At 43.0% G+C, this 144179-nt stretch overlaps 27 non-coding genes across 27 annotated transcripts; all 27 read right to left on the bottom strand.

Moving 5' to 3' along the window:
• Positions 1 to 786: 786 nt before the first annotated feature.
• On the bottom strand, positions 787 to 858 carry TRNAH-GUG (transfer RNA histidin (anticodon GUG)). The gene has a single exon. It is a non-coding gene; the product is annotated as a tRNA-His (tRNA).
• Positions 859 to 3729: 2871 nt separating this feature from the next.
• TRNAH-GUG (transfer RNA histidin (anticodon GUG)) lies at positions 3730 to 3801 on the bottom strand. The gene has a single exon. It is a non-coding gene; the product is annotated as a tRNA-His (tRNA).
• A 7157-nt stretch (positions 3802 to 10958) lies between these two features.
• On the bottom strand, positions 10959 to 11040 carry TRNAF-AAA (transfer RNA phenylalanine (anticodon AAA)). Its single transcript has one exon. It is a non-coding gene; the product is annotated as a tRNA-Phe (tRNA).
• Positions 11041 to 12539: 1499 nt separating this feature from the next.
• TRNAH-GUG (transfer RNA histidin (anticodon GUG)) lies at positions 12540 to 12611 on the bottom strand. Its single transcript has one exon. It is a non-coding gene; the product is annotated as a tRNA-His (tRNA).
• Positions 12612 to 36521: 23910 nt separating this feature from the next.
• Positions 36522 to 36604, bottom strand: TRNAY-AUA (transfer RNA tyrosine (anticodon AUA)). The gene has a single exon. It is a non-coding gene; the product is annotated as a tRNA-Tyr (tRNA).
• A 2860-nt stretch (positions 36605 to 39464) lies between these two features.
• Positions 39465 to 39546, bottom strand: TRNAS-AGA (transfer RNA serine (anticodon AGA)). The gene has a single exon. It is a non-coding gene; the product is annotated as a tRNA-Ser (tRNA).
• A 10321-nt stretch (positions 39547 to 49867) lies between these two features.
• Positions 49868 to 49939, bottom strand: TRNAH-GUG (transfer RNA histidin (anticodon GUG)). Its single transcript has one exon. It is a non-coding gene; the product is annotated as a tRNA-His (tRNA).
• A 1280-nt stretch (positions 49940 to 51219) lies between these two features.
• TRNAS-AGA (transfer RNA serine (anticodon AGA)) lies at positions 51220 to 51301 on the bottom strand. Its single transcript has one exon. It is a non-coding gene; the product is annotated as a tRNA-Ser (tRNA).
• Positions 51302 to 58683: 7382 nt separating this feature from the next.
• Positions 58684 to 58755, bottom strand: TRNAH-GUG (transfer RNA histidin (anticodon GUG)). Its single transcript has one exon. It is a non-coding gene; the product is annotated as a tRNA-His (tRNA).
• A 4228-nt stretch (positions 58756 to 62983) lies between these two features.
• Positions 62984 to 63065, bottom strand: TRNAS-AGA (transfer RNA serine (anticodon AGA)). The gene has a single exon. It is a non-coding gene; the product is annotated as a tRNA-Ser (tRNA).
• Positions 63066 to 64564: 1499 nt separating this feature from the next.
• Positions 64565 to 64636, bottom strand: TRNAH-GUG (transfer RNA histidin (anticodon GUG)). The gene has a single exon. It is a non-coding gene; the product is annotated as a tRNA-His (tRNA).
• Positions 64637 to 65924: 1288 nt separating this feature from the next.
• On the bottom strand, positions 65925 to 66006 carry TRNAS-AGA (transfer RNA serine (anticodon AGA)). The gene has a single exon. It is a non-coding gene; the product is annotated as a tRNA-Ser (tRNA).
• Positions 66007 to 68866: 2860 nt separating this feature from the next.
• On the bottom strand, positions 68867 to 68948 carry TRNAS-AGA (transfer RNA serine (anticodon AGA)). Its single transcript has one exon. It is a non-coding gene; the product is annotated as a tRNA-Ser (tRNA).
• A 2860-nt stretch (positions 68949 to 71808) lies between these two features.
• On the bottom strand, positions 71809 to 71890 carry TRNAS-AGA (transfer RNA serine (anticodon AGA)). Its single transcript has one exon. It is a non-coding gene; the product is annotated as a tRNA-Ser (tRNA).
• A 1499-nt stretch (positions 71891 to 73389) lies between these two features.
• Positions 73390 to 73461, bottom strand: TRNAH-GUG (transfer RNA histidin (anticodon GUG)). Its single transcript has one exon. It is a non-coding gene; the product is annotated as a tRNA-His (tRNA).
• Positions 73462 to 79275: 5814 nt separating this feature from the next.
• Positions 79276 to 79347, bottom strand: TRNAH-GUG (transfer RNA histidin (anticodon GUG)). Its single transcript has one exon. It is a non-coding gene; the product is annotated as a tRNA-His (tRNA).
• Positions 79348 to 80635: 1288 nt separating this feature from the next.
• On the bottom strand, positions 80636 to 80717 carry TRNAS-AGA (transfer RNA serine (anticodon AGA)). Its single transcript has one exon. It is a non-coding gene; the product is annotated as a tRNA-Ser (tRNA).
• Positions 80718 to 85158: 4441 nt separating this feature from the next.
• On the bottom strand, positions 85159 to 85230 carry TRNAH-GUG (transfer RNA histidin (anticodon GUG)). Its single transcript has one exon. It is a non-coding gene; the product is annotated as a tRNA-His (tRNA).
• Positions 85231 to 91042: 5812 nt separating this feature from the next.
• TRNAH-GUG (transfer RNA histidin (anticodon GUG)) lies at positions 91043 to 91114 on the bottom strand. The gene has a single exon. It is a non-coding gene; the product is annotated as a tRNA-His (tRNA).
• Positions 91115 to 92402: 1288 nt separating this feature from the next.
• On the bottom strand, positions 92403 to 92484 carry TRNAS-AGA (transfer RNA serine (anticodon AGA)). Its single transcript has one exon. It is a non-coding gene; the product is annotated as a tRNA-Ser (tRNA).
• A 2851-nt stretch (positions 92485 to 95335) lies between these two features.
• TRNAS-AGA (transfer RNA serine (anticodon AGA)) lies at positions 95336 to 95417 on the bottom strand. The gene has a single exon. It is a non-coding gene; the product is annotated as a tRNA-Ser (tRNA).
• Positions 95418 to 98268: 2851 nt separating this feature from the next.
• Positions 98269 to 98350, bottom strand: TRNAS-AGA (transfer RNA serine (anticodon AGA)). Its single transcript has one exon. It is a non-coding gene; the product is annotated as a tRNA-Ser (tRNA).
• Positions 98351 to 107142: 8792 nt separating this feature from the next.
• Positions 107143 to 107224, bottom strand: TRNAY-AUA (transfer RNA tyrosine (anticodon AUA)). Its single transcript has one exon. It is a non-coding gene; the product is annotated as a tRNA-Tyr (tRNA).
• A 1498-nt stretch (positions 107225 to 108722) lies between these two features.
• Positions 108723 to 108794, bottom strand: TRNAH-GUG (transfer RNA histidin (anticodon GUG)). The gene has a single exon. It is a non-coding gene; the product is annotated as a tRNA-His (tRNA).
• A 2864-nt stretch (positions 108795 to 111658) lies between these two features.
• Positions 111659 to 111730, bottom strand: TRNAH-GUG (transfer RNA histidin (anticodon GUG)). The gene has a single exon. It is a non-coding gene; the product is annotated as a tRNA-His (tRNA).
• Positions 111731 to 113019: 1289 nt separating this feature from the next.
• On the bottom strand, positions 113020 to 113101 carry TRNAS-AGA (transfer RNA serine (anticodon AGA)). The gene has a single exon. It is a non-coding gene; the product is annotated as a tRNA-Ser (tRNA).
• Positions 113102 to 122556: 9455 nt separating this feature from the next.
• TRNAS-AGA (transfer RNA serine (anticodon AGA)) lies at positions 122557 to 122638 on the bottom strand. The gene has a single exon. It is a non-coding gene; the product is annotated as a tRNA-Ser (tRNA).
• Positions 122639 to 144179: the final 21541 nt, after the last annotated feature.

The following is a 144179-nucleotide window of genomic DNA, read 5'->3' as shown; positions in this document are numbered from 1 at the left end:
CTGTCTCAAGCCTGCTACTGCAGTGCCTGTGCTGCAGTGTACTGCCACTTCGACTTGGCATTTAAAACTACTTGCCAAGCCTTAAACTCCAATTTTATTACATATCAGTAACCCCTAAGGTAGGCCCTAGGTAGTCCTAGGGGCATCATGCTATGTAAGTTAAAGGTAAGACATGTACTGTGGTAGTTTGTATGTCCTAGTAGTATCAAACAGTCTATTACATATTTCACTACTGTGAGGTCTGCCCCTCTCATAGGTTAGCATTGGGTATTCCCTTATACTTTTTGTGGGGTAATTCCATATCAGAGAGGAGAAGCTTTATTTATTTATTGATAAATCCTATCTACTGGTGAGGTTGGATTTAATCTTACTATTGTATAAATGCCATTTTTAGAGAGTGAGCATTTCTCTGCACTTACTGCTCTATTTGCATGAAAACCTGTCTTCAATTGACGTCTGGATTGGGCTGCGAGACAGCTACATATGTGCATTCCCTGTAGACAGCCACAACACAGGTCACTCAACTGCAACTGCATTCATCTGCATTCTGATTGGCCTGGGGGAGAGCTCCGCTCCTCTTACCGCAAATATGTTCAAGAACGATAATTTATGTCAGTAAGTACAGTATACCTACATCTTATAATCATGTGTGTTTAAATAATTTGTCGTTAGATCGTTTAAATATTGAAAAGGATCTGTTTTTAATAGACATTTTACAAAATCAACTGGTACATTTGGGAATTCTGTAAAGGAAAAACCCAACTGCCGTGACATTGCCAACCACAATGCCGTGACTCGGATTCGAACCGAGGTTGCTGCGGCCACAACGCAGAGTACTAACCACTATACGATCACGGCGAGCTACTTGGGCTCAATAACTTACAGTGACATGAAGAAATTATAATTCGGAACACTCAGGGCTACTCCTGTGATAGGCTGAATGTGTTCATTGCTTCCTCATTCCTTATACAAAGGCTTTATCTCCTCAGTGGTTGATAGGCTGAAACCGTTTCCTGGCCGCCTGCTTGTGAACTGGCAGGAGTCAAAGATCACACATACACTGGTGGGCCTGTGATGGGACACCAATGCAGAGAAACACACCTGGCGCAGATATTCTATTCTGTTTATTAGACCTGCATCTCCCCTGTACCTCCTCAAGCCATCTGTATGTGAAGCAAGAAAGAGTTAAGGAACGGTCCATCTACACTTTTATTGGGAGGATGCTGCCGTGAGCTCCTCCCAGCTAATCACACAAACAGCAGTAAAGCAAGATAACTACACAGTTAGGGGGGACTGCATGGTTAGGTTTTTGAGGAATTATTGAAACTGACCTCAGTGACCCATAATCAGAGCTGTGGCTAATGACTGCATGCCTAATTATGATGAAGCAAGCACCATGGCTTGTAGGGGCCCCACAACACACTTTTCTTAGCTCATTGAATTAAAGTATAAACTTCTGCCATGTGTGAGTGGTAAAGGCTTGTTAATTTTGTTGCTTTTCAAATTCACGTCTGACAACAAGACAAAGGAACTTTGGGGCATCAGACGCTTTGGAAAGTAGCCACCAACCGCAGAGAAAGAGAGAAAGAGGGAAAAGACAGTATGAGGTGTGGAGAAAACAGCAGCAGGTACAAGGAGCTCAAATGAGATTAATGGCGCCTAAATAGAGCACGTAATGGAACAGTTACAAATCTAAGAAAAGGGAAAGAAAAGACTAGGAAAAAACACAGAAAGAGCTTGTAGATGAAATTCTCTTCCTGGAACAGCAGGTTAAGAGAAATTACACAGGGATCAGTTAAGCTTGTAACACGGGGGAGAATAGAAAAGAAAATGCCGTTTTATGAAGTGTGTTTGCCTAATCCAGCTAGCACTTTTATTTTATTTCTCTATTAGCTTCTTTTATTGGTAAAGTAAGTTTCAAGTGCATGCACAGGTATGACCGAGAGAGCCAGGGTATAATAATTTGAAGCGTTTGCACCAGCGCTAATGAAGGACGAGAGTTATAGCAAAGATATGAAAGGGGGAGCGATAATAAATATGTGATATGGCAATAGTGACACCAAAATAAGCCACCTATTTATAAAACTGACATGGAAGAAATACTAAAGGTTAACTTCTGAAATTGTAGCCGATGTTAAAAAGATTCTTGTTGTCGGCAGGATTCGAACCTGCGCGTGGAGACCCCAATGGATTTCTAGTCCATCGCCTTAAACACTCGGCCACAACAACTGACTGTAAGGTGTGTGCACATAATCTGTATGCAAGTTTTCAAGGTGTCCCACAGCTAATTCCTGATATTCTGCAATGCACTTTTTAAAAATAATGTTTTTTTTCAGCAGGCACAATCTCTCCTAAAAAAAATAATTGCATGCGTATATCTCTAGTTTGGAATACCATAGGCTTGCATGCATACTCTCATGGGTCACTCAAGTTTTTTGGACCCTATTGCACTCTGTTTTTGTGCTGCTTTTAGTATATGGCCCGTATTACAGAAGTCTACCATCTTTGAGTATTTGAGGCTCCTTTGTAAGTGCTTTATATTTTTTCCTTGAAGAGCTATATAATAAAGGGGTCCGGTAAAGATTGCATTTATGGAAGATAAAAGAAGGCCCACTTGTCTCACCAAATGCTGTAGAGAAACCTGATGTTTTACTCATGTTATCCTTAGTTCGTTTTTGTTAGAACTTGCATTCTTAAGGTGGTCCCAACCCCACCTTATTGCTTTTCACCTCCGCATTTTGCTGTATCCTTTTGTTGGCCTTAGGACTCTGATCACTTTATTGCTACTAATCAGTGCTGAAGTGCACATGCTTCTTCCCTAATCATGTGTATAATTGGAGTATACCTGACTGACAGATTTAATTTACTTGAAAGCCCCTTGTAAAGTGGTATACCATATACCCAGGGACTGATTGTGCCGCCCAAAGAAATAGTATTTCAAACCTGTCTCAAGCCTGCTACTGCAGTGCCTGTGCTGCAGTGTACTGCCACTTCGACTTGGCATTTAAAACTACTTGCCAAGCCTTAAACTCCAATTTTATTACATACCAGTAACCCCTAAGGTAGGCCCTAGGTAGTCCTAGGGGCATCATTCTATGTATGTAAAAGGTAAGACATGTACTGTGGTAGTTTGTATGTCCTAGTAGTATCAAACAGTCTATTACATTTTTCACTACTGTGAGGTCTGCCCCTCTCATAGGTTAGCATTGGGTATACCCTTATACTTTTTGGGGGGTAATTCCATATCAGAGAGGAGAAGCTTTATTTATTTATTGATAAATCCTATCTACTGGTGAGGTTGGATTTAATCTTACTATTGTATAAATGCCATTTTTAGAGAGTGAGCATTTCTCTGCACTTACTGCTCTATTTGCATGAAAACCTGTCTTCAATTGACGTCTGGATTGGGCTGCGAGACAGCTACATATGTGCATTCCCTGTAGACAGCCACAACACAGGTCACTCAACTGCAACTGCATTCATCTGCATTCTGATTGGCCTGGGGGAGAGCTACGCTCCCCTTACCGCAAATATGTTCAAGAACGATAATTTATGTCAGTGAGTACAGTATACCTACATCTTATAATCATGTGTGTTTAAATAATTTGTCGTTAGATCGTTTAAATATTGAAAAGGATCTGTTTTTAATAGACATTTTACAAAATCAACTGGTACATTTGGGAATTCTGTAAAGGAAAAACCCAACTGCCGTGACATTGCCAACCACAATGCCGTGACTCGGATTCGAACCGAGGTTGCTGCGGCCACAACGCAGAGTACTAACCACTATACGATCACGGCGAGCTACTTGAGCTCAATAACGTACAGTGACATGAAGAAATTATAATTCGGAACACTCAGGGCTACTCCTGTGATAGGCTGAATGTGTTCATTGCTTCCTCATTCCTTAAACAAAGGCTTTATCGCCTCAGTGGTTGATAGGCTGAAACCGTTTCCTGGCCGCCTGCTTGTGAACTGGCAGGAGTCAAAGATCACACATACACTGGTGGGCCTGTGATGGGACACCAATGCAGAGAAACTCACCTGGTGCAGATATTCTATTCTGTCTATTAGACCTGCATCTCCCCTGTACCTCCTCAAGCCATCTGTATGTGAAGCAAGAAAGAGTTAAGGAACGGTCCATCTACACTTTTATTGGGAGGATGCTGCCGTGAGCTCCTCCCAGCTAATCACACAAACAGCAGTAAAGCAAGATACCTACAAAGTTAGGGGGGAATGCACGGTTAGGTTTTTGAGGAATTATTGAAACTGACCTCAGTGACCCATAATCAGAGCTGTGGCTAATGACTGCATGCCTAATTATGATGAAGCAAGCACAATGGCTCGTAGGGGCCCCACAACACACTTTTCTTAGCTCATTGAATTAAAGTATAAACTTCTGCCATGTGTGAGTGGTAAAGGCTTGTTAATTTTGTTGCTTTTCAAATTCACGTCTGACAACAAGACCAAGGAACTTTGGGGCATCAGACGCTTTGGAAAGTAGCCACCAACCGCAGAGAAAGAGAGAAAGAGGGAAAAGACAGTATGAGGTGTGGAGAAAACTGCAGCAGGTACAAGGAGCTCAAATGAGATTAATGGCGCCTAAATAGAGCACGTAAAGGAACAGTTACAAATCTAAGAAAAGGGAAAGAAAAGACAAGGAAAAAACACAGAAAGAGCTTGTAGATGAAATTCTCTTCCAGGAACAGCAGGTTAAGAGAAATTACACAGGGAGCAGTTAAGCTTGTAACACGGGGGAGAATAGAAAAGAAAATGCTGTTTTATGAAGTGTGTTTGCCTAATCCAGCTAGCACTTTTATTTTATTTCTCTATTTGCTTCTTTTATTGGTAAAGTAAGTTTCAAGTGCATGCACAGGTATGACCGAGAGAGCCAGGGTATAATAATTTGAAGCGTTTGCACCAGCGCTAATGAAGGACGAGAGTTATAGCAAAGATATGAAAGGGGGAGCGATAATAAATATGTGATATGGCAATAGTGACACCAAAATAAGCCACCTATTTATAAAACTGACATGGAAGAAATACTAAAGGTTAACTTCTGAAATTGTAGCCGATGTTAAAAAGATTCTCGTTGTCGGCAGGATTCGAACCTGCGCGGGGAGACCCCAATGGATTTCTAGTCCATCTCCTTAACCACTCGGCCACAACAACTGACTGTAAGGTGTGTGCAAATAATCTGTATGCAAGTTTTCAAGGTGTCCCACAGCAAATTCCTGATATTCTGCAATGCACTTTTTAAAAATAATGTTTTTTTTCAGCAGGCACATTCTCTCCTAAAAACAAAAATTGCATGCGTATATCTCTAGTTTGGAATACCATAGGCTTGCATGCATACTCTCATGGGTCACTCAAGTTTTTTGGACCCTATTGCACTCTGTTTTCGTGCTGCTTTTAGTATATGGCCCGTATTACAGAAGTCTACCATCTTTGAGTATTTGAGGCTCCTTTGTAAGTGCTTTATATTTTTTCCTTGAAGAGCATTCTAATAAAGGGGTCCAGGAAAGATTGCATTTATGGAAGATAAAAGAAGGCCCACTTGTCTCACCAAATGCTGTAGAAAAACCTGATGTTTTACTCATGTTATCCTTAGTTCGTTTTTGTTAGACCTTGCATTCTTAAGGTGGTCCCAACCCCACCTTATTGCTTTTCACCTCCGCATTTTGCTGTATCTTTTTGTTGGCCTTGGGACTCTGATCACTTTATCGCTACTAATCAGTGCTGAAGTGCACGTGCTTCTTCCCTAATCATGTGTATAATTGGAGTATACCTGACTGACAGATTTAATTTACTTGAAAGCCCCTTGTAAAGTGGTATACCATATATCCAGGGACTGATTGTGCCACCCAAAGAAACAGCATTTCAAACCTGTCTCAAGCCTGCTACTGCAGTGCCTGTGCTGCAGTGTACTGCCACTTCGACTTGGCATTTAAAACTACTTGCCAAGCCTTAAACTCCAATTTTATTACATATCAGTAACCCCTAAGGTAGGCCCTAAGTAGTCCTAGGGGCATCATGCTATGTAAGTAAAAGGTAAGACATGTACTGTGGTAGTTTGTATGTCCTAGTAGTATCAAACAGTCTATTACATTTTTTCACTACTGTGAGGTCTGCCCCTCTCATTGGTTAGCATTGGGTATTCCCTTATACTTTTTGGGGGGTAATTCCATATCAGAGAGGAGAAGCTTTATTTATTTATTGATAAATCCTATCTACTGGTGAGGTTGGATTTAATCTTACTATTGTATAAATGCCATTTTTAGAGAGTGAGCATTTCTCTGCACTTACTGCTCTATTTGCATGAAAACCTGTCTTCAATTGACGTCTGGATTGGGCTGCGAGACAGCTACATATGTGCATTCCCTGTAGACAGCCACAACACAGGTCACTCAACTGCAACTGCATTCATCTGCATTCTGATTGGCCTGGGGAGGAGTTCTGCTCCCCTTACCCCAAATATGTTCAAGAACGATAATTTATGTCAGTAAGTACAGTATACCTACATCTTATAATCATGTGTGTTTAAATAATTTGTCGTTAGATCGTTTAAATATTGAAAAGGATCTGTTTTTAATAGACATTTTACAAAAACAACTGGTACATTTGGGAATTCTGTAAAGGAAAAACCCAACTGCCGTGACATTGCCAACCACAATGCCGTGACTCGGATTCAAACCGAGGTTGCTGCGGCCACAACGCAGAGTACTAACCACTATACGATCACGGCGAGCTACTTGGGCTCAATAATGTACAGTGACATGAAGAAATTATAATTCGGAACACTCAGGGCTACTCCTGTGATAGGCTGAATGTGTTCATTGCTTCCTCATTCCTTATACAAAGGCTTTATCTCCTCAGTGGTTGATAGGCTGAAACCGTTTCCTGGCCGCCTGCTTGTGAACTGGCAGGAGTCAAAGATCACACATACACTGGTGGGCCTGTGATGGGACACCAATGCAGAGAAACACACCTGGCGCAGATATTCTATTCTGTTTATTAGACCTGCATCTCCCCTGTACCTCCTCAAGCCATCTGTATGTGAAGCAAGAAAGAGTTAAGGAACGGTCCATCTTCACTTTTATTGGGAGGATGCTGCCATGAGCTCCTCCCAGCTAATCACACAAACAGCAGTAAAGCAAGATAACTACACAGTTAGGAGGGACTGCATGGTTAGGTTTTTGAGGAATTATTGAAACTGACCTCAGTGACCCATAATCAGAGCTGTGGCTAATGACTACATGCCTAATTATGATGAAGCAAGCACCATGGCTCGTAGGGGCCCCACAACACACTTTTCTTAGCTCATTGAATTAAAGTATAAACTTCTGCCATGTGTGAGTGGTAGAGGCTTGTTAATTTTGTTGCTTTTCAAATTCACGTCTGACAACAAGACGAAGGAACATTGGGGCATCAGACGCTTTGGAAAGTAGCCACCAACCGCAGAGAAAGAGAGAAAGAGGGAAAAGACAGTATGAGGTGTGGAGAAAACAGTAGCAGGTACAAGGAGCTCAAATGAGATTAATGGCGCCTAAATAGAGCACGTAGAGGAACAGTTACAAATCTAAGAAAGGGAAAGAAAAGACTAGGAAAAAACACAGAAAGAGCTTGTAGATGAAATTCTCTTCCAGGAACAGCAGGTTAAGAGAAATTACACAGGGAGCAGTTAGGCTTGTAACACGGGGAGAATAGAAAAGAAAATGCAGTTTTATGAAGTGTGTTTGCCTAATCCAGCTAGCACTTTTATTTTATTTCTCTAGTTGCTTCTTTTATTGGTAAAGTAAGTTTCAAGTGCATGCACAGGTATGACCGAGAGAGCCAGGGTATAATAATTTAAAGCGTTTGCACCAGCGCTAATGAAGGACGAGAGTTATAGCAAAGATATGAAAGGGGGAGCGATAATAAATATGTGATATGGCAATAGTGACACCAAAATAAGCCACCTATTTATAAAACTGACATGGAAGAAATACTAAAGGTTAACTTCTGAAATTGTAGCCGATGTTAAAAAGATTCTCGTTGTCGGCAGGATTCGAACCTGCGCGGGGAGACCCCAAGGGATTTCTAGTCCATCGCCTTAACCACTCGGCCAAAACAACTGACTGTAAGGCGTGTACACATAATCTGTATGCAAGTTTTCAAGGTGTCCCACAGCACATTCCTGATATTCTGCAATGCACTTTTTAAAAAGTGTTTTTTTCAGCAGGCACATTCTCTCCTAAAAACAAAAATTGCAGGAGTATATCTCTAGTTTGGATTACCATAATCTTGCATGCATACTCTCATGGGTCACTCAAGTTTTTTGGACCCTATTGCACTCTGTTTTCCTGCTGCTTTTAGTATATGGCCCATATTACAAAAGTCTACCATCTTTGAGTATTTGAGGCTCCTTTGTAAGTGCTTTATATTTTTTCCTTGAAGAGCTATATAATAAAGGGGTCCGGGAAAGATTACATTTAGAAGGCCCACTTGTCTCACCAAATGCTGTAGAGAAACCTGATGTTTTACTCATGTTATCCTTAGTTCGTTTTTGTTAGACCTTGCATTCTTAAGGTGGTCCCAACCACACCTTATTGCTTTTCACCTCCGCATTTTGCTGTATCTTTTTGTTGGCCTTAGGACTCTGATCACTTTATCGCTACTAATCAGTGCTGAAGTGCACGTGCTTCTTCCCTAATCATGTGTATAATTGGAGTATACCTGACTGACAGATTTAATTTACTTGAAAGCCCCTTGTAAAGTGGTATACCATATACCCAGGGACTGATTGTGCCGCCCAAAGAAATAGCATTTCAAACCTGTCTCAAGCCTGCTACTGCAGTGCCTGTGCTGCAGTGTACTGCCACTTCGACTTGGCATTTAAAACTACTTGCCAAGCCTTAAACTCCAATTTTATTACATATCAGTAACCCCTAAGGTAGGCCCTAGGTAGTCCTAGGGGCATCATGCTATGTAAGTAAAAGGTAAGACATGTACTGTGGTAGTTTGTATGTCCTAGTAGTATCAAACAGTCTATTACATTTTTCACTACTGTGAGGTCTGCCCCTCTCATAGGTTAGCATTGGGTATTCCCTTATACTTTTTGGGGGGTAATTCCATATCAGAGAGGAGAAGCCTTATTTATTTATTGATAAATCCTATCTACTGGTGAGGTTGGATTTAATCTTACTATTGTATAAATGCCATTTTTAGAGAGTGAGCATTTCTCTGCACTTACTGCTCTATTTGCATGAAAACCTGTCTTTAATTGACGTCTGGATTGGGCTGCGAGACAGCTACATATGTGCATTCCCTGTAGACAGCCACAACACAGGTCACTCAACTGCAACTGCATTCATCTGCATTCTGATTGGCCTGGGGGAGAGCTCCGCTCCCCTTACCGCAAATATGTTCAAGAATGATAATTTATGTCAGTAAGTACAGTATACCTACATCTTATAATCATGTGTGTTTAAATAATTTGACGATAGATCATTTAAATATTGAAAAGGATCTGTTTTTAATAGACATTTTACAAAAACAACTGGTACATTTGGGAATTCTGTAAAGGAAAAACCCAACTGCAGTGACATTGCCAACCACAATGCCGTGACTCGGATTCAAACCAAGGTTGCTGCGGCCACAACGCAGAGTACTAACCGCTATACGATCACGGCGAGCTACTTGGGCTCAATAACATACAGTGACATGAAGAAATTATAATTCAGAACACTCAGGGCTACTTCTGTGATAGGCTGAATGTGTTCATTGCTTCCTCATTCCTTATACAAAGGCTTTATCTCCTCAGTGGTTGATAGGCTGAAACCGTTTCCTGGCCGCCTGCTTGTGAACTGGCAGGAGTGAAAGATCACACATACACTGGTGGGCCTGTGATGGAACACCAATGCAGAGAAACACACCTGGCGCAGATATTCTATTCTGTTTATTAGACCTGCATCTCCCCTGTACCTCCTCAAGCCATCTGTATGTGAAGCAAGAAAGAGTTAAGGAACGGTCCATCTACACTTTTATTGGGAGGATGCTGCCGTGAGCTCCTCCCAGCTAATCACACAAACAGCAGTAAAGCAAGATAACTACACAGTTAGGGGGGACTGCATGGTTAGGTTTTTGAGGAATTATTGAAACTGACCTCAGTGACCCATAATCAGAGCTGTGGCTAATGACTGCATGCCTAATTATGATGAAGCAAGCACCATGGCTCGTAGGGGCCCCACAACACACTTTTCTTAGCTCATTGAATTAAAGTATAAACTTCTGCCATGTGTGAGTGGTAAAGGCTTGTTAATTTTGTTGCTTTTCAAATTCACGTCTGACAACAAGACGAAGGAACATTGGGGCATCAGACGCTTTGGAAAGTAGCCACTAACCACAGAGAAAGAGAGAAAGAGGGAAAAGGCAGTATGAGGTGTGGAGAAAACAGCAGCAGGTACAAGGAGCTCAAATGAGATTAATGGCGCCTGAATAGAGCACGTAAAGGAACAGTTACAAATCTAAGAAAAGGGAAAGAAAAGACTAGGAAAAAACACAGAAAGAGCTTGTAGATGAAATTCTCTTCCAGGAACAGCAGGTTAAGAGAAATTACACAGGGAGCAGTTTAGCTTGTAACACGGGGAGAATAGAAAAGAAAATGCAGTTTTATGAAGTGTGTTTGCCTAATCCAGCTAGCACTTTTATTTTATTTCTCTATTTGCTTCTTTTATTGGTAAAGTAAGTTTCAAGTGCATGCACAGGTATGACCGAGAGAGCCAGGGTATAATAATTTGAAGCGTTTGCACCAGCGCTATGAAGGATGAGAGTTATAGCAAAGATATGAAAGGAGGAGCGATAATAAATATGTGATATGGCAATAGTGACACCAAAATAAGCCACCTATTTATAAAACTGACATGGAAGAAATACTAAAGGTTAACTTCTGAAATTGTAGCCGATGTTAAAAAGATTCTCGTTGTCGGCAGGATTCGAACCTGCGCGGGGAGACCCCAATGGATTTTTAGTCCTTCGCCTTAACCACTCGGCCACAACAACTGACTTTGAGGCGTGTGCACATAATCTGTATGCAAGTTTTCAAGGTGTCCCACAGCAAATTCCTGATATTCTGCAATGCACTTTTTCAAAATAATGTTTTTTTCAGCAGGCACATTCTCTCCTAAAAACAAAAATTGCATGCGTATATCTCTAGTTTGGAATACCATAGGCTTGCATGCATACTCTCATGGGTCACTCAAGTTTTTTGGACCCTATTGCACTCTGTTTTAGTGCTGCTTTTAGTATATGGCCCATATTACAGAAGTCTACCATCTTTGAGGATTTGAGGCTCCTTTGTAAGTGCTTTATATTTTTTCCTTGAAGAGCTATATAATAAAGGGGTCCGGGAAAGATTCAATTTATGGAAGATAAAAGAAGGCCCACTTGTCTCACCAAATGCTGTAGAGAAACCTGATGTTTTACTCATGTTATCCTTAGTTCGTTTTTGTTAGACCTTGCATTTTTAAGGTGGTCCCAACCCCACCTTATTGCTTTTCACCTCCGCATTTTGCTGTATCTTTTTGTTGGCCTTAGGACTCTGATCACTTTATCGCTACTAATCAGTGCTGAAGTGCACGTGCTTCTTCCCTAATCATGTGTATAATTGGAGTATACCTGACTGACAGATTTAATTTACTTGAAAGCCCCTTGTAAAGTGGTATACCATATACCCAGGGACTGATTGTGCCGCCCAAAGAAATAGCATTTCAAACCTGTCTCAAGCCTGCTACTGCAGTGCCTGTGCTGCAGTGTACTGCCACTTCGACTTGGCATTTAAAACTACTTGCCAAGCCTTAAACTCCAATTTTATTACATATCAGTAACCCCTAAGGTAGGCCCTAGGTAGTCCTAGGGGCATCATGCTATGTAAGTAAAAGGTAAGACATGTACTGTGGTAGTTTGTATGTCCTAGTAGTATCAAACAGTCTATTACATTTTTCACTACTGTGAGGTCTGCCCCTCTCATAGGTTAGCATTGGGTATTCCCTTATACTTTTTGGGGGGTAATTCCATATCAGAGAGGAGAAGCTTTATTTATTTATTGATAAATCCTATCTACTGGTGAGGTTGGATTTAATCTTACTATTGTATAAATGCCATTTTTAGAGAGTGAGCATTTCTCTGCACTTACTGCTCTATTTGCATCAAAACCTGTCTTCAATTGACGTCTGGATTGGGCTGCGAGACAGCTACATATGTGCATTCCCTGTAGACAGCCACAACACAGGTTACTCAACTGCAACTGCATTCATCTGCATTCTGATTGGCCTGGGGGAGAGCTCCGCTCCCCTTACCGCAAATATGTTCAAGAACGATAATTTATGTCAGTAAGTACAGTATACCTGCCTCTTATAATCATGTGTGTTTAAATAATTTGTCGTAAGATCGTTTAAATATTGAAAAGGATCTGTTTTTAATAGACATTGTACAAAAACAACTGGTACATTTGGGAATTCTGTAAAGGAAAAACCCAACTGCCGTGACATTGCCAACCACAATGCCGTGACTCGGATTCGAACCGAGGTTGCTGCGGCCACAACGCAGAGTACTAACCACTATACGATCACGGCGAGCTACTTGGGCTCAAAAACGTACAGTGACATGAAGAAATTATGATTCGGAACACTCAGGGCTACTCCTGTGATAGGCTGAATGTGTTCATTGCTTCCTCATTCCTTATACAAAGGCTTTATCTCCTCAGTGGTTGATAGGCTGAAACCGTTTCCTGGCCGCCTGCTTGTGAACTGGCAGGAGTCAAAGATCACACATACACTGGTGGGCCTGTGATGGGACACCAATGCAGAGAAACACACCTGGCGCAGATATTCTATTCTGTTTATTAGACCTGCATCTCCCCTGTACCTCCTCAAGCCATCTGTATGTGAAGCAAGAAAGAGTTAAGGAACGGTCCATCTACACTTTTATTGGGAGGATGCTGCCGTGAGCTCCTCCCAGCTAATCACACAAACAGCAGTAAAGCAAAATAACTACACAGTTAGGGGGGACTGCATGGTTAGGTTTTTGAGGAATTATTGAAACTGACCTCAGTGACCCATAATCAGAGCTGTGGCTAATGACTGCATGCCTAATTATGATGAAGCAAGCACCATGGCTCGTAGGGGCCCCGCAACACACTTTTCTTAGCTCATTGAATTAAAGTATAAACTCCTGCCATGTGTGAGTGGTAAAGGCTTGTTAATTTTGTTACTTTTCAAATTCACGTCTGACAACAAGACGAAGGAACATTGGGGCATCAGACGCTTTGGAAAGTAGCCACCAACCGCAGAGAAAGAGAGAAAGAGGGAAAAGACAGTATGAGGTGTGGAGAAAACAGCAGCAGGTACAAGGAGCTCAAATGAGATTAATGGCGCCTAAATAGAGCCCGTAAAGGAACAGTTACAAATCTAAGAAAAGGGAAAGAAAAGACTAGGAAAAAATACAGAAAGAGCTTGTAGATGAAATTCTCTTCCAGGAACAGCAGGTTAAGAGAAATTACACAGGGAGCAGTTAAGCTTGTAACACGGGGGAGAATAGAAAAGAAAACGCAGTTTTATGAAGTGTGTTTGCCTAATTCAGCGAGCACTTTTATTTTATTTCTCTATTTGCTTCTTTTATTCATAAAGTAAGTTTCAAGTGCATGCACAGGTATGACCGAGAGAGCCAGGGTATAATAATTTGAAGCGTTTGCACCAGCGCTAATGAAGGACGAGAGTTATAGCAAAGATATGAAAGGGGGAGCGATAATAAATATGTGATATGGCAATAGTGACACCAAAATAAGCCACCTATTTATAAAACTGACATGGAAGAAATACTAAAGGTTAACTTCTAAAATTGTAGCCGATGTTAAAAAGATTCTCGTTGTCGGCAGGATTTGAACCTGCGCGGGGAGAACCCAATGGATTTCTAGTCCATCGCCTTAACCACTTGGCCACAACAACTGACTGTAAGGCTTGTGCACATAATCTGTATGCAAGTTTTCAAAGTGTCCCACAGCAAATTCCTGATATTCTGCAATGGACTTTTTAAAAAAAATGTTTTTTTCAGCAGGCACATTCTCTCCTAAAAACAAAAATTGCATGCGTATATCTCTAGTTTGGAATACCATAGGCTTGCATGCATACTCTCATCGGTCACTCAAGTTTTTTGGACCCTATTGCACTCTGTTTTCGTGCTGCTTTTAGTATATGGCCCATATTACAGAAGTCTACCATCTTTGAGTATTTGAGGCTCCTTTGTAAGTGCTTTATATTTTTTCCTTGAAGAGCTATATAATAAAGGGGTCCGGGAAAGATTGCATTTATGGAAGATAAAAGAAGGCCCACTTGTCTCACCAAATGCTGTAGAGAAACCTGATGTTTTACTCACGTTATCCTTAGTTCGTTTTTGTTAGACCTTGCATTCTTAAGGTGGTCCCAACCCCACCTTATTGCTTTTCACCTCCGCATTTTGCTGTATCTTTTTGTTGGCCTTAGTACTCTGATCACTGTATCGCTACTAATCAGTGCTGAAGTGCACGTGCTTCTTCCCTAATCATGTGTATAATTGGAGTATACCTGACTGACAGATTTAATTTACTTGAAAGCCCCTTGTAAAGTGGTATACCATATACCCAGGGACTGATTGTGCCGCCCAAAGAAATAGCATTTCAAACCTGTCTCAAGCCTGCTACTGCAGTGCCTGTGCTGCAGTGTACTGCCACTTCGACTTGGCATTTAAAACTACTTGCCAAGCCTTAAACTCCAATTTTATTACATATCAGTAACCCCTAAGGTAGGCCCTAAGTAGTCCTAGGGGCATCATGCTATGTAAGTAAAAGGTAAGACATGTACTGTTGTAGTTTGTATGTCCTAGTAGTATCAAACAGTCTATTACATTTTTCACTACTGTGAGGTCTGCCCCTCTCATAGGTTAGCATTGGGTATTCACTTATACTTTTTGGGGGGTAATTCCATATCAGAGAGGAGAAGCCTTATTTATTTATTGATAAATCCTATCTACTGGTGAGGTTGGATTTAATCTTACTATTGTATAAATGCCATTTTTAGAGAGTGAGCATTTGTTATGGCAGAGTTTTTGGCTTTATTTAGCAGTGATATAGATCATTAATCTTGCTCGCATCTAGTATAGGTATTCTTAGCCTGTGTTGGCCCTTTTAAGCCCTTTTTCCAGACCTATAAGAGGATAGCTGCTTAATATGCCTTTATTCTTGACTTTCACCTGTCTATTGCCTATTGGCTTTGACATATTAGACATATTGGTATGGTTTATGTAGATATTCTGACAGAGCTAAGGAGCATTTCACCCCTTTCAGGCCTACAGGCCTAGAGCTAGAGGGACTCCATCTTGATGAAGCTGAGAGGCTTTTCAGGGCAAAGGCAAAGTTTATAGTTAAGGCTGTTGTTCGCTTGGAGAGAACCGGTTCAGGCTGGCCCTTATCGAAGGAATGTATTTTTCTCCACTCCGAAGACACAACTTCAGGCTGGCCAGCTGGGAACGTGTCCTTGGTATGGGGAGGTACAAGAATTTGGTGGGCGGCAGGTTACTGGCCGTAGCTTTCCATGAAAGGACAAGCTTCCATATTAGTGAGCTACAGGAGAGGAGGAGTGGTCAGTTCAGTTCAGTTCAGTTTGGGTTCAGTTCAGTCCAGTCCAGCGTGGTGTGCAGTTCAGCGTGGTGCTCAGAACAGCTTGGAGCACAGAACTGCTGGGAGCTCAGAACAGCTTGGAGCTCAGAACAGCTTGCAGAGAGAGAGAGGATGTCTGCTGGAGCTGCAAAATAGAGTGCAGTTCTTGAATGGAGAAAGAAGGCAGACGATTGCTGAAGATGAGGAGAGAGAAAGCAGTGCAGAGAGCATCAAAGAAGGCTGTCAGCTGGAGCAACTGAACCAGAGGCGTGGTGATGTGGTGAAGGAGGGAGAGACAGAGAGAGCCCTAATCCCACCAGAGGCAGAGAGAGAGCCCTAATCCCACCAGAGGCAGAGAGAGAAATCTTCCTTCTAATAGGTGAGGTAGTCTGAATTAGTTACACTTACACTTTATGTCTAATCTTTTCCCTTTCAGCGGAGTGTTCCTGTTATGTTTAATCCTTCTCTTTCAAGCGGTGTGTTCTACCTATAGTCTTTGTCAGATCTGTGTAAAGGTTTATATTGTACTAATAATAAATGACCCCATTAATTAGTGAATTAGTGTGCATGAGTTATTTTATGATAAAGTTATCCTGGCTTCAAGCCAGTTGCTGTTGAGCCACTGATGGATCAAAAAGGGGGGTAGGAGCGCTTAAATCAAGAAATAACTCAGTCACATAGTGTGTATATCTTTATCCCCATACAGTGAGGTTCCTCACTCCTGGTAGGTATTACTGTTTGAACAGATGCTACCCCTGATCAGGTAAGTAATAGTGAGGGAGAGAGGAGACTTGCAACCAAGGGACTAAGTTAGTACACCATCCCATAATATTATTGTAGTAGCAGACCCTTAGTGAAGAGACTTCCCAATATATATATATATATGTATAGGTGTTCATAGGAATGTGGTCGTCGTTGATATGCGGCGTTAATGAGAGCACTGAGTAGAGGCTCAGTGTGTATACCCACTGGATTGTGGCTTGAATAAGTGAGAACACTAGGAGGTTGAACTAGTGTGTAGTTTCGCAGGATTGCGAACAGTTTGGAAAAGGGAGCATTGGGTTCTGCAGGCCCGTGTGTAGACGCACCGGATTGTGTGTCATATCTGCCCTAGGGTAGAACGGTCTGGATCAGGGTGGCCGCGAGACCAACTGATGTGAATAAGTGTGGTGTAGGGTATGGATATCCCTAGTAATCAGTGAGTATTCTTAGTATCCCTATAGATTTAGTGGTGTTCTTAATAATATGAGCTTGTATATTGCGAGTTCCCCATCCTCAGGTAGGTACCAGGTGCCTGGATAGTTGGTCCTGAGGAGGGAAGGTGAGTACGTTCTGGCTGGGTTGGAGGGGCCCCTGGGGGCTGATCCCACCTACTCAGAAAATCCAGCCATAACATCTGGCGTAGTCGTCATCTTACGAAGCCTGTGTGCCTGGCCATGTGCTTAGATTGTTTCCCATGTGTTGTGTGGGAGTGCCCTGAGCGCCAGACATTACATCTGGCGTAGTCGAACAGTTTACGAAACCTGTGTGCCTGGCCATGTGCTTAGATTGTTTCCCATGTGGTGTGTGGGAGTGCCCTGAACGCTGGTTCCATCTGGCGTAATGTTGCAGTTTATGTAGCCTGTTAGACCTATTGGCTTGAACAGTTGCAGCGTGAGGAGATTGCATTACATCATGGCATTTGGTTTATTCAGGGTGGAAGGAATGGTTTTCATTTTGGTGTTTAAACTGTCAGAGTTGAAGGATGGCATTACATGAGGAAGCCAGTTACATCTTTGTGATGGTCCAATTGTATAAATGTGTGTAAAAAATGCTTTTAAATTGCCCATTAAATTGCTTGCTGCATCTGCTTATGCTGTGCAATGTGAAATGTGTTCATTGTTCTATGATTTGTGGAGTTCTTTGAATATAGCTCCTTGTAAATATGACTTGTGAATAGCGCCATATTAATGTGGCTTGTGAGGTGCATGTTCTCATGTTGATTTGCTGTGTTCCTTGTGCATTGCGCCTTGGAAATGTTGTTTGTGAAAAGCTTGTCTTGTAAATATGACTTGTGAATAGCGCCATATTATTGTGGCTTGTGAGGTGCATGTTCTCATGTTGATCTATTGTGTTCCTTGTGCATTGCGCCTTGGAAATGTTGTTTGTGAAAGGCTTGTCTTGTAAATATGCCTTGTGAATAGCGCCATGTGGTCATGGCTTGGACAGGGCATGTTATCATTACGTTTGGCAGGAGAGAGCTGGATCTCTCTCGGGTGCTTGGGGATAACGTTTTTGAAAATATGTGTATGTGTCATCTGTAAACGTGAAGAAATGTGATCATGATTTTCCCATGTATAAATGGACGTTGGGAAATGATTCTGCTTGAGCTGCCAAAGGGTTAATATCTTGAGTTGAGATGGCAGTCTTTATTTTTTACATGCTGTCAACATGCATGGTTATCTGACCTGACTATAAAAGTCAGTGGATTATTTGATGGTTTGATTTTGACTTTTTTGATTCCTTGGTCTACCTATGTGCTTTGTCAGTTTCTTGACGGAAAGGTAACATCTTGTGTTTTGAGAAGGGTTCTGTTCATTTCACATTCCTTTTGAAATGCGTCTACGAATTTTTGTGTGGGTTTGCCTTGGAACTGATGTGGTTATAAATCAACCAGTCGGATTACGGAGGAAGCTGTGTTCTTTTAAAATGAGTGAAATGTTAAAAAGATGGCCCGTTAGAGTGCACGCTACGGAGCTGTTTTCATTAATTATTTCTGTGAGGGGTTTCCATCTAGACAGGAATGTGCTGGTTTGAGAATAATGAATCTTGCCCGACTGTGCATGGTGACATGTGCTTTTAATTAGTGGAAGGCAACCATGTGCCTTTGAAAGAAAAAAATATTAAAATGTAACATTGTTATTTTCCCAAATGTAAATTAAAATGTATGCTTTTATAAATGTGTCAGCAAAACATTAAATTAAATCCAATGTTGAAATGTATCTGCATTTTATGTTGTTTTACAAATTATTTCTCTTTTACAATGGACCATGTTAATTCGTTTTTTTCTCAAATGCAGAATGTATAATCTTGTGTGCAAAAGGTAGTTGCCCCTTTCTAAATAAGTGCCCATGTTTTGAGTGTCTTGCCTTTAGCTGAATTAGTTGGACTAAAGTCTTTTTAAAAACTGGAGCTTTTTTAATTGGCAGTACACTGTAACAGAATTGTTTTTTTTAAATGCTAGCTTCCGTTAGTTAGAAAATAAGGTATGAGAAATTTGTTTTTCGACCTTGGCAGACCAGCTGGTTTGTGCAGACGAGTTTTTTTCCTTCATTCTGCAAGTTTCGATCACGTCCCTGTTCGTTATGATTGGCTACAATCCAATTTTCTTCCGCGGATGGCTTGTTTATTTAAGGGAGGGGCTGGTTTAGAGAGGCTCATCATATTGCAGTTCAAGTAGCTTCATACTGTAGCGTGGCTCCTGCTCTGAAGGGAGGGGCTGGCTTAGTAAGGATTAGGGTATGTTAGGCCCTGCTAAAAGTTATTAAAAGTTAAATTTTGAATGTTTTTAATTAATTAGGATATTTTCTTTTCAATAATGAAAGGCACCCGGGGTGCTTTTTAAATGGAAAATTTTATTTTGCAAGATTAATGATACTTGTTCTCTTGTTCCTAGGATTGCTGAAGTTGTGGTTGTGCGTGGGTCCCTCCCCCCTTCCACTTCTTTTTTTTGTTTTAGCTTTTTACTTCCATGTTTTTATTTTAGTTTATTATTTTTGGATGATGGAACCAGACCAGACCAGACCAGACCGGGTGATGGATGGCCGCATTGGAGGAAGTGTCCGGATACCGAGGATGCAGGGTGGTGGCCTACACTGAAGACTTTTGGACTAAGTTATTTAATTCCCTAGCCTGCATTTTTTTGTTGACATCACTATGAGCAGGCCCCACTTAAAAAACAATAACACCACGAACATGTTTTATTTGTTACAGAATTTTAAAAGGATTTGATGAATAATCCCTTGGACAAGCAGGCCCCACTTTTAAAGCAAAAAATATGTCACCTATTATAGTTTTTCTGTTTTCTTCAAAACAGTTTTTGCGTGATTTCAATGAAGGACTTTTTTTTTTTTGAATGGTGGTGCCCACATGTGTTCTTAATGTTACACCAGCTATCTTGTAGAAATGGGGTTGTTGTTTTTTTTTTTTTACTGTTCTTACATTTTCACCTTGATTGATCAAAGGGTGGTTACCTTAAAATTTGGATTGTTCTGGGTGGTGTGTCTTTTAGTATGATTATGTATTAATGTTTGCCCAAACCTTGACACAGTTTGTCATGTTTATTTCTCAGATTTCACTTTAAATTGACGAATGTCAGCAGGTAGGCCTCATTTAGGCCTATTGTTATTTTCATCTCACAAACAAGCCCCTACACCAATAGTTTCATGAGTCATCATTAGCTTAAGTTGCCTATAGTACGTAGGGCTCATTTAGGCCCTTTCTTGTTTTCTCACTAGGAGTTGAAACACATTTAGTTCTTAAGTTGACAATAGTAGGTAGGCCTCATTTAGGCTTAAGTTGTCCGAAGTAGGCCCCATTTACGTCCCTTACTGTTTTCATTCAACACATAAGTCTCTACATCACTAGATTTCACCAGTTATCATTAGGAGTTGAGGCACATTTAGTTTGAGGATGCTGTGGTTAGTTTCTGTTGTTATCAGATCCAATCTCAGATATGTTTCAGCATTCAAGTCAAGGGTGCTTTGATTTGTTTTTAGGTTTCTATTGCCTACAATTGAGTTTCAGGTGGAATTTTCTTAAGTTGTCATTCTTTTTAGGGAGTTTTTTAGGTTTTGATTTGTTGATAGATTGTGTTGATGTTTGTTTATCTGGATGTTATTGTTTATTGATGTTCGCAAGATAAGGATCTAAGGGTGGATGGCAGAGTTTTTTGGGCTCTATTTAGCAGTGATATAGATCTTAATCTTGCTCACATCTAGGATAGGTATTTTTAGCCTATGTTGGGTAGATTATGTTGATGTTTGTTTTGATGGTTGTTGTTGTTTATAAGATGCTCGCAAGATAAGGATCTAAGGGTGGAATGTTATGGCAGAGTTTTTGGCTTTATTTAGCAGTGATATAGATCATTAATCTTGCTCGCATCTAGTATAGGTATTCTTAGCCTGTGTTGGCCCTTTTAAGCCCTTTTTCCAGACCTATAAGAGGATAGCTGCTTAATATGCCTTTATTCTTGACTTTCACCTGTCTATTGCCTATTGGCTTTGACATATTAGACATATTGGTATGGTTTATGTAGATATTCTGACAGAGCTAAGGAGCATTTCACCCCTTTCAGGCCTACAGGCCTAGAGCTAGAGGGACTCCATCTTGATGAAGCTGAGAGGCTTTTCAGGGCAAAGGCAAAGTTTATAGTTAAGGCTGTTGTTCGCTTGGAGAGAACCGGTTCAGGCTGGCCCTTATCGAAGGAATGTATTTTTCTCCACTCCGAAGACACAACTTCAGGCTGGCCAGCTGGGAACGTGTCCTTGGTACGGGGAGGTACAAGAATTTGGTGGGCGGCAGGTTACTGGCCGTAGCTTTCCATGAAAGGACAAGCTTCCATATTAGTGAGCTACAGGAGAGGAGGAGTGGTCAGTTCAGTTCAGTTCAGTTTGGGTTCAGTTCAGTCCAGTCCAGCGTGGTGTGCAGTTCAGCGTGGTGCTCAGAACAGCTTGGAGCACAGAACTGCTGGGAGCTCAGAACATCTTGGAGCTCAGAACAGCTTGCAGAGAGAGAGAGGATGTCTGCTGGAGCTGCAAAATAGAGTGCAGTTCTTGAATGGAGAAAGAAGGCAGACGATTGCTGAAGATGAGGAGAGAGAAAGCAGTGCAGAGAGCATCAAAGAAGGCTGTCAGCTGGAGCAACTGAACCAGAGGCGTGGTGATGTGGTGAAGGAGGGAGAGACAGAGAGAGCCCTAATCCCACCAGAGGCAGAGAGAGAGCCCTAATCCCACCAGAGGCAGAGAGAGAAATCTTCCTTCTAATAGGTGAGGTAGTCTGAATTAGTTACACTTACACTTTATGTCTAATCTTTTCCCTTTCAGCGGAGTGTTCCTGTTATGTTTAATCCTTCTCTTTCAAGCGGTGTGTTCTACCTATAGTCTTTGTCAGATCTGTGTAAAGGTTTATATTGTACTAATAATAAATGACCCCATTAATTAGTGAATTAGTGTGCATGAGTTATTTTATGATAAAGTTATCCTGGCTTCAAGCCAGTTGCTGTTGAGCCACTGATGGATCAAAAAGGGGGGTAGGAGCGCTTAAATCAAGAAATAACTCAGTCACATAGTGTGTATATCTTTATCCCCATACAGTGAGGTTACTCACTCCTGGTAGGTATTACTGTTTGAACAGATGCTACCCCTGATCAGGTAAGTAATAGTGAGGGAGAGAGGAGACTTGCAACCAAGGGACTAAGTTAGTACACCATCCCATAATATTATTGTAGTAGCAGACCCTTAGTGAAGAGACTTCCCAATATATATATATATATGTATAGGTGTTCATAGGAATGTGGTCGTCGTTGATATGCGGCGTTAATGAGAGCACTGAGTAGAGGCTCAGTGTGTATACCCACTGGATTGTGGCTTGAATAAGTGAGAACACTAGGAGGTTGAACTAGTGTGTAGTTTCGCAGGATTGCGAACAGTTTGGAAAAGGGAGCATTGGGTTCTGCAGGCCCGTGTGTAGACGCACCGGATTGTGTGTCATATCTGCCCTAGGGTAGAACGGTCTGGGTCAGGGTGGCCGCGAGACCAACTGATGTGAATAAGTGTGATGTAGGGTATGGATATCCCTAGTAATCAGTGAGTATTCTTAGTATCCCTATAGATTTAGTGGTGTTCTTAATATTATGAGCTTGTATATTGCGAGTTCCCCATCCTCAGGTAGGTACCAGGTGCCTGGATAGTTGGTCCTGAGGAGGGAAGGTGAGTACGTTCTGGCTGGGTTGGAGGGGCCCCTGGGGGCTGATCCCACCTACTCAGAAAATCCAGCCATAACAGCATTTCTCTGCACTTACTGCTCTATTTGCATGAAAACCTGTCTTCAATTGACGTCTGGATTGGGCTGTGAGACAGCTACATATGTGCATTCCCTGTAGACAGCCACAACACAGGTCACTCAACTGCAACTGCATTCATCTGCATTCTGATTGGCCTGGGGGAGAGCTTCGCTCCCCTTTCCGCAAATATGTTCAAGAATGATAATTTATGTCAGTAAGTACAGTATACCTACATCTTATAATCATGTGTGTTTAAATAATTTGTCGTTAGATCATTTAAATATTGAAAAGGATCTGTTTTTAATAGACATTTTACAAAAACAACTGGTACATTTGGGAATTCTGTAAAGGAAAAACCCAACTGCAGTGACATTGCCAACCACAATGCCGTGACTCGGATTCGAACCAAGGTTGCTGCGGCCACAATGCAGAGTACTAACCACTATACGATCACGGCGGCTACTTGGGCTCAATAACGTACAGTGACATGAAGAAATTATAATTCAGAAGGAGAAGCAAACAACAGAGCGGGCTGCGGAGTCTGCACACAGGGAGGAAAGACGAGAGCTGGAGCCGGAGAGTTGCACTGACGGAGGACTGCAGAATCACCAGCGCGTCACAGCAGCGCTTCTTCCAACATCTTGCCGCACCCGCTCCGCGGGTGCCGCTTCGCTGTGTGTGGCGGGGCTGAAACAGCGTGGAGAGTAGTCCGGGTTCAGAGAGGCTGACAGGCGGTACTGGGCGTGTGCAACAAGCGGGGCTGCGATCGTGCGGCGACTTCAATACCCAGAAGTCCCTGCAAGACCGTTCCGGTCCGCTCTCCCTGCCGGCCCGCCCCCCGCCCCCCTGAGACCTGAAAAGGGCGTTCCAGCGGCCAAGCGAGTGGGTCATCTTTACCTTTTGCTACAGAGTTGCACTGACGGAGGACTGCAGAATCACCAGCGCGTCACAGCAGCGCTTCTTCCAACATCTTGCCGCACCCGCTCCGCGGGTGCCGCTTCGCTGTGTGTGGCGGGGCTGAAACAGCGTGGAGAGGAGTCCGGGTTCAGAGAGGCTGACAGGCGGTACTGGGCGTGTGCAACCAGCGGGGCTGCGAGAGTGCGGGGACTTCAATACCCAGAAGTCCCTGCAAGACCGTTCCGGTCCGCTCTCCCTGCCGGCCCGCCCCCCGCCCCCCTGAGACCTGAAAAGGGCGTTCCAGCGGCCAAGCGAGTGGGTCATCTTTACCTTTTGCTACAGAGTTGCACTGACGGAGGACTGCAGAATCACCAGCGCGTCACAGCAGCGCTTCTTCCAACATCTTGCCGCACCGGCTCCGCGGGTGCCGCTTCGCTGTGTGTGGCGGGGCTGAAACAGCGTGGAGAGGAGTCCGGGTTCAGAGAGGCTGACAGGCGGTACTGGGCGTGTGCAACCAGCGGGGCTGCGAGCGTGCGGGGACTTCAATACCCAGAAGTCCCTGCAAGACCGTTCCGGTCCGCTCTCCCTGCCGGCCCGCCCCCCGCCCCCCTGAGACCTGAAAAGGGCGTTCCAGCGGCCAAGCGAGTGGGTCATCTTTACCTTTTGCTAAAGAGTTGCACTGACGGAGGACTGCAGAATCACCAGCGCGTCACAGCAGCGCTTCTTCCAACATCTTGCCGCACCCGCTCCGCGGATGCCGCTTCGCTGTGTGTGGCGGGGCTGAAACAGCGTGGAGAGGAGTCCGGGTTCAGAGAGGCTGACAGGCGGTACTGGGCGTGTGCAACCAGCGGGGCTGCGAGCGTGCGTGGACTTCAATACCCAGAAGTCCCTGCAAGACCGTTCCGGTCCGCTCTCCCTGCCGGCCTGCCCCCCGCCCCCCTGAGACCTGAAAAGGGCGTTCCAGCGGCCAAGCGAGTGGGTCATCTTTACCTTTTGCTACAGAGTTGCACTGACGGAGGACTGCAGAATCACCAGCGCGTCACAGCAGCGCTTCTTCCAACATCTTGCCACACCCGCTCCGCGGGTGCCGCTTCGCTGTGTGTGGCGGGGCTGAAACAGCGTGGAGAGGAGTCCGGGTTCAGAGAGGCTGACAGGCGGTACTGGGCGTGTGCAACCAGCGGGGCTGCGAGCGTGCGGGGACTTCAATACCCAGAAGTCCCTGCAAGACCGCTCCGGTCCGCTCTCCCTGCCGGCCCGCCCCCTGCCCTCCACGCCCCTATTTAAGTTCCTTTAACTCCCGCAGCGCGGGACGCAGCGTGGGCGAAGACGGGGCAAAGACTGGGCCGTTTCAGGCCGTTCCAGACCGAATAAGACCGGACCGGGCCATCCTCCTTGGTTGTGGTCCATTCAAATCATAGTACAATTTCCTTTACGTTAGGGCTACATCCCCAACCTAAAATATGTCGGTTCGAGCCACACGAAGCAAAACCACAAAAAGTGGCAAAAAGGTCACTGGGACACTTGATGATTTTATCACGAGGACTAGCCTGTCCATCGACAACGAGATTACTAAGCTCCAGCACAGAGTTTCTTTAGAGCTGGAGTCTGCTAGGAAATTGTCTATAGAACTGGCACTAAAAAAGAAATCTTCCTTGGGCCATATTGCTACCTCCAAAACACCGGAGCGCGTTAATGGCCCTGTCCCCATTATCGCTTTGGCTGAAATACACTCTATTAATGAGGGGGCAGCTTCCATTGATACTACAGAAGTAAGTAGCAAACACCTATCTGATAGCATAGTTCCAGAAAACACCTTACCCTCTGAACTCCCAATTGAGTCTAATCAGGAGGCTAAAATACCGGGGGGAATTGGCCCAAGTGATACTCAAGACAATGCTAAGCCACCACCCAAACGCAAACGCAAAAACCTTTCCGTCTATGCTAGAAAGAAGGCCAAGGTAGCATCAAACCAAACATTTTCGGGGGGTCTTGAACAGCCAACTATTAACACAACTACTGGGACTGATCCTATTCCCTCTAATAACCAATGTAGTACGGACAATACAGAGTTTCCTAACTTGGCACAAAGCATGGATACACCAATAGAAGAGGGCGAGAATATCTCTACATCTAGATATTCTACACAAGGGGACAGGGAAGAATTTTTGAAAATAGTGTGGGAAACGCTTAAAGTTTTGCTGAGGCCGTTAGAAGTTAGGTTAGCTGGTATAGAAAATCAATTACTTGAAGTAGAGAAGAGGGTTATAACATTAGCAAGCATAAGCCTTAATGGCAATGAGGCGCCCATACATGTTCAAACTTTGCCATCGGCTGTTACCCCAAATGCCAACCCATTTAGTGTTCTAAAACAAAAAGAAGGGGTAGCAAAAAATAAAAATTCTAGCTTGAAAGTTACCACCCAAACTGCACCAACTTCTATACTTTTGAAGGGGCCACCGGCAAATGCAACCACACTCCAGCATCCTGGGGCTGCTCAAAGTAACAAATTGCAGCCAGTAAATGCTTCCACCACTAATTCTATGCCCACTAATTCCTTTGCCTCCCAGAAGCCTGTGGAGACAACTAGACCCCATCAGGGCCCCACTAGATCCATGCATGACAGGTCCCAAGCGCATAGAACTGACCCACATAACCACCAGATAGCTCATCCAAGAAATAACTTCAGGGGAGGATATATTGATTTGCCACCAGATGCTAGCCCATTTGTCATTGTCCTTACTGGTGTCCCAGAATTACAAAATCATAATGAAGAGAACTTTGCTTCACTAAAAAACAAGGTGATTTATTGGTTAAACACAAATAAACCGATTCCAAATCACATGAGAAGCAAAATTCTGATGGTACGTAGGGTGCCATGGGTTGGCCAAATGACAAAGTCAGTACCGGGTGATTGCATAGTTGTCTCCTTTGAAGAACCACATAGTGCGGAACAAATCTGTGCCTGGAAATCGTATGGAGATACATTCCCTATTACAGCTAGACCCCTTTCCTTTTTTTACCCTCCTCCTATAATTCCAAAGTATGGCCCAGCCTGGAACACTCCTAACTTGTTTCATGGCTACGCACCAAATACAGCCAGACAAGCTGAGCTCAACGCATGGTCTGGGGTCCCAACCTTCAACAGGTTCAGCTGTTTGGACACAGTGGACTGACTCAAAACCATGCCTAATTGTATCCCTATGCTATATGACCTGTTCTGCACATTGGGAGTGGGGATAGATCCCCAAAGATCAGGAATAACTATTTCACATAACCTAAATAGCTCTGAAGGTAATTCAGTATGTACCAGCATGCTGAAAGAACGTCACAGTGAAACTCTTAATAGTACAATAGGGGCAGAGGTATGTTATGTTATGTTATGTTATTTGTACACTTCTATAGCGCACGGCCACTCCACTGGAGTATCCCGGCGCTTTGACGAAGACTCCCAACCGAAGATGGGGAAAAAAAAAAACATAACACCAAAAGAGCATACAGACATAAAAACAGCCTCAAAGATTACGGGAAGAGCCAAGTCTTAAGGGCCTTGCGGAAAGACAGAAGACTGGAAGTCTGTCTTAAAGAGATTGGAAGATCATTCCATGCATGAGGGGCTAAGTGCCGAAAAGACCGTCCTCCTACTCTTGCCCGTTTGATAGTGGGAACACTCATTTTTGATAAGGACGAGGATCTAAGAGATCTGAGAGGGGTATACCAAGACAGTCGCTTGGAGATATATTTGGGGCCTATGCCATGCAGGGCCTTGAAAGTCGTGGTCAGTGTTTTAAATAAAATCCTTTTTGCAACTGGTAGCCAATGCAATGTGGCAAGAAGATCCGTAGCTCTGGCTTTCCTTGGAAGGCCAAAAATGGCTCGGGCTGCAGAATTCTGGGCGATTTGCAAACGCCTGACCAGATATTTGGGAAGTCCCAAAAACAGAATGTTTGCATAATCCAGCCTGGAACAAATCAGTGCCTGGACAATAATTTGTCTGTGCTGGATAGAGACTAGGGGGAGAAATTTGCGAAGCATCCGCAGGATGCCGAAACATTTCCCAGTGAGAGATGAGATATGTGGTCCGAAAGATAGCTTGTTGTCAATCACCACTCCCAGATTTTTGGCTTTCGCAGACGAGCTAGTGGGAGGAGACATGTCTTTCGGCCACCAAGTTTTCCAGTCGGGTTCAGATGTACAGCCAAAGAAGAGCAACTCCGACTTGTCGGCGTTGCACTTCAGCCCATGGCATCCAAACCACTCAAAAATAGCACTCAAACATCCGTTGACCTGGACACCATCAAACTGACCATCCCTGTTACTTACAAAGAGGAGCTGGGTGTCATCAGCATAGCTGACAATCCGGGCGCCAAAAGACTCCGCCGTCACCGCCAGGGGGGCCATAAAGATGTTAAACAGGAGGGGGCTTAAGATGGAACCTTGCGGGACCCCCACTTCAAGCGGTGACATTTCAGCAGAGAAAGGTGGCGCCCAGATTGTCTGCCGGCGGTCGGCTAGGAAGGACTTGAGCCAGTTCCACACCGTTCCCCGCAGACCAAAGTCCCAAAGTCTGGAAAGAAGAAGTACGTGGGGAACGGTGTCGAACGCCGCCGACAGATCCAGCATAATCAGTACCACTTTTTTACCAGCATCCAACTCCTCCCTGATGGCATCTGTGACTTCAAGGAGCGCGGTCTCCGTGCTAAAATTTGCACGGAAGCCGGATTGAGTACCATGCAACAGACCCCTTTCTTCGATAAAATCGGAAATAGATCTGTGAGCAAACCTTTCTGTCACTTTCGCCAGAGCAGGGAGTAAGGAGATGGGTCTGTAGTTTGCATGAACTGCAGGGTCGAGCGCCGGTTTTTTTATAAGTGGTAAGATCATGGCACTCTTCCAAGCTTTGGGAACTATCCCAGAAGAGAGTGACAGATTCAAGATGGGGTTTATCAAGTCATTAAGAACAGGTGCCATGTTTGCTAGACACTTTGCAGGTATCCAATACTGAGAACCAAACAAATAGTTTACATTTAAATATCGTTGCTCCCTTGTCGGCCCCAGTAGTGCCTACTGTTAACTGTAATTACTCCGATAAAGCACTAATTCCTAAACTGACGTTTTTATCTTGGAATATTGCTGGGGTTGGAAAAAATTTGAAGGACCCTGATTGGGCGGATTATATTGATTCTGGTGAAATCTGCCTCCTGCAGGAAACATGGGCTATGGATACCCCACATAGGATGGGTTTTAAAACCTTTGACAAAGTGGCAACGCAATCAGTGAGGGGAAGACCAGCTGGGGGTCTAATTATTTGGATTAAAATTACATTATCTGTAAAGGCCGAAAGTATAGACATAGGAACTCCTGATATCTTAGCCTTAAAGATCACTACTGCAATGGGGCATCAATATTACATTATTAATATTTACAATAGACCTATAGGTCGTTCCAGAGCTTCACCCACGCTGGAAATTTTGGATTCCTTTCTAAAAACAGTAGTTGGTGATGTCCCAGTAATTTTGGGGGGGGACCTAAATTGTAATTTCGAGCCGATACTTGGCATTACTGAAGCCCTCGAGGATGAAGACTATGCCTATAATATCCCCCAGCTCGAGACTGTCAAACACGTTAAGTGCACTACCCTAGCAGTCCAACTTCTAAGGATAACAGTCGACCACGGTATGCGAGCCTGCAATGGTCGCTTTCCTTCTGACCTATCCAAACAGCCAACCTTTGTAAAGTCTGAAAGTAGGCTTGATTTTATTGTTGTATCATTGAGCATCTGGCACTTTATGGTGGACTTTAGAGTATTTAACAGGGTTGAGAGTGATCATTTTCCCCTGGAACTCCATATTGAAGCACACATGTTCAGTGATTCTATGCCCAATGAAGCTGCAGATGCACTATGTGAAAATGTACACATCAATAACAACAGACGTGCTCTAAAATGGCCGCACCTGCTATCAGATGGCAAAACCCTTGCAGCCGTTTATTCTCTCTTTGATTCGATCTTTGGCCCCATAGCTGGCTATCCTCTCCTAATTGAGAACTATGCGCATTTTGCTGAATTGCACAAAATCTTCTTTGACAAGCTCAAGATTCACATGTCTAAAATGCCAAAGAAGCATCAGCAAAATATAAGGATGGGTTGCCATGGGAAGCTTTGGTTTGATCGTTCGTGTAAGATGGCCAAAAGGAAACTTCTGACTGCAATCAAAGAGGGTTCTAAATTGGATGTCAAACTTGCAAGGGAAGAATACAAGCACGTCGTAAAGGATTCCAAAAAAGCCTGGGAAGAGCTTCTGTGGGCAGATATGTTGGCTGCTGCCAAAATAAACGATAATGTTGGCTTTTGGAGGTTGGTTGCCAATGGGGGGCATGCAGGAAGAGCAGTTAAGGATACTTTCTTGGATGAATTAACATGGGTAAACCACTTCACATCCCTGTATAAACAATATGACAGTGCTGCTGTTGAGGATTCATGGTCACCCCCACCTCCTGAATGCCTTGATTTCACATTGGAAGAAACAATGAAGGCAATTAACGAACTAAAAAGCAGTAAAGCCCCTAGTCCGGATAAAATACCTGGTGACCTTTATAAACATGCAATCGAAGTTTGGGCTCCTTATATTAATTGTTTATTTAATGTTTTATCTGTTGATTGTTCGTTTCCTGAAAGCTGGCGTGCAGCAGAAGTGGTACTAATTTTTAAAAAGGGTAGCAAGTCTGATCCCTCTAATTATAGGCCCATTAGCTTAATGGACACCCTGCAGAAACTCTATGCCAAGCATCTGTTATTTAGAATGAATGATTGGCTGGAGGAGTCACAGATTTTTACTAAATTTCAGGCAGGCTTTAGGTCTAAGACCAGTACATTAGACCAGGTCTTCAGATTCTGTTGTATATACTGGAAGTATGTACATATTAGGAAAGGTCATTTGTATGTAGCATTTGTCGACCTTAGAGCTGCATTTGATCTTGTTCCTAGAAATCTGCTCTGGGGTTCCTTGAAAAAAGCCGGGATGCCAGGGTGTCTGTTAAGCCAAATAATTGAGTTACATGCTAGAAACCATGCCAACATTAGATGGGGACCAAATGGCGAATTGTATCGCGACATTCCAATCGAGCGCGGCGTTCGTCAGGGTTGTGTCCTGGCCCCCACTCTATTTTCTATATTTGTTAATGATATTCCTGAACATCTAAATGCCTGTATCAACGATTCACCCCAGCTAAATGGAGAGAGAGTACCTGCGTTGCTCTTCGCAGATGATACCATCCTTATATCTCAGACCAAGAGGGGCCTCCAGATACTCTTAAACTCATTTAGTGGCTATTGTGAAAAAAAAGGCCTGGAAATAAACACTAGCAAAACTAAATGTATGGCATTAAACCCTAGCAGACCAGATAGAGGGATCTAAATGGACAAACTCTGGGAGTCGTTGACAACTTTTCTTACTTGGGGGTGGCAATCGACTCAAAGTTAACATGGAAGGCCCAAATTGAGAAGAGTAGGGTGGTATATGCTCAAAATGCCAAACCTATAATGAGTAAATTGAATGCTAGTATGAGTAAGAGTGCAACACCTGCTCTTGAACTCTTTAAATTTAAAATCCAATCTGCCTCTCTATACGGGGCTGAAATCTGGGGTCCCTGGGCCAAAGAGTGCTTCCAAGGATTGGATAACAAATTTATGAGATCTGTTGTAAGGGTTCCTACTAGCACCCCCCTAATCCCTCTCCAACTAGACCTAAATTTTAAACGCACTGATCACTTTACAATTTTAAGACCCTTGATGTTCTGGATCAGAGTTTGGTCCACCCCAGAATTGTTGGACTATAGGAATAGTCTTCAAGAGGTATTAAACCTCGACACTTTTAACTCCATTCTATGATTTGGGCATATACAAAAATGGTTTAAACTGTTGGGGTTGTACTCTTTTTGGGAACACCCTGAGAACCTGCCACCATCTGCAAAAACCATGGTGAAGAGAGTTTTTTGGTCCTACATGAATAACAAGGTTGTACACGAGAGCAGAACTGGGACCCTAACTAAAGAATTCCTATTGTTTAAAGATGAACCTTGTTTTGAAACATTTCTGGATGAGGTTGAGCCTCCTGTGGCCAAGACCCTCTATCTGAAATTCAGATACGGGAATCTTATGTTATCTTCCAATCTAGAACGATGGTCAAAGAAAAATAAGGCATGTACAATTGATAATAACAGAACATGTCCTATGTGCTCTGCCTCCTGTTTGGAGAATGAAATTCACATGCTTTTTGTATGCAATGCTTACATAAAAGCACGGAAAAAATGGCTAAAACCTATGTGTGCTCTCCTAGGAACTAGAAGTTGTCATACTGCATATAGGATTGTTAAAACGAATACTGCCCAGTTCATTGTGTTTAGTATTGGCAGATTTTTAACATCAGTTTTCTTCAGTCGCAAAAAATTGGGTCAAATGCTTTGAGTAAATGTGTCAGATTCTCCAAGGAGGTATACCCTGTTGTGCACTTCTGTTGCTAAATTGAATCACGCTAAAATGAACTTTTTTACTGTTAAAACGTTTATAAGGAGATTGTTGATTGGTGACCCTTCTTAGTAAAAACGCTTATGTACGTTTCTTTTTTATGAATTGAAAACTGGAATCTAATTCGTACTGTTTTATGTATGTATATATATGTGTCTTTTATGGCTATTTTGCCGAAATAAAGATTTTAAATAAATAAATAAATAAAATAATTCAGAACACTCAGGGCTACTCCTGTGATAGGCTGAATGTGTTCATTGCTTCCTCATTCCTTATACAAAGGCTTTATCTCCTCAGTGGTTGATAGGCTGAAACCGTTTCCTGGCCGCCTGCTTGTGAACTGGCAGGAGTCGAAGATCACACATACACTGGTGGGCCTGTGATGGGACACCAATGCAGAGAAACACACCTGGCGCAGATATTCTATTCTGTTTATTAGACCTGCATCTCCCCTGTACCTCCTCAAGCCATCTGTATGCGAAGCAAGAAAGAGTTAAGGAACGGTCCATCTACACTTTTATTGAGAGGATGCTGCCGTGAGCTCCTCCCAGCTAATCACACAAACAGCAGTAAAGCAAAATAACTACACAGTTAGGGGGGACTGCATGGTTAGGTTTTTGAGGAATTATTGAAACTGACCTCAGTGACCCATAATCAGATCTGTGGCTAATGACTGCATGCCTAATTATGATGAAGCAAGCACCATGGCTCGTAGGGGCCCCACAACACACTTTTCTTAGCTCATTGAATTAAAGTATAAACTCCTGCCATGTGTGAGTGGTAAAGGCTTGTTAATTTTGTTACTTTTCAAATTCACGTCTGACAACAAGACGAAGGAACATTGGGGCATCAGACGCTTTGGAAAGTAGCCACCAACCGCAGAGAAAGAGAGAAAGAGGGAAAAGACAGTATGAGGTGTGGAGAAAACAGCAGCAGGTACAAGGAGCTCAAATGAGATTAATGGCGCCTAAATAGAGCCCGTAAAGGAACAGTTACAAATCTAAGAAAAGGGAAAGAAAAGATTAGGAAAAAATACAGAAAGAGCTTGTAGATGAAATTCTCTTCCAGGAACAGCAGGTTAAGAGAAATTACACAGGGAGCAGTTAAGCTTGTAACACGGGGGAGAACAGAAAAGAAAACGCAGTTTTATGAAGTGTGTTTGCCTAATTCAGCGAGCACTTTTATTTTATTTCTCTATTTGCTTCTTTTATTCATAAAGTAAGTTTCAAGTGCATGCACAGGTATGACCGAGAGAGCCAGGGTATAATAATTTGAAGCGTTTGCACCAGTGCTAATGAAGGACGAGAGTTATAGCAAAGATATGAAAGGGGGAGCGATAATAAATATGTGATATGGCAATAGTGACACCAAAATAAGCCACCTATTTATAAAACTGACATGGAAGAAATACTAAAGATTAACTTCTGAAATTGTAGCCGATGTTAAAAAGATTCTCGTTGTCGGCAGGATTCGAACCTGCGCTGGGAGACCCCAATGGATTTCTAGTCCATCGCCTTAACCACTTGGCCACAACTGACTGTAAGGCTTGTGCACATAATCTGTATGCAAGTTTTCAAAGTGTCCCATAGCAAATTCCTGATATTCTGCAATGGACTTTTTAAAAAAAAAGTTTTTTTCAGCAGGCACATTCTCTCCTAAAAACAAAAATTGCATGCGTATATCTCTAGTTTGGAATACCATAGGCTTGCATGCATACTCTCATCGGTCACTCAAGTTTTTTGGACCCTATTGCACTCTGTTTTCGTGCTGCTTTTAGTATATGGCCCATATTACAGAAGTCTACCATCTTTGAGTATTTGAGGCTCCTTTGTAAGTGCTTTATATTTTTTCCTTGAAGAGCTATATAATAAAGGGGTCCGGGAAAGATTGCATTTATGGAAGATAAAAGAAGGCCCACTTGTCTCACCAAATGCTGTAGAGAAACCTGATGTTTTACTCACGTTATCCTTAGTTCGTTTTTGTTAGACCTTGCATTCTTAAGGTGGTCCCAACCCCACCTTATTGCTTTTCACCTCCGCATTTTGCTGTATCTTTTTGTTGGCCTTAGGACTCTGATCACTGTATCGCTACTAATCAGTGCTGAAGTGCACGTGCTTCTTCCCTAATCATGTGTATAATTGGAGTATACCTGACTGACAGATTTAATTTACTTGAAAGCCCCTTGTAAAGTGGTATACCATATACCCAGGGACTGATTGTGCCGCCCAAAGAAATAGCATTTCAAACCTGTCTCAAGCCTGCTACTGCAGTGCCTGTGCTGCAGTGTACTGCCACTTCGACTTGGCATTTAAAACTACTTGCCAAGCCTTAAACTCCAATTTTATTACTTATCAGTAACCCCTAAGGTAGGCCCTAAGTAGTCCTAGGGGCATCATGCTATGTAAGTAAAAGGTAAGACATGTACTGTTGTAGTTTGTATGTCCTAGTAGTATCAAACAGTCTATTACATTTTTCACTACTGTGAGGTCTGCCCCTCTCATAGGTTAGCATTGGGTATTCCCTTATACTTTTTGGGGGGTAATTCCATATCAGAGAGGAGAAGCCTTATTTATTTATTGATAAATCCTATCTACTGGTGAGGTTGGATTTAATCTTACTATTGTATAAATGCCATTTTTAGAGAGTGAGCATTTCTCTGCACTTACTGCTCTATTTGCATGAAAACCTGTCTTCAATTGACATCTGGATTGGGCTGCGAGACAGCTACATATGTGCATTCCCTGTAGATAGCCACAAAACAGGTCACTCAACTGCAACTGCATTCATCTGCATTCTGATTGGCCTGGGGGAGAGCTCCGCTCCCCTTACCGCAAATATGTTCAAGAATGATAATTTATGTCAGTAAGTACAGTATACCTACATCTTATAATCATGTGTGTTTAAATAATTTGTCGTTAGATCATTTAACTATTGAAAAGGATCTGTTTTTAATAGACATTTTACAAAAACAACTGGTACATTTGGGAATTCTGTAAAGGAAAAACCCAACTGCAGTGACATTGCCAACCACAATGCCGTGACTCGGATTAAAACCAAGGTTGCTGCGGCCACAACGCAGAGTACTAACCGCTATACGATCACGGCGAGCTACTTGGGCTCAATAACGCACAGTGACATGAAGAAATTATAATTCAGAACACTCAGGGCTACTGCTGTGATAGGCTGAATGTGTTCATTGCTTCCTCATTCCTTATACAAAGGCTTTATCTCCTCAGTGGTTGATAGGCTGAAACCGTTTCCTGGCCGCCTGCTTGTGAACTGGCAGGAGTCAAAGAACACACATACACTGGTGGGCCTGTGATGGGACACCAATGCAGAGAAACACACCTGGCGCAGATATTCTATTCTGTTTATTAGACCTGCATCTCCCCTGTACCTCCTCAAGCCATCTGTATGTGAAGCAAGAAAGAGTTAAGGAACGGTCCATCTACACTTTTATTGGGAGGATGCTGCCGTGAGCTCCTCCCAGCTAATCACACAAACAGCAGTAAAGCAAGATAACTACACAGTTAGGGGGGACTGCATGGTTAGGTTTTTGAGGAATTATTGAAACTGACCTCAGTGACCCATAATCAGAGCTGTGGCTAATGACTGCATGCCTAATTATGATGAAGCAAGCACCATGGCTCGTAGGGGCCCCACAACACACTTTTCTTAGCTCATTGAATTAAAGTATAAACTTCTGCCATGTGTGAGTGGTAAAGGCTTGTTAATTTTGTTGCTTTTCAAATTCACGTCTGACAACAAGACGAAGGAACATTGGGGCATCAGACGCTTTGGAAAGTAGCCACCAACCGCAGAGAAAGAGAGAAAGAGGGAAAAGGCAGTATGAGGTGTGGAGAAAACAGCAGCAGGTACAAGGAGCTCAAATGAGATTAATGGCGCCTGAATAGAGCACGTAAAGGAACAGTTACAAATCTAAGAAAAGGGAAAGAAAAGACTAGGAAAAAACACAGAAAGAGCTAGTAGATGAAATTCTCTTCCAGGAACAGCAGGTTAAGAGAAATTACACAGGGAGCAGTTTAGCTTGTAACACGGGGGAGAATAGAAAAGAAAATGCAGTTTTATGAAGTGTGCTTGCCTAATCCAGCTAGCACTTTTATTTTATTTCTCTATTTGCTTCTTTTATTGGTAAAGTAAGTTTCAAGTGCATGCACAGGTATGACCGAGAGAGCCAGGGTATTATAATTTGAAGCGTTTGCACCAGCGCTAATGAAGGATGAGAGTTATAGCAAAGATATGAAAGGAGGAGCGATAATAAATATGTGATATGGCAATAGTGACACCAAAATAAGCCACCTATTTATAAAAATGACATGGAAGAAATACTAAAGGTTAACTTCTGAAATTGTAGCCGATGTTAAAAAGATTCTCGTTGTCAGCAGGATTCGAACCTGCGCGGGGAGACCCCAATGGATTTTATAGTCCATCGCCTTAACCACTCGGCCACAACAACTGACTTTGAGGCATGTGCACATAATCTGTATGCAAGTTTTCAAGGTGTCCCACAGCAAATTCCTGATATTCTGCAATGCACTTTTTCAAAATAATGTTTTTTTCAGCAGGCACATTCTCTCCTAAAAACAAAAATTGCATGCGTATATCTCTAGTTTGGAATACCATAGGCTTGCATGCATACTCTCATGGGTCACTCAAGTTTTTTGGACCCTATTGCACTCTGTTTTCGTGCTGCTTTTAGTATATGGCCCATATTACAGAAGTCTACCATCTTTGAGTATTTGAGGCTCCTTTGTAAGTGCTTTATATTTTTTCCTTGAAGAGCTATATAATAAAGGGGTCCGGGAAAGATTGCATTTATGGAAGATAAAAGAAGGCCCACTTGTCTCACCAAATGCTGTAGAGAAACCTGATGTTTTACTCATGTTATCCTTAGTTCGTTTTTGTTAGACCTTGCATTCTTAAGGTGGTCCCAACCCCACCTTATTGCTTTTCACCTCCGCATTTTGCTGTATCTTTTTGTTGGCCTTAGGACTCTGATCACTTTATCGCTACTAATCAGTGCTGAAGTGCACGTGCTTCTTCCCTAATCATGTGTATAATTGGAGTATACCTGACTGACATATTTAATTTACTTGAAAGCCCCTTGTAAAGTGGTATACCATATACCCAGGGACTGATTGTGCCGCCCAAAGAAATAGCATTTCAAACCTGTCTCAAGCCTGCTACTGCAGTGCCTGTGCTGCAGTGTACTGCCACTTCGACTTGGCATTTAAAACTACTTGCCAAGCCTTAAACTCCAATTTTATTACATATCAGTAACCCCTAAGGTAGGCCCTAGGTAGTCCTAGGGGCATCATGCTATGTAAGTAAAAGGTAAGACATGTACTGTGGTAGTTTGTATGTCCTAGTAGTATCAAACAGTCTATTACATTTTTCACTACTGTGAGGTCTGCCCCTCTCATAGGTTAGCATTGAGTATTCCCTTATACTTTTTTGGGGGTAATTCCATATCAGAGAGGAGAAGCTTTATTTATTTATTGATAAATCCTATCTACTGGTGAGGTTGGATTTAATCTTACTATTGTATAAATGCCATTTTTAGAGAGTGAGCATTTCTCTGCACTTACTGCTCTATTTGCATCAAAACCTGTCTTCAATTGACGTCTGGATTGGGCTGCGAGACAGCTACATATGTGCATTCCCTGTAGACAGCCACAACACAGGTCACTCAACTGCAACTGCATTCATCTGCATTCTGATTGGCCTGGGGGAGAGCTCCGCTCCCCTTACCGCAAATATGTTCAAGAACGATAATTTATGTCAGTAAGTACAGTATACCTGCCTCTTATAATCATGTGTGTTTAAATAATTTGTCGTTAGATCGTTTAAATATTGAAAAGGATCTGTTTTTAATAGACATTGTACAAAAACAACTGGTACATTTGGGAATTCTGTAAAGGAAAAACCCAACTGCCGTGACATTGCCAACCACAATGCCGTGACTCGGATTCGACCCGAGGTTGCTGCGGCCACAACGCAGAGTACTAACCGCAATACGATCACGGCGAGCTACTTGAGCTCAATAACGTACAGTGACATGAAGAAATTATAATTCGGAACACTCAGGGCTACTCCTGTGATAGGCTGAATGTGTTCATTGCTTCCTCATTCCTTATACAAAGGCTTTATCTCCTCAGTGGTTGATAGGCTGAAACCGTTTCCTGGCCGCCTGCATGTGAACTGGCAGGAGTCAAAGATCACTCATACACTGGTGGGCCTGTGATGGGACACCAATGCAGAGAAACACACCTGGCGCAGATATTCTATTCTGTTTATTAGACCTGCATCTCCCCTGTACCTCCTCAAGCCATCTGTATGTGAAGCAAGAAAGAGTTAAGGAACGGTCCATCTACACTTTTATTGGGAGGATGCTGCCGTGAGCTCCTCCCAGCTAATCACACAAACAGCAGTAAAGCAAGATAACTACACAGTTAGGGGGGACTGCATGGTAAGGTTTTTGAGGGATTATTGAAACTGACCTCAGTGACCCATAATCAGAGCTGTGGCTAATGACTGCATGCCTAATTATGATGAAGCAAGCACCATGGCTCGTAGGGGCCCCACAACACACTTTTCTTAGCTCATTGAATTAAAGTATAAACTTCTGCCATGTGTGAGTGGTAAAAGCTTGTTAATTTTGTTGCTTTTCAAATTCACGTCTGACGACAAGATGAAGGAACATTGGGGCATCAGACGCTTCGGAAAGTAGCCACCAACCGCAGAGAAAGAGAGAAAGAGGGAAAAGACAGTATGAGGTGTGGAGAAAACTGCAGCAGGTACATGGAGCTCAAATGAGATTAATGGCGCCTAAATAGAGCACGTAAAGGAACAGTTACAAATCTAAGAAAAGGGAAAGAAAAGACTAGGAAAAAACACAGAAAGAGCTTGTAAATGAAATTCTCTTCTAGGAACAGCAGGTTAAGAGAAATTACACAGGGAGCAGTTAAGCTTGTAACACGGGGGAGAATCGAAAAGAAAATGCAGTTTTATGAAGTGTGTTTGCCTAATCCAGCTAGCACTTTTATTTTATTTCTCTATTTGCTTCTTTTATTGGTAAAGTAAGTTTCAAGTGCATGCACAGGTATGACCGAGAGAGCCAGGGTATAATAATTTGAAGCGTTTGCACCAGCGCTAATGAAGGACGAGAGTTATAGCAAAGATATGAAAGAGGGAGCGATAATAAATATGTGATATGGCAATAGTGACACCAAAATAAGCCACCTATTTATAAAACTGACATGGAAGAAATACTAAAGGTTATCTTCTGAAATTGTAGCCGATGTTAAAAAGATTCTCGTTGTCGGCAGGATTCAAACCTACGCGGGGAGACCCCAATGGATTTCTAGTCCATCGCCTTAACCACTCGGCCACAACAACTGACTGTAAAGCATTTGCACATAATCTGTATGCAAGTTTTTAAGGTGTCCCACAGCAAATTCCTGATATTCTGCAATGCACTTTTTAAAAATAATGTTTTTTTCAGCAGGCACATTTTCTCCTAAAAACAAAAATTGCATGCGTATATCTCTAGTTTGGAATACCATAGGCTTGCATGCATACTCTCATGGGTCACTCAAGTTTTTTGTACCCTATTGCACTCTGTTTTCGTGCTGCTTTTAGTCTATGGCCCGTATTACAGAAGTCTACCATCTTTGAGTATTTGAGGCTCCTTTGTAAGTGGTTTATATTTTTTCCTTGAAGAGCTATATAATTAAGGGGTCCGGGAAAGATTGCATTTATGGAAGATAAAAGAAGGCCCACTTGTCTCACCAAATGCTGTAGAGAAACCTGATGTTTTACTCATGTTATCCTTAGTTCGTTTTTGTTAGACCTTGCATTCTTAAGGTGGTCCCAACCCCACCTTATTGCTTTTCACCTCCGCATTTTGCTGTATCTTTTTGTTGGCCTTAGGACTCTGATCACTTTATCTCTACTAATCAGTGCTGAAGTGCACGTGCTTCTTCCCTAATCATGTGTATAATTGGAGTATACCTGACTGACAGATTTAATTTACTTGAAAGCCCCTTGTAAAGTGGTATACCATATACCCAGGGACTGATTGTGCCGCCCAAAGAAATAGCATTTCAAACCTGTCTCAAGCCTGCTACTGCAGTGCCTGTGCTGCAGTGTACTGCCACTTCGACTTGGCATTTAAAACTACTTGCCAAGCCTTAAACTCCAATTTTATTACATATCAGTAACCCCTAAGGTAGGCCCTAAGTAGTCCTAGGGGCATCATGCTATGTAAGTAAAAGGTAAGACATTTACTGTGGTAGTTTGTATGTCCTAGTAGTATCAAACAGTCTATTACATTTTTAACTACTGTGAGATCTGCCCCTCTCATTGGTTAGCATTGGGTATTCCCTTATACTTTTTGGGGGGTAATTCCATATCAGAGAGGAGAAGCTTTATTTATTTATTGATAAATCCTATCTACTGGTGAGGTTGGATTTAATCTTACTATTGTATAAATGCCATTTTTAGAGAGTGAGCATTTCTCTGCACTTACTGCTACATTTGCATGAAAACCTGTTTTCAATTGACGTCTGGATTGGGCTGCGAGACAGCTACATATGTGCATTCCCTGTAGACAGCCACAACACAGGTCACTCAACTGCAACTGCATTCATCTGCATTCTGATTGGCCTGGGGGAGAGCTCCGCTCCCCTTACCGCAAATATGTTCAAGAACGATAATTTATGTCAGTAAGTACAGTATACCTACATCTTATAATCATGTGTGTTTAAATAATTTGTCGTTAGATTGTTTAAATATTGAAAAGGATCTGTTTTTAATAGACATTTTACAAAAACAACTGGTACACTTGGGAATTCTGTAAAGGAAAAACCAAACTGCCGTGACATTGCCAACCACAATGCCGTGACTCGGATTCGAACCGAGGTTGCTGCGGCCACAACGCAGAGTACTAACCACTATCTGATCACGGCGAGCTACTTGGGCTCAATAACATACAGTGACATGAAGAAATTATAATTCGGAACACTCAGGGCTACTCCTGTGATAGGCTGAATGTGTTCATTGCTTCCTCATTCCTTATACAAAGGCTTTATCTCCTCAGTGGTTGATAGGCTGAAACCGTTTCCTGGCCGCCTGATTGTGAACTGGCAGGAGTCAAAGATCACACATACACTGGTGGGCCTGTGATGGGACACCAATGCAGAGAAACACACCTGGCGCAGATATTCTATTCTGTTTATTAGACCTGCATCTCCCCTGTACCTCCTCAAGCCATCTGTATGTGAAGCAAGAAAGAGTTAAGGAACGGTCCATCTACACTTTTATTGGGAGGATGCTGCCGTGAGCTCCTCCCAGCTAATCACACAAACAGCAGTAAAGCAAGATAACTACACAGTTAGGGGGGACTGCATGGTTAGGTTTTTGAGGAATTATTGAAACTGACCTCAGTGACCCATAATCAGAGCTGTGGCTAATGACTGCATGCCTAATTATGATGAAGCAAGAACCATGGCTCGTAGGGGCCCCACAACACACTTTTCTAAGCTCATTGAATGAAAGTATAAACTCCTGCCATGTGTGAGTGGTAAAGGCTTGTTAATTTTGTTGCTTTTCAAATTCACGTCTGACAACAAGACGAAGGAACATTGGGGCATCAGACGCTTTGGAAAGTAGCCACCAACTGCAGAGAAAGAGAGAAAGAGGGAAAAGACAGTATGAGGTGTGGAGAAAACAGCAGCAGGTACAAGGAGCTCAAATGAGATTAATGGCGCCTAAAAAGAGCACGTAAAGGAACAGTTACAAATCTAAGAAGGGAAAGAAAAGACTAGGAAAAAACACAGAAAGAGCTTGTAGATGAAATTCTCTTCCAGGGACAGCAGGTTAAGAGAAATTACACAGGGAGCAGTTAAGCTTGTAACACGGGGGAGAATAGAAAAGAAAATGCAGTTTTATGAAGTGTGTTTGCCTAATCCAGCTAGCACTTTTATTTTATTTCTCTATTTGCTTCTTTTATTGGTAAAGTAAGTTTCACGTGCATGCACAGGTATGACCGAGAGAGCCAGGGTATAATAATTTGAAGCGTTTGCACCAGCGCTAATGAAGGACGAGAGTTATAGCAAAGATATGAAAGGGGGAGCGATAATAAATATGTGATATGGCAATAGTGACACCAAAATAAGCCACCTATTTATAAAACTGACATGGAAGAAATACTAAAGGTTAACTTCTGAAATTGTAGCCGATGTTAAAAAGATTCTCGTTGTCGGCAGGATTCGAACCTGCGCGGGTAGACCCCAATGGTTTTCTAGTCCATCGCCTTAACCACTCGGACACAACAACTGACTGCAAGGGGTGTGCACATAATCTGTATGCAAGTTTTCAAGGTGTCCCACAGCACATTCCTGATATTCTGCAATGCACTTTTTAAAAATAATGTTTTTTTCAGGAGGCACATTCTCACCTAAAAACAAAAATTGCATGCGTATATCTCTAGTTTGGAATACCATAGGCTTGCATGCATACTCTCATGGGTCACTCAAGTTTTTTGGACCCTATTGCACTCTGTTTTCGTGCTGCTTTTAGTATATGGCCCATATTACAGAAGTCTACCATCTTTGAGTATTTGAGGCTCCTTTGTAAGTGCTTTATATTGTTTCCTTGAAGAGCTATATAATAAAGGGGTCCGGGAAAGATTGCATTTATGGAATATAAAAGAAGGCCCACTTGTCTCACCAAATGCTGTAGAGAAACCTGATGTTTTACTCATGTTATCCTTAGTTCGTTTTTGTTAGACCTTGCATTCTTAAGGTGGTCCCAACCCCACCTTATTGCTTTTCACCTCCGCATTTTGCTGTATCTTTTTGTTGGCCTTAGGACTCTGATCACTTTATCGCTACTAATCAGTGCTGAAGTGCACGTGCTTCTTCCCTAATCATGTGTATAATTGGAGTATACCTGACTGACAGATTTAATTTACTTGAAAGCCCCTTGTAAAGTGGTATACCATATACCCAGGGACTGATTGTGCCGCCCAAAGAAATAGCATTTCAAACCTGTCTCAAGCCTGCCACTGCAGTGCCTGTGCTGCAGTGTACTGCCACTTCGACTTGGCATTTAAAACTACTTGCCAAGCCTTAAACTCCAATTTTATTACATATCAGTAACCCCTAAGGTAGGCACTAAGTAGTCCTAGGGGCATCATGCTATGTAAGTAAAAGGTAAGACATGTACTGTGGTAGTTTGTATGTCCTAGTAGTATCAAACAGTCTATTACATTTTTCACTACTGTGAGGTCTGCCCCTCTCATTGGTTAGCATTCGGTATTCCCTTATACTTTTTGGGGGGTAATTCCATATCAGAGAGGAGAAGCTTTATTTATTTATTGATAAATCCTATCTACTGGTGAGGTTGGATCTAATCTTACTATTGTATAAATGCCATTTTTAGAGAGTGAGCATTTCTCTGCACTTACTGCTCTATTTGCATGAAAACCTGTCTTCAATTGACGTCTGGATTGGGCTGCGAGACAGCTACATATGTGCATTCCCTGTAGACAGCCACAACACAGGTCACTCAACTGCAACTGCATTCATCTGCATTCTGATTGGCCTGGGGGAGAGCTCCGCTCCCCTTACCGCAAATATGTTCAAGAACGATAATTTATGTCAGTAAGTACAGTATACCTACATCTTATAATCATGTGTGTTTAAATAATTTGTCGTTAGATCGTTTAAATATTGAAAAGGATCTGTTTTTAATAGACATTTTACAAAAACAACTGGTACATTTGGGAATTCTGTAAAGGAAAAACCCAACTGCCGTGACATTGCCAACCACAATGCCGTGACTCGGATTCGAACCGAGGTTGCTGCGGCCACAATGCAGAGTACTAACCACTATACGATCACGGCGAGCTACTTGAGCTCAATAATGTACAGTGACATGAAGAAATTATAATTCGGAACACTCAGGGCTACTCCTGTGATAGGCTGAATGTGTTCATTGCTTCCTCATTCCTTATACAAAGGCGTTATCTCCTCAGTGGTTGATAGGCTGAAACCGTTTCCTGGCCGACTGCTTGTGAACTGGCAGGAGTCAAAGATCACACATACACTGGTGGGCCTGTGATGGGACACCAATGCAGAGAAACACACCTGGCGCAGATATCCTATTCTGTTTATTAGACCTGCATCTCCCTGTACCTCCTCAAGCCATCTGTATGTGAAGCAAGAAAGAGTTAAGGAACGGTCCATCTACAATTTTATTGGGAGGATGCTGCCGTGAGCTCCTCCCAGCTAATCACACAAACAGCAGTAAAGCAAGATAACTACACAGTTAGGGGGGACTGCATGGTTAGGTTTTTGAGGAATTATTGAAACTGACCTCAGTGACCCATAATCAGAGCTGTGGCTAATGACTGCATGCCTAATTATGATGAAGCAAGCACCATGGCTCGTAGGGGCCCCGCAACACACTTTTCTTAGCTCATTGAATTAAAGTATAAACTCCGGCCATGTGTGAGTTGTAAAGGCTTGTTAATTTTGTTGCTTTTCAAATTCACGTCTGACAACAAGACGAAGGAACATTGGGGCATCAGACGCTTTGGAAAGTAGCCACCAACCGCAGAGAAAGAGAGAAAGAGGGAAAGACAGTATGAGGTGTGGAGTAAACAGCAGCAGGTACAAGGAGCTCAAATGAGATTAATGGCGCCTAAATAGAGCATGTAAAGGAACAGTTACAAATCTAAGAAAAGAGAAAGAAAAGACTAGGAAAAAACACAGAAAGAGCTTGTAGATGAAATTCTCTTCCAGGGACAGCAGGTTAAGAGAAATTACACAGGGAGCAGTTAAGCTTGTAACACGGGGGAGAATAGAAAAGAAAATGCAGTTTTATGAAGTGTGTTTGCCTAATCCAGCTAGCACTTTTATTTTATTTCTCTATTTGCTTCTTTTATTGGTAAAGTAAGTTTCAAGTGCATGCACAGGTATGACCGAGAGAGCCAGGGTATAATAATTTGAAGCGTTTGCACCAGCGCTAATGAAGGACGAGAGTTATAGCAAAGATATGAAAGGGGGAGCGATAATAAATATGTGATATGGCAATAGTGACACCAAAATAAGCCACCTATTTATAAAACTGACATGGAAGAAATACTAAAGGTTAACTTCTGAAATTGTAGCCGATGTAAAAAAGATTCTCGTTGTGGGCAGGATTCGAACCTGCGCGGGGAGACCGCAATGGATTTCTAGTCCATCGCCTTAACCACTCGGCCACAACAACTGACTGTAAGGAGTGTGCACATATTCTGTATGCAAGTTTTCAAGGTGTCCCACAGCACATTCCTGATATTCTGCAATGCACTTTTTAAAAATAATGTTTTTTTCAGCAGGCACATTTTCTCCTAAAAACAAAAATTGCATGCGTATATCTCTAGTTTGGAATACCATAGGCTTGCATGCATACTCTCATGGGCCACTCAAGTTTTTTGGACCCTATTGCACTCTGTTTTCGTGCTGCTTTTAGTATATGACCCATATTACAGAAGTCTACCATCTTTGAGTATTTGAGGCTCCTTTGTAAGTGCTTTATATTTTTTCCTTGAAGAGCTATATAATAAAGGGGTTCGGGAAAGATTGCATTTATGGAAGATAAAAGAAGGCCCACTTGTCTCACCAAATGCTGTAGAGAAACCTGATGTTTTACTCATGTTATCCTTAGTTCGTTTTTGTTAGACCTTGCATTCTTAAGGTGGTCCCAACCCCACCTTATTGCTTTTCACCTCCGCATTTTGCTGTATCTTTTTGTTGGCCTTAGGACTCTGATCACTTTATCGCTACTAATCAGTGCTGAAGTGCACGTGCTTCTTCCCTAATCATGTGTATAATTGGAGTATACCTGACTGACAGATTTAATTTACTTGAAAGCCCCTTGTAGAGTGGTATACCATATACCCAGGGACTGATTGTGCCGCCCAAAGAAATAGCATTTCAAACCTGTCTCAAGCCTGCTACTGCAGTGCCTGTGCTGCAGTGTACTGCCACTTCGACTTGGCATTTAAAACTACTTGCCAAGCCTTAAACTCCAATTTTATTACATATCAGTAACCCCTAAGGTAGGCCCTAGGTAGTCCTAGGGGCATCATGCTATGTAAGTAAAAGGTAAGACATGTACTGTGGTAGTTTGTATGTCCTAGTAGTATCAAACAGTCTATTACATTTTTCACTACTGTGAGGTCTGCCCCTCTCATAGGTTAGCATTGGGTATTCCCTTATACTTTTTGGGGGGTAATTCCATATCAGAGAGGAGAAGCTTTATTTATTTATTAATAAATCCTATCTACTGGTGAGGTTGGATTTAATCTTACTATTGTATAAATGCCATTTTTAGAGAGTGAGCATTTCTCTGCACTTACTGCTCTATTTGCATGAAAACCTGTCTTCAATTGACGTCTGGATTGGGCTGCGAGACAGCTACATATGTGCATTCCCTGTAGACAGCCACAACACAGGTCACTCAACTGCAACTGCATTCATCTGCATTCTGATTGGCCTGGGGGAGAGCCCCGCTCCCCTTACCGCAAATATGTTCAAGAACGATAATTTATGTCAGTAAGTACAGTATACCTACATCTTATAATCATGTGTGTTTAAATAATTTGTCGTTAGATCGTTTAAATATTGAAAAGGATCTGTTTTTAATAGACATTTTACAAAAACAACTGGTACATTTGGGAATTCTGTAAAGGAAAAACCCAACTGTCGTGACATTGCCAACCACAATGCCGTGACTCGGATTAAAACCGAGGTTGCTGCGGCCACAACGCAGAGTACTAACCACTATACGATCACGGCGAGCTACTTGGGCTCAATAACGTACAGTGACATGAAGAAATTAAAATTCGGAACACTCAGGGCTACTCCTGTGATAGGCTGAATGTGTTCATTGCTTCCTCATTCCTTATACAAAGGCTTTATCTCCTCAGTGGTTGATAGGCTGAAACCGTTTCCTGGCCGACTGCTTGTGAACTGGCAGGAGTCAAAGATCACACATACACTGGTGGGCCTGTGATGGGACACCAATGCAGAGAAACACACCTGGTGCAGATATTCTATTCTGTTTATTAGACCTGCATCTCCCCTGTACCTCCTCAAGCCATCTGTATGTGAAGCAAGAAAGAGTTAAGGAACGGTCCATCTACACTTTTATTGGGAGGATGCTGCTGTGAGCTCCTCCCAGCTAATCACACAAACAGCAGTAAAGCAAAATAACTACACAGTTAGGGGGGACTGCATGGTTAGGTTTTTGAGGAATTATTGAAACTGACCTCAGTGACCCATAAACAGAGCTGTGGCTAATGACTGCATGCCTAATTATGAATAAGCAAGCACCCTGGCTCGTAGGGGCCCCGCAACACACTTTTCTTTGCTCATTGAATTAAAGTATAAACTCCGGCCATGTGTGAGTGGTAAAGGCTTGTTAATTTTGTTGCTCTTCAAATTCACGTCTGACAACAAGACGAAGGAACATTGGGGCATCAGACGCTTTGGAAAGTAGCCACCAACCGCAGAGAAAGAGAGAAAGAGGGAAAAGACAGTATGAGGTGTGGAGAAAACAGCAGCAGGTACAAGGAGCTCAAATGAGATTAATGGCGCCTAAATAGAGCACGTAAAGGAACAGTTACAAATCTAAGAAAAGGGAAAGAAAAGACTAGGAAAAAATACAGAAAGAGCATGTAGATGAAATTCTCTTCCAGGAACAGCAGGTTAAGAGAAATTACACAGGGAGCAGTTAAGCTTGTAACACGGGGGAGAATAGAAAAGAAAATGCAGTTTTATGAAGTGTGTTTGCCTAATCCAGCTAGCACTTTTATCTTATTTCTCTATTTGCTTCTTTTATTGGTAAAGTAAGTTTCAAGTGCATGCACAGGTATGACCGAGAGAGCCAGGGTATAATAATTTGAAGCGTTTGCACCAGCGCTAATGAAGGACGAGAGTTATAGCAAAGATATGAAATGGGGAGCGATAATAAATATGTGATATGGCAATAGTGACACCAAAATAAGCCACCTATTTATAAAACTGACATGGAAGAAATACTAAAGGTTATCTTCTGAAATTGTAGCCGATGTTAAAAAGATTATCGTTGTCGGCAGGATTTGAACATGCACGGGGAGACCCCAATGGATTTCTAGTCCATCGCCTTAACCACTCGACCACAACAACTGACTGTAAGGCGTGTGCACATAATCTGTATGCAAGTTTTCAAGGTGTCCCACAGCACATTCCTGATATTCTGCAATGCACTTTTTAAAAATAATGTTTTTTTCAGCAGGCACTTTCTTTCCTAAAAACAAAAATTGCATGTGTATATCTCTAGTTTGGAATACCATAGCCTTGCATGCATACTCTCATGGGTCACTCAAGTATTTTGGACCCTATTGCTCTCTGTTTTCGTGCTGCTTTTAGTATATGGCCCATATTACAGAAGTCTACCATCTTTGAGTATTTGAGGCTCCTTTGTAAGTGCTTTATATTTTTTCCTTGAAGAGCTATATAATAAAGGGGTCCGGGAAAGATTTCATTTATGGAAGATAAAAGAAGGCCCACTTGTCTCACCAAATGCTGTAGAGTAACCTGATGTTTTACTCATGTTATCCTTAGTTCGTTTTTGTTAGACCTTGCATTCTTAAGGTGGTCCCAACCCCACCTTATTGATTTTCACCTCCGCATTTTGCTGTATCTTTTTGTTGGCCTTAGGACTCTGATCACTTTATCGCTACTAATCAGTGCTGAAGTGCACGTGCTTCTTCCTTAATCATGTGTATAATTGGAGTATACCTGACTGACAGATTTAATTTACTTGAAAGCCCCTTGTAAAGTGGTATACCATATACCCAGGGACTGATTGTGCCGCCCAAAGAAATAGCATTTCAAACCTGTCTCAAGCCTGCTACTGCAGTGCCTGTGCTGCAGTGTACTGCCACTTCAACTTGACATTTAAAACTACTTGCCAAGCCTTAAACTCCAATTTTATTACATATCAGTAACCCCTAAGGTAGGCCCTAAGTAGTCCTAGGGGCTTCATGCTATGTAAGTAAAAGGTAAGACATGTACTGTGGTAGTTTGTATGTCCTAGTAGTATCAAACAGTCTATTACATTTTTCACTACTGTGAGGTCTGCCCCTCTCATAGGTTAGCATTGGGTATTCCCTTATACTTTTTGGGGGGTAATTCCATATCAGAGAGGAGAAGCTTTATTTATTTATTGATAAATCCTATCTACTGGTGAGGTTGGATTTAATCTTACTATTGTATAAATGCCATTTTTAGAGAGTGAGCATTTCTCTGCACTTACTCCTCTATTTGCATGAAAACCTGTCTTCAATTGACGTCTGGATTGGGCTGCGAGACAGCTACATATGTGCATTCCCTGTAGACAGCGACAACACAGGTCACTCAACTGCAACTGCATTCATCTGCATTCTGATTGGCCTGGGGGAGAGCTCCGCTCCCCTTACCGCAAATATGTTCAAGAACGATAATTTATGTCAGTAAGTACAGTATACCTACATCTTATAATCATGTGTGTTTAAATAATTTGTCGTTAGATCGTTTAAATATTGAAAAGGATCTGTTTTTAATAGACATTTTACAAAAACAACTGGTACATTTGGGAATTCTGTAAAGGAAAAACCCAACTGCCGTGACATTGCCAACCACAATGCCGTGACTCGGATTCGAACCGAGGTTGCTGCGGCCACAACGCAGAGTACTAACCACTATACGATCACGGCGAGCAACTTGGGCTCAATAACGTACAGTGACATGAAGAAATTATAATTTGGAACACTCAGGGCTACTCCTGTGATAGGCTGAATGTGTTCATTGCTTCCTCATTCCTTATACAAAGGCTTTATCTCCTCAGTGGTTGATAGGCTGAAACCGTTTCCTGGCCGCCTGCTTGTGAACTGGCAGGAGTCAAAGATCACACATACACTGGTGGGCCTGTGATGGTACACCAATGCAGATAAACACACCTGGCGTAGATATTCTATTCTGTTTATTAGACCTGCATCTCCCCTGTACCTCCTCAACGCATCTGTATGTGAAGCAAGAAAGAGTTAAGGAACGGTCCATCTACACTTTTATTGGGAGGATGATGCCGTGAGCTCCTCCCAGCTAATCACACAAACAGCAGTAAAGCAAGATAACTACACAGTTAGGGGAGACTGCATGGTTAGGTTTTTGAGGAATTATTGAAACTGACCTCAGTGACCCATAATCAGAGCTGTGGCTAATGACAGCATGCCTAATTATGATGAAGCAAGCACCATGGCTCGTAGGGGCCCCGCAACACACTTTTCTTAGCTCATTGAATTAAAGTATAAACTCCGGCCATGTGTGAGTGGTAAAGGCTTGTTAATTTTGTTGCTTTTCAAATTCACGTCTGACAACAAGACGAAGGAACATTGGGGCATCAGACACTTTGGAAAGTAGCCACCAACCGCAGAGAAAGAGGGAAAAGACAGTATGCGGTGTGGAGAAAACAGCAGCAGGTACAAGGAGCTCAAATGAGATTAATGGCGCATAAATAGAGCACGTAAAGGAACAGTTCAAATCTAAGAAAAGGGAAAGAAAAGACTAGGAAAAAACACAGAAAGAGCTTGTAGATGAAATTCTCTTCCAGGGACAGCAGGTTAAGAGAAATTACACAGGGAGCAGTTAAGCTTGTAACACGGGGGAGAATAGAAAAGAAAATGCAGTTTTATGAAGTGTGTTTGCCTAATCCAGCTAGCACTTTTATTTTATTTCTCTATTTGCTTCTTTTATTGCTAAAGTAAGTTTCAAGTGCATGCACAGGTATGACCGAGAGAGCCAGGGTATAATAATTTGAAGCGTTTGCACCAGCGCTAATGAAGGACGAGAGTTATAGCAAAGATATGAAAGGGGGAGCGATAATAAATATGTGATATGGCAATAGTGACACCAAAATAAGCCACCTATTTATAAAACTGACATGGAAGAAATACTAAAGGTTAACTTCTGAAATTGTAGCCGATGTTAAAAAGATTCTCGTTGTCGGCAGGATTCGAACCTGCGCGGGGAGACCCCAATGGATTTCTAGTCCATCGCCTTAACCACTCGGCTACAACAACTGACTGTAAGGCGTGTGCACATAATCCGTATGCAAGTTTTCAAGGTGTCCCACAGCACATTCCTGATATTCTGCAATGCACTTTTTAAAAATAATGTTTTTTTCAGCAGGCACATTCTCTCCTAAAAACAAAAATGCATGTGTATATCTCTAGTTTGGAATACCATAGCCTTGCATGCATACTCTCATGGGTCACTCAAGTATTTTGGACCCTATTGCTCTCTGTTTTCGTGCTGCTTTTAGTATATGGCCCATATTACAGAAGTCTACCATCTTTGAGTATTTGAGGCTCCTTTGTAAGTGCTTTATATTTTTTCCTTGAAGAGCTATATAATAAAGGGGTCCGGGAAAGATTTCATTTATGGAAGATAAAAGAAGGCCCACTTGTCTCACCAAATGCTGTAGAGAAACCTGATGTTTTACTCATGTTATCCTTAGTTCGTTTTTGTTAGACCTTGCATTCTTAAGGTGGTCCCAACCCCACCTTATTGCTTTTCACCTCCGCATTTTGCTGTATCTTTTTGTTGGCCTTAGGACTCTGATCACTTTATCGCTACTAATCAGTGCTGAAGTGCACGTGCTTCTTCCCTAATCATGTGTATAATTGGAGTATACCTGACTGACAGATTTAATTTACTTGAAAGCCCCTTTTAGAGTGGTATACCATATACCCAGGGACTGATTGTGCCGCCCAAAGAAATAGCATTTCAAACCTGTCTCAAGCCTGCTACTGCAGTGCCTGTGCTGCAGTGTACTGCCACTTCGACTTGGCATTTAAAACTACTTGCCAAGCCTTAAACTCCAATTTTATTACATATCAGTAAGCCCTAAGGTAGGCCCTAGGTAGTCCTAGGGGCATCATGCTATGTAAGTAAAAGGTAAGACATGTACTGTAGTAGTTTGTATGTCCTAGTAGTATCAAACAGTCTATTACATTTTTCACTACTGTGAGGTCTGCCCCTCTCATAGGTTAGCATTGGGTATTCCCTTATACTTTTTGGGGGGTAATTCCATATCAGAGAGGAGAAGCTTTATTTATTTATTAATAAATCCTATCTACTGGTGAGGTTGGATTTAATCTTACTATTGTATAAATGCCATTTTTAGAGAGTGAGCATTTCTCTGCACTTACTGCTCTATTTGCATGAAAACCTGTCTTCAATTGACGTCTGGATTGGGCTGCGAGACAGCTACATATGTGCATTCCCTGTAGACAGCCACAACACAGGTCACTCAACTGCAACTGCATTCATCTGCATTCTGATTGGCCTGGGGGAGAGCCCCGCTCCCCTTACCGCAAATATGTTCAAGAACGATAATTTATGTCAGTAAGTACAGTATACCTACATCTTATAATCATGTGTGTTTAAATAATTTGTCGTTAGATCGTTTAAATATTGAAAAGGATCGGTTTTTAATAGACATTTTACAAAAACAACTGGTACATTTGGGAATTCTGTAAAGGAAAAACCCAACTGCCGTGACATTGCCAACCACAATGCCGTGACTCGGATTAAAACCGAGGTTGCTGCGGCCACAACGCAGAGTACTAACCACTATACGATCACGGCGAGCTACTTGGGCTCAATAACGTACAGTGACATGAAGAAATTATAATTCGGAACACTCAGGGCTACTCCTGTGATAGGCTGAATGTGTTCATTGCTTCCTCATTCCTTATACAAAGGCTTTATCTCCTCAGTGGTTGATAGGCTGAAACCGTTTCCTGGCCGACTGCTTGTGAACTGGCAGGAGTCAAAGATCACACATACACTGGTGGGCCTGTGATGGGACACCAATGCAGAGAAACACACCTGGTGCAGATATTCTATTCTGTTTATTAGACCTGCATCTCCCCTGTACCTCCTCAAGCCATCTGTATGTGAAGCAAGAAAGAGTTAAGGAACGGTCCATCTACACTTTTATTGGGAGGATGCTGCCGTGAGTTCCTCCCAGCTAATCACACAAACAGCAGTAAAGCAAAATAACTACACAGTTAGGGGGGACTGCATGGTTAGGTTTTTGAGGAATTATTGAAACTGACCTCAGTGACCCATAAACAGAGCTGTGGCTAATGACTGCATGCCTAATTATGAATAAGCAAGCACCCTGGCTCGTAGGGGCCCCGCAACACACTTTTCTTTGCTCATTGAATTAAAGTATAAACTCCGGCCATGTGTGAGTGGTAAAGGCTTGTTAATTTTGTTGCTCTTCAAATTCACGTCTGACAACAAGACGAAGGAACATTGGAGCATCAGACGCTTTGGAAAGTAGCCACCAACCGCAGAGAAAGAGAGAAAGAGGGAAAAGACAGTATGAGGTGTGGAGAAAACAGCAGCAGGTACAAGGAGCTCAAATGAGATTAATGGCGCCTAAATAGAGCACGTAAAGGAACAGTTACAAATCTAAGAAAAGGGAAAGAAAAGACTAGGAAAAAATACAGAAAGAGCATGTAGATGAAATTCTCTTCCAGGAACAGCAGGTTAAGAGAAATTACACAGGGAGCAGTTAAGCTTGTAACACGGGGGAGAATAGAAAAGAAAATGCAGTTTTATGAAGTGTGTTTGCCTAATCCAGCTAGCACTTTTATCTTATTTCTCTATTTGCTTCTTTTATTGGTAAAGTAAGTTTCAAGTGCATGCACAGGTATGACCGAGAGAGCCAGGGTATAATAATTTGAAGCGTTTGCACCAGCGCTAATGAAGGACGAGAGTTATAGCAAAGATATGAAATGGGGAGCGATAATAAATATGTGATATGGCAATAGTGACACCAAAATAAGCCACCTATTTATAAAACTGACATGGAAGAAATACTAAAGGTTATCTTCTGAAATTGTAGCCGATGTTAAAAAGATTATCGTTGTCGGCAGGATTTGAACATGCACGGGGAGACCCCAATGGATTTCTAGTCCATCGCCTTAACCACTCGACCACAACAACTGACTGTAAGGCGTGTGCACATAATCTGTATGCAAGTTTTCAAGGTGTCCCACAGCACATTCCTGATATTCTGCAATGCACTTTTTAAAAATAATGTTTTTTTCAGCAGGCACTTTCTTTCCTAAAAACAAAAATTGCATGTGTATATCTCTAGTTTGGAATACCATAGCCTTGCATGCATACTCTCATGGGTCACTCAAGTATTTTGGACCCTATTGCTCTCTGTTTTCGTGCTGCTTTTAGTATATGGCCCATATTACAGAAGTCTACCATCTTTGAGTATTTGAGGCTCCTTTGTAAGTGCTTTATATTTTTTCCTTGAAGAGCTATATAATAAAGGGGTCCGGGAAAGATTTCATTTATGGAAGATAAAAGAAGGCCCACTTGTCTCACCAAATGCTGTAGAGAAACCTGATGTTTTACTCATGTTATCCTTAGTTCGTTTTTGTTAGACCTTGCATTCTTAAGGTGGTCCCAACCCCACCTTATTGATTTTCACCTCCGCATTTTGCAGTATCTTTTTGTTGGCCTTAGGACTCTGATCACTTTATTGCTACTATTCAGTGCTGAAGTGCACGTGCTTCTTCCCTAATCATGTGTATAATTGGAGTATACCTGACTGACAGATTTAATTTACTTGAAAGCCCCTTTTAGAGTGGTATACCATATACCCAGGGACTGATTGTGCCGCCCAAAGAAATAGCATTTCAAACCTGTCTCAAGCCTGCTACTGCAGTGCCTGTGCTGCAGTGTACTGCCACTTCGACTTGGCATTTAAAACTACTTGCCAAGCCTTAAACTCCAATTTTATTACATATCAGTAACCCCTAAGGTAGGTACTAGGTAGTCCTAGGGGCATCATGCTATGTAAGTAAAAGGTAAGACATGTACTGTAGTAGTTTGTATGTCCTAGTAGTATCAAACAGTCTATTACATTTTTCACTACTGTGAGGTCTGCCCCTCTCATAGGTTAGCATTGGGTATTCCCTTATACTTTTTGGGGGGTAATTCCATATCAGAGAGGAGAAGCTTTATTTATTTATTAATAAATCCTATCTACTGGTGAGGTTGGATTTAATCTTACTATTGTATAAATGCCATTTTTAGAGAGTGAGCATTTCTCTGCACTTACTGCTCTATTTGCATGAAAACCTGTCTTCAATTGACGTCTGGATTGGGCTGCGAGACAGCTACATATGTGCATTCCCTGTAGACAGCCACAACACAGGTCACTCAACTGCAACTGCATTCATCTGCATTCTGATTGGCCTGGGGGAGAGCCCCGCTCCCCTTACCGCAAATATGTTCAAGAACGATAATTTATGTCAGTAAGTACAGTATACCTACATCTTATAATCATGTGTGTTTAAATAATTTGTCGTTAGATCGTTTAAATATTGAAAAGGATCGGTTTTTAATAGACATTTTACAAAAACAACTGGTACATTTGGGAATTCTGTAAAGGAAAAACCCAACTGCCGTGACATTGCCAACCACAATGCCGTGACTTGGATTAAAACCGAGGTTGCTGCGGCCACAACGCATAGTACTAACCACTATACGATCACGGCGAGCTACTTGGGCTCAATAACGTACAGTGACATGAAGAAATTATAATTCGGAACACTCAGGGCTACTCCTGTGATAGGCTGAATGTGTTCATTGCTTCCTCATTCCTTATACAAAGGCTTTATCTCCTCAGTGGTTGATAGGCTGAAACCGTTTCCTGGCCGACTGCTTGTGAACTGGCAGGAGTCAAAGATCACACATACACTGGTGGGCCTGTGATGGGACACCAATGCAGAGAAACACACCTGGTGCAGATATTCTATTCTGTTTATTAGACCTGCATCTCCCCTGTACCTCCTCAAGCCATCTGTATGTGAAGCAAGAAAGAGTTAAGGAACGGTCCATCTACACTTTTATTGGGAGGATGCTGCCGTGAGTTCCTCCCAGCTAATCACACAAACAGCAGTAAAGCAAAATAACTACACAGTTAGGGGGGACTGCATGGTTAGGTTTTTGAGGAATTATTGAAACTGACCTCAGTGACCCATAAACAGAGCTGTGGCTAATGACTGCATGCCTAATTATGAATAAGCAAGCACCCTGGCTCGTAGGGGCCCCGCAACACACTTTTCTTTGCTCATTGAATTAAAGTATAAACTCCGGCCATGTGTGAGTGGTAAAGGCTTGTTAATTTTGTTGCTCTTCAAATTCACGTCTGACAACAAGACGAAGGAACATTGGGGCATCAGACGCTTTGGAAAGTAGCCACCAACCGCAGAGAAAGAGAGAAAGAGGGAAAAGACAGTATGAGGTGTGGAGAAAACAGCAGCAGGTACAAGGAGCTCAAATGAGATTAATGGCGCCTAAATAGAGCACGTAAAGGAACAGTTACAAATCTAAGAAAAGGGAAAGAAAAGACTAGGAAAAAATACAGAAAGAGCATGTAGATGAAATTCTCTTCCAGGAACAGCAGGTTAAGAGAAATTACACAGGGAGCAGTTAAGCTTGTAACACGGGGGAGAATAGAAAAGAAAATGCAGTTTTATGAAGTGTGTTTGGCTAATCCAGCTAGCACTTTTATCTTATTTCTCTATTTGCTTCTTTTATTGGTAAAGTAAGTTTCAAGTGCATGCACAGGTATGACCGAGAGAGCCAGGGTATAATAATTTGAAGCGTTTGCACCAGCGCTAATGAAGGACGAGAGTTATAGCAAAGATATGAAATGGGGAGCGATAATAAATATGTGATATGGCAATAGTGACACCAAAATAAGCCACCTATTTATAAAACTGACATGGAAGAAATACTAAAGGTTATCTTCTGAAATTGTAGCCGATGTTAAAAAGATTATCGTTGTCGGCAGGATTTGAACATGCACGGGGAGACCCCAATGGATTTCTAGTCCATCGCCTTAACCACTCGACCACAACAACTGACTGTAAGGCGTGTGCACATAATCTGTATGCAAGTTTTCAAGGTGTCCCACAGCACATTCCTGATATTCTGCAATGCACTTTTTAAAAATAATGTTTTTTTCAGCAGGCACTTTCTTTCCTAAAAACAAAAATTGCATGTGTATATCTCTAGTTTGGAATACCATAGCCTTGCATGCATACTCTCATGGGTCACTCAAGTATTTTGGACCCTATTGCTCTCTGTTTTCGTGCTGCTTTTAGTATATGGCCCATATTACAGAAGTCTACCATCTTTGAGTATTTGAGGCTCCTTTGTAAGTGCTTTATATTTTTTCCTTGAAGAGCTATATAATAAAGGGGTCCGGGAAAGATTTCATTTATGGAAGATAAAAGAAGGCCCACTTGTCTCACCAAATGCTGTAGAGAAACCTGATGTTTTACTCATGTTATCCTTAGTTCGTTTTTGTTAGACCTTGCATTCTTAAGGTGGTCCCAACCCCACCTTATTGATTTTCACCTCCGCATTTTGCAGTATCTTTTTGTTGGCCTTAGGACTCTGATCACTTTATTGCTACTATTCAGTGCTGAAGTGCACGTGCTTCTTCCCTAATCATGTGTATAATTGGAGTATACCTGACTGACAGATTTAATTTACTTGAAAGCCCCTTGTAAAGTGGTATACCATATACCCAGGGACTGATTGTGCCGCCCAAAGAAATAGCATTTCAAACCTGTCTCAAGCCTGCTACTGCAGTGCCTGTGCTGCAGTGTACTGCCACTTCGACTTGGCATTTAAAACTACTTGCCAAGCCTTAAACTCCTATTTTATTACATATCAGTAACCCCTAAGGTAGGCCCTAAGTAGTCCTAGGGGCATCATGCTATGTAAGTAAAAGGTAAGACATGTACTGTTGTAGTTTGTATGTCCTAGTAGTATCAAACAGTCTATTACATTTTTCACTACTGTGAGGTCTGCCCCTCTCATAGGTTAGCATTGGGTATTCCCTTATACTTTTTGGGGGGTAATTCCATATCAGAGAGGAGAAGCTTTATTTATTTATTGATAAATCCTATCTACTGGTGAGGTTGGATTTAATCTTACTATTGTATAAATGCCATTTTTAGAGAGTGAGCATTTCTCTGCACTTACTGCTCTATTTGCATGAAAACCTGTCTTTAATTGACGTCTGGATTGGGCTGCGAGACAGCTACATATGTGCATTCCCTGTAGACAGCCACAACACAGGTCACTCAACTGCAACTGCATTCATCTGCATTCTGATTGGCCTGGGGGAGAGCTCCGCTCCCCTTACCGCAAATATGTTCAAGAACGATAATTTATGTCAGTAAGTACAGTATACCTACATCTTATAATCATGTGTGTTTAAATAATTTGTTGTTAGATCGTTTAAATATTGAAAAGGATCTGTTTTTAATAGACATTTTACAAAAACAACTGGTACACTTGGGAATTCTGTAAAGGAAAAACCAAACTGCCGTGACATTGCCAACCACAATGCCGTGACTCGGATTCGAACCGAGGTTGCTGCGGCCACAACGCAGAGTACTAACCACTATACGATCACGGCGAGCTACTTGGGCTCAATAACGTACAGTGACATGAAGAAATTATAATTTGGAACACTCAGGGCTACTCCTGTGATAGGCTGAATGTGTTCATTGCTTCCTCATTCCTTATACAAAGGCTTTATCTCCTCAGTGGTTGATAGGCTGAAACCGTTTCCTGGCCGCCTGATTGTGAACTGGCAGGAGTCAAAGATCACACATACACTGGTGGGCCTGTGATGGGACACCAATGCAGAGAAACACACCTGGCGCAGATATTCTATTCTGTTTATTAGACCTGCATCTCCCCTGTACCTCCTCAAGCCATCTGTATGTGAAGCAAGAAAGAGTTAAGGAACGGTCCATCTACACTTTTATTGGGAGGATGCTGCCGTGAGCTCCTCCCAGCTAATCACACAAACAGCAGTAAAGCAAGATAACTACACAGTTAGGGGGGACTGCATGGTTAGGTTTTTGAGGAATTATTGAAACTGACCTCAGTGACCCATAATCAGAGCTGTGGCTAATGACTGCATGCCTAATTATGATGAAGCAAGAACCATGGCTCGTAGGGGCCCCACAACACACTTTTCTAAGCTCATTGAATTAAAGTATAAACTCCTGCCATGTGTGAGTGGTAAAGGCTTGTTAATTTTGTTGCTTTTCAAATTCACGTCTGACAACAAGACGAAGGAACATTGGGGCATCAGACGCTTTGGAAAGTAGCCACCAACTGCAGAGAAAGAGAGAAAGAGGGAAAAGACAGTATGAGGTGTGGAGAAAACAGCAGCAGGTACAAGGAGCTCAAATGAGATTAATGGCGCATAAATAGAGCACGTAAAGGAACAGTTCAAATCTAAGAAGGGAAAGAAAAGACTAGGAAAAAACACAGAAAGAGCTTGTAGATGAAATTCTCTTCCAGGGACAGCAGGTTAAGAGAAATTACACAGGGAGCAGTTAAGCTTGTAACACGGGGGAGAATAGAAAAGAAAATGCAGTTTTATGAAGTGTGTTTGCCTAATCCAGCTAGCACTTTTATTTTATTTCTCTATTTGCTTCTTTTATTGGTAAAGTAAGTTTCACGTGCATGCACAGGTATGACCGAGAGAGCCAGGGTATGATAATTTGAAGCGTTTGCACCAGCGCTAATGAAGGACGAGAGTTATAGCAAAGATATGAAAGGGGGAGCGATAATAAATATGTGATATGGCAATAGTGACACCAAAATAAGCCACCTATTTATAAAACTGACATGGAAGAAATACTAAAGGTTAACTTCTGAAATTGTAGCCGATGTTAAAAAGATTCTCGTTGTCGGCAGGATTCGAACCTGCGCGGGTAGACCCCAATGTTTTTCTAGTCCATCGCCTTAACCACTCGGACACAACAACTGACTGCAAGGGGTGTGCACATAATCTGTATGCAAGTTTTCAAGGTGTCCCACAGCACATTCCTGATATTCTGCAATGCACTTTTTAAAAATAATGTTTTTTTCAGGAGGCACATTCTCACCTAAAAACAAAAATTGCATGCGTATATCTCTAGTTTGGAATACCATAGGCTTGCATGCATACTCTCATGGGTCACTCAAGTTTTTTGGACCCTATTGCACTCTGTTTTCGTGCTGCTTTTAGTATATGGCCCATATTACAGAAGTCTACCATCTTTGAGTATTTGAGGCTCCTTTGTAAGTGCTTTATATTGTTTCCTTGAAGAGCTATATAATAAAGGGGTCCGGGAAAGATTGCATTTATGGAAGATAAAAGAAGGCCCACTTGTCTCACCAAATGCTGTAGAGAAACCTGATGTTTTACTCATGTTATCCTTAGTTCGTTTTTGTTAGACCTTGCATTCTTAAGGTGGTCCCAACCCCACCTTATTGCTTTTCACCTCCGCATTTTGCTGTATCTTTTTGTTGGCCTTAGGACTCTGATCACTTTATCGCTACTAATCAGTGCTGAAGTGCACGTGCTTCTTCCCTAATCATGTGTATAATTGGAGTATACCTGACTGACAGATTTAATTTACTTGAAAGCCCCTTGTAAAGTGGTATACCATATACCCAGGGACTGATTGTGCCGCCCAAAGAAATAGCATTTCAAACCTGTCTCAAGCCTGCCACTGCAGTGCCTGTGCTGCAGTGTACTGCCACTTCGACTTGGCATTTAAAACTACTTGCCAAGCCTTAAACTCCAATTTTATTACATATCAGTAACCCCTAAGGTAGGCACTAAGTAGTCCTAGGGGCATCATGCTATGTAAGTAAAAGGTAAGACATGTACTGTGGTAGTTTGTATGTCCTAGTAGTATCAAACAGTCTATTACATTTTTCACTACTGTGAGGTCTGCCCCTCTCATTGGTTAGCATTCGGTATTCCCTTATACTTTTTGGGGGGTAATTCCATATCAGAGAGGAGAAGCTTTATTTATTTATTGATAAATCCTATCTACTGGTGAGGTTGGATCTAATCTTACTATTGTATAAATGCCATTTTTAGAGAGTGAGCATTTCTCTGCACTTACTGCTCTATTTGCATGAAAACCTGTCTTCAATTGACGTCTGGATTGGGCTGCGAGACAGCTACATATGTGCATTCCCTGTAGACAGCCACAACACAGGTCACTCAACTGCAACTGCATTCATCTGCATTCTGATTGGCCTGGGGTAGAGCCCCGCTCCCCTTACCGCAAATATGTTCAAGAACGATAATTTATGTCAGTAAGTACAGTATACCTACATCTTATAATCATGTGTGTTTAAATAATTTGTCGTTAGATCGTTTAAATATTGAAAAGGATCTGTTTTTAATAGACATTTTACAAAAACAACTGGTACATTTGGGAATTCTGTAAAGGAAAAACCCAACTGTCGTGACATTGCCAACCACAATGCCGTGACTCGGATTAAAACCGAGGTTGCTGCGGCCACAACGCAGAGTACTAACCACTATACGATCACGGCGAGCTACTTGGGCTCAATAACGTACAGTGACATGAAGAAATTATAATTCGGAACACTCAGGGCTACTCCTGTGATAGGCTGAATGTGTTCATTGCTTCCTCATTCCTTATACAAAGGCTTTATCTCCTCAGTGGTTGATAGGCTGAAACCGTTTCCTGGCCGACTGCTTGTGAACTGGCAGGAGTCAAAGATCACACATACACTGGTGGGCCTGTGATGGGACACCAATGCAGAGAAACACACCTGGTGCAGATATTCTATTCTGTTTATTAGACCTGCATCTCCCCTGTACCTCCTCAAGCCATCTGTATGTGAAGCAAGAAAGAGTTAAGGAACGGTCCATCTACACTTTTATTGGGAGGATGCTGCCGTGAGCTCCTCCCAGCTAATCACACAAACAGCAGTAAAGCAAAATAACTACACAGTTAGGGGGGACTGCATGGTTAGGTTTTTGAGGAATTATTGAAACTGACCTCAGTGACCCATAATCAGAGCTGTGGCTAATGACTGCATGCCTAATTATGATGAAGCAAGCACCATGGCTCGTAGGGGCCCCGCAACACACTTTTCTTTGCTCATTGAATTAAAGTATAAACTCCGGCCATGTGTGAGTGGTAAAGGCTTGTTAATTTTGTTGCTCTTCAAATTCACGTCTGACAACAAGACGAAGGAACATTGGGGCATCAGACGCTTTGGAAAGTAGCCACCAACCACAGAGAAAGAGAGAAAGAGGGAAAAGACAGTATGAGGTGTGGAGAAAACAGCAGCAGGTACAAGGAGCTCAAATGAGATTAATGGCGCCTAAATAGAGCACGTAAAGGAACAGTTACAAATCTAAGAAAAGGGAAAGAAAAGACTAGGAAAAAATACAGAAAGAGCATGTAGATGAAATTCTCTTCCAGGAACAGCAGGTTAAGAGAAATTACACAGGGAGCAGTTAAGCTTGTAACACGGGGGAGAATAGAAAAGAAAATGCAGTTTTATGAAGTGTGTTTGCCTAATCCAGCTAGCACTTTTATTTTATTTCTCTATTTGCTTCTTTTATTGGTAAAGTAAGTTTCAAGTGCATGCACAGGTATGACCGAGAGAGCCAGGGTATAATAATTTGAAGCGTTTGCACCAGCGCTAATGAAGGACGAGAGTTATAGCAAAGATATGAAATGGGGAGCGATAATAAATATGTGATATGGCAATAGTGACACCAAAATAAGCCACCTATTTATAAAACTGACATGGAAGAAATACTAAAGGTTATCTTCTGAAATTGTAGCCGATGTTAAAAGGATTATCGTTGTCGGCAGGATTTGAACCTGCACGGGGAGACCCCAATGGATTTCTAGTCCATCGCCTTAACCACTCGGCCACAACAACTGACTGTAAGGCGTTTGCACATAATCTGTATGCAAGTTTTCAAGGTGTCCCACAGCAAATTCCTGATATTCTGCAATGCACTTTTTAAAAATAATGTATTTTTCAGCAGGCACATTCTCTCCTAAAAACAAAAATTGCATGCGTATATCTCTAGTTTGGAATACCATAGGCTTGCATGCATACTCTCATGGGTCACTCACGTTTTTTGGACCCTATTGCACTCTGTTTTCGTGCTGCTTTTAGTATATGGCCCAAATTACAGAAGTCTACCATCTTTGAGTATTTGAGGCTCCTTTGTAAGTGCTTTATATTTTTTCCTTGAAGAGCTATATAATAAAGGGGTCCGGGAAAGATTGCATTTATGGAAGATAAAAGAAGGCCCACTTGTCTCACCAAATGCTGTAGAGAAACCTGATGTTTTACTCATGTTATCCTTAGTTCGTTTTTGTTAGACCTTGCATTCTTAAGGTGGTCCCAACCCCACCTTATTGCTTTTCACCTCCGCATTTTGCTATATCTTTTTGTTGGCCTTAGGACTCTGATCACTTTATCGCTACTAATCAGTGCTGAAGTGCACGTGCTTCTTCCTTAATCATGTGTATAATTGGAGTATACCCGACTGACAGATTTAATTTACTTGAAAGCCCCTTGTAAAGTGGTATACCATATACCCAGGGACTGATTGTGCCGCCCAAAGAAATAGCATTTCAAACCTGTCTCAAGCCTGCTACTGCAGTGCCTGTGCTGCAGTGTACTGCCACTTCGACTTGGCATTTAAAACTACTTGTCAAGCCTTAAATTCCAATTTTTTTACATATCAGTAACCCCTAAGGTAGGCCCTAAGTAGTCCTAGGGGCTTCATGCTATGTAAGTAAAAGGTAAGACATGTACTGTGGTAGTTTGTATGTCCTAGTAGTATCAAACAGTCTATTACATTTTTCACTACTGTGAGGTCTGCCCCTCTCATTGGTTAGCATTGGGTATTCCCTTATACTTTTTGGGGGGTAATTCCATATCAGAGAGGAGAAGCTTTATTTATTTATTGATAAATCCTATCTACTGGTGAGGTTGGATTTAATCTTACTATTGTATAAATGCCATTTTTAGAGAGTGAGCATTTCTCTGCACTTACTGCTCTATTTGCATGAAAACCTGTCTTCAATTGACGTCTGGATTGGGCTGCGAGACAGCTACATATGTGCATTCCCTGTAGACAGCGTCAACACAGGTCACTCAACTGCAACTGCATTCATCTGCATTCTGATTGGCCTGGGGGAGAGCTCCGCTCCCCTTACCGCAAATATGTTCAAGAACGATAATTTATGTCAGTAAGTACAGTATACCTACATCTTATAATCATGTGTGTTTAAATAATTTGTCGTTAGATCGTTTAAATATTGAAAAGGATCTGTTTTTAATAGACATTTTACAAAAACAACTGGTACATTTGGGAATTCTGTAAAGGAAAAACCCAACTGCCGAGACATTGCCAACCACAATGCCGTGACTCGGATTCGAACCGAGGTTGCTGCGGCCACAACGCAGAGTACTAACCACTATACGATCACGGCGAGCAACTTGGGCTCAATAACGTACAGTGACATGAAGAAATTATAATTCGGAACACTCAGGGCTACTCCTGTGATAGGCTGAATGTGTTCATTGCTTCCTCATTCCTTATACAAAGGCTTTATCTCCTCAGTGGTTGATAGGCTGAAACCGTTTCCTGGCCGCCTGCTTGTGAACTGGCAGGAGTCAAAGATCACACATACACTGGTGGGCCTGTGATGGTACACCAATGCAGATAAACACACCTGGCGTAGATATTCTATTCTGTTTATTAGACCTGCATCTCCCCTGTACCTCCTCAAGCCATCTGTATGTGAAGCAAGAAAGAGTTAAGGAACGGTCCATCTACACTTTTATTGGGAGGATGATGCCGTGAGCTCCTCCCAGCTAATCACACAAACAGCAGTAAAGCAAGATAACTACACAGTTAGGGGAGACTGCATGGTTAGGTTTTTGAGGAATTATTGAAACTGACCTCAGTGACCCATAATCAGAGCTGTGGCTAATGACAGCATGCCTAATTCTGATGAAGCAAGCACCATGGCTCGTAGGGGCCCCGCAACACACTTTTCTTAGCTCATTGAATTAAAGTATAAACTCCTGCCATGTGTGAGTGGTAAAGGCTTGTTAATTTTGTTGTTTTTCAAATTCACGTCTGAAAACAAGACGAAGGAACATTGGGGCATCAGACACTTTGGAAAGTAGCCACCAACCGCAGAGAAAGAGAGAAAGAGGGAAAAGACAGTATGAGGTGTGGAGAAAACAGCAGCAGGTACAAGGAGCTCAAATTAGATTAATGGCGCATAAATAGAGCACGTAAAGGAACAGTTCAAATCTAAGAAAAGGGAAAGAAAAGACTAGGAAAAAACACAGAAAGAGCTTGTAGATGAAATTCTCTTCCAGGGACAGCAGGTTAAGAGAAATTACACAGGGAGCAGTTAAGCTTGTAACACGGGGGAGAATAGAAAAGAAAATGCAGTTTTATGAAGTGTGTTTGCCTAATCCAGCTAGCACTTTTATTTTATTTCTCTATTTGCTTCTTTTATTGGTAAAGTAAGTTTCAAGTGCATGCACAGGTATGACCGAGAGAGCCAGGGTATAATAATTTGAAGCGTTTGCACCAGCGCTAATGAAGGACGAGAGTTATAGCAAAGATATGAAAGGGGGAGCGATAATAAATATGTGATATGGCAATAGTGACACCAAAATAAGCCACCTATTTATAAAACTGACATGGAAGAAATACTAAAGGTTAACTTCTGAAATTGTAGCCGATGTTAAAAAGATTCTCGTTGTCGGCAGGATTCGAACCTGCGCGGGGAGACCCCAATGGATTTCTAGTCCATCGCCTTAACCACTCGGCTACAACAACTGACTGTAAGGCGTGTGCACATAATCTGTATGCAAGTTTTCAAGGTGTCCCACAGCACATTCCTGATATTCTGCAATGCACTTTTTAAAAATAATGTTTTTTTCAGCAGGCACATTCTCTCCTAAAAACAAAAATGCATGTGTATATCTCTAGTTTGGAATACCATAGCCTTGCATGCATACTCTCATGGGTCACTCAAGTATTTTGGACCCTATTGCTCTCTGTTTTCGTGCTGCTTTTAGTATATGGCCCATATTACAGAAGTCTACCATCTTTGAGTATTTGAGGCTCCTTTGTAAGTGCTTTATAATTTTTTCCTTGAAGAGCTATATAATAAAGGGGTCCGGGAAAGATTTCATTTATGGAAGATAAAAGAAGGCCCACTTGTCTCACCAAATGCTATAGAGAAACCTGATGTTTTACTCATGTTATCCTTAGTTCGTTTTTGTTAGACCTTGCATTCTTAAGGTGGTCCCAACCCCACCTTATTGCTTTTCACCTCCGCATTTTGCTGTATCTTTTTGTTGGCCTTAGGACTCTGATCACTTTATCGCTACTAATCAGTGCTGAAGTGCACGTGCTTCTTCCCTAATCATGTGTATAATTGGAGTATACCTGACTGACAGATTTAATTTACTTGAAAGCCCCTTTTAGAGTGGTATACCATATACCCAGGGACTGATTGTGCCGCCCAAAGAAATAGCATTTCAAACCTGTCTCAAGCCTGCTACTGCAGTGCCTGTGCTGCAGTGTACTGCCACTTCGACTTGGCATTTAAAACTACTTGCCAAGCCTTAAACTCCAATTTTATTACATATCAGTAACCCCTAAGGTAGGCCCTAGGTAGTCCTAGGGGCATCATGCTATGTAAGTAAAAGGTAAGACATGTACTGTAGTAGTTTGTATGTCCTAGTAGTATCAAACAGTCTATTACATTTTTCACTACTGTGAGGTCTGCCCCTCTCATAGGTTAGCATTGGGTATTCCCTTATACTTTTTGGGGGGTAATTCCATATCAGAGAGGAGAAGCTTTATTTATTTATTAATAAATCCTATCTACTGGTGAGGTTGGATTTAATCTTACTATTGTATAAATGCCATTTTTAGAGAGTGAGCATTTCTCTGCACTTACTGCTCTATTTGCATGAAAACCTGTCTTCAATTGACGTCTGGATTGGGCTGCGAGACAGCTACATATGTGCATTCCCTGTAGACAGCCACAACACAGGTCACTCAACTGCAACTGCATTCATCTGCATTCTGATTGGCCTGGGGAAGAGCCCCGCTCCCCTTACCGCAAATATGTTCAAGAACGATAATTTATGTCAGTAAGTACAGTATACCTACATCTTATAATCATGTGTGTTTAAATAATTTGTCGTTAGATCGTTTAAATATTGAAAAGGATCGGTTTTTAATAGACATTTTACAAAAACAACTGGTACATTTGGGAATTCTGTAAAGGAAAAACCCAACTGCTGTGACATTGCCAACCACAATGCCGTGACTCGGATTAAAACCGAGGTTGCTGCGGCCACAACGCAGAGTACTAACCACTATACGATCACGGCGAGCTACTTGGGCTCAATAACGTACAGTGACATGAAGAAATTATAATTCGGAACACTCAGGGCTACTCCTGTGATAGGCTGAATGTGTTCATTGCTTCCTCATTCCTTATAAAAAGGCTTTATCTCCTCAGTGGTTGATAGGCTGAAACCGTTTCCTGGCCGACTGCTTGTGAACTGGCAGGAGTCAAAGATCACACATACACTGGTGGGCCTGTGATGGGACACCAATGCAGAGAAACACACCTGGTGCAGATATTCTATTCTGTTTATTAGACCTGCATATCCCCTGTACCTCCTCAAGCCATCTGTATGTGAAGCAAGAAAGAGTTAAGGAACGGTCCATCTACACTTTTATTGGGAGGATGCTGCCGTGAGTTCCTCCCAGCTAATCACACAAACAGCAGTAAAGCAAAATAACTACACAGTTAGGGGGGACTGCATGGTTAGGTTTTTGAGGAATTATTGAAACTGACCTCAGTGACCCATAATCAGAGCTGTGGCTAATGACTGCATGCCTAATTATGAATAAGCAAGCACCCTGGCTCGTAGGGGCCTCGCAACACACTTTTCTTTGCTCATTGAATTAAAGTATAAACTCCGGCCATGTGTGAGTGGTAAAGGCTTGTTAATTTTGTTGCTCTTCAAATTCACGTCTGACAACAAGACGAAGGAACATTGGGGCATCAGACGCTTTGGAAAGTAGCCACCAACCGCAGAGAAAGAGAGAAAGAGGGAAAAGACAGTATGAGGTGTGGAGAAAACAGCAGCAGGTACAAGGAGCTCAAATGAGATTAATGGCGCCTAAATAGAGCACGTAAAGGAACAGTTACAAATCTAAGAAAAGGGAAAGAAAAGACTAGGAAAAAATACAGAAAGAGCATGTAGATGAAATTCTCTTCCAGGAACAGCAGGTTAAGAGAAATTACACAGGGAGCAGTTAAGCTTGTAACACGGGGGAGAATAGAAAAGAAAATGCAGTTTTATGAAGTGTGTTTGCCTAATCCAGCTAGCACTTTTATCTTATTTCTCTATTTGCTTCTTTTATTGGTAAAGTAAGTTTCAAGTGCATGCACAGGTATGACCGAGAGAGCCAGGGTATAATAATTTGAAGCGTTTGCACCAGCGCTAATGAAGGACGAGAGTTATAGCAAAGATATGAAATGGGGAGCGATAATAAATATGTGATATGGCAATAGTGACACCAAAATAAGCCACCTATTTATAAAACTGACATGGAAGAAATACTAAAGGTTATCTTCTGAAATTGTAGCCGATGTTAAAAAGATTATCGTTGTCGGCAGGATTTGAACCTGCACGGGGAGACCCCAATGGATTTCTAGTCCATCGCCTTAACCACTCGACCACAACAACTGACTGTAAGGCATGTGCACATAATCTGTATGCAAGTTTTCAAGGTGTCCCACAGCACATTCCTGATATTCTGCAATGCACTTTTTAAAAATAATGTTTTTTTCAGCAGGCACATTCTCTCCTAAAAACAAAAATTGCATGTGTATATCTCTAGTTTGGAATACCATAGCCTTGCATGCATACTCTCATGGGTCACTCAAGTATTTTGGACCCTATTGCTCTCTGTTTTCGTGCTGCTTTTAGTATATGGCCCATATTACAGAAGTCTACCATCTTTGAGTATTTGAGGCTCCTTTGTAAGTGCTTTATATTTTTTCCTTGAAGAGCTATATAATAAAGGGGTCCGGGAAAGATTTCATTTATGGAAGATAAAAGAAGGCCCACTTGTCTCACCAAATGCTGTAGAGAAACCTGATGTTTTACTCATGTTATCCTTAGTTCGTTTTTGTTAGACCTTGCATTCTTAAGGTGGTCCCAACCCCACCTTATTGATTTTCACCTCCGCATTTTGCTGTATCTTTTTGTTGGCCTTAGGACTCTGATCACTTTATCACTACTAATCAGTGCTGAAGTGCACGTGCTTCTTCCCTAATCATGTGTATAATTGGAGTATACCTGACTGACAGATTTAATTTACTTGAAAGCCCCTTTTAGAGTGGTATACCATATACCCAGGGACTGATTGTGCCGCCCAAAGAAATAGCATTTCAAACCTGTCTCAAGCCTGCTACTGCAGTGCCTGTGCTGCAGTGTACTGCCACTTCGACTTGGCATTTAAAACTACTTGCCAAGCCTTAAACTCCAATTTTATTACTTATCAGTAACCCCTAAGGTAGGCCCTAGGTAGTCCTAGGGGCATCATGCTATGTAAGTAAAAGGTAAGACATGTACTGTGGTAGTTTGTATGTCCTAGTAGTATCAAACAGTCTATTACATTTTTCACTACTGTGAGGTCTGCCCCTCTCATAGGTTAGCATTGGGTATTCCCTTATACTTTTTGGGGGGTAATTCCATATCAGAGAGGAGAAGCTTTATTTATTTATTAATAAATCCTATCTACTGGTGAGGTTGGATTTAATCTTACTATTGTATGAATGCCATTTTTAGAGAGTGAGCATTTCTCTGCACTTACTGCTCTATTTGCATGAAAACCTGTCTTCAATTGACGTCTGGATTGAGCTGCGAGACAGCTACATATGTGCATTCCCTATAGACAGCCACAACACAGGTCACTCAACTGCAACTGCATTCATCTGCATTCTGATTGGCCTGGGGGAGAGCCCCGCTCCCCTTACCGCAAATATGTTCAAGAACGATAATTTATGTCAGTAAGTACAGTATACCTACATCTTATAATCATGTGTGTTTAAATAATTTGTCGTTAGATCGTTTAAATATTGAAAAGGATCGGTTTTTAATAGACATTTTACAAAAACAACTGGTACATTTGGGAATTCTGTAAAGGAAAAACCCAACTGCCGTGACATTGCCAACCACAATGCCGTGACTCGGATTAAAACCGAGGTTGCTGCGGCCACAACGCAGAGTACTAACCACTATACGATCACGGCGAGCTACTTGGGCTCAATAACGTACAGTGACATGAAGAAATTATAATTCGGAACACTCAGGGCTACTCCTGTGATAGGCTGAATGTGTTCATTGCTTCCTCATTCCTTATACAAAGGCTTTATCTCCTCAGTGGTTGATAGGCTGAAACCGTTTCCTGGCCGACTGCTTGTGAACTGGCAGGAGTCAAAGATCACACATACACTGGTGGGCCTGTGATGGGACACCAATGCAGAGAAACACACCTGGTGCAGATATTCTATTCTGTTTATTAGACCTGCATCTCCCCTGTACCTCCTCAAGCCATCTGTATGTGAAGCAAGAAAGAGTTAAGGAACGGTCCATCTACACTTTTATTGGGAGGATGCTGCCGTGAGCTCCTCCCAGCTAATCACACAAACAGCAGTAAAGCAAAATAACTACACAGTTAGGGGGGACTGCATGGTTAGGTTTTTGAGGAATTATTGAAACTGACCTCAGTGACCCATAATCAGAGCTGTGGCTAATGACTGCATGCCTAATTATGAATAAGCAAGCACCCTGGCTCGTAGGGGCCCCGCAACACACTTTTCTTTGCTCATTGAATTAAAGTATAAACTCCGGCCATGTGTGAGTGGTAAAGGCTTGTTAATTTTGTTGCTCTTCAAATTCACGTCTGACAACAAGACGAAGGAACATTGGGGCATCAGACGCTTTGGAAAGTAGCCACCAACCGCAGAGAAAGAGAGAAAGAGGGAAAAGACAGTATGAGGTGTGGAGAAAACAGCAGCAGGTACAAGGAGCTCAAATGAGATTAATGGCGCCTAAATAGAGCACGTAAAGGAACAGTTACAAATCTAAGAAAAGGGAAAGAAAAGACTAGGAAAAAATACAGAAAGAGCATGTAGATGAAATTCTCTTCCAGGAACAGCAGGTTAAGAGAAATTACACAGGGAGCAGTTAAGCTTGTAACACGGGGGAGAATAGAAAAGAAAATGCAGTTTTATGAAGTGTGTTTGCCTAATCCAGCTAGCACTTTTATCTTATTTCTCTATTTGCTTCTTTTATTGGTAAAGTAAGTTTCAAGTGCATGCACAGGTATGACCGAGAGAGCCAGGGTATAATAATTTGAAGCGTTTGCACCATCGCTAATGAAGGACGAGAGTTATAGCAAAGATATGAAATGGGGAGCGATAATAAATATGTGATATGGCAATAGTGACACCAAAATAAGCCACCTATTTATAAAACTGACATGGAAGAAATACTAAAGGTTATCTTCTGAAATTGTAGCCGATGTTAAAAAGATTATCGTTGTCGGCAGGATTTGAACCTGCACGGGGAGACCCCAATGGATTTCTAGTCCATCGCCTTAACCACTCGACCACAACAACTGACTGTAAGGCGTGTGCACATAATCTGTATGCAAGTTTTCAAGGTGTCCCACAGCAAATTCCTGATATTCTGCAATGCACTTTTTAAAAATAATGTATTTTTCAGCAGGCACATTCTCTCCTAAAAACAAAATCTGCATGCGTATATCTCTAGTTTGGAATACCATAGGCTTGCATGCATACTCTCATGGGTCACTCACGTTTTTTGGACCCTATTGCACTCTGTTTTCGTGCTGCTTTTAGTATATGGCCCATATTACAGAAGTCTACCATCTTTGAGTATTTGAGGCTCCTTTGTAAGTGCTTTATATTTTTTCCTTGAAGAGCTATATAATAAAGGGGTCCGGGAAAGATTGCATTTATGGAAGATAAAAGAAGGCCCACTTGTCTCACCTAATGCTGTAGAGAAACCTGATGTTTTACTCATGTTATCCTTAGTTCGTTTTTGTTAGACCTTGCATTCTTAAGGTGGTCCCAACCCCACCTTATTGCTTTTCACCTCCGCATTTTGCTGTATCTTTTTGTTGGCCTTAGGACTCTGATCACTTTATTGCTACTAATCAGTGCTGAAGTGCACGTGCTTCTTCCTTAATCATGTGTATAATTGGAGTATACCTGACTGACAGATTTAATTTACTTGAAAGCCCCTTGTAAAGTGGTATACCATATACCCAGGGACTGATTGTGCCGCCCAAAGAAATAGCATTTCAAACCTGTCTCAAGCCTGCTACTGCAGTGCCTGTGCTGCAGTGTACTGCCACTTCGACTTGGCATTTAAAACTACTTGCCAAGCCTTAAACTCCAATTGTATTACATATCAGTAACCCCTAAGGTAGGCCCTAGGTAGTCCTAGGGGCATCATGCTATGTAAGTAAAAGGTAAGACATGTACTGTGGTAGTTTGTATGTCCTAGTAGTATCAAACAGTCTATTACATTTTTCACTACTGTGAGGTCTGCCCCTCTCATTGGTTAGCATTGGGTATTCCCTTATACTTTTTGGGGGGTAATTCCATATCAGAGAGGAGAAGCTTTATTTATTTATTGATAAATCCTATCTACTGGTGAGGTTGGATTTAATCTTACTATTGTATAAATGCCATTTTTAGAGAGTGAGCCTTTCTCTGCACTTACTGCTCTATTTGCATGAAAACCTGTCTTCAATTGATGTCTGGATTGGGCTGCGAGACAGCTACATATGTGCATTCCCTGTAGACAGCCACAACACAGGTCACTCAACTGCAACTGCATTCATCTGCATTCTGATTGGCCTGGGGGAGAGCTCCGCTCCCCTTACCGCAAATATGTTCAAGAACGATAATTTATGTCAGTAAGTACAGTATACCTACATCTTATAATCATGTGTGTTTAAATAATTTGTCGTTAGATCGTTTAAATATTGAAAAGGATCTGTTTTTAATAGACATTCTACAAAAACAACTGGTACATTTGGGAATTCTGTAAAGGAAAAACCCAACTGCCGTGACATTGCCAACCACAATGCCGTGACTCGGATTCGAACCGAGGTTGCTGCGGCCACAACGCAGAGTACTAACCACTATACGATCACGGCGAGCAACTTGGGCTCAATAACATACAGTGACATGAAGAAATTATAATTCGGAACACTCAGGGCTACTCCTGTGATAGGCTGAATGTGTTCATTGCTTCCGCATTCCTTATACAAAGGCTTTATCTCCTCAGTGGTTGATAGGCTGAAACCGTTTCCTGGCCGCCTGCTTGTGAACTGGCAGGAGTCAAAGATCACACATACACTGGTGGGCCTGTGATGAGACACCAATGCAGATAAACACACCTGGCGCAGATATTCTATTCTGTTTATTAGACCTGCATCTCCCCTGTACCTCATCAAGCCATCTGTATGTGAAGCAAGAAAGAGTTAAGGAACGGTCCATCTACACTTTTATTGGGAGGATGCTGCCGTGAGCTCCTCCCAGCTAATCACACAAACAGCAGTAAAGCAAGATAACTACACAGTTAGGGGAGACTGCATGGTTAGGTTTTTGAGGAATTATTGAAACTGACCTCAGTGACCCATAATCAGAGCTGTGGCTAATGACAGCATGCCTAATTATGATGAAGCAAGCACCATGGCTCGTAGGGGCCCGCAACACACTTTTCTTAGCTCATTGAATTAAAGTATAAACTCCTGCCATGTGTGAGTGGTAAAGGTTTGTTAATTTTGTTGCTTTTCAAATTCACGTCTGACAACAAGACGAAGGAACATTGGGGCATCAGACACTTTGGAAAGTAGCCACCAACCGCAGAGAAAGAGAGAAAGAGGGAAAAGACAGTATGCGGTGTGGAGAAAACAGCAGCAGGTACAAGGAGCTCAAATGAGATTAATGGCGCATAAATAGAGCACGTAAAGGAACAGTTCAAATCTAAGAAAAGGGAAAGAAAAGACTAGGAAAAAACACAGAAAGAGCTTGTAGATGAAATTCTCTTCCAGGGACAGCAGGTTAAGAGAAATTACACAGGGAGCAGTTAAGCTTGTAACACGGGGGAGAATAGAAAAGAAAATGCAGTTTTATGAAGTGTGTTTGCCTAATCCAGCTAGCACTTTTATTTTATTTCTCTATTTGCTTCTTTTATTGGTAAAGTAAGTTTCAAGTGCATGCACAGGTATGACCGAGAGAGCCAGGGTATAATAATTTGAAGCGTTTGCACCAGCGCTAATGAAGGACGAGAGTTATAGCAAAGATATGAAAGGGGGAGCGATAATAAATATGTGATATGGCAATAGTGACACCAAAATAAGCCACCTATTTATAAAACTGACATGGAAGAAATACTAAAGGTTAACTTCTGAAATTGTAGCCGATGTTAAAAAGATTCTCGTTGTCGGCAGGATTCGAACCTGCGCGGGGAGAACCCAATGGTTTTCTAGTCCATTGCCTTAACCACTCGGCCACAACAACTGACTGTAAGGCGTGTGCACATAATCTGTATGCAAGTTTTCAAGGTGTCTCACAGCACATTCCTGATATTCTGCAATGCACTTTTTAAAAATAATGTTTTTTTCAGGAGGCACATTCTCTCCTAAAAACAAAAATTGCATGTGTATATCTCTAGTTTGGAATACCATAGCCTTGCATGCATACTCTCATGGGTCACTCAAGTATTTTGGACCCTATTGCTCTCTGTTTTCGTGCTGCTTTTAGTATATGGCCCATATTACAGAAGTCTACCATCTTTGAGTATTTGAGGCTCCTTTGTAAGTGCTTTATATTTTTTCCTTGAAGAGCTATATAATAAAGGGGTCCGGGAAAGATTTCATTTATGGAAGATAAAAGAAGGCCCACTTGTCTCACCAAATGCTGTAGAGAAACCTGATGTTTTACTCATGTTATCCTTAGTTCGTTTTTGTTAGACCTTGCATTCTTAAGGTGGTCCCAACCCCACCTTATTGCTTTTCACCTCCGCATTTTGCTGTATCTTTTTGTTGGCCTTAGGACTCTGATCACTTTATCGCTACTAATCAGTGCTGAAGTGCACGTGCTTCTTCCCTAATCATGTGTATAATTGGAGTATACCTGACTGACAGATTTAATTTACTTGAAAGCCCCTTTTAGAGTGGTATACCATATACCCAGGGACTGATTGTGCCGCCCAAAGAAATAGCATTTCAAACCTGTCTCAAGCCTGCTACTGCAGTGCCTGTGCTGCAGTGTACTGCCACTTCGACTTGGCATTTAAAACTACTTGCCAAGCCTTAAACTCCAATTTTATTACATATCAGTAACCCCTAAGGTAGGCCCTAGGTAGTCCTAGGGGCATCATGCTATGTAAGTAAAAGGTAAGACATGTACTGTGGTAGTTTGTATGTCCTAGTAGTATCAAACAGTCTATTACATTTTTCACTACTGTGAGGTCTGCCCTTCTCATAGGTTAGCATTGGGTATTCCCTTATACTTTTTGGGGGGTAATTCCATGTCAGAGAGGAGAAGCTTTATTTATTTATTTATTAATAAATCCTATCTACTGGTGAGGTTGGAATTAATCTTACTATTGTATAAATGCCATTTTTAGAGAGTGAGCATTTCTCTGCACTTACTGCTCTATTTGCATGAAAACCTGTCTTCAATTGACGTCTGGATTGGGCTGCGAGACAGCTACATATGTGCATTCCCTGTAGACAGCCACAACACAGGTCACTCAACTGCAACTGCATTCATCTGCATTCTGATTGGCCTGGGGGAGAGCCCCGCTCCCCTTACCGCAAATATGTTCAAGAACGATAATTTATGTCAGTAAGTACAGTATACCTACATCTTATAATCATGTGTGTTTAAATAATTTGTCGTTAGATCGTTTAAATATTGAAAAGGATCTGTTTTTAATAGACATTTTACAAAAACAACTGGTACATTTGGGAATTCTGTAAAGGAAAAACCCAACTGCAGTGACATTGCCAACCACTATGCCGTGACTCGGATTAAAACCGAGGTTGCTGCGGCCACAACGCAGAGTACTAACCACTATACGATCACGGAGAGCTACTTGGGCTCAATAACGTACAGTGACATGAAGAAATTATAATTCGGAACACTCAGGGCTACTCCTGTGATAGGCTGAATGTGTTCATTGCTTCCTCATTCCTTATACAAAGGCTTTATCTCCTCAGTGGTTGATAGGCTGAAACCGTTTCCTGGCCGACTGCTTGCGAACTGGCAGGAGTCAAAGATCACACATACACTGGTGGGCCTGTGATGGGACACCAATGCAGAGAAACACACCTGGTGCAGATATTCTATTCTGTTTATTAGACCTGCATCTCCCCTGTACCTCCTCAATCCATCTGTATGTGAAGCAAGAAAGAGTTAAGGAACGGTCCATCTACACTTTTATTGGGAGGATGCTGCCGTGAGCTCCTCCCAGCTAATCACACAAACAGCAGTAAAGCAAAATAACTACACAGTTAGGGGGGACTGCATGGTTAGGTTTTTGAGGAATTATTGAAACTGACCTCAGTGACCCATAATCAGAGCTGTGGCTAATGACTGCATGCCTAATTATGAATAAGCAAGCACCCTGGCTCGTAGGGGCCCCGCAACACACTTTTCTTTGCTCATTGAATTAAAGTATAAACTCCGGCCATGTGTGAGTGGTAAAGGCTTGTTAATTTTGTTGCTCTTCAAATTCACGTCTGACAACAAGACGAAGGAACATTGGGGCATCAGACGCTTTGGAAAGTAGCCACCAACCGCAGAGAAAGAGAGAAAGAGGGAAAAGACAGTATGAGGTGTGGAGAAAACAGCAGCAGGTACAAGGAGCTCAAATGAGATTAATGGCGCCTAAATAGAGCACGTAAAGGAACAGTTACAAATCTAAGAAAAGGGAAAGAAAAGACTAGGAAAAAATACAGAAAGAGCATGTAGATGAAATTCTCTTCCAGGAACAGCAGGTTAAGAGAAATTACACAGGGAGCAGTTAAGCTTGTAACACGGGGGAGAATAGAAAAGAAAATGCAGTTTTATGAAGTGTGTTTGCCTAATCCAGCTAGCACTTTTATCTTATTTCTCTATTTGCTTCTTTTATTGGTAAAGTAAGTTTCAAGTGCATGCACAGGTATGACCGAGAGAGCCAGGGTATAATAATTTGAAGCGTTTGCACCAGCGCTAATGAAGGACGAGAGTTATAGCAAAGATATGAAAGGGGGAGCGATAATAAATATGTGATATGGCAATAGTGACACCAAAATAAGCCACCTATTTATAAAACTGACATGGAAGAAATACTAAAGGTTATCTTCTGAAATTGTAGCCGAGGTTAAAAGGGTTATCGTTGTCGGCAGGATTTGAACCTGCACGGGGAGACCCCAATGGAGTTCTAGTCCATCGCCTTAACCACTCGACCACAACAACTGACTGTAAGGCGTGTGCACATAATCTGTATGCAAGTTTTCAAGGTGTCCCACAGCAAATTCCTGATATTCTGCAATGCACTTTTTAAAAATAATGTATTTTTCAGCAGGCACATTCTCTCCTAAAAACAAAAATTGCATGCGTATATCTCTAGTTTGGAATACCATAGGCTTGCATGCATACTCTCATGGGTCACTCACGTTTTTTGGACCCTATTGCACTCTGTTTTCGTGCTGCTTTTAGTATATGGCCCATATTACAGAAGTCTACCATCTTTGAGTATTTGAGGCTCCTTTGTAAGTGCTTTATATTTTTTCCTTGAAGAGCTATATAATAAAGGGGTCCGGGAAAGATTGCATTTATGGAAGATAAAAGAAGGCCCACTTGTCTCACCAAATGCTGTAGAGAAACCTGATGTTTTACTCATGTTATCCTTAGTTCGTTTTTGTTAGACCTTGCATTCTTAAGGTGGTCCCAACCCCACCTTATTGCTTTTCACCTCCGCATTTTGCTGTATCTTTTTGTTGGCCTTAGGACTCTGATCACTTTATCGCTACTAATCAGTGCTGAAGTGCACGTGCTTCTTCCTTAATCATGTGTATAATTGGAGTATACCTGACTGACAGATTTAATTTACTTGAAAGCCCCTTGTAAAGTGGTATACCATATACCCAGGGACTGATTGTGCCGCCCAAAGAAATAGCATTTCAAACCTGTCTCAAGCCTGCTACTGCAGTGCCTGTGCTGCAGTGTACTGCCACTTCGACTTGGCATTTAAAACTACTTGCCAAGCCTTAAACTCCAATTTTATTACATATCAGTAACCCCTAAGGTAGGCCCTAGGTAGTCCGAGGGGCATCATGCTATGTAAGTAAAAGGTAAGACATGTACTGTGGTAGTTTGTATGTCCTAGTAGTATCAAACAGTCTATTACATTTTTCACTACTGTGAGGTCTGCCCCTCTCATTGGTTAGCATTGGGTATTCCCTTATACTTTTTGGGGGGTAATTCCATATCAGAGAGGAGAAGCTTTATTTATTTATTGATAAATCCTATCTACTGGTGAGGTTGGATTTAATCTTACTATTGTATAAATGCCATTTTTAGAGAGTGAGCATTTCTCTGCACTTACTGCTCTATTTGCATGAAAACCTGTCTTCAATTGACGTCTGGATTGGGCTGCGAGACAGCTACATATGTGCATTCCCTGTAGACAGCCACAACACAGGTCACTCAACTGCAACTGCATTCATCTGCATTCTGATTGGCCTGGGGGAGAGCTCCGCTCCCCTTACCGCAAATATGTTCAAGAACGATAATTTATGTCAGTAAGTACAGTATACCTACATCTTATAATCATGTGTGTTTAAATAATTTGTCGTTAGATCGTTTAAATATTGAAAAGGATCTGTTTTTAATAGACATTTTACAAAAACAACTGGTACATTTGGGAATTCTGTAAAGGAAAAACCCAACTGCCGTGACATTGCCAACCACAATGCCGTGACTCGGATTCGAACCGAGGTTGCTGCGGCCACAACGCAGAGTACTAACCACTATACGATCACGGCGAGCAACTTGGGCTCAATAACGTACAGTGACATGAAGAAATTATAATTCGGAACACTCAGGGCTACTCCTGTGATAGGCTGAATGTGTTCATTGCTTCCTCATTCCTTATACAAAGGCTTTATCTCCTCAGTGGTTGATAGGCTGAAACCGTTTCCTGGCCGCCTGCTTGTGAACTGGCAGGAGTCAAAGATCACACATACACTGGTGGGCCTGTGATGGGACACCAATGCAGATAAACACACCTGGCGCAGATATTCTATTCTGTTTATTAGACCTGCATCTCCCCTGTACCTCCTCAAGCCATCTGTATGTGAAGCAAGAAAGAGTTAAGGAACGGTCCATCTACACTTTTATTGGGAGGATGCTACCGTGAGCTCCTCCCAGCTAATCACACAAACAGCAGTAAAGCAAGATAACTACACAGTTAGGGGAGACTGCATGGTTAGGTTTTTGAGGAATTATTGAAACTGACCTCAGTGACCCATAATCAGAGCTGTGGCTAATGACAGCATGCCTAATTATGATGAAGCAAGCACCATGGCTCGTAGGGGCCCCGCAACACACTTTTCTTAGCTCATTGAATTAAAGTATAAACTCCTGCCATGTGTGAGTGGTAAAGGCTTGTTAATTTTGTTGCTTTTCAAATTCACGTCTGACAACAAGACGAAGGAACATTGGGGCATCAGACACTTTGGAAAGTAGCCACCAACCGCAGAGAAAGAGAGAAAGAGGGAAAAGACAGTATGCGGTGTGGAGAAAACAGCAGCAGGTACAAGGAGCTCAAATGAGATTAATGGCGCATAAATAGAGCACGTAAAGGAACAGTTCAAATCTAAGAAAAGGGAAATAAAAGACTAGGAAAAAACACAGAAAGAGCTTGTAGATGAAATTCTCTTCCAGGGACAGCAGGTTAAGAGAAATTACACAGGGAGCAGTTAAGCTTGTAACACGGGGGAGAATAGAAAAGAAAATGCAGTTTTATGAAGTGTGTTTGCCTAATCCAGCTAGCACTTTTATTTTATTTCTCTATTTGCTTCTTTTATTGGTAAAGTAAGTTTCAAGTGCATGCACAGGTATGACCGAGAGAGCCAGGGTATAATAATTTGAAGCGTTTGCACCAGCGCTAATGAAGGACGAGAGTTATAGCAAAGATATGAAAGGGGGAGCGATAATAAATATGTGATATGGCAATAGTGACACCAAAATAAGCCACCTATTTATAAAACTGACATGGAAGAAATACTAAAGGTTAACTTCTGAAATTGTAGCCGATGTTAAAAAGATTCTCATTGTCGGCAGGAATCGAACCTGCGCGGGGAGACCCCAATGGATTTCTAATCCATCGCCTTAACCACTCGGCCACAACAACTGACTGTAAGGCGTTTGCACATAATCTGTATGCAAGTTTTCAAGGTGTCCCACAGCACATTCCTGATATTCTGCAATGCACTTTTTAAAAATGATGTTTTTTTCAGCAGGCACATTCTCTCCTAAAAATAAAAATTGCATGTGTATATCTCTAGTTTGGAATACCATAGCCTTGCATGCATACTCTCATGGGTCACTCAAGTATTTTGGACCCTATTGCTCTCTGTTTTCGTGCTGCTTTTAGTATATGGCCCATATTACAGAAGTCTACCATCTTTGAGTATTTGAGGCTCCTTTGTAAGTGCTTTATATTTTTTCCTTGAAGAGCTATATAATAAAGGGGTCCGGGAAAGATTGCATTTATGGAAGATAAAAGAAGGCCCACTTGTCTCACCAAATGCTGTAGAGAAACCTGATGTTTTACTCATGTTATCCTTAGTTCGTTTTTGTTAGACCTTGCATTCTTAAGGTGGTCCCAACCCCACCTTATTGCTTTTCACCTCCGCATTTTGCTGTATCTTTTTGTTGGCCTTAGGACTCTGATCACTTTATCGCTACTAATCAGTGCTGAAGTGCACGTGCTTCTTCCCTAATCATGTGTATAATTGGAGTATACCTGACTGACAGATTTAATTTACTTGAAAGCCCCTTTTAGAGTGGTATACCATATACCCAGGGACTGATTGTGCCGCCCAAAGAAATAGCATTTCAAACCTGTCTCAAGCCTGCTACTGCAGTGCCTGTGCTGCAGTGTACTGCCACTTCGACTTGGCATTTAAAACTACTTGCCAAGCCTTAAACTCCAATTTTATTACATATCAGTAAGCCCTAAGGTAGGCCCTAGGTAGTCCTAGCGGCATCATGCTATGTAAGTAAAAGGTAAGACATGTACTGTGGTAGTTTGTATGTCCTAGTAGTATCAAACAGTCTATTACATTTTTCACTACTGTGAGGTCTGCCCCTCTCATAGGTTAGCATTGGGTATTCCCTTATACTTTTTGGAGGGTAATTCCATATCAGAGAGGAGAAGCTTTATTTATTTATTGATAAATCCTATCTACTGGTGAGGTTGGATTTAATCTTACTATTGTATAAATGCCATTTTTAGAGAGTGAGCATTTCTCTGCACTTACTGCTCTATTTGCATGAAAACCTGTCTTCAATTGACGTCTGGATTGGGCTGCGAGACAGCTACATATGTGCATTCCCTGTAGACAGCCACAACACAGGTCACTCAACTGCAACTGCATTCATCTGCATTCTGATTGGCCTGGGGGAGAGCTCCGCTCCCCTTACCGCAAATATGTTCAAGAACGATAATTTATGTCAGTAAGTACAGTATACCTACATCTTATAATCATGTGTGTTTAAATAATTTGTCGTTGGATCGTTTAAATATTGAAAAGGATCTGTTTTAATAGACATTTTACAAAAACCACTGGTACATTTGGGAATTCTGTAAAGGAAAAACCCAACTGCCGTGACATTGCCAACCACAATGCCGTGACTCGGATTCGAACCGAGGTTGCTGCGGCCACAACGCAGAGTACTAACCTCTATACGATCACGTCGAGCTACTTGAGCTCAATAACGTAGAGTGACATGAAGAAATTATAATTCGGAACACTCAGGGCTACTCCTGTGATAGGCTGAATGTGTTCATTGCTTCCTCATTCCTTATACAAAGGCTTTATCTCCTCAGTGGTTGATAGGCTGAAACCGTTTCCTGGCCGCCTGCTTGTGAACTGGCAGGAGTCAAAGATCACACATACACTGGTGGGCCTGTGATGGGACACCAATGCAGAGAAACACACCTGGCGCAGATATCCTATTCTGTTTATTAGACCTGCATCTCCCCTGTACCTCCTCAAGCCATCTGTATGTGAAGCAAGAAAGAGTTAAGGAACGGTCCATCTACACTTTTATTGGGAGGATGCTGCCATGAGCTCCTCCCAGCTAATCACACAAACAGCATTAAAGCAAAATACCTACACAGTTAAGGGGGGACTGCATGGTTAGGTTTTTGAGGAATTATTGAAACTGACCTCAGTGACCCATAATCAGAGCTGTGGCTAATGACTGCATGCCTAATTATGATAAAGCAAGCACCATGGCTCGTAGGGGCCCCGCAACACACTTTTCTTAGCTCATTGAATTAAAGTATAAACTCCGGCCATGTGTGAGTTGTAAAGGCTTGTTAATTTTGTTGCTTTTCAAATTCACGTCTGACAACAAGATGAAGGAACATTGGGGCATCAGACGCTTTGGAAAGTAGCCACCAACCGCAGAGAAAGAGAGAAAGAGGGAAAAGACAGTATGAGGTGTGGAGAAAACAGCAGCATGTACAAGGAGCTCAAATGAGATTAATGGCGCCTAAATAGAGCACGTAAAGGAACAGTTACAAATCTAAGAAAAGGGAAAGAAAAGACTAGGAAAAAATACAGAAAGAGCTTGTAGATGAAAATCTCTTCCAGGAACAGCATGTTAAGAGAAATTACACAGGGAGCAGTTAAGCTTGTAACACGGGGGAGAATAGAAAAGAAAATGCAGTTTTATGAAGTGTGTTTGCCTAATCCAGCTAGCACTTTTATTTTATTTCTCCATTTGCTTCTTTTATTGGTAAAGTAAGTTTCAAGTGCATGCACAGGTATGACAGAGAGAGCCAGGGTATAATAATTTGAAGCGTTTGCACCAGCGCTAATGAAGGACGAGAGTTATAGCAAAGATATGAAAGGGGGAGCGATAATAAATATGTGATATGGCAATAGTGACACCAAAATAAGCCACCTATTTATAAAACTGACATGGAAGAAATACTAAAGGTTATCTTCTGAAATTGTAGCCAATGTTAAAAAGATTCTCGTTGTCGGAAGGATTCAAACCTGCGCTGGGAGACCCCAATGGATTTCTAGTCCATCGCCTTAACCACTCGGCCACAACAACTGACTGTAAGGCGTGTGCACATAATCTGTATGCAAGTTTTCAAGGTTTCCCACAGCAAATTTCTGATATTCTGCAATGCACTTTTTAAAAATAATGTATTTTTCAGCAGGCACATTCTCTCCTAAAAACAAAAATTGCATGCGTATATCTCTAGTTTGGAATACCATAGGCTTGCATGCATACTCCCATGGGTCACTCAAGTTTTTTGGACCCTATTGCACTCTGTTTTCGTGCTGCTTTTAGTATATCGCCCATCTTACAGAAGTCTACCATCTTTGAGTATTTGAGGCTCCTTTGTAAGTGCTTTATATTTTTTCCTTGAAGAGCTATATAATAAAGGGGTCCGGGAAAGATTGCATTTATGGAAGATAAAAGAAGGCCCACTTGTCTCACCAAATGCTGTAGAGAAACCTGATGTTTTACTCATGTTATCCTTAGTTCGTTTTTGTTAGACCTTGCATTCTTAAGGTGGTCCCAACCCCACCTTATTGCTTTTCACCTCCGCATTTTGCTGTATCTTTTTGTTGGCCTTAGGACTCTGATCACTTTATCGCTACTAATCAGTGCTGAAGTGCACATGCTTCTTCCTTAATCATGTGTATAATTGGAGTATACCTGACTGACAGATTTAATTTACTTGAAAGCCCCTTGTAAAGTGGTATACCATATACCCAGGGACTGATTGTGCCGCCCAAAGAAATAGCATTTCAAACCTGTCTCAAGCCTGCTACTGCAGTGCCTGTGCTGCAGTGTACTGCCACTTCGACTTGGCATTTAAAACTACTTGCCAAGCCTTAAACTCCAATTTTATTACATATCAGTAACCCCTAAGGTAGGCCCTAAGTAGTCCTAGGGGCTTCATGCTATGTAAGTAAAAGGTAAGTTATGTACTGTGGTAGTTTGTATGTCCTAGTAGTATCAAACAGTCTATTACATTTTTCACTACTGTGAGGTCTGCCCCTCTCATTGGTTAGCATTGGGTATTCCCTTATACTTTTTGGGGGGTAATTCCACATCAGAGAGGAGAAGCTTTATTTATTTATTGATAAATCCTATCTACTGGTGAGGTTGGATTTAATCTTACTATTGTATAAATGCCATTTTTAGAGAGTGAGCATTTCTCTGCACTTACTGCTCTATTTGCATGAAAACCTGTCTTCAATTGACGTCTGGATTGGGCTGCGAGACAGCTACATAAGTGCATTCCCTGTAGACAGCCACAACACAGGTCACTCAACTGCAACTGCATTCATCTGCATTCTGATTGGCCTGGGGTAGAGCTCCGCTCCCCTTACCGCAAATATGTTCAAGAACGATAATTTATGTCAGTAAGTACAGTATACCTACATCTTATAATCATGTGTGTTTAAATAATTTGTCGTTAGATCGTTTAAATATTGAAAAGGATCTGTTTTTAATAGACATTTTACAAAAACAACTGGTACATTTGGGAATTCTGTAAAGGAAAAACCCAACTGCCGTGACATTGCCAACCACAATGCCGTGACTCGGATTCGAACCGAGGTTGCTGCGGCCACAACGCAGAGTACTAACCACTATACGATCACGGCGAGCAACTTGGGCTCAATAACGTACAGTGACATGAAGAAATTATAATTCGGAACACTCAGGGCTACTCCTGTGATAGGCTGAATGTGTTCATTGCTTCCTCATTCCTTATACAAAGGCTTTATCTCCTCAGTGGTTGATAGGCTGAAACCGTTTCCTGGCCGCCTGCTTGTGAACTGGCAGGAGTCAAAGATCACACATACACTGGTGGGCCTGTGATGGGACACCAATGCAGATAAACACACCTGGCGCAGATATTCTATTCTGTTTATTAGACCTGCATCTCCCCTGTACCTCCTCAAGCCATCTGTATGTGAAGCAAGAAAGAGTTAAGGAACGGTCCATCTACACTTTTATTGGGAGGATGCTGCCGTGAGCTCCTCCCAGCTAATCACACAAACAGCAGTAAAGCAAGATAACTAAACAGTTAGGGGAGACTGCATGGTAAGGTTTTTGAGGAATTATTGAAACTGACCTCAGTGACCCATAATCAGAGCTGTGGCTAATGACAGCATGCCTAATTATGATGAAGCAAGCACCATGGCTCGTAGGGGCCCCGCAACACACTTTTCTTATCTCATTGAATTAAAGTATAAACTCCTGCCATGTGTGAGTGGTAAAGGCTTGTTAATTTTGTTGCTTTTCAAATTCACGTCTGACAACAAGACGAAGGAACATTGGGGCATCAGACGCTTTGGAAAGTAGCCACCAACCGCAGAGAAAGAGAGAAAGAGGGAAAAGACAGTATGAGGTGTGGAGAAAATAGCAGCAGGTACAAGGAGCTCAAATGAGATTAATGGCGCATAAATAGAGCACGTAAAGGAACAGTTCAAATCTAAGAAAAGGGAAAGAAAAGACTAGGAAAAAACACAGAAAGAGCTTGTAGATGAAATTCTCTTCCAGGGACAGTAGGTTAAGAGAAATTACACAGGGAGCAGTTAAGCTTGTAACACGGGGGAGAATAGAAAAGAAAATGCAGTTTTATGAAGTGTGTTTGCCTAATCCAGCTAGCACTTTTATATTATTTCTCTATTTGCTTCTTTTATTGGTAAAGTAAGTTTCAAGTGCAAGCACAGGTATGACCGAGAGAGCCAGGGTATAATAATTTGAAGCGTTTGCACCAGCGCTAATGAAGGACGAGAGTTATAGCAAAGATATGAAAGGGGGAGCGATAATAAATATGTGATATGGCAATAGTGACACCAAAATAAGCCACCTATTTATAAAACTGACATGGAAGAAATACTAAAGGTTAACTTCTGAAATTGTAGCCGATGTTAAAAAGATTCTCATTGTTGGCAGGATTCGAACCTGCGCGGGGAGACCCCAATGGATTTCTTGTCCATAACCTTAACCACTCGGCCACAACAACTGACTCTAAGGTGTGTGCACATAATCTGTATGCAAGTTTTCAAGGTGTCCCACAGCACATTCCTGATATTCTGCAATGCACTTTTTAAAAATAATGTTTTTTTCAGCAGGCACATTCTCCCCTAAAAACAAAAATTGCATGCGTATATCTCTAGTTTGGAATACCATAGGCTTGCATGCATACTCTCATGGGTCACTCAAGTTTTTTGGACCCTATTGCACTCTGTTTTCGTGCTGCTTTTAGTATATGGCCCATATTACAGAAGTCTACCATTTTTGAGTATTTGAGTCTCCTTTGTAAGTGCTTTATATTTTTTCCTTGAAGAGCTACATAATAAAGGGGTCCGGGAAAGATTGCATTTATGGAAGATAAAAGAATGCCCACTTGTCTCACCAAATGCTGTAGAGAAACCTGATGTTTTACTCATGTTATCCTTAGTTCGTTTTTGTTAGACTTTGCATTCTTAAGGTGGTCCCAACCCCACCTTATTGCTTTTCACCTCCGCATTTTGCTGTATCTTTTTGTTGGCCTTAGGACTCTGATCACTTTATCGCTACTAATCAGTGCTGAAGTGCACGTGCTTCTTCCCTAATCATGTGTATAATTGGAGTATACCTGACTGACAGATTTAATTTACTTGAAAGCCCCTTGTAGAGTGGTATACCATATACCCAGGGACTGATTGTGCCACCCATAGAAATAGCATTTCAAACCTGTCTCAAGCCTGCTACTGCAGTGCCTGTGCTGCAGTGTACTGCATCTTTGACTTGGCATTTAAAACTACTTGCCAAGCCTTAAACTCCAATTTTATTACATATCAGTAACCCCTAAGGTATGCCCTAGGTAGTCCTAGGGGCATCATGCTATGTAAGTAAAAGGTAAGACATGTACTGTGGTAGTTTGTATGTCCTAGTAGTATCAAACAGTCTATTACATTTTTCACTACTGTGAGGTCTGCCCCTCTCATAGGTTAGCATTGGGTATTCCCGTATACTTTTTGGAGGGTAATTCCATATCAGAGAGGAGAAGCTTTATTTATTTATTGATAAATCCTATCTACTGGTGAGGTTGGATTTAATCTTACTATTGTATAAATGCCATTTTTAGAGAGTGAGCATTTCTCTGCACTTACTGCTCTATTTGCATGAAAACCTGTCTTCAATTGACGTCTGGATTGGGCTGCGAGACAGCTACATATGTGCATTCCCTGTAGACAGCCACAACACAGGTCACTCAACTGCAACTGCATTCATCTGCATTCTGATTGGCCTGGGGGAGAGCTCCGCTCCCCTTACCGCAAATATGTTCAAGAACGATAATTTATGTCAGTAAGTACAGTATACCTACATCTTATAATCATGTGTGTTTAAATAATTTGTCGTTGGATCGTTTAAATATTGAAAAGGATCTGTTTTTAATAGACATTTTACAAAAACCACTGGTACATTTGGGAATTCTGTAAAGGAAAAACCCAACTGCCGTGACATTGCCAACCACAATGCCGTGACTCGGATTCGAACCGAGGTTGCTGCGGCCACAACGCAGAGTACTAACCTCTATACGATCACGGCGAGCTACTTGAGCTCAATAACGTAGAGTGACATGAAGAAATTATAATTCGGAACACTCAGGGCTACTCCTGTGATAGGCTGAATGTGTTCATTGCTTCCTCATTCCTTATACAAAGGCTTTATCTCCTCAGTGGTTGATAGGCTGAAACCGTTTCCTGGCCGCCTGCTTGTGAACTGGCAGGAGTCAAAGATCACACATACACTGGTGGGCCTGTGATGGGACACCAATGCAGAGAAACACACCTGGCGCAGATATCCTATTCTGTTTATTAGACCTGCATCTCCCCTGTACCTCCTCAAGCCATCTGTATGTGAAGCAAGAAAGAGTTAAGGAACGGTCCATCTACACTTTTATTGGGAGGATGCTGCCGTGAGCTCCTCCCAGCTAATCACACAAACAGCATTAAAGCAAAATACCTACACAGTTAAGGGGGGACTGCATGGTTAGGTTTTTGAGGAATTATTGAAACTGACCTCAGTGACCCATAATCAGAGCTGTGGCTAATGACTGCATGCCTAATTATGATAAAGCAAGCACCATGGCTCGTAGGGGCCCCGCAACACACTTTTCTTAGCTCATTGAATTAAAGTATAAACTCCGGCCATGTGTGAGTTGTAAAGGCTTGTTAATTTTGTTGCTTTTCAAATTCACGTCTGACAACAAGATGAAGGAACATTGGGGCATCAGACGCTTTGGAAAGTAGCCACCAACCGCAGAGAAAGAGAGAAAGAGGGAAAAGACAGTATGAGGTGTGGAGAAAACAGCAGCATGTACAAGGAGCTCAAATGAGATTAATGGCGCCTAAATAGAGCACGTAAAGGAACAGTTACAAATCTAAGAAAAGGGAAAGAAAAGACTAGGAAAAAATACAGAAAGAGCTTGTAGATGAAAATCTCTTCCAGGAACAGCATGTTAAGAGAAATTACACAGGGAGCAGTTAAGCTTGTAACACGGGGGAGAATAGAAAAGAAAATGCAGTTTTATGAAGTGTGTTTGCCTAATCCAGCTAGCACTTTTATTTTATTTCTCTATTTGCTTCTTTTATTGGTAAAGTAAGTTTCAAGTGCATGCACAGGTATGACAGAGAGAGCCAGGGTATAATAATTTGAAGCGTTTGCACCAGCGCTAATGAAGGACGAGAGTTATAGCAAAGATATGAAAGGGGGAGCGATAATAAATATGTGATATGGCAATAGTGACACCAAAATAAGCCACCTATTTATAAAACTGACATGGAAGAAATACTAAAGGTTATCTTCTGAAATTGTAGCCGATGTTAAAAAGATTCTCGTTGTCGGAAGGATTCAAACCTGCGCCGGGAGACCCCAATGGATTTCTAGTCCATCGCCTTAACCACTCGGCCACAACAACTGACTGTAAGGCGTGTGCACATAATCTGTATGCAAGTTTTCAAGGTTTCCCACAGCAAATTTCTGATATTCTGCAATGCACTTTTTAAAAATAATGTATTTTTCAGCAGGCACATTCTCTCCTAAAAACAAAAATTGCATGCGTATATCTCTAGTTTGGAATACCATAGGCTTGCATGCATACTCCCATGGGTCACTCAAGTTTTTTGGACCCTATTGCACTCTGTTTTCGTGCTGCTTTTAGTATATCGCCCATCTTACAGAAGTCTACCATCTTTGAGTATTTGAGGCTCCTTTGTAAGTGCTTTATATTTTTTCCTTGAAGAGCTATATAATAAAGGGGTCCGGGAAAGATTGCATTTATGGAAGATAAAAGAAGGCCCACTTGTCTCACCAAATGCTGTAGAGAAACCTGATGTTTTACTCATGTTATCCTTAGTTCGTTTTTGTTAGACCTTGCATTCTTAAGGTGGTCCCAACCCCACCTTATTGCTTTTCACCTCCGCATTTTGCTGTATCTTTTTGTTGGCCTTAGGACTCTGATCACTTTATCGCTACTAATCAGTGCTGAAGTGCACATGCTTCTTCCTTAATCATGTGTATAATTGGAGTATACCTGACTGACAGATTTAATTTACTTGAAAGCCCCTTGTAAAGTGGTATACCATATACCCAGGGACTGATTGTGCCGCCCAAAGAAATAGCATTTCAAACCTGTCTCAAGCCTGCTACTGCAGTGCCTGTGCTGCAGTGTACTGCCACTTCGACTTGGCATTTAAAACTACTTGCCAAGCCTTAAACTCCAATTTTATTACATATCAGTAACCCCTAAGGTAGGCCCTAGGTAGTCCTAGGGGCATCATGCTATGTAAGTAAAAGGTAAGACATGTACTGTGGTAGTTTGTATGTCCTAGTAGTATCAAACAGTCTATTACATTTTTCACTACTGTGAGGTCTGCCCATCTCATAGGTTAGCATTGGGTATTCCCTTATACTTTTTGGGGGGTAATTCCATATCAGAGAGGAGAAGCTTTATTTATTTATTGATAAATCCTATCTACTGGTGAGGTTGGATTTAATCTTACTATTGTATAAATGCCATTTTTAGAGAGTGAGCATTTCTCTGCACTTACTGCTCTATTTGCATGAAAACCTGTCTTCAATTGACGTCTGGATTGGGCTGCGAGACAGCTACATATGTGCATTCCCTGTAGACAGCCACAACACAGGTCACTCAACTGCAACTGCATTCATCTGCATTCTGATTGGCCTGGGGGAGAGCTCCGCTCCCCTTACCGCAAATATGTTCAAGAACGATAATTTATGTCAGTAAGTACAGTATACCTACATCTTATAATCATGTGTGTTTAAATAATTTGTCGTTAGATCGTTTAAATATTGAAAAGGATCTGTTTTTAATAGACATTTTACAAAAACAACTGGTACATTTGGGAATTCTGTAAAGGAAAAACCCAACTGCTGTGACATTGCCAACCACAATGCCGTGACTCGGATTCGAACCGAGGTTGCTGCGGCCACAACGCAGAGTACTAACCACTATACGATCACGGCGAGCAACTTGGGCTCAATAACGTACAGTGACATGAAGAAATTATAATTCGGAACACTCAGGGCTACTCCTGTGATAGGCTGAATGTGTTCATTGCTTCCTCATTCCTTATACAAAGGCTTTATCTCCTCAGTGGTTGATAGGCTGAAACCGTTTCCTGGCCGCCTGCTTGTGAACTGGCAGGAGTCAAAGATCACACATACACTGGTGGGCCTGTGATGGGACACCAATGCAGATAAACACACCTGGCGCAGATATTCTATTCTGTTTATTAGACCTGCATCTCCCCTGTACCTCCTCAAGCCATCTGTATGTGAAGCAAGAAAGAGTTAAGGAACGGTCCATCTACACTTTTATTGGGAGGATGCTGCCGTGAGCTCCTCCCAGCTAATCACACAAACAGCAGTAAAGCAAGATAACTAAACAGTTAGGGGAGACTGCATGGTAAGGTTTTTGAGGAATTATTGAAACTGACCTCAGTGACCCATAATCAGAGCTGTGGCTAATGACAGCATGCCTAATTATGATGAAGCAAGCACCATGGCTCGTAGGGGCCCCGCAACACACTTTTCTTATCTCATTGAATTAAAGTATAAACTCCTGCCATGTGTGAGTGGTAAAGGCTTGTTAATTTTGTTGCTTTTCAAATTCACGTCTGACAACAAGACGAAGGAACATTGGGGCATCAGACGCTTTGGAAAGTAGCCACCAACCGCAGAGAAAGAGAGAAAGAGGGAAAAGACAGTATGAGGTGTGGAGAAAGTAGCAGCAGGTACAAGGAGCTCAAATGAGATTAATGGCGCATAAATAGAGCACGTAAAGGAACAGTTCAAATCTAAGAAAAGGGAAAGAAAAGACTAGGAAAAAACACAGAAAGAGCTTGTAGATGAAATTCTCTTCCAGGGACAGTAGGTTAAGAGAAATTACACAGGGAGCAGTTAAGCTTGTAACACGGGGGAGAATAGAAAAGAAAATGCAGTTTTATGAAGTGTGTTTGCCTAATCCAGCTAGCACTTTTATTTTATTTCTCTATTTGCTTCTTTTATTGGTAAAGTAAGTTTCAAGTGCATGCACAGGTATGACCGAGAGAGCCAGGGTATAATAATTTGAAGCGTTTGCACAAGCGCTAATGAAGGACGAGAGTTATAGCAAAGATATGAAAGGGGGAGCGATAATAAATATGTGATATGGCAATAGTGACACCAAAATAAGCCACCTATTTATAAAACTGACATGGAAGAAATACTAAAGGTTAACTTCTGAAATTGTAGCCGATGTTAAAAAGATTCTCGTTGTCGGCAGAATTCGAACCTGCGCGGGGAGACCCCAATGGATTTCTAGTCCATCGCCTTAACCACTCGGCTACAACAACTGACTGTAAGGCGTGTGCACATAATCCGTATGCAAGTTTTCAAGGTGTCCCACAGCACATTCCTGATATTCTGCAATGCACTTTTTAAAAATAATGTTTTTTTCAGCAGGCACATTCTCTCCTAAAAACAAAAATGCATGTGTATATCTCTAGTTTGGAATACCATAGCCTTGCATGCATACTCTCATGGGTCACTCAAGTATTTTGGACCCTATTGCTCTCTGTTTTCGTGCTGCTTTTAGTATATGGCCCATATTACAGAAGTCTACCATCTTTGAGTATTTGAGGCTCCTTTGTAAGTGCTTTATATTTTTTCCTTGAAGAGCTATATAATAAAGGGGTCCGGGAAAGATTTCATTTATGGAAGATAAAAGAAGGCCCACTTGTCTCACCAAATGCTGTAGAGAAACCTGATGTTTTACTCATGTTATCCTTAGTTCGTTTTTGTTAGACCTTGCATTCTTAAGGTGGTCCCAACCCCACCTTATTGCTTTTCACCTCCGCATTTTGCTGTATCTTTTTGTTGGCCTTAGGACTCTGATCACTTTATCGCTACTAATCAGTGCTGAAGTGCACGTGCTTCTTCCCTAATCATGTGTATAATTGGAGTATACCTGACTGACAGATTTAATTTACTTGAAAGCCCCTTTTAGAGTGGTATACCATATACCCAGGGACTGATTGTGCCGCCCAAAGAAATAGCATTTCAAACCTGTCTCAAGCCTGCTACTGCAGTGCCTGTGCTGCAGTGTACTGCCACTTCGACTTGGCATTTAAAACTACTTGCCAAGCCTTAAACTCCAATTTTATTACATATCAGTAACCCCTAAGGTAGGTCCTAGGTAGTCCTAGGGGCATCATGCTATGTAAGTAAAAGGTAAGACATGTACTGTAGTAGTTTGTATGTCCTAGTAGTATCAAACAGTCTATTACATTTTTCACTACTGTGAGGTCTGCCCCTCTCATAGGTTAGCATTGGGTATTCCCTTATACTTTTTGGGGGGTAATTCCATATCAGAGAGGAGAAGCTTTATTTATTTATTAATAAATCCTATCTACTGGTGAGGTTGGATTTAATCTTACTATTGTATAAATGCCATTTTTAGAGAGTGAGCATTTCTCTGCACTTACTGCTCTATTTGCATGAAAACCTGTCTTCAATTGACGTCTGGATTGGGCTGCGAGACAGCTACATATGTGCATTCCCTGTAGACAGCCACAACACAGGTCACTCAACTGCAACTGCATTCATCTGCATTCTGATTGGCCTGGGGGAGAGCCCCGCTCCCCTTACCGCAAATATGTTCAAGAACGATAATTTATGTCAGTAAGTACAGTATACCTACATCTTATAATCATGTGTGTTTAAATAATTTGTCGTTAGATCGTTTAAATATTGAAAAGGATCGGTTTTTAATAGACATTTTACAAAAACAACTGGTACATTTGGGAATTCTGTAAAGGAAAAACCCAACTGCCGTGACATTGCCAACCACAATGCCGTGACTCGGATTAAAACCGAGGTTGCTGCGGCCACAACGCAGAGTACTAACCACTATACGATCACGGCGAGCTACTTGGGCTCAATAACGTACAGTGACATGAAGAAATTATAATTCGGAACACTCAGGGCTACTCCTGTGATAGGCTGAATGTGTTCATTGCTTCCTCATTCCTTATACAAAGGCTTTATCTCCTCAGTGGTTGATAGGCTGAAACCGTTTCCTGGCCGACTGCTTGTGAACTGGCAGGAGTCAAAGATCACACATACACTGGTGGGCCTGTGATGGGACACCAATGCAGAGAAACACACCTGGTGCAGATATTCTATTCTGTTTATCAGACCTGCATCTCCCCTGTACCTCCTCAAGCCATCTGTATGTGAAGCAAGAAAGAGTTAAGGAACGGTCCATCTACACTTTTATTGGGAGGATGCTGCCGTGAGTTCCTCCCAGCTAATCACACAAACAGCAGTAAAGCAAAATAACTACACAGTTAGGGGGGACTGCATGGTTAGGTTTTTGAGGAATTATTGAAACTGACCTCAGTGACCCATAATCAGAGCTGTGGCTAATGACTGCATGCCTAATTATGATGAAGCAAGCACCATGGCTCGTAGGGGCCCCACAACACACTTTTCTTAGCTCATTGAATTAAAGTATAAACTCCTGCCATGTGTGAGTGGTAAAGGCTTGTTAATTTTGTTGCTTTTCAAATTCACGTCTGACAACAAGACGAAGGAACATTGGGGCATCAGACGCTTTGGAAAGTAGCCACCAACCGCAGAGAAAGAGGGAAAAGGCAGTATGAGGTGTGGAGAAAACAGCAGCAGGTACAAGGAGCTCAAATGAGATTAATGGCGCCTAAATAGAGCACGTAAAGGAACAGTTACAAATCTAAGAAAAGGGAAAGAAAAGACTAGGAAAAAATACAGAAAGAGCTTGTAGATGAAATTCTCTTCCAGGAACAACAGGTTAAGAGAAATTACACAGGGAGCAGTTAAGCTTGTAACACGGGGGAGAATAGAAAAGAAAATGCAGTTTTATGAAGTGTGTTTGCCTAATCCAGCTAGCACTTTTATTTTATTTCTCTATTTGCTTCTTTTATTGGTAAAGTAAGTTTCAAGTGCATGCACAGGTACGACCGAGAGAGCCAGGGTATAATAATTTGAAGCGTTTGCACCAGCGCTAATGAAGGACGAGAGTTATAGCAAAGATCTGAAAGGGGGAGCGATAATAAATATGTGATATGGCAATAGTGACACCAAAATAAGCCACCTATTTATAAAACTGACATGGAAGAAATACTAAAGGTTAACTTCTGAAATTGTAGCCGATGTTAAAAAGATTCTCGTTGTCGGCAGGATTCGAACCTGCGCGGGGAGACCTCAATGGATTTCTAGTCCATCGCCTTAACCACTCGGCCACAACAACTGACTGTAAGGCGTGTGCACATAATCTGTATGCAAGTTTTCAAGGTGTTCCACAGCAAATTTCTGATATTCTGCAATGTACTTTTTAAAAAAAATGTTTTTTTCAGCAGGCATATTCACTCCTAAAAACAAAAATTGCATGCGTGTATCTCTAGTTTGGAATACCATAGGCTTGCATGCATACTCTCATGGGTCACTCAAGTTTTTTGGACCCTATTGCACTCTGTTTTCGTGCTGCTTTTAGTATATGGCCCATATTACAGAAGTCTACCATCTTTGAGTATTTGAGGCTCCTTTGTAAGTGCTTTATATTTTTTCCTTGAAGAGCTATATAATAAAGGGGTCCGGGAAAGATTCCATTTATGGAAGATAAAAGAAGGCCCACTTGTCTCACCAAATGCTGTAGAGAAACCTGATGTTTTACTCATGTTATCCTTAGTTCGTTTTTGTTAGACCTTGCATTCTTAAGGTGGTCCCAACCCCACCTTATTGCTTTTCACCTCCGCATTTTGCTGTATCTTTTTGTTGGCCTTAGGACTCTGGTCACTTTATTGCTACTAATCAGTGCTGAAGTGCACGTGCTTCTTCCTTAATCATGTGTATAATTTAAGTATACCTGACTGACAGATTTAATTTACTTGAAAGCCCCTTGTAAAGTGGTATACCATATACCCAGGGACTGATTGTGCAGCCCAAAGAAATAGCATTTCAAACCTGTCTCAAGCCTGCTACTGCAGTGCCTGTGCTGCAGTGTACTGCCACTTCGACTTGGCATTTAAAACTACTTGCCAAGCCTTAAACTCCAATTTTATTACATATCAGTAACCCCTAAGGTAGGCCCTAAGTAGTCCTAGGGGCATCATGCTATGTAAGTTAAAGGTAAGACATGTACTGTGGTAGTTTGTATGTCCTAGTAGTATCAAACAGTCTATTACATTTTTCACTACTGTGAGGTCTGCCCCTCTCATAGGTTAGCATTGGGTATTCCCTTATACTTTATGGGGGGTAATTCCATATCAGAGAGGAGAAGCTTTATTTATTTATTGATAAATCCTATCTACTGGTGAGGTTGGATTTAATCTTACTATTGTATAAATGCCATTTTTAGAGAGTGAGCATTTCTCTGCACTTACTGCTCTATTTGCATGAAAACCTGTCTTCAATTGACGTCTGGATTGGGCTGCGAGACAGCTACATATGTGCATTCCCTGTAGACAGCCACAACACAGGTCACTCAACTGAAACTGCATTCATATGCATTCTGATTGGCCTGGGGGAGAGCCCAGCTCCCCTTACCGCAAATATGTTCAAGAACGATAATTTATGTCAGTAAGTACAGTATACCTACATCTTATAATCATGTGTGTTTAAATAATTTGTCGTTAGATCGTTTGAATATTGAAAAGGATCTGTTTTTAATAGACATTTTACAAAAACAACTGGTACATTTGGGAATTCTGTAAAGGAAAAACCCAACTGCCGTGACATTGCCAACCACAATGCCGTGACTCAGATTCGAACCGAGGTTGCTGCGGCCACAACGCAGAGTACTAACCACTATACGATCACGGTGAGCTACTTGGGCTCAATAACGTACAGTGACATGAAGAAATTATAATTCGGAACACTCAGGGCTACTCCTGTGATAGGCTGAATGTGTTCATTGCTTCCTCATTCCTTATACAAAGGCTTTATCTCCTCAGTGGTTGATAGGCTGAAACCGTTTCCTGGCCGCCTGCTTGTGAACTGGCAGGAGTCAAAGATCACACATACACTGGTGGGCCTGTGATTGGACACCAATGCAGAGAAACACACCTGGCGCAGATATTCTATTCTGTTTATTAGACCTGCATCTCCCCTGTACCTCCTCAAGCCATCTGTATGTGAAGCAAGAAAGAGTTAAGGAACGGTCCATCTACACTTTTATTGGGAGGATGCTGCCGTGAGCTCCTCCCAGCTAATCACACAAACAGCAGTAAAGCAAGATATCTACACAGTTAGGGGGGACTGCATGGTTAGGTTTTTGAGGAATTATTGAAACTGACCTCAGTGACCCATAATCAGAGCTGTGGCTAATGACTGCATGCCTAATTATGATGAAGAAAGCACCATGGCTCGTAGGGGCCCCACAACACACTTTTCTTAGCTCATTGAATTAAAGTATAAACTTCTGCCATGTGTGAGTGGTAAAGGCTTGTTAATTTTGTTGCTTTTCAAATTCATGTCTGACAACAAGACGAAGGAACATTGGGGCATCAGATGCTTTGGAAAGTAGCCACCAACCGCAGAGAAAGAGGGAAAAGGCAGTATGAGGTGTGGAGAAAACAGCAGCAGGTACAAGGAGCTCAAATGAGATTAATGGCGCCTAAATAGAGCACGTAAAGGAACAGTTACAAATCTAAGAAAAGGGAAAGAAAAGACTAGGACAAAACACAGAAAGAGCTTGTAGATGAAATTCTCTTCCAGGAACAGCAGGTTAAGAGACATTACACAGGGCGCAGTTAAGCTTGTAACACTGGAGAGAATAGAAAAGAAAATGCAGTTTTATGAAGTGTGTTTGCCTAATCCAGCTAGCACTTTTATTTTATTTCTCTATTTGCTTCTTTTATTGGTAAAGTAAGTTTCAAGTGCATGCACAGGTATGACCGAGAGAGCCAGGGTATAATAATTTGAAGCACATGCACCAGCGCTAATGAAGGACGAGAGTTATAGCAAAGATATGAAGGGGGAGCGATAATAAATATGTGATATGGCAATAGTGACACCAAAATAAGCCACCTATTTATAAAACTGACATGGAAGAAATACTAAAGGTTAACTTCTGAAATTGTAGCCGATGTTAAAAAGATTCTCATTGTCGGCAGGATTCGAACCTGCGCGGGGAGACCCCAATGGATTTCTAGTCCATCGCCTTAACCACTCGGCCACAACAACTGACTGTAAGGCGTGTGCACATAATCTGTATGCAAGTTTTCAAGGTGTCCCACAGCAAATTCCTGATATTCTGCAATGGACTTTTTAAAAAAATGTTTTTTTCAGCAGCCACATTCTCTCCTAAAAACAAAAATTGCATGCGTATATCTCTAGTTTGGAATACCATAGGCTTGCATGCATACGCTCATGGGTCACTCAAGTTTTTTGGACCCTATTGCACCCTGTTTTCGTGCTGCTTTTAGTATATGGCCCATATTACAGAAGTCTACCATCTTTGAGTATTTGAGGCTCCTTTGTAAGTGCTTTATATTTTTTCCTTGAAGCGCTATATAATAAAGGGGTCCGGGAAAGATTGCATTTATGGAAGATAAAAGAAGGCCCACTTGTCTCACCAAATGCTGTAGAGAAACCTGATGTTTTACTCATGTTATCCTTAGTTCATTTTTGTTAGACCTTGCATTCTTAAGGTGGTCCAACCCCACCTTATTGCTTTTCACCTCCGCATTTTGCTGTATCTTTTTGTTGGCCTTAGGACTCTGATCACTTTATCGCTACTAATCAGTGCTGAAGTGCACGTGCTTCTTCCTTAATCATTTGTATAATTGGAGTATACCTGACTGACAGATTTAATTTACTTGAAAGCCCCTTGTAAAGTGGTATACCATATACCCAGGGACTGATTGTGCCGCCCAAAGAAATAGCATTTCAAACCTGTCTCAAGCCTGCTACTGCAGTGCCTGTGCTGCAGTGTACTGCCACTCCGACTTGGCATTTAAAACTACTTGCCAAGCCTTAAACTCCAATTTTATTACATATCAGTAACCCCTAAGGTAGGCCCTAGGTAGTCCTAGGGGCATCATGCTATGTAGGTAAAAGGTAAGACATGCACTGTGGTAGTTTGTATGTCCTAGTAGTATCAAACAGTCTATTACATTTTTCACTACTGTGAGGTCTGCCCCTCTCATAGGTTAGCATTGGGTATTCCCTTATACTTTTTGGGGGGTAATTCCATATCAGAGAGGAGAAGCTTTATTTATTTATTGATAAATCCTATCTACTGGTGAGGTTGGATTTAATCTTACTATTGTATAAATGCCATTTTTAGAGAGTGAGCATTTCTCTGCACTTACTGCTCTATTTGCATGAAAACCTGTCTTCAATTGACGTCTGGATTGTGCTGCGAGACAGCTACATATGAGCATTCCCTGTAGACAGCCACAACACAGGTCACTCAACTGCAACTGCATTCATCTGCATTCTGATTGGCATGGGGGAGAGCTCCGCTCCCCTTACCGCAAATATGTTCAAGAACGATAATTTATGTCAGTAAGAACAGTATACCTACATCTTATAATCATGTGTGTTTAAATAATTTGTCGTTAGATCGTTTAAATATTGAAAAGGATCTGTTTTTAATAGACATTTTACAAAAACAACTGGTACATTTGGGAATTCTGTAAAGGAAAAACCCAACTGCCGTGACATTGCCAACCACAATGCCGTGACTCGGATTCGAACCGAGGTTGCTGCGGCCACAACGCAGAGAACTAACCACTATACGTTCACGGCGAGCTACTTGGGCTCAATAACGTACAGTGACATGAAGAAATTATAATTCGGAACACTCGGGGCTATTCCTGTGATAGGCTGAATGTGTTCATTGCTTCCTCATTCCTTATACAAAGGCTTTATCTCCTCAGTGGTTGATAGGCTGAAACCGTTTCCTGGCCGCCTGCTTGTGAACTGGCAGTAGTCAAACATCACACATACACTGGTGGGCCTGTGATGGGACACCAATGCAGAGAAACACACCTGGCGCAGATATTCTATTCTGTTTATTAGACCTGCATCTCCCCTGTACCTCCTCAAGCCATCTGTATGTGAAGCAAGAAAGAGTTAAGGAACGGTCCATCTACACTTTTATTGTGAGGATGCTGCCGTGAGCTCCTCCCAGCTAATCACACAAACAGCAGTAAAGCAAGATAACTACACAGTTAGGGGGGACTGCATGGTTAGGTTTTTGAGGAATTATTGAAACTGACCTCATTGACCCATAATCAGAGCTGTGGCTAATGACTGCATGCCTAATTATGATGAAGCAAGCACCATGGCTCGTAGGGGCCCCGCAACACACTTTTCTTAGCTCATTGAATTAAAGTATAAACTTCTGCCATGTGTGAGTGGTAAAGGCTTGTTAATTTTGTTGCTTTTCAAATTCACGTCTGACAACAAGACAAAGGAACATTGGGGCATCAGACGCTTTGGAAAGTAGCCACCAACCGCAGAGAAAGAGAGAAAGAGGGAAAAGACAGTATGAGGTGTGGAGAAAACAGCAGCAGGTACAAGGAGCTCAAATGAGATTAATGGCGCCTAAATAGAGCACGTAAAGGAATAGTTACAAATCTAAGAAAAGGGAAAGAAAAGACTAGGAAAAAACACAGAAAGAGCTTGTAGATGAAATTCTCTTCCAGGAACAGCAGGTTAAGAGAAATTACACAGGGAGCAGTTAAGCTTGTAACACGGGGGAGAATAAAAAAGAAAATGCAGTTTTATGAAGTGTGTTTGCCTAATCCAGCTAGCACTTTTATTTTATTTCTCTATTTGCTTCTTTTATTGGTAAAGTAAGTTTCAAGTGCATGCACAGGTATGACCGAGAGAGCCAGGGTATAATAATTTGAAGCGTTTGCACCAGCGCTAATGAAGGACGAGAGTTATAGCAAAGATATGAAAGGGGGAGCGATAATAAATATGTGATATGGCAATAGTGACACCAAAATAAGCCACCTATTTATAAAACTGACATGGAAGAAATACTAAAGGTTAACTTCTGAAATTGTAGCCGATGTTAAAAAGATCCTCGTTGTCGGCAGGATTCGAACCTGCGCGGGGAGACCCCAATGGATTTCTAGTCCATCGCCTTAACCACGCGGCCACAACAACTGACTGTAAGGCGTGTGCACATAATCTGCATGCAAGTTTTCAAGGTGTCCCACAGCAAATTCCTCATATTCTGCAACGCACTTTTTAAAAAGAATGTTTTTTTCAGCCGGCACATTCTCTCCTAAAAACAAAAATTGCATGCGTATATCTCTAGTTTGGAATACCATAGGCTTGCATGCATGCTCTCATGGGTCACTCAAGTTTTTTGGACCCTATTGCACTCTGTTTTCGTGCTGCTTTTAGTATATGGCCCATATTACAGAAGTCTACCATCTTTGAGTATTTGAGGCTCCTTTGTAAGTGCTTTATATTTTTTCCTTGAAGAGCTATATAATAAAGGGGTCCGGGAAAGATTGCATTTATGGAAGATAAAAGAAGGCCCACTTGTCTCACCAAATGCTGTAGAGAAACCTGATGTTTTACTCATGTTATCCTTAGTTCGTTTTTGTTAGACCTTGCATTCTTAAGGTATTCCCAACCCCACCTTATTGCTTTTCACCTCCGCATTTTGCTGTATCTTTTTGTTGGCCTTAGGACTCTGATCACTTTATCGCTACTAATCAGTGCTGAAGTGCACGTGCTTCTTCCCTAATCATGTGTATAATTGGAGTATACCTGACTGACAGATTTAATTTACTTGAAAGCCCCTTGTAAAGTGGTATACCATATATCCAGGGACTGATTGTGCCGCCAAAGAAATAGCATTTCAAACCTGTCTCAAGCCTGCTACTGCAGTGCCTGTGCTGCAGTGTACTGTCACTTCGACTTGGCATTTAAAACTACTTGCCAAGCCTTAAACTCCAATTTTATTACATATCAGTAACCCCTAAGGTAGGCCCTAGGTAGTCCTAGGGGCATCTTGGTATGTAAGTAAAAGGTAAGACATGTACTGTCCTAGCTTGGAAAACGAAAACAGATCAATCCAGAAACAATATTTTAAACATATATAATCAGGATCAATCAACCGTCTCTTCAGATTATGTCGCAATAAGAAAGGAATTCTTCAATTTCTTCACTTCAATATATAAGGAGGACACAAATCCAACAGAAGAAGAAATTGAAAATTACCTTGAAAAGATCCAACTCCCGCATTTGACGGAGGAAGAGGCGGAGCTTATGAATTCTGAAATAACAGTAGAAGAAGTAAGGAGCGCCATAAGTCAACTAAAGAAAGGAAAAGCGGCAGGTCCAGACGCATTGCCCAACGAATTTTATACCGCGCTGAAAGAAACACTAATCGAACCTCTAACTGAAACGATGAACAAGATATATCTGGAACATGAAATGATCCCAGACTCATGGAACAATGCCACGATAAGCATACTGCTTAAACCAGGAAAAAACCCAAAGATCTGCGCATCATATAGACCAATATCGCTCCTAAATTGCGATGATAAGATCTTCATGAACATAATAGCAAAAAGAGTATCTAAAGTTATGCCTAAATTAATCGATCAGGACCAAAAGGGTTTTATAAAAGGCAGACAGATACAAGAAATCACGCATGAACTAATAGCAACAATCGACATAGCGATACTGGAAAATCTTCCTCTTACACTTATCACATATGATGCCGCCAAAGCTTTCGATTGTGTAAATTGGGCTTTTCTAATCAAAAGCATAGAGAAAAGCAAGTTCGGTTTCAACTTCATCCACATGGTTAGCGAAATTTATTCGAACCCAAGAACAAAGGTAGCTGTCAACGGCAACCTTACAGAAAATATTGAGATCCAAAGAGGCACAAGTCAGAGATGTCCTTTATCTCCATTACATTTTAATTTATATATTGAACCCTTGGCATGCTCCATTAGAAATAACATCAATATCACACCTTTCAGATATTTACAATGGACAAGGAAAGTAGCGCTCTACGCAGATGACCTAATGGTGTTCACGGATAATTACAATTTCTCTAAAATGGCAATTGATGAAGAAATGAATAAATTTGGAAAAGTTTCAGGATATCTGATAAATACTGACAAAACGGAGATAATGAGCTGGAACTCACAATTAACTTCACCGCTTTTGAAGGATAAAATAAAATATTTAGGAATTACCATAACACAAGATCTTGGGAAACTAGCGGAAATAAACCTCAACCTAATTATGAATGAAACGAGAAGGCTCTTCAAAATCTGGTCAGGTCTACCATTAAGCTTTTTCGGTATTCTAATATAATTAAAATGTCAATTATTCCAAAATTTACCTATCTTTTCAATAACATTCCATCAGAATTCGAGAAGGATGCCCTAAAAAAAATACAAGGAGAAATATCTAGCTTTATTTGGTCATCAAAGAGTGCAAGAATTTCATGGAATAAACTCAGGAGAAAGAAGGAACAAGGGGGCATAGCAAGTCCAGATTTATATGAATATTACAGATCCTTCCAATTCAAAAACGCTAGAGTCTTACTGAAAGCACACCAAGCATATCCAATATACTTGCAATACCTGACAAATGGCGAAGATTATTTCCTCTTCAAGTTTGGCCACCCGAAATTTTTCAAAAAAGTCAAACTAAAAGTTCTGAAGAATGCCGTCAAGATCTGGAATCAAATAAGATCCATTACACAGATTCCATATTATAGTAATATGGCTCCAATTTGGGACTCCCCAGGCACCCCTGACTGTTTAAAAGACTCTTTATCAAAACCACTTAGGCAGCATGGCATTGAAAAATGGGGACAACTTTTATCTGGACACTCCCTGATATCATGGGATCATTTGCAAATAATTACAGACCGCAAAATTTCAAAATTTAAATATTATCAACTGAGCAGTTGGGTAAGCAACATTCCAAAGGGAGCCTCAGATCCGGAAAACCTAGAACCAGAAATGGTGGGTGAAACGGTATTAAAGAAGGAAGTATCAAAATGGTATTGGGCATTAATTGAAACAGAAAAAGAAGAATTAACAACTGCTGAAAAAATATGGAAGAAAGACTTACAATATGAAGCTTCAGACCTTTGTCAATTCTGGAAAAAATCAGTAGAAAAATGTTGGTTATGTGTAAAGGCCGCCCCACTAAAGAGGAATCACCTTTTCTCTATACACAGAGCGTACTGGACCCCCAAAAAGTTATCAAAGTTCAAAGGAACTTCCGTAAAATCATGCAGCAAATGCGGAGAGGAAAAAGCGGATGAAATACATATGTTCTGTGGGTGCCCCTCGCTCACACAATATTGGCAAGAAATTGGTAAGACTCTAACCGCAATACTGGCAACTCCAATAACTGTGAGTATTATTTTAATTATTTTTGGGATATATTGCACTACTCAACTGAATCAGATAAAGTTAGACAATCACCAAGAAAACTTATTATTTGTCATGATCTTGTTAGCTCGCAGAGAGATTTGTATTAATTGGACAAAACCGGTTCCCCCAACACATGAAAGCTGGTTAAACACGGCAATAAGAATTAGTAGTCTAGATAGAAAAGGGAAACAAACCAAAAAAATGAAATACTGGGAGATCCTGGAAAATTATATTAAATCTAGACAATAATCAATAATCTCTTCCTGCCAGAGGCCCCTTTGCCGGTTTCCCTTTTTCTTTTCGTTTCTCTTTTTTTCTTTACTTTTTTTTCTTTTTTTTTTTTTTCTAATTCCAATGATTAAGCGGACAATAATTCCTGGCATGACTTGAAGTCTGTCAAACATCCAAAGGGTCACATAACTCCTGAAACAGTGGAATTATTGAGTAAGATGGAGGTGTGCAGAGGAGAACTGATCAGATCAAGAACGAGGCCTACCCCTTGTACCTCTCGATAGACGATCAGGGGCAGTTTTGTGAAACACCTTGTTCAGATGTGTATGATCCCCCAAACGCCTTTCTTTTCGTTTTACTTAACCCGCAAAATGAGGATAAAAAAAAAAAAAAAGACATGTACTGTGGTAGTTTGTATGTCCTAGTAGTATCAAACAGTCTAGTACATTTTTCACTACTGTGAGGTCTGCCCCTCTCATAGGTTAGCATTGGGTATTCCCTTATACTTTTTTGGGGGTAATTCCATATCAGAGAGGAGAGACTTTATTTATTTATTGATAAATCCTATCTACTCGTGAGGTTGGATTTAATCTTACTATTGTATAAATGCCATTTTTAGAGAGTGAGCATTTCTCTGCACTTACTGCTCTATTTGCATGAAAACCTGTCTTCAATTGGCGTCTGGATTGGGCTGCGAGACAGCTACATATGTGCATTCCCTGTAGACAGCCACAACACAGGTCACTCAACTGCAACTGCATTCATCTGCATTCTGATTGGCCTGGGGGAGAGCTCCGCTCCCCTTACCGCAAATATTTTCAAGAACGATAATTTATGTCAGTAAGTACAGTATACCTACATCTTATAATCATGTGTGTTTAAATAATTTGTTGTTAGATCGTTTAAATATTGAAAAGGATCTGTTTTTAATAGACATTTTACAAAAACAACTGGTACATTTGGGAATTCTGTAAAGGAAATACCCAACTGCCGTGACATTGCCAACCACAACACCGTGACTCGGATTCGAACCGAGGTTGCTGCGGCCACAACGCAAAGTACTAACCACTATACGATCACGGCGAGCTACTTGGGCTCAATAACATACAGTGACATGAAGAAATTATAATTAGGAACACTCAGGGCTACTCCTGTGATAGGCTGAATGTGTTCATTGCTTCCTCATTCCTTATACAAAGGCTTTATCTCCTCAGTGGTTGATAGGCTGAAACCGTTTCCTGGCCGCCTGCTTGTGAACTGGCAGGAGTCAAAGATCACACATACACTGGTGGGCCTGTGATGGGACACCAATGCAGAGAAACACACCTGGCGCAGATATTCTATTCTGTTTATTAGACCTGCATCTCCCCTGTACCTCCTCAAGCCATCTGTATGTGAAGCAAGAAAGAGTTAAGGAACGGTCCATCTGCACTTTTATTGGGAGGATGCTGCCGTGAGCTCCTCCCAGCTAATCACACAAACAGCAGTAAAGCAAGATAACTACACAGTTAGGGGGGACTGCATAGTTAGGTTTTTGAGGAATTATTGAAACTGACCTCAGTGACCCATAATCAGAGCTGTGGCTAATAACTGCATGCCTAATCAAGATGAAGCAAGCACCATGGCTCGTAGGGGCCCCACAACACACTTTTCTTAGCTCATTGAATTAAAGTATAAACTTCTGCCATGTGTGAGTGGTAAAGGCTTGTTAAATTTGTTTCTTTTCAAATTCACGTCTGACAACAAGACGAACATTGGAGCATCAGACGCTTTGGAAAGTAGCCACCAACCACAGAGAAAGAGAGAAAGAAGGAAAAGACAGTATGAGGTGTGGAGAAAACAGCAGCAGGTACAAGGAGCTCAAATGAGATTAATGGCGCATAAATAGAGCACATAAAGGAACAGTTACAAATCTAAGAAAAGGGAAAGAAAAGGCTAGGAAAAAACACAGAAAGAGCCTGTAGATGAAATTCTCTTCCAGGGACAGCAGGTTAAGAGAAATTACACAGGGAGCAGTTAGGCTTGTAACACGGGGGAGGATAGAAAAGAAAATGCAGTTTTATGAAGTGTGTTTGCCTAATCCAGCTAGCACTTTTATTTTATTTCTCTATTTGCTTCTTTTATTGGTAAAGTAAGTTTCAAGTGCATGCACAGGTATGACCGAGAGAGCCAGGGTATAATAATTTGAAGCGTTTGCACCAGCGCTAATGAAGGATGAGAGTTATAGCAAAGATATGAAAGGGGGAGCGATAACAAATATGTGATATGGCAATAGTGACACCAAAATAAGCCACCTATTTATAAAACTGACATGGAAGAAATACTAAAGGTTAACTTCTGAAATTGTAGCCGATGTTAAAAGATTCTCGTTGTCAGCAGGATTCGAACCTGCGCAGGGAGACCCCAATGGATTTATAGACCATCGCCTTAACCACTCGGCCACAAACACTGACTGTAAGGTGTGTGCACATAATCTGTATGCAAGTTTTCAAGGTGTCCCACAGCAAATTCCTGATATTCTGCAATGCACTTTTTAAAAATAATGTTTTTTTCAGCAGGCACATTCTCTCCTAAAAACTAAAATTGCATGCTTATATCTCTAGTTTGGAATACCATAGGCTTGCATGCATACTCTCATGGGTCACTCAAGTTTTTTGGACCCTATTGCACTCTGTTTTCGTGCTGCTTTTAGTATATGGCCCGTATTACAGAAGTCTACCATCTTTGAGTATTTGATGCTCCTTTGTAAGTGCTTTATATTTTTTCCTTGAAGAGCTATATAATAAAGGGGTCCGGTAAAGATTGCATTTATGGAAGATAAAAGAAGGCCCACTTGTCTCACCAAATGCTGTAGAGAAACCTGATGTTTTACTCATGTTATCCTTAGTTCATTTTTGTTAGACCTTGCATTCTTAAGGTGGTCCCAACCCCACCTTATTGCTTTTCACCTCCGCATTTTGCTGTATCTTTTTGTTGGCCTTAGGACTCTGATCACTTTATCGCTACTAATCAGTGCTGAAGTGCACGTGCTTCTTCCCTAATCATGTGTATAATTGGAGTATACCTGACTGACAGATTTAATTTACTTGAAAGCCCCTTGTAAAGTGGTATACCATATACCCAGGGACTGATTGTGCCGCCCAAAGAAATAGCATTTAAAACCTGTCTCAAGCCTGCTACTGCAGTGCCTGTGCTGCAGTGTACTGCCACTTCGACTTGGCATTTAAAACTACTTGCGAAGCCTTAAACTCCAATTTTATTACATATCAGTAACCCCTAAGGTAGGCCCTAGGTAGTCCTAGGGGCATCATGCTATGTAAGTAAAAGGTAAGACATGTACTGTGGTAGTTTGTATGTCCTAGTAGTATCAAACAGTCTACTACATTTTTCACTACTGTGAGGTCTGCCCCTCTCATAGGTTAGCATTGGGTATTCCCTTCTACTTTTTGGGTGGTAATTCCATATCAGAGAGGAGAAGCTTTATTTATTTATTGATAAATCCTATCTACTGGTGAGGTTGGATTTAATCTTACTATTGTATAAATGACATTTTTAGAGAGTGAGCATTTCTCTGCACTTACTGCTCTATTTGCATGAAAACCTGTCTCCAATTGACGTCTGGATTGGGCTGCGAGACAGCTACATATGTGCATTCCCTGTAGACAGCCACAACACAGGTCACTCAACTGCAACTGCATTCATCTGCATTCTGATTGGCCTGGGGAGAGCTCCGCTCCCCTTACCGCAAATATGTTCAAGAACGATAATTTATATCAGTAAGTACAGTATACCTACATCTTATAATCATGTGTGTTTAAATAATTTGTCGTTAGATCGTTTAAATATTGAAAAGGATCTGTTTTTATTAGACATTTTACAAAAACAACTGGTACATTTGGGAATTCTGTAAACGAAAAACCCAACTGCCGTGACATTGCCAACCACAATGCCGTGACTCGGAATCGAACCGAGGTTGCTGCGGTCACAACGCAGAGTACTAACCACTATACGATCACGGCGAGCTACTTGGGCTCAATAACGTACAGTGACATGAAGAAATTATAATTCGGAACACTCAGGGCTACTCCTGTGATAGGCTGAATGTGTTCATTGCTTCCTCATTCCTTATACAAAGGCTTTATTTCCTCAGTGGTTGATAGGCTGAAACCGTTTCCTGGCCACCTGCATGTGAACTGGAAGGAGTCAAAGATCACACATACACTGGTGGGCCTGTGATGGGACACCAATGCAGAGAAACACACCTGGCACAGATATCCTATTCTGTTTATTAGACCTGCATCTCCCCTGTACCTCCTCAAGCCATCTGTATGTGAAGCAAGAAAGAGTTAAGGAACGGTCCATCTACACTTTTATTGGGAGGATGCTGCCGTGAGCTCCTCCCAGCTAATCACACAAACAGCAGTAAAGCAAGATAACTACACAGTTAGGGGGGACTGCATGGTTAGGTTTTTGTGGAATTATTGAAACTGACCTCAGTGACCCATAATCAGAGCTGTGGCTAATGACTGCATGCCTAATTATGATGAAGCAAGCACCATGGCTCGTAGGGGCCCCACAGCACACTTTTCTTAGCTCATTAAATTAAAGTATAAACTTCTGCCATGTGTGAGTGGTAAAGGCTTGTTAATTTTGTTGCTTTTCAAATTCACGTCTGACAACAAGACGAAGGAACATTGGGGCATCAGACGCTTTGGAAAGTAGCCACCAACCGCAGAGAAAGAGGGAAAAGACAGTATGAGGTGTGGAGAAAACAGTAGCAGGTACAAGGAGCTCAAATGAGATTAATGGCGCCTAAATAGAGCACGTAGAGGAACAGTTACAAATCTAAGAAAAGGGAAAGAAAAGACTAGGAAAAAACACAGAAAGAGCTTGTAGATGAAATTCTCTTCCAGGAACAGCAGGTTAAGAGAAATTACACAGGGAGCAGTTAAGCTTGTAACACGGGGGAGAATAGAAAAGAAAATGCAGTTTTATGAAGTGTGTTTGCCTAATCCAGCTAGCACTTTTATTTTATTTTTTCTATTGCCTTCTTTTATTGGTAAAGTAAGTTTCAAGTGCATGCACAGGTATGACCGAGAGAGTCAGGGTATAATAATTTGAAGCGCTTGCACCAGCGCTAATGAAGGACGAGAGTTATAGCAAAGATATGAAAGGGGGAGCGATAATAAATATGTGATATGGCAATAGTGACACCAAAATAAGCCACCTATTTATAAAACTGACATGGAAGAAATACTAAAGGTTAACTTCTGAAATTGTAGCAGATGTTAAAAAAAGATCTCCTTGTCGGCAGGATTCGAACCTGCGCGGGGAGACCCCAATGGATTTCTAGTCCATCGCCTGAACCACTCGGCCACAACAACTGACTGTGAGGCGTGTGCACATAATCTGTATGCAAGTTTTCAAGGTGTCCCACAGCAAATTCCTGATATTCTGCAATGCACTTTTTAAAAATAATGTTTTTTTCAGCAGGAACATTCTCTCCTAAAAACAAAAATTGCAGGCGTATATCTCTAGTTTGGATTACCATAATCTTGCATGCATACTCTCATGGGTCACTCAAGTTTTTGGGACCCTATTGCACTCTGTTTTCGTGCTGCTTTTAGTATATGGCCCATATTACAAAAGTCTACCATCTTTGAGTATTTGAGGCTCCTTTGTAAGTGCTTTATATTTTTTCCTTGAAGAGCTATATAATAAAGGGGTCCGGGAAAGATTGCATTTATGGAAGATAAAAGAAGGCCCACTTGTCTCACCAAATGCTGTAGAGAAACCTGATGTTTTACTCATGTTATCCTTAGTTCGTTTTTGTTAGACCTTGCATTCTTAAGGTGGTCCCAACCCCACCTTATTGCTTTTCACCTCCGCATTTTGCTGTATCTTTTTGTTGGCCTTAGGACTCTGATCACTTTATCGCTACTAATCAGTGCTGAAGTGCACGTGCTTCTTCCCTAATCATGTGTATAATTGGAGTATACCTGACTGACAGATTTAATTTACTTGAAAGCCCCTTGTAAAGTGGTATACCATATACCCAGGGACTGATTGTGCCGCCCAAAGAAATAGCATTTCAAACCTGTCTCAAGCCTGCTACTGCAGTGCCTGTGCTGCAGTGTACTGCCACTTCGACTTGGCATTTAAAACTACTTGCCAAGCCTTAAACTCCAATTTTATTACATATCAGTAACCCCTAAGGTAGGCCCTAGGTAGTCCTAGGGGCATCATGCTATGTAAGTAAAAGGTAAGACATGTACTGTGGTAGTTTGTATGTCCTAGTAGTATCAAACAGTCTATTACATTTTTCACTACTGTGAGGTCTGCCCCTCTCATAGGTTAGCATTGGGTATTCCCTTATACTTTTTGGGGGGTAATTCCATATCAGAGAGGAGAAGCTTTATTTATTTATTGATAAATCCTATCTACTGGTGAGGTTGGATTTAATCTTACTATTGTATAAATGCCATTTTTAGAGAGTGAGCATTTCTCTGCACTTACTGCTCTATTTGCATGAAAACCTGTCTCCAATTGACCTCTGGATTGGGCTGCGAGACAGCTACATATGTGCATTCCCTGTAGACAGCCACAACACAGGTCACTCAACTGGAACTGCATTCATCTGCATTCTGATTGGCCAGGGGGAGAGCTCCGCTCCCCTTACCGCAAATATGTTCAAGAACGATAATTTATGTCAGTAAGTACAGTATACCTACATCTTATAATCATGTGTGTTTAAATAATTTGTCGTTAGATCGTTTAAATATTGAAAAGGATCTGTTTTTAATAGACATTTTACAAAAACAACTGGTACATTTGGGAATTCTGTAAAGGAAAAACCCAACTGCCGTGACATTGCCAACCACAATGCCGTGACTCGGAATCGAACCGAGGTTGCTGCGGTCACAACGCAGAGTACTAACCACTATACGATCACGGCGAGCTACTTTGGCTCAATAACGTACAGTGACATGAAGAAATTATAATTCGGAACACTCAGGGCTACTCCTGTGATAGGCTGAATGTGTTCATTGCTTCCTCATTCCTTATACAAAGGCTTTATTTCCTCAGTGGTTGATAGGCTGAAACCGTTTCCTGGCCACCTGCATGTGAACTGGAAGGAGTCAAAGATCACACATACACTGGTGGGCCTGTGATGGGACACCAATGCAGAGAAACACACCTGGCACAGATATCCTATTCTGTTTATTAGACCTGCATCTCCCCTGTACCTCCTCAAGCCATCTGTATGTGAAGCAAGAAAGAGTTAAGGAACGGTCAATCTACACTTTTATTGGGAGGATGCTGCCGTGAGCTCCTCCCAGCTAATCACACAAACAGCAGTAAAGCAAGATAACTACACAGTTAGGGGGGACTGCATGGTTAGGTTTTTGAGGAATTATTGAAACTGACCTCAGTGACCCATAATCAGAGCTGTGGCTAATGACTGCATGCCTAATTATGATGAAGCAAGCACCATGGCTCGTAGGGGCCCCACAGCACACTTTTCTTAGCTCATTGAATTAAAGTATAAACTTCTGCCATGTGTGAGTGGTAAAGGCTTGTTAATTTTGTTGCTTTTCAAATTCACGTCTGACAACAAGACAAAGAAACATTGGGGCATCAGACGCTTCGGAAAGTAGCCACCAACCGCAGAGAAAGAGAGAAAGAGGGAAAAGACAGTATGAGGTGTGGAGAAAACAGCAGCAGGTACAAGGAGCTCAAATGAGATTAATGGCGCCTAAATAGAGCACGTAAAGGAACAGTTACAAAACTAAGAAAAGGGAAAGAAAAGACTAGGAAAAAACACAGAAAGAGCTTGTAGATGAAATTCTCTTCCAGGAACAGCAGGTTAAGAGAAATTACACAGGGAGCAGTTAAGCTTGTAACACGGGGGAGAATAGAAAAGAAAATGCAGTTTTATGAAGTGTGTTTGCCTAATCCAGCTAGCACTTTTATTTTATTTCTCTATTTGCTTCTTTTATTGGTAAAGTAAGTTTCAAGTGCATGCACAGGTATGACCGAGAGAGCCAGGGTATAATAATTTGAAGCGTTTGCACCAGAGCTAATGAAGGACGAGAGTTATAGCAAAGATATGAAAGGGGGAGCGATAATAAATATGTGATATGGCAATAGTGACACCAAAATAAGCCACCTATTTATAAAACTGACATGGAAGAAATACTAAAGGTTATCTTCTGAAATTGCAGCCGATGTTAAAAATATTCTCGTTGTCGGCAGGATTCGAACCTGCGTGGGGAGACCCCAATGGATTTCTAGTCCATCGCCTTAACCACTCGGCCACAACAACTGACTGTAAAGCATGTGCACATAATCTGTATGCAAGTTTTCAAGGTGTCCCACAGCAAATTCCTGATATTCTGCAATGCACTTTTTAAAAATAATGTATTTTTCAGCAGGCACATTCTCTCCTAAAAACAAAAATTGCATGCGTATATCTCTAGTTTGGAATACCATAGGCTTGCATGCATACTCCCATGGGTCACTCAAGTTTTTTGGACCCTATTGCACTCTGTTTTCGTGCTGCTTTTAGTATATGGCCCATATTACAGAAGTCTACCATCTTTGAGTATTTGAGGCTCCTTTGTAAGTGCTTTATATTTTTTCCTTGAAGAGCTATATAATAAAGGGGTCCGGGAAAGATTGCATTTATGGAAGATAAAAGAAGGCCCACTTGTCCCACCAAATGCTGTAGAGAAACCTGATGTTTTACTCATGTTATCCTTATCTTTTTTTTTTTAAATATATTTTTATTGCAGGAATTAGTAAATTGTTACATATCTGACCAGCATTATAGATCAATCAAAATCAGTGGAATACAACCCTCCGTCCCCCAGCAGGATGAACCCTTACACAGCCATTTAGCCCACAATCCAATGGTCGGGCGGCGATATCCAATGGGGACTCAACAGGGAGTCGAAGCTGGTCCGGATGATCCACTGTCCGTCATCTGCTTTTCTAAACAATCCTACAAAACCAAAAGAAAAACCCCTCCCTCAAAACACTATGCACCAAATTAACCCCTGCCCAACCCCACCACCAGTGCACGGCAACAACCGTAATAGGATCTGTGAGAGGACCCACGAGGAAAGCAACAGACCTGTAAAGTGCAATCGCCTATCGGGACTCGGGGCGAGCTGCTTCCTCACTTTCGGAATCGCTGGGGGCGCAATAATCCCTGAGGGCCTGCACTAATGTCTCCCATTCTAGCGCTGCCTCCTGCGCCTTCTCGTTGTGTTGTCTCCTAGCTAACTGGTACCTCAGCGTGCTTTCTCCCGCCGCCCATTTCAAGAGTTCGCTGTGCCATCGGGCCCCCGTCGGACCAACCCGTGCCTTCCAGTTCCTGGTCACCTCTCGTTTAGCAAGGAGAAGCCCCAAATCAATGAATTTACTAGTAATTTTGTTTTTGGGGGTATGTGGAAACCAGTGTAGGAGTCCCACTGCTGCATCAACCGATAAGGATCTCCCCGTTAACTCCTCCAGGGTCTTCCCCACTTCCAGCCAGTAGGAGGACAATCCCGGGCAGGACCACAACATGTGGAGGAGGTCTGCATCCGGCGCCTCGCATCTGGGGCAGTCCGCGGAGCCCGTGGCAAAATACTGTTGGATTTTCGCCGGGGTCAAATATGCCCTATGGAGTACGTAGTAGTGGACCAATTGAAAGCGGGTGTGGCGCGTGCCCTTCCAGGCTCGCCGCACGAGTTGGGACCAGGTCGTCTCTGGGATCTCCTTACCTATGTCTTCCTCCCAACGGGTTCTTAAGGTAGTGAGGGGGGCCAACCCCTCATTGAGCAGTCTACCGTATAGGCAAGTGACCGCCTTCACCGTACCCGCAGACATCATGACGTATTGGCACACCGGTGACGTAGGAGGTTCCTCCTGCCGTGCTTCCAGTGCGCCTGGATCGCTCGGACCAGGGCCGAGTGCAATAGAAAGTTGCCGCGAGGAACCTCGAAGCGATCAGTGAGCTCCTGAAAGGGCAAAAGCGCCCCGTCCTCGTAGAGGTCACCCACCAATTGTAGGCCCGCGTCCTCCCAGTCCGCTAATCGTGACCAATCACCGCCATGAGGCAGGGCCGTCAGCATACCCAAAGGTATTTCGGGTGCATACGGTGTTCGCAACTGGCCCCGGGCGTGGACTCGGTTCCAACACAGGCGAATGGTCTTCTCCTCAAGCGTCAAGTCCTGCAAGGCCAAACGCTGTCGCAGCGCTATGAAGGAGAGAACATGCCTGGCCATCCCCGTGCCTCTTCTGTCCTCCGGGCCTCGGAATTCCCTGGCGACCTCCTGGGTGAGGGTCTGTAGCTGCGCCGCCAAGTAGTACTTTTCAAAGTCCGGCACCGCAAGCCCACCCTCAGCTTTCGGCCTCATCAGGGTCTTGAGGGCCACTCTTCGGCGGCCCGAACCCCAGAGGAATCCGACCACCATTGACCGTAACAGTTGAAATGTGGCCGTTGGGACCCAGATCGGTAGCGCCCGGAAATAATACAGCAACCGGGGGAGCGCCACCATTTTGAGCAAAGCGATCCGCCCTGCCACCAAGAGCGGTAGAACAGCCCAGAAGTCCATGCTACCCCGCAGCGCTCGAGTGCTGTGAGCTATGTTCCCATCCAGGAGATCAGATGGTTCATGGTAGACGTACACCCCCAGGTACTTAAAGCAGTCAGGTTCCCACCTAATCTCTCTACTGATATCAGGGCTAGGTGTGCCCTTGCGAACCGGGAAAAGACAGGTCTTAGCCCAATTCACCCGAAGGCCCGAGACCTCCCCAAACGCCGTGAGCGCCGTCGCAGCTCCATTCAGGGCAGCAACCGGGTCCTCAAGGAAGAGCAACAGGTCATCGGCGTACAGCGAGATGTAGTGTGGGCCCGAAGGTGTCCACAAGCCATTATAATGGACTCCCGATCGGAGTAGCAGCGCCAGTGGCTCCACCGCTAACGCAAAGAGAAGCAGGGATAATGAACAACCCTGTCTCGTGCCTCTCTCCACCGGGTATTGTGAGGAGATCAGCGGGCCTGCCCGAACCCTGGCCGATGCCGAGGCATATAGGACCGTGGTCCATCTGATGAAACCCTCGCCGAGGCCGAATCGCAGTAACACAGTGCGCAGGTAGTCCCATTCCAGGCTGTCAAAAGCCTTCTCCAAATCTACCGATAGGACCACCGGGCATGGGGCGTCCACGAGCGGTTCTCCCAGCAAGCGGAACAACCTACGGATGTTCATGGTCGTGTTTCGTCTGGGGATGAATCCAGCCTGGTCCTCATGTACCAGGGAGCTCATGTGACCTAGCAACCTCGAAGGCAAGATGCTGCTCAGTATTTTATAATCGACCGTCAGCATTGATAAAGGACGGTAGGACGCCGGATCGGACGAGTCCCTTCCCGGCTTGAGGAGGGGAACCACTAAGGCCTCGCACATTGAGCCGGGGAGCCGACCAAGCCGCTTCGCCTCTCTATACACTATCAGCAACCTTGGTGCTAGGAGATCAGCATAAGCTGCATAAAATTCAACAGGAAGGCCGTCCAGGCCCGGGGTCTTATTCCTCGCCATCTTTTGAATGGCGCTGCGAATCTCCCCCAGTTCTATGTCGGACCCCAGGGCTTTCGCTACGTCAGGCTCCACTGTTGGGAGCTCCAGGGGTCGCAGATAATCATCGAGCAGGTCAGGGTCTCTGGCAGAACGACTGCGGTACAAACGTTCGTAGTAGTGCAGGTAACAGCTCAGAATCTCAGGCTGAGTGTGTACTTCGGTCCCGTCCGCTGTGCGCATGGACGTCGTCAGAGAGGTCTGGCGCGTAGGGTTAGCTAGCCATGCCAGCAATGCGCTTGATCTATCCCCCTCTGCGAGGGACCTAACAGTATAGGCCTTGTAGTCGAAACAGCGCAGCCGTTCGACCTCCGCCGCTACCGCCTCCTTCGCCTCCGCCGTGCGTTCCTGGAGTTCAGGGCGCCCGGGGCGGCGGAGTTCCAACTCACGGAGTTTCCGATCAGCTGTATCTAAGTCGTCAAGGATAACTCGCCTCATGCCTACCTTTTTGGAGATGCAGTAACCCCTTACCACCACCTTAAAAGCGTCCCATTCAGGCGCCCTCGAACTCGCAGTGCCCCCGTTGGACGCGAAGTATTCCGAGATCTTATCTCCTAGGTCCGCTTTGAATACACTGTCTTCTAGGATTTCGGGACGCAACTTCCAGGTGGGCACTGCAGGCCGCCCCAGGAAACCTGCGAAGGTCCAGCAGGAGAGGGTTATGATCTGAGATGGTCCTGGTCAAATATTCAGACCGGACCGCCGCTGAAACCAATTCAGTCGAGCCAAGAAATCCGTCCAGTCGGACGTGTAACTCGTGCAGGCCTGAGAAGTAGGAATAGTCTCTAGTGTCGGGGTGTTGCGCCCTCCAGATATCCGTCAGACCCCAGTGTGTCTGCCAGTCCCTACGACCTTTAGCCACACGGCGAACCGGAGAGTCAGGGAGGGGGGGATGTGAGCGGTCATTCTCCACATCTACTACTGAATTGAAATCCCCACAGATCAGGAGGGGCCCGGAGAAGAAGTGGGCCAACGAGCCCGATAACCTGGAAAGGAAGGCAAGCTGGTCCACATTGGGCGCGTAAACACAGCAAACGTTTAGGTCCCTCCCCCCCAGAGTGCCCAAAATGGCCACGTAGTGCCCCTCCGGATCCACCACTGATTTCGTGACCTGGAAGGGAACCCCAGCTCTGATCCAAATTAGCGCCCCCCTGGCATACGCGGAGTACGAAGTGCAAAAGACCTGCCCTCTCCACCTACGCTGTAGCGCCGCCCCTTCCGCCTTGTTCAGATGGGTCTCCTGCAGCAGCGCTATTTGTACCCCTCTACGCACTAAATAAGCGTGGACTTTGTGACGCCTAGACATGGTGTGAAGCCCCCGCACGTTCCAAGTAATACATTTCACATTAGCAACATCAGCCATTGTCCCACATTGTTCGTGCAAAGTCTCCCCATCGGGGTCCCAACAAAGAAAGAGCAACAATCGACCCAGCACTGATGGTGGCCATTTTCCCCAACCAAAACTCAACAACCCCGATTCGACCCAAACCCCTGCCCACCCTCCCCAGAACAGGACCCAAATAACACCATCTAGTTCCCATCCAAACCATACCCCCAGAAAACCCCCTATCCCCGACTAATCCTGCGGTCGCCACCGTAGGAAGGCCTTAAGGGCCAGGTGCGGGCTGGGCGTTGGCAGTGGGCCCTCGATGCTCGGGCTACCAGGACTAAAGCAAGCCCAAAACAGTAAAAGAAACCCTCAGGGCACGAGCATGGCACCCCACCCCCACTTCCCCGGGATTCATGATCAATCACCGGCCCCCGCCACCCCCGCTGCGGGCCCCCACCCAAATGGATGCAGCTCACCCCGTCAACCCTGTCCATCCAGAAGGTCCTCAACCGATTTCGGTGTGATCACCGGCCTGTGGACGCTATCGGTCACCGATTCCTCCGAGTCTGTTGGCACCCCCTCGTCACCAGGGTCCGCTTCCTCTTCAATGGTACCGTCCCGTGAGCCAGACAGCGCAGACAACACCTCCAACACTCCCTTCCGCTCCGTCGACGTCTCCGCAGTCGAGGGTCCACCTGACCGGCCACGGCGACTCCGAATCCTTTTGGACCGCCGTCGCTGTCCAGGCTCCACTGCTAGCTGAGATGAGGAGCCAAAGCCATCTTTTCCGGCTCTATAGAGTTCGAGCCAGTTACAGACATCCTCCGGGGAATCAAAGAATTGAGTCTTGTTATCGACAATTATGCGGAGCCTTGCAGGAAACAGGAGCGAGTATTGGATGCCCTCGCTCCGGAGCTCGCGCTTGACCGCCAGGAATGAGAACCGCCTGCGTTGGGTCTCATAGGTGTAGTCCGGGAAGATGTTCACCTGGCTGTTCGCCACCTTGAAGGGGCCATTATGTCTGGCGGCATTAAGGATGAGGTCTCTGTCCCGAAAGTGCAATAACCGTGCCACCACCGGTCGCGGGGCACGGCCCCGTTGCGGTGGCCTCGCTGGGACTCTATGTGCTCGCTCCAGGGTGTAGAAGGAGGATAGACCCTCCGGGGCCACTGTGTCTCGGAGCCAGGCTTCCAAGTAGGCCACCATGTCGCCATCTTCAATCTTCTCCGGCAGGCCCACCACTCGAATGTTGTTTCGCCTGTTACGGCCTTCCACGTCTTCCGCTCGCTGCTCCAGGGCATCAATCCGGGATAGGGCATCCTTCATTGTCGCGGCCAGGGTTCGCTGTGCTGGCTCCAAGGTTTTTATCGAGCCCTCCACTTCCTTGACCCTATCCGAGAGCTTGCCGTGATCCGCTCTAAGGAGGCCTCACTCGTCGCCACCTGGGCAATGTCCTGCTGGAGGGCCGAGCGTGTGGTCGCGATCGCCTCCAAGACACGGTCAAATTGTTGCTGCAATGGTGCGCCACCAGAACTCTCCGGGTCTCCACGTTCCTCTTTGTCCGGGGCCTCCGAGTCTGAGGCGGCTGCGGTAGTCCCCTTGGCTCCCCTCCGTTTCCCCATGTCGCAGGAATCACACGGTGGGGAGTCAGGTAGAGGCGCCACCGAGTGCGGGCGTCGGCTATGTCTCTCCCGGTTGGTGGTCTTCGGGCCGAGGGCCGGCGATCTCCGTCTCCAGGGCCTATTGGACCTCCACAGCTTCGGGCCGCGCCACCACCACGTCGTCGGAGGGCACTGAGGAGGAGGCGGAGACAATCGGCGCCAGGTCGGGCAGGCCCGTTTGGCTGATGAGGACCTGGAGCGAGGGTCACCAACACCACCGGAGACTTTGTGGCGCCAAGGGGCCGTGCTGCCCATGGAAGTCAGTCGATCGGGGAGATGCAGCCAAGTGCGGCTCGGGGGGTCGGCACCGTGGCTAAGGCCGCCAGGCGTCCGTGGGTCGAGGTCCACTATAGTGAGGGCATCCGACCATCTAGGAGCGATCCCCGTTGCCAGAGTCCAATCAGATCGATACCCGGACCATCATATCACAGGGAGATGAAAGGGTGGAGGGTGCGCTGTAGCTAGAGATGCTCCTCCAGTCTAATGGTCCCGACCAAGGGGACAAAGAGGTCCGGGCGCCATGTTGGGGCGCACTCCGCGGATCCACAAACTTCGATTTTCCGTCGGATCAACTCATGTTCAAGTTGCGCCAGGTGCTTCGGCAGGTCCCAATCGGTTCGATCAACGGTTTGCGGGGATTAGGGTGCCCCACGGCCTCCGATTTACAGGATAATCCCGGGCTCAGTCCCGGAGCCGAGCTCTCAGGCGACCATCGCCATCGGCGTCCAAGCCACGCCCCCCCTCATGTTATCCTTAGTTCGTTTTTGTTAGACCTTGCATTCTTAAGGTGGTCCCAACCCCACCTTATTGCTTTTCACCTCCGCATTTTGCTGTATCTTTTTGTTGGCCTTAGGACTCTGATCACTTTATCGCTACTAATCAGTGCTGAAGTGCACGTGCTTCTTCCTTAATCATGTGTATAATTGGAGTATACCTGACTGACAGATTTAATTTACTTGAAAGCCCCTTGTAAAGTGGTATACCATATACCCAGGGACTGATTGTGCGGCCCAAAGAAATAGCATTTCAAACCTGTCTCAAGCCTGCTACTGCAGTGCCTGTGCTGCAGTGTACTGCCACTTCGACTTGGCATTTAAAACTACTTGCCAAGCCTTAAACTCCAATTGTATTAAATATCAGTAACCCCTAAGGTAGGCCCTAGGTAGTCCTAGGGGCATCATGCTATGTAAGTAAAAGGTAAGACATGTACTGTGGTAGTTTGTATGTCCTAGTAGTATCAAACAGTCTATTACATTTTTCACTACTGTGAGGTCTGACCCTCTCATAGGTTAGCATTGGGTATTCCCTTATACTTTTTGGGGGGTATTTCCATATCAGAGAGGAGAAGCTTTGTTTATTTATTGATAAATCCTATCTACTGGTGAGGTTGGATTTAATCTTACTATTATATAAATGCCATTTTTAGAGAGTGAGCATTTCTCTGCACTTACTGCTCTATTTGCATGAAAACCTGTCTTCAATTGACGTCTGGATTGGGCTGCGAGACAGCTACATATGTGCATTCCCTGTAGACAGCCACAACACAGGTCACTCAACTGCAACTGCATTCATCTGCATTCTGATTGGCCTGGGGGAGAGCTCCGCTCCCCTTACCGCAAATATGTTCAAGAACGATAATTTATGTCAGTAGGTACAGTATACATACATCTTATAATCATGTGTGTTTAAATAATTTGTCGTTAGATCGTTTAAATATTGAAAAGGATCTGTTTTTAATAGACATTTTACAAAAACACCTGGTACATTTGGGAATTCTGTAAAGGCAAAACCCAACTGCCGTGACATTGCCAACCACAATGCCGTGACTCGGATTCGAACCGAGGTTGCTACGGCCACAACGCAGAGTACTAACCACTATACGATCACGGTGAGCTACTTGGGCTCAATAATGTACAGTGACATGAAGAAATTATAATTCGGAACGCTCAGGGCTACTCCTGTGATAGGTTGAATGTGTTCATTGCTTCCTCATTCCTTATACAAAGGCTTTATCTCCTCAGTGGTTGATAGGCTGAAACCGTTTCCTGGCCGCCTGCTTGTGAACTGGCAGGAGTCAAAGATCACACATACACTGGTGGGCCTGTGATGGGACACCAATGCAGAGAAACACACCTGGTGCAGATATTCTATTCTGTTTATTAGACCTGCATCTCCCCTGTACCTCCTCAAGCCATCTGTATGTGAAGCAAGAAAGAGTTAAGGAACGGTCCATCTGCACTTTTATTGGGAGGATGCTGCCGTGAGCTCCTCCGAGCTAATCACACAAACAGCAGTAAAGCAAGATAACTACACAGTTAGGGGGGACTGCATGGTTAGGTTTTTGAGGAATTATTGAAACTGACCCATAATCAGAGCTGTGGCTAATGACTGCATGCCTAATTATGATGAAGCAAGCACCATGGCTCGTAGGGGCCCCACAACACACTTTTCTTAGCTCATTGAATTAAAGTATAAACTTCTGCCATGTGTGAGTGGTAAAGGCTTGTTAATTTTGTTGCTTTTCAAATTCACGTCTGACAACAAGACGAAGGAACATTGGGGCATCAGACGCTTTGGAAAGTAGCCACCAACCGCAGAGAAAGAGAGAAAGAGGGAAAAGACAGTATGAGGTGTGGAGAAAACAGCAGCAGGTACAAGGAGCTCAAATGAGATTAATGGCGCCTAAATAGAGCACGTAAAGGAACAGTTACAAATCTAAGAAAAGGGAAAGAAAAGACTAGAAAAAAACACAGAAAGAGCTTGTAGATGAAATTCTCTTCCAGGAACAGCAGGTTAAGAGAAATTACACAGGGAGCAGTTAAGCTTGTAACACGGGGAGAATAGAAAAGAAAATGCAGTTTTATGAAGTGTGTTTGCCTAATCCAGCTGGCACTTTTATTTTATTTCTCTATTTGCTTCTTTTATTGGTAAAGTAAGTTTCAAGTGCATGCACAGGTATGACCGAAAGAGCCAGGGTATAATAATTTGAAGCGTTTGCACCAGCGCTAATGAAGGACGAGAGTTATAGCAAAGATATGAAAGGGGGAGCGATAATAAATATGTGATATGGCAATAGTGACACCAAAATAAGCCACCTATTTATAAAACTGACATGGAAGAAATACTAAAGGTTATCTTCTGAAATTGTAGCCGATGTTGAAAAGATTCTTGTTGTCGGCAGGATTCGAACCTGCGCGGGGAGACCCCAATGGATTTCTAATCCATCGCCTTAACCACTCGGCCACAACAACTGACTGTAAGGCATGTGCACATAAGCTGTATGCAAGTTTTCAAGGTGTCCCACAGCAAATTCCTGATATTCTGCAATGCACTTTTTAAAAATAATGTATTTTTCAGCAGGCACATTCTCTCCTAAAAACAATAATTGCATGCGTATATCTCTAGTTTGGAATACCATAGGCTTGCATGCATACTCCCATGGGTCACTCAAGTTTTTTGGACCCTATTGCACTCTGTTTTCGTGCTGCTTTTAGTATATGGCCCATATTACAGAAGTCTACCATCTTTGAGTATTTGAGGCTCCTTTTTAAGTGCTTTATATTTTTTCCTTGAAGAGCTATATAATAAAGGGGTCCGGGAAAGATTGCATTTATGGAAGATAAAAGAAGGCCCACTTGTCTCACCAAATGCTGTAGAGAAACCTGATGTTTTACTCATGTTATCCTTAGTTCGTTTTTGTTAGACCTTGCATTCTTAAGGTGGTCCCAACCCACCTTATTGCTTTTCACCTCCGCATTTTGCTGTATCTTTTGGTTGGCCTTAGGACTCTGATCACTTTATCGCTACTAATCAGTGCTGAAGTGCACGTGCTTCTTCCCTAATCATGTGTATAATTGGAGTATACCTGACTGACAGATTTAATTTACTTGAAAGCCCCTTGTAGAGTGGTATACCATATACCCAGGGACTGATTTTTTTTTTTTTTTTTTTTATTCCTCATATACCAGAAGTGGGTATTCTAGAAAGGGTATCTCCTCCTCTCCTCAATGCGATGTTCCGACCAACTGGACTAAAGCTACCGTCTTGGCTCCAGATTGGGAGAGAAGGTCGGATACCCCTCCAGTCTCCACTGTGAGCTAGGTCCACTCCCTACCCTATAGTCGATACGGCCCTCTGTTGGGTAGGATACCAAGCGTCCACAGGACCCAGGTGAAATCATTGGAATATATATCATCGGTTCCGCCAAGCCACCAGGGCCGCCCAGGTTTTGTCAAGGCAAGAATTATCACATGCAAGATCAGCTTCACTAATATATACAATATAGCTTAAAAAATCTGCAAAGGTAGGAATGATCTCTGACTTCCAAAGCTTACAGATTTCTCGTCTAGCTATAATCATTGCATAAAATATAAATTTAGTCCTCATCTCGTTAAGCGGAGAACCAAGCTCTAACCCAAAAAAAATGGTCATCGGAGTAATTTTAAACCGTATATTACACACTTCTATTATAAATTCCTCTATTTTGGACCAAAAGAGAGATAATTTAGGGCACTCAGCGAACATATGTATGTCATCTGCCTTGGAAAGTTTACAGCGCAAACAAGAGTAATCCATATTTGTAAACTTAGACAGCTTCTTGGGTGAAAAATACGCTCTATATAATGTAAACAGATGGTTTCGCTTTAAGGGGGCAGATTTAACAACCGTATGCAACAGTTTAAAAGAATCTCCCCAAAGACCTTGTAGTTCGCCATGTTGTAGAGTTATTTCTTCTCCCCATAATTTGTTAAGTTCAGGTTCCGTGACTTGATCTTTTTCATTTAGTGCGTCGTACCAAAAGGCAACTTCTTTTTTCCAGCTCCCTTTTCTCTTTACTAGATCAAATGTAGGATTAGATGCGAGATTCCAAGTTATAGTACTACACCAGTTGGATAATTGATAAAATTTGAATCTAGTAAGGGTTCTACTTGTTAATCTGGATAATGAATCCCACTCCATTAGTCTAGAGTCTACGATGAGGTCTTGCCAATGTCCAATGCCCGCTGTTCTGAGAGGAATTGATAATTGATCTCTGAGGCATTCCGGTGTTCCAGGGGAATCCCATATGGGGGCAAGGGGAGTGTAGTAAGAAATATCCAGTTTTTTCCTGAAAAATACCCAATTTCGCAAAGCTGTTCCCAAGATTTTTAATCTGACCTTCTTGTAGAACTTCGGGTCTCCGAACTTAAATAAAAAATATTCTTTACCTTGAGGAATATTGTGTAACAAAGCTTGGAATAATTGACCCAAACAGGATGAGTCGGCTTTATCGGCCATTGACCTAAAGTTTTTAAAGTGAAAAGCTTGACAGTAGTGGAGAATGTCTGGCATAGCTAACCCACCTGTTTTAATCTTTCTTCTAAGTTTTTTCATAGAGATTCTGGGCGCTTTGGAATTCCAAATAAAGGACCCTATCCGTCCCTGTATTTTGGCAATATCTTTGGGGCTAAATGAAAGAGGTATTGAATTGAAAAGGAAGGTGATCTTTGGTAGGATGATCATCTTCAACAGATTAATTCTACCAAAGATGTTTAACGCCAATCCCGACCATCGGTGTAAAAGTGTGTTAATATCTTTAAGTACCCTCTCCAAATTAACTTTAGGTATGTCCGTAATATTTTGCACAAGCTGGATACCCAGGTATCTCATACGGGTCTTTACCCCAGGAAACCTAACCTCCTGGTTCCATTGCATGACCTCTGTTTTTTCTTTATTTACTTTGTACCCAGAAACTTCTCCAAATGCTTCTGCTTGTTGAAATAATTGAGGGATTGACGTTTCAGGGTTAGATGTAAACATTAGGAGATCATCAGCATATAGGGCAAATTTCAAATTTAGCTCATTCAGGCGAAAAGGTTCGATTAGATTATCTGATCGTAATTTGATAACGAAGGGCTCCAAGTATAGATTAAATAATAAGGGGGATAGGGGACAACCCTGCCTAGTACCACGTGTAATTTTAACCCAATCTGTAAGCATGTTATTTACTAAGAATTTAGCTCTGGGTTGGCAATATAACGCTTTTATTGATGTTATAAAGTTAGTCGGTATGCCAAACTTTGACAGGGATTCCCATAAGTACATCCAACTTACTTGGTCGAAGGCCTTAGCGGCATCGATGGCTACTATACTTAATGGGACCTCCTCCACTAAAGCAAAATCAATTGCCGCGATAGCCTGAAAGGTCAACTCATTTAATTGCCTGCCCGGCATAAAGCCCCTCTGGTCCTCATGAACAATAGTCTTAATAATTTTGGCCAATCTCGCTGCCAACACCCCTGCAAAGATTTTATAGTCCACGTTCAGCAGCGAGATTGGCCTAAACGACTCAACCAGTGAGGGGTCTTTATTAGGTTTCAAAACCAGAGTTACTGTGGCCTCTGACCATGTCGGGGGTATAGGATCTCCTTCTAAGTGTATTCGATTGAAAAGGGCTGTTAAAATGGGACATAAGATTTCCGCCCCTATTTGGTATATTTCGGCTGGGAGCCCATCTGGGCCTGCAGCCTTACCACTGGCCATCCTCTTAATTTGATCGTGTACCTCTCCCTCTTTAATTGGTGAGCTTAAAAAAGAGCTATCCGTCTCTGTTAGGTGTGGTACACTTACTCCCTCCAACCATTGATCTACCTCTTCCAAACATATTTTGTCATTGCTCCCCATATATAAATTTTGCATGTAGGTTTGAACTTCTCTCAAGATCTCACCGCTATCTGATGATATATCGCCAGAGCTCTGTATTCTCAAACCGGATATCTGATTCCTAACACGATCTGCTCTGGCTTTCCAAGCTAGTATTCGCCCACATTTCTCCCCATATAAAAAATTCTGAAGTCTACTCGTATCCCACCTTGATTTAATAATTTTATCTAGGTTGGCCCGGTATTTAATTTTTAGGTTCTCTAACTCTTTTTGAATGGATGTTACATCGATCCGTTGTTCTAAGCAAGCTTTCTGTAAATCTTGCTCTTTTTGCTTTATAAGAGATAAAAAGTCTTCATTTTCCTTTTTTCTAATTTTATTTCTTTTTATCATTTCAGATGTAAATATACCTCTTAAGAAAGGCTTGAAAGCATCCCATAATGTTTGCTCCGATACAGTGCTCTTATTTAGTTCAAAATATTCTGTCATATGATTCGATAGTTCAAGCTTTAGATTCTCTTGTGATAATAAGGATCTATCTAAGGTCCATCTCCTAACTTGTAAATTCTGTGGGAGCTTAATCACTAGCTCCACTAAGGAATGATCTGATAATATTGCCGGAATATAAGCAGTGGAAAGGGTCTCAGAAAGAAGACTTTGATCAATAAGAAAGAAGTCAATTCGTGAGTGGTGTTTATGTCTGTGGCTATAAAATGAATAATCTCTGTTATTCCGATTCTTGGTCCTCCAAACATCTATCAAATTGAAGTCCTTTATTATGTTTCCAAGCTCCCTTTTAGATCTAAGTAGTGGAGGTACAGGTGCCTTAGAAGTACGATCCAATATAGGATCGAATACCAAATTAAAATCGCCACCTAATATAATGGGGGCATTCAGCTCGATAAGACTAGTTTTCAGACTCACCAAGGCCTCTGGTGCATCTAGGTTTGGGCCATAATATACAGTACATGTTATTTTTATGTTTTTCACTAACAATGATGCGGTCAGCCATCTGCCTGTATTATCCGTTTCATATTTCTCAACCCTTATTCCGCTATTAATTCTGATAATTATCATCACACCTCTAGTATTATTGCACTGCTGGGAGCATAAGATATCCTGTATCCATTTTTGATTTTTAAAAGCCAATCTACACTCCTGTGAATTAAGGTGGGTTTCTTCTAATAGAAGAATGTGGGCGCCAGACTTATTTAGGAATTCACAAATTCTACCGATTTTTCTGCTTTCCCTCAGTCCATTGACATTCCAGCTGATTATTTTTAATTTATTCTCCATATTCCTTGATTATCCCCTAAGGGGAAGTGGATCTTAATTGCATATTGACTCTGAGGATTTTTTTTTTTTTAAGCGCTCCCTCCCTACCCTCCCCACCCTCCTCCCCCCATGAGGAACCTTCCCATATTACCTTTGGCGAAGATATCGCCATTTGAGGCCCCTCCCCCCAACTGGAGATCTGGTCCAATCTATGCGTACTATACAATTGTATGTACCTTCACCCAACTAATCACACCAAGAAAAAAAAAACATCACTTTTTTTTCTTTTTTTTTTTCTTTCCTTCTCTCTTTTTTTTTCCCTTTCTCCCTCTCCCCCCTTCTTTATTGTGCCTTACAATTTTTTTTTTCACTTTCTTTTCCTTTTCTCTTCCTTCTCTCTCCCTTTTTTTTTTTTTTTTTTTAAAGTATCTCTTTTTGTCTTATTTCTCCTTCATCCCCCCCTTATATTCCAAGACTAAAACTTTAATATAACTATTTATGATGATATTTTCTACAAAAGTAGTCCACTAAAGTCTCATGTTTAAGCATACCGTTATTCTCATACTTTCTGAGCCTCTTTCAAACTTACTACAAAGTCATCTACTTCGTGGGGGAATGTGAAATTATAAGTCTTGTTATTCCATACCACTCGTAGGGAGGCAGGAAATCTCATCATCACCTGAGCACCCAGACCTCTCAATTCCTGCATTCTGGATCCTAACTCCCACTGTCTTTGGGCCGTCACTCTACCCACATCAGAACGAATCAAATACTTTGAGGACCCTATCTGGAGTGAAGAATCCCTCAGAGCCCTACTTAGTATTAATTCTTTCACAGAATAAGATAGGAAATTAACCACAATTTTTCTTGGGGTATTTCTATCAGAATGTCTACGAAAGGGATCTCTATGGGCTCTCTGAATTTCGCGTTCTAAGTCAATATCTGGTCTGTCTTTTAAGATACCTTCTCTCAGGAGCTTGCAAATCATGGTTTTAACATCACCATTCTCAGACTCCTCTGGTATTCTCAAAAATTTCAAATTATTGCGTCTTGCGTGGATTTCCAATCTTTCCATATCCTGTTGGAGGGTCTGATTTTTGGCTCTCAGGTCAGATATTGCGTTGGACTGCGCTTGTGAGGCCCTTGAAAGCACAGCGACCTCTCCCTCTAATGCAGCTGTTCTTGTGCATACATCATCCAATTTTCCTTCCAGGATAGAGCATTTCTGGGCGATTTCCTTTTGGTTACCTTCAGAGATTTCAAATTTAGGTAAAAGTTTTGCCAAAAGATCATCCTGTAGAGATCTAAACAAGTGCTCTATACTTTCACCTCCTGCTTTATGATGTTTATCCTCACATAAATCATTTCCAGTGGGAGAGCCAGCTAGCTCAGGGCCTGTATTGTTAATTATGGAAACCACAGGTTGTGCGTCATCTCTGTGTAAATCACCACTTGGGACGTCCTCGGATACATCCTCTGTTACCTCCATTTCTGGGTCTATCAATAAGGGTGTATATCTATTTTGCAAGGCCACTTCATGCAAGTTTTGTGAAGCCACGGGGGTTGAAAGTTGCTCAGTGGTGGAAGGTTCTAGACTGGATGCTGTTTTTTCCATAATTTTGAAATATGACGTTAAGGAGGGGGCTTGTTTTGAGGCTGCGAATGTCTTTTTTTTTTGCTTTTTCCCCTCTACGTTCTTATTCCTTTCTCTCTTTTCTTTTTTCTGTAATGGGGTAAGAGGAACTGGCCCACGATCTCGTTTAAAGGAGGGATATGAGAGTTCTCTGTCTGGCAAAGAACGGAGGAGGTATCTACTTCTTACTACCGGAGGGGCAGCAGCTTGCAAAAGATCGCTTGTATTTAAATCAAGATTAGGGCTTATTATCTTACAGGCCTGTTGCTGCAGACAAGCTCTCTCCGTTATATCCAAAGGGACCTGGGACTTTGAGCCAGTACCTGAGTCCATTCCCTTAGGTTCTATAAGTTTATAAGAGGCCAATCTCCCCCTCCGTGTCCCAGAGTCATTCGTTCTTAATCCCTGCTGTGCCTGTGCCTTTGATGTAAATATACCACACTCACTACACTCATTAACCAGCTTCTCCTCCGCCCCCCAACCACCATATCCGCTCACCGCAATCGATGTGTGGCCTCTAGGATAAACTCTAGCAGCAGCCCCTCGTAATCTCCTCCACAAGAAGCCAAACCTGCTCGCCGCGTAGTAACCACCTTTCTTGCCTCGTCCGTGCAGATCACAATCGTCCCTTCTGCCTCCACCTCCAGCCTCCACGTCAACGCCCATCAATCACGAAGGTATCCCGCCGGGTCCTAATGCCTCCGGCTCCGGCTCTGCAGCACCGTTTCCCCCGGAGAGATCCTCCGTAAGAAAGAAAGTAGACACCCCCTTTTTAGTTTACTGCACGAAAGTAAGGGGGAAAGCTGCACACTGCTCGCTTACCGCATAAACTTCCAAAACGGGCGGCGATACATTAAACCAAGTGACCAGACTTCCCCAGTCAGGAGGGAGCTCTCACGACCGCCGTCAGCCGGCCGCCATCTTCCTCGACCCTCACAGCGTTCTCAGGGTAGGATGCACATCATGGCTATACTCTTGATATCCATTCGTACCGGCACTATAAGGTCGGACTTGGGAAGGCAAGACTAGCAATCCCCACATGACGCAAACTCCACCACATGGGTGGTCTGATGGGAATTTTCTTAGCTTTCTGTCACAATAGTTCCTTGTCTCTAACAGCATGTTTTCACGCATTCGCCACAGTGCCACACGGTCACCGTTGTTAGTACACACCCCCCTAGACCTGGTCTGCTCTTTTGTGTGTTTTATAATTGGAGTATACCTGACCGACAGATTTAATTTACTTGAAAGCCCCTTGTAAAGTGGTAGTTTGTATGTCCTAGTAGTATCAAACAGTCTATTACATTTTTCACTACTGTGAGGTCTGCCCCTCTCATTGGTTAGCATTGGGTATTCCCTTATACTTTTTGGGGGGTAATTCCATATCAGAGAGGAGAAGCTTTATTTATTTATTGATAAATCCTATCTACTGGTGAGGTTGGATTTAATCTTACTATTGTATAAATGCCATTTTTAGAGAGTGAGCATTTCTCTGCACTTACTGCTCTATTTGCATGAAATCCTGTCTTCAATTGACGTCTGGATTGGGCTGCGAGACAGCTACATATGTGCATTCCCTGTAGACAGCCACAACACAGGTCACTCAACTGCAACTGCATTCATCTGCATTCTGATTGGCCTGGGGGAGAGCTCCGCTCCCCTTACCGCAAATATGTTCAGTATGTCAGTAAGTACAGTATACCTACATCTTATAATCATGTGTGTTTAAATAATTTGTCGTTAGATCATTTAAATATTGAAAAGGATCTGTTTTTAATAGACATTTTACAAAAACAACTGGTGCATTGGGGAATTCTGTAAAGGAAAAACCCAACTGCCGTGAGATTGGCAACCACAATGCCGTGACTCAGATTCGAACCGAGGTTGCTGCGGCCACAACGCAGAGTACTAACCACTATACGATCACGGCGAGCTACTTGGGCTCAATAACGTACAGTGACATGAAGAAATTATAATTCGGAACACTCAGGGCTACTCCTGTGATAGGCTGAATGTGTTCATTGCTTCCTCATTCCTTATACAAAGGCTTTATCTCCTCAGTGGTTGATAGGCTGAAACCGTTTCCTGGCCGCCTGCTTGTGAACTGGCAGGAGTCAAAGATCACACATACACTGGTGGGCCTGTGATGGGACACCAATGCAGAGAAACACACCTGGCGCAGATATTCTATTCTGTTTATTAGACCTGCATCTCCCCTGTACCTCCTCAAGCCATCTGTATGTGAAGCAAGAAAGAGTAAAGGAACGGTCCATCTACACTTTTATTGGGAGGATGCTGCCGTGAGCTCCTCCCAGCTAATCACACAAACAGCAGTAAAGCAAGATAACTACACAGTTAGGGGGGACTGCATGGTTAGGTTTTTGAGGAATTATTGAAACTGACCTCAGTGACCCATAATCAGAGCTGTGGCTAATGACAGCATGCCTAATTATGATGAAGCAAGCACCATGGCTCGTAGGGGCCCCGCAACACACTTTTCTTAGCTCATTGAATTAAAGTATAAACTCCTGCCATGTGTGAGTGGTAAAGGCTTGTTAATTTTGTTGCTTTTCAAATTCACGTCTGACAACAAGACGAAGGAACATTGGGGCATCAGACGCTTTGGAAAGTAGCCACCAACCGCAGAGAAAGAGAGAAAGAGGGAAAAGCCAGTATGAGGTGTGGAGAAAACAGCAGCAGGTACAAGGAGCTCAAATGAGATTAATGGCGCATAAATAGAGCACGTAAAGCAACAGTTCAAATCTAAGAAAAGGGAAAGAAAAGACTAGGAAAAAACACAGAAAGAGCTTGTAGATGAAATTCTCTTCCAGGGACAGCAGGTTAAGAGAAATTACACAGGGAGCAGTTAAGCTTGTAACACGGGGAGAATAGAAAAGAAAATGCAGTTTTATGAAGTGTGTTTGCCTAATCCAGCTAGCACTTTTATTTTATTTCTCTATTTGCTTCTTTTATTGGTAAAGTAAGTTTCAAGTGCATGCACAGGTATGACCGAGAGAGCCAGGGTATAATAATTTGAAGCGTTTGCACCAGCGCTAATGAAGGACGAGAGTTATAGCAAAGATATGAAAGGGGGAGCGATAATAAATATGTGATATGGCAATAGTGACACCAAAATAAGCCACCTATTTATAAAACTGACATGGAAGAAATACTAAAGGTTATCTTCTGAAATTGTAGCCGATGTTAAAAATATTCTTGTTGTCGGCAGGATTCGAACATGCGTGGGGAGACCCCAATGGATTTCTAGTCCATCGCCTTAACCACTCGGCCACAACAACTGACTGTAAAGCATGTGCACATAATCTGTATGCAAGTTTTCAAGGTGTCCCACAGCAAATTCCTGATATTCTGCAATGCACTTTTTAAAAATAATGTATTTTTCAGCAGGCACATTCTCTCCTAAAAACAAAAATTGCATGCGTATATCTCTAGTTTGGAATACCATAGGCTTGCATGCATACTCCCATGGGTCACTCAAGTTTTTTGGACCCTATTGCACTCTGTTTTCGTGCTGCTTTTAGTATATGGCCCATATTACAGAAGTCTACCATCTTTGAGTATTTGAGGCTCCTTTGTAAGTGCTTTATATTTTTTCCTTGAAGAGCTATATAATAAAGGGGTCCGGGAAAGATTGCATTTATGGAAGATAAAAGAAGGCCCACTTGTCCCACCAAATGCTGTAGAGAAACCTGATGTTTTACTCATGTTATCCTTATCTTTTTTTTTTTTTAAATATATTTTTATTGCAGGAATTAGTAAATTGTTACATATCTGACCAGCATTATAGATCAATCAAAATCAGTGGAATACAACCCTCCGTCCCCCAGCAGGATGAACCCTTACACAGCCATTCAGCCCACAATCCAATGGTCGGGCGGCGATATCCAATGGGGACTCAACAGGGAGTCGAAGCTGGTCCGGATGATCCACTGTCCGTCATCTGCTTTTCTAAACAATCCTACAAAACCAAAAGAAAAACCCCTCCCTCAAAACACTATGCACCAAATTAACCCCTGCCCAACCCCGCCACCAGTGCACGGCAACAACCGTAATAGGATCTTTGAGAGGACCCACGAGGAAAGCAACAGACCTGTAAAGTGCAATCGCCTATCGGGACTCGGGGCGAGCTGCTTCCTCACTTTCGGAATCGCTGGGGGCGCAATAATCCCTGAGGGCCTGCACTAATGTCTCCCATTCTAGCGCTGCCTCCTGCGCCTTCTCGTTGTGTTGTCTCCTAGCTAACTGGTACCTCAGCGTGCTTTCTCCCGCCGCCCATTTCAAGAGTTCGCTGTGCCATCGGGCCCCCGTCGGACCAACCCGTGCCTTCCAGTTCCTGGTCACCTCTCGTTTAGCAAGGAGAAGCCCCAAATCAATGAATTTACTAGTAATTTTGTTTTTGGGGGTATGTGGAAACCAGTGTAGGAGTCCCACTGCCGCATCAACCGATAAGGATCTCCCCGTTAACTCCTCCAGGGTCTTCCCCACTTCCAGCCAGTAGGAGGACAATCCCGGGCAGGACCACAACATGTGGAGGAGGTCTGCATCCGGCGCCTGGCATCTGGGGCAGTCCGCGGAGCCCGTGGCAAAATACTGTTGGATTTTCGCCGGGGTCAAATATGCCCTATGGAGTACGTAGTAGTGGACCAATTGAAAGCGGGCGTGGCGCGTGCCCTTCCAGGCTCGCCGCACGAGTTGGGACCAGGTCGTCTCTGGGATCTCCTTACCTATGTCTTCCTCCCAACGGGTTCTTAAGGTAGTGAGGGGGGCCAACCCCTCATTGAGCAGTCTACCGTATAGGCAAGTGACCGCCTTCACCGTACCCGCAGACATCATGACGTATTGGCACACCGGTGACGTAGGAGGTTCCTCCTTCCCGTGCTTCCAGTGCGCCTGGATCGCTCGGACCAGGGCCGAGTGCAATAGAAAGTTGCCGCGAGGAACCTCGAAGCGATCAATGAGCTCCTGAAAGGGCAAAAGCGCCCCGTCCTCGTAGAGGTCACCCACCAATTGTAGGCCCGCGTCCTCCCAGTCCGCTAATCGTGACCAATCACCGCCATGAGGCAGGGCCGTCAGCATACCCAAAGGTATTTCGGGTGCATACGGTGTTCGCAACTGGCCCCGGGCGTGGTCTCGGTTCCAACACAGGCGAATGGTCTTCTCCTCAAGCGTCAAGTCCTGCAAGGCCAAACGCTGTCGCAGCGCTATGAAGGAGAGAACATGCCTGGCTATCCCCGTGCCTCTTCTGTCCTCCGGGCCTCGGAATTCCCTGGCGACCTCCTGGGTGAGGGTCTGTAGCTGCGCCGCCAAGTAGTACTTTTCAAAGTCTGGCACCGCAAGCCCACCCTCAGCTTTCGGCCTCATCAGGGTCTTGAGGGCCACTCTTCGGCGGCCCGAACCCCAGAGGAATCCGACCACCATTGACCGTAACAGTTGAAATGTGGCCGTTGGGACCCAGATTGGTAGCGCCCGGAAATAATACAGCAACCGGGGGAGCGCCACCATTTTGAGCAAAGCGATCCGCCCTGCCACCGAGAGCGGTAGAGCAGCCCAGAAGTCCATGCTACCCCGCAGCGCTCGAGTGCTGTGAGCTATGTTCCCATCCAGGAGATCAGATGGTTCATGGTAGACGTACACCCCCAGGTACTTAAAGCAGTCAGGTTCCCACCTAATCTCTCTACTGATATCAGGGCTAGGTGTGCCCTTGCGAACCGGGAAAAGACAGGTCTTAGCCCAATTCACCCGAAGGCCCGAGACCTCCCCAAACGCCCTGAGCGCCGTCGCAGCTCCATTCAGGGCAGCAACCGGGTCCTCAAGGAAGAGCAACAGGTCATCGGCGTACAGCGAGATGTAGTGTGGGCCCGAAGGTGTCCACAAGCCATTATAATGGACTCCCGATCGGAGTAGCAGCGCCAGTGGCTCCACCGCTAACGCAAAGAGAAGCAGGGATAATGAACAACCCTGTCTCGTGCCTCTCTCCACCGGGTATTGTGAGGAGATCAGCGGGCCTGCCCGAACCCTGGCCGATGCCGAGGCATATAGGACCGTGGTCCATCTGACGAAACCCTCGCCGAGGCCGAATCGCAGTAACACAGTGCGCAGGTAGTCCCATTCCAGGCTGTCAAAAGCCTTCTCCAAATCTACCGATAGGACCACCGGGCATGGGGCGTCCACGAGCGGTTCTCCCAGCAAGCGGAACAACCTACGGATGTTCATGGTCGTGTTTCGTCTGGGGATGAATCCAGCCTGGTCCTCATGTACCAGGGAGCTCATGTGACCTAGCAACCTCGAAGGCAAGATGCTGCTCAGTATTTTATAATCGACCGTCAGCATTGATAAAGGACGGTAGGACGCCGGATCGGACGAGTCCCTTCCCGGCTTGAGGAGGGGAACCACTAAGGCCTCGCACATTGAGCCGGGGAGCCGACCAAGCCGCTTCGCCTCTCTATACACTATCAGCAACCTTGGTGCTAGGAGATCAGCATAAGCTGCATAAAATTCAACAGGAAGGCCGTCCAGGCCCGGGGTCTTATTCCTCGCCATCTTTTGAATGGCGCTGCGAATCTCCCCCAGTTCTATGTCGGACCCCAGGGCTTTCGCTACGTCAGGCTCCACTGTTGGGAGCTCCAGGGGTCGCAGATAATCATCGAGCAGGTCAGGGTCTCTGGCAGAACGACTGCGGTACAAACGTTCGTAGTAGTGCAGGTAACAGCTCAGAATCTCAGGCTGAGTGTGTACTTCGGTCCCGTCCGCTGTGCGCATGGACATCGTCAGAGAGGTCTGGCGCGTAGGGTTAGCTAGCCATGCCAGCAATGCGCTCGATCTATCCCCCTCTGCGAGGGACCTAACAGTATAGGCCTTGTAGTCGAAACAGCGCAGCCGTTCGACCTCCGCCGCTACCGCCTCCGCCGTGCGTTCCTGGAGTTCAGGGCGCCCGGGGCGGCGGAGTTCCAACTCACGGAGTTTCCGATCAGCTGTATCTAAGTCGTCAAGGATAACTCTCCTCATGCCTACCTTTTTGGAGATGCAGTAACCCCTTACCACCACCTTAAAAGCGTCCCATTCAGGCGCCCTCGAACTCGCAGTGCCCCCGTTGGACGCGAAGTATTCCGAGATCTTATCTCCTAGGTCCGCTTTGAATACACTGTCTTCTAGGATTTCGGGACGCAACTTCCAGGTGGGCACTGCAGGCCGCCCCAGGAAACCTGCGAAGGTCCAGCAGGAGAGGGTTATGATCTGAGATGGTCCTGGTCAAATATTCAGACCGGACCGCCGCTGAAACCAATTCAGTCGAGCCAAGAAATCCGTCCAGTCGGACGTGTAACTCGTGCAGGCCTGAGAAGTAGGAATAGTCTCTAGTGTCGGGGTGTTGCGCCCTCCAGATATCCGTCAGACCCCAGTGTGTCTGCCAGTGCCTACGACCTTTAGCCACACGGCGAACCGGAGAGTCAGGGAGGGGGGGATGTGAGCGGTCATTCTCCACATCTACTACTGAATTGAAATCCCCACAGATCAGGAGGGGCCCGGAGAAGAAGTGGGCCAACGAGCCCGATAACCTGGAAAGGAAGGCAAGCTGGTCCACATTGGGCGCGTAAACACAGCAAACGTTTAGGTCCCTCCCCCCCAGAGTGCCCGAAATGGCCACGTAGTGCCCCTCCGGATCCACCACTGATTTCGTGACCTGGAAGGGAACCCCAGCTCTGATCCAAATTAGCGCCCCCCTGGCATACGCGGAGTACGAAGTGCAAAAGACCTGCCCTCTCCACCTACGCTGTAGCGCCGCCCCTTCCGCCTTGTTCAGATGGGTCTCCTGCAGCAGCGCTATTTGTACCCCTCTACGCACTAAATAAGCGTGGACTTTGTGACGCCTAGACATGGTGTGAAGCCCCCGCACGTTCCAAGTAATACATTTCACATTAGCAACATCAGCCATTGTCCCACATTGTTCGTGCAAAGTCTCCCCATCGGGGTCCCAACAAAGAAAGAGCAACAATCGACCCAGCACTGATGGCGGCCATTTTCCCCAACCAAAACTCAGCAACCCCGATTCGACCCAAACCCCTGCCCACCCTCCCCAGAACAGGACCCAAATAACACCATCTAGTTCCCATCCAAACCATACCCCCAGAAAACCCCCTATCCCCGACTAATCCTGCGGTCGCCACCGTAGGAAGGCCTTAAGGGCCAGGTGCGGGCTGGGCGTTGGCAGTGGGCCCTCGATGCTCGGGCTACCAGGACTAAAGCAAGCCCAAAACAGTAAAAGAAACCCTCAGGGCACGAGCATGGCACCCCACCCCCACTTCCCCGGGATTCATGATCAATCACCGGCCCCCGCCACCCCCGCTGCGGGCCCCCACCCAAATGGATGCAGCTCACCCCGTCAACCCTGTCCATCCAGAAGGTCCTCAACCGATTTCGGTGTGATCACCGGCCTGTGGACGCTATCGGTCACCGATTCCTCCGAGTCTGTTGGCACCCCCTCGTCACCAGGGTCCGCTTCCTCTTCAATGGTACCGTCCCGTGAGCCAGACAGCGCAGACAACACCTCCAACACTCCCTTCCGCTCCGTCGACGTCTCCGCAGTCGAGGGTCCACCTGACCGGCCACGGCGACTCCGAATCCTTTTGGACCGCCGTCGCTGTCCAGGCTCCACTGCTAGCTGAGATGAGGAGCCAAAGCCATCTTTTCCGGCTCTATAGAGTTCGAGCCAGTTATAGACATCCTCCGGGGAATCAAAGAATTGAGTCTTGTTATCGACAATTATGCGGAGCCTTGCAGGAAACAGGAGCGAGTATTGGATGCCCTCGCTCCGGAGCTCGCGCTTGACCGCCAGGAATGAGAACCGCCTGCGTTGGGTCTCATAGGTGTAGTCCGGGAAGATGTTCACCTGGCTGTTCGCCACCTTGAAGGGGCCATTATGTCTGGCGGCATTAAGGATGAGGTCTCTGTCCCGAAAGTGCAATAACCGTGCCACCACCGGTCGCGGGGCACGGCCCCGTTGCGGTGGCCTCGCTGGGACTCTATGTGCTCGCTCCAGGGTGTAGAAGGAGGATAGACCCTCCGGGGCCACCGTGTCTCGGAGCCAGGCTTCCAAGTAGGCCACCATGTCGCCATCTTCAATCTTCTCCGGCAGGCCCACCACTCGAATGTTGTTTCGCCTGTTACGGCCTTCCGCGTCTTCCGCTCGCTGCTCCAGGGCATCAATCCGGGATAGGGCATCCTTCATTGTCGCGGCCAGGGTTCGCTGTGCTGGCTCCAAGGTTTTTATCGAGCCCTCCACTTCCTTGACCCTATCCGAGAGCTTGCCGTGATCCGCTCTAAGGAGGCCTCACTCGTCGCCACCTGGGCAATGTCCTGCTGGAGGGCCGAGCGTGTGGTCGCGATCGCCTCCAAGACACGGTCAAATTGTTGCTGCAATGGTGCGCCACCAGAACTCTCCGGGTCTCCACGTTCCTCTTTGTCCGGGGCCTCCGAGTCTGAGGCGGCTGCGGTAGTCCCCTTGGCTCCCCTCCGTTTCCCCATGTCGCAGGAATCACACGGTGGGGAGTCAGGTAGAGGCGCCACCGAGTGCGGGCGTCGGCTATGTCTCTCCCGGTTGGTGGTCTTCGGGCCGAGGGCCGGCGATCTCCGTCTCCAGGGCCTATTGGACCTCCACAGCTTCGGGCCGCGCCACCACCACGTCGTCGGAGGGCACTGAGGAGGAGGCGGAGACAATCGGCGCCAGGTCGGGCAGGCCCGTTTGGCTGATGAGGACCTGGAGCGAGGGTCACCAACACCACCGGAGACTTTGTGGCGCCAAGGGGCCGTGCTGCCCATGGAAGTCAGTCGATCGGGGAGATGCAGCCAAGTGCGGCTCGGGGGGTCGGCACCGTGGCTAGGGCCGCCAGGCGTCCGTGGGTCGAGGTCCACTATAGTGAGGGCATCCGACCATCTAGGAGCGATCCCCGTTGCCAGAGTCCAATCAGATCGATACCCGGACCATCATATCACAGGGAGATGAAAGGGTGGAGGGTGCGCTGTAGCTAGAGATGCTCCTCCAGTCTAATGGTCCCGACCAAGGGGACAAAGAGGTCCGGGCGCCATGTTGGGGCGCACTCCGCGGATCCACAAACTTCGATTTTCCGTCGGATCAACTCATGTTCAAGTTGCGCCAGGTGCTTCGGCAGGTCCCAATCGGTTCGATCAACGGTTTGCGGGGATTAGGGTGCCCCACGGCCTCCGATTTACAGGATAATCCCGGGCTCAGTCCCGGAGCCGAGCTCTCAGGCGACCATCGCCATCGGCGTCCAAGCCACGCCCCCCCTCATGTTATCCTTAGTTCGTTTTTGTTAGACCTTGAATTCTTAAGGTGGTCCCAACCCCACCTTATTGCTTTTCACCTCCGCATTTTGCTGTATCTTTTTGTTGGCCTTAGGACTCTGATCACTTTATCGCTACTAATCAGTGCTGAAGTGCACGTGCTTCTTCCTTAATCATGTGTATAATTGGAGTATACCTGACTGACAGATTTAATTTACTTGAAAGCCCCTTGTAAAGTGGTATACCATATACCCAGGGACTGATTGTGCGGCCCAAAGAAATAGCATTTCAAACCTGTCTCAAGCCTGCTACTGCAGTGCCTGTGCTGCAGTGTACTGCCACTTCGACTTGGCATTTAAAACTACTTGCCAAGCCTTAAACTCCAATTGTATTAAATATCAGTAACCCCTAAGGTAGGCCCTAGGTAGTCCTAGGGGCATCATGCTATGTAAGTAAAAGGTAAGACATGTACTGTGGTAGTTTGTATGTCCTAGTAGTATCAAACAGTCTATTACATTTTTCACTACTGTGAGGTCTGACCCTCTCATAGGTTAGCATTGGGTATTCCCTTATACTTTTTGGGGGGTATTTCCATATCAGAGAGGAGAAGCTTTGTTTATTTATTGATAAATCCTATCTACTGGTGAGGTTGGATTTAATCTTACTATTATATAAATGCCATTTTTAGAGAGTGAGCATTTCTCTGCACTTACTGCTCTATTTGCATGAAAACCTGTCTTCAATTGACGTCTGGATTGGGCTGCGAGACAGCTACATATGTGCATTCCCTGTAGACAGCCACAACACAGGTCACTCAACTGCAACTGCATTCATCTGCATTCTGATTGGCCTGGGGGAGAGCTCCGCTCCCCTTACCGCAAATATGTTCAAGAACGATAATTTATGTCAGTAGGTACAGTATACATACATCTTATAATCATGTGTGTTTAAATAATTTGTCGTTAGATCGTTTAAATATTGAAAAGGATCTGTTTTTAATAGACATTTTACAAAAACACCTGGTACATTTGGGAATTCTGTAAAGGAAAAACCCAACTGCCGTGACATTGCCAACCACAATGCCGTGACTCGGATTCGAACCGAGGTTGCTACGGCCACAACGCAGAGTACTAACCACTATACGATCACGGTGAGCTACTTGGGCTCAATAATGTACAGTGACATGAAGAAATTATAATTCGGAACGCTCAGGGCTACTCCTGTGATAGGTTGAATGTGTTCATTGCTTCCTCATTCCTTATACAAAGGCTTTATCTCCTCAGTGGTTGATAGGCTGAAACCGTTTCCTGGCCGCCTGCTTGTGAACTGGCAGGAGTCAAAGATCACACATACACTGGTGGGCCTGTGATGGGACACCAATGCAGAGAAACACACCTGGTGCAGATATTCTATTCTGTTTATTAGACCTGCATCTCCCCTGTACCTCCTCAAGCCATCTGTATGTGAAGCAAGAAAGAGTTAAGGAACGGTCCATCTGCACTTTTATTGGGAGGATGCTGCCGTGAGCTCCTCCGAGCTAATCACACAAACAGCAGTAAAGCAAGATAACTACACAGTTAGGGGGGACTGCATGGTTAGGTTTTTGAGGAATTATTGAAACTGACCCATAATCAGAGCTGTGGCTAATGACTGCATGCCTAATTATGATGAAGCAAGCACCATGGCTCGTAGGGGCCCCACAACACACTTTTCTTAGCTCATTGAATTAAAGTATAAACTTCTGCCATGTGTGAGTGGTAAAGGCTTGTTAATTTTGTTGCTTTTCAAATTCACGTCTGACAACAAGACGAAGGAACATTGGGGCATCAGACGCTTTGGAAAGTAGCCACCAACCGCAGAGAAAGAGAGAAAGAGGGAAAAGACAGTATGAGGTGTGGAGAAAACAGCAGCAGGTACAAGGAGCTCAAATGAGATTAATGGCGCCTAAATAGAGCACGTAAAGGAACAGTTACAAATCTAAGAAAAGGGAAAGAAAAGACTAGAAAAAAGCACAGAAAGAGCTTGTAGATGAAATTCTCTTCCAGGAACAGCAGGTTAAGAGAAATTACACAGGGAGCAGTTAAGCTTGTAACACGGGGGAGAATAGAAAAGAAAATGCAGTTTTATGAAGTGTGTTTGCCTAATCCAGCTAGCACTTTTATTTTATTTCTCTATTTGCTTCTTTTATTGGTAAAGTAAGTTTCAAGTGCATGCACAGGTATGACCGAAAGAGCCAGGGTATAATAATTTGAAGCGTTTGCACCAGCGCTAATGAAGGACGAGAGTTATAGCAAAGATATGAAAGGGGGAGCGATAATAAATATGTGATATGGCAATAGTGACACCAAAATAAGCCACCTATTTATAAAACTGACATGGAAGAAATACTAAAGGTTATCTTCTGAAATTGTAGCTGATGTTAAAAAGATTCTTGTTGTCGGCAGGATTCGAACCTGCGCGGGGAGACCCCAATGGATTTCTAATCCATCTCCTTAACCACTCGGCCACAACAACTGACTGTAAGGCATGTGCACATAAGCTGTATGCAAGTTTTCAAGGTGTCCCACAGCAAATTCCTGATATTCTGCAATGCACTTTTTAAAAATAATGTATTTTTCAGCAGGCACATTCTCTCCTAAAAACAATAATTGCATGCGTATATCTCTAGTTTGGAATACCATAGGCTTGCATGCATACTCCCATGGGTCACTCAAGTTTTTTGGACCCTATTGCACTCTGTTTTCGTGCTGCTTTTAGTATATGGCCCATATTACAGAAGTCTACCATCTTTGAGTATTTGAGGCTCCTTTTTAAGTGCTTTATATTTTTTCCTTGAAGAGCTATATAATAAAGGGGTCCGGGAAAGATTGCATTTATGGAAGATAAAAGAAGGCCCACTTGTCTCACCAAATGCTGTAGAGAAACCTGATGTTTTACTCATGTTATCCTTAGTTCGTTTTTGTTAGACCTTGCATTCTTAAGGTGGTCCCAACCCACCTTATTGCTTTTCACCTCCGCATTTTGCTGTATCTTTTTGTTGGCCTTAGGACTCTGATCACTTTATCGCTACTAATCAGTGCTGAAGTGCACGTGCTTCTTCCCTAATCATGTGTATAATTGGAGTATACCTGACTGACAGATTTAATTTACTTGAAAGCCCCTTGTAGAGTGGTATACCATATACCCAGGGACTGATTTTTTTTTTTTTTTTTTATTCCTCATATACCAGAAGTGGGTATTCTAGAAAGGGTATCTCCTCCTCTCCTCAATGCGATGTTCCGACCAACTGGACTAAAGCTACCGTCTTGGCTCCAGATTGGGAGAGAAGGTCGGATACCCCTCCAGTCTCCACTGTGAGCTAGGTCCACTCCCTACCCTATAGTCGATACGGCCCTCTGTTGGGTAGGATACCAAGCGTCCACAGGACCCAGGTGAAATCATTGGAATATATATCATCGGTTCCGCCAAGCCACCAGGGCCGCCCAGGTTTTGTCAAGGCAAGAATTATCACATGCAAGATCAGCTTCACTAATATATACAATATAGCTTAAAAAATCTGCAAAGGTAGGAATGATCTCTGACTTCCAAAGCTTACAGATTTCTCGTCTAGCTATAATCATTGCATAAAATATAAATTTAGTCCTCATCTCGTTAAGCGGAGAACCAAGCTCTAACCCAAAAAAAATGGTCATCGGAGTAATTTTAAACCGTATATTACACACTTCTATTATAAATTCCTCTATTTTGGACCAAAAGAGAGATAATTTAGGGCACTCAGCGAACATATGTATGTCATCTGCCTTGGAAAGTTTACAGCGCAAACAAGAGTAATCCATATTTGTAAACTTAGACAGCTTCTTGGGTGAAAAATACGCTCTATATAATGTAAACAGATGGTTTCGCTTTAAGGGGGCAGATTTAACAACCGTATGCAACAGTTTAAAAGAATCTCCCCAAAGACCTTGTAGTTCGCCATGTTGTAGAGTTATTTCTTCTCCCCATAATTTGTTAAGTTCAGGTTCCGTGACTTGATCTTTTTCATTTAGTGCGTCGTACCAAAAGGCAACTTCTTTTTTCCAGCTCCCTTTTCTCTTTACTAGATCAAATTTAGGATTAGATGCGAGATTCCAAGTTATAGTACTACACCAGTTGGATAATTGATAAAATTTGAATCTAGTAAGGGTTCTACTTGTTAATCTGGATAATGAATCCCACTCCATTAGTCTAGAGTCTACGATGAGGTCTTGCCAATGTCCAATGCCCGCTGTTCTGAGAGGAATTGATAATTGATCTCTGAGGCATTCCGGTGTTCCAGGGGAATCCCATATGGGGGCAAGGGGAGTGTAGTAAGAAATATCCAGTTTTTTCCTGAAAAATACCCAATTTCGCAAAGCTGTTCCCAAGATTTTTAATCTGACCTTCTTGTAGAACTTCGGGTCTCCGAACTTAAATAAAAAATATTCTTTACCTTGAGGAATATTGTGTAACAAAGCTTGGAATAATTGACCCAAACAGGATGAGTCGGCTTTATCGGCCATTGACCTAAAGTTTTTAAAGTGAAAAGCTTGACAGTAGTGGAGAATGTCTGGCATAGCTAACCCACCTGTTTTAATCTTTCTTCTAAGTTTTTTCATAGAGATTCTGGGCGCTTTGGAATTCCAAATAAAGGACCCTATCCGTCCCTGTATTTTGGCAATATCTTTGGGGCTAAATGAAAGAGGTATTGAATTGAAAAGGAAGGTGATCTTTGGTAGGATGATCATCTTCAACAGATTAATTCTACCAAAGATGTTTAACGCCAATCCCGACCATCGGTGTAAAAGTGTGTTAATATCTTTAAGTACCCTCTCCAAATTAACTTTAGGTATGTCCGTAATATTTTGCACAAGCTGGATACCCAGGTATCTCATACGGGTCTTTACCCC

Source organism: Lissotriton vulgaris, unplaced genomic scaffold (genome assembly GCF_964263255.1).
Source record: "Lissotriton vulgaris unplaced genomic scaffold, aLisVul1.2 SCAFFOLD_301, whole genome shotgun sequence".
Lineage (NCBI taxonomy): Eukaryota > Metazoa > Chordata > Amphibia > Caudata > Salamandridae > Lissotriton > Lissotriton vulgaris.
Note: the sequence above shows the minus strand (reverse complement) of the source record. Positions and strands in the feature narration are given on the sequence as shown.